The 144,179-nt window shown below is 41.0% G+C and overlaps 2 protein-coding genes across 2 annotated transcripts in view; one reads left to right on the top strand and one right to left on the bottom strand.

Annotated features, from left to right (window-relative positions):
- Positions 1-7,866, bottom strand: part of LOC124711992 (mucin-7-like) — a 166,329-nt gene extending 158,463 nt beyond the window's left edge. The window contains exon 1 of the mRNA XM_047242278.1: positions 7,837-7,866. Within this exon, the coding sequence (XP_047098234.1) occupies positions 7,837-7,856 (20 nt within the window). The 5' untranslated portion in view covers positions 7,857-7,866. The remainder of the gene's footprint in view (positions 1-7,836) is intronic.
- A 71,536-nt stretch (positions 7,867-79,402) lies between these two features.
- LOC124711487 (AP-1 complex subunit beta-1) lies at positions 79,403-133,613 on the top strand. The gene is made up of 18 exons (XM_047241596.1): positions 79,403-79,520; positions 79,908-80,024; positions 80,098-80,268; positions 87,948-88,193; positions 88,310-88,503; positions 92,449-92,623; positions 98,254-98,441; positions 98,776-98,902; positions 98,980-99,107; positions 102,038-102,218; positions 102,295-102,566; positions 109,312-109,504; positions 116,365-116,570; positions 123,037-123,123; positions 125,491-125,620; positions 130,028-130,199; positions 130,314-130,468; positions 133,114-133,613. The coding sequence occupies exons 2-18, from the start codon at positions 79,917-79,919 to the stop codon at positions 133,186-133,188; spliced, it is 2,808 nt and encodes a 935-aa protein (XP_047097552.1). The 5' UTR covers positions 79,403-79,520; positions 79,908-79,916; the 3' UTR covers positions 133,189-133,613.
- The last annotated feature ends 10,566 nt before the right edge of the window (positions 133,614-144,179 follow it).

The following is a 144,179-nucleotide window of genomic DNA, read 5'->3' as shown; positions in this document are numbered from 1 at the left end:
TCCAGAATGAGATTTTCACTCTGCAGCGGAGTGTGCGCTGATATGAAACTTCCTGGCAGATTAAAACTGTGTGCCCGACCGAGACTCAAACTCGGGACCTTTGCCTTTCGCGGGCAAGTGCTCTACCAACTGAGCTACCGAAGCACGACTCACGCCCGGTACTCACAGCTTTACATCTGCCAGTACCTCGTCTCCTACCTTCCAAACTTTACAGAAACTCTCCTGCGAACCTTGCAGAACTAGCACTCCTGAAAGAAAGGATATTGCGGAGACATGGCTTAGCCACAGCCTGGGGGGTGTTTCCAGAATGAGATTTTCACTCTGCAGCGGTGTGTGCGCTGATATGAAACTTCCTGGCAGATTAAAACTGTGTGCCCGACCGAGACTCGAACTCGGGACCTTTGCCTTTCGCGGGCAGGAAGTTTCATATCAGCGCACACACCGCTGCAGAGTGAAAATCTCATTCTGGAAACACCCCCCAGGCTGTGGCTAAGCCATGTCTCCGCAATATCCTTTCTTTCAGGAGTGCTAGTTCTGCAAGGTTCGCAGGAAGGCTTCTGTAAAGTTTGGAAGGTAGGAGACGAGGTACTGGCAGAAGTAAAGCTGTGAGTACCGGCCGTGAGTCGTGCTTCGGTAGCTCAGTTGGTAGAGCACTTGCCCGCGAAAGGCAAAGGTCCCGAGTTCGAGTCTCGGTCGGGCACACAGTTTTAATCTGCCAGGAAGTTTCGTTTTTACAAGTGGTTTTTAATAAAGTGAAGTGAAGGTGGATTTCCGGGTTAATATTGAAGCCCAAGCTGCAAAATTACTTGGTAACAAAGACTTTATTGCTTCCGGGGGGTTGTTTCCGACGTGGAAATGTCGCCATCAAATTAAACAAACCGGCACTGAAGGAGAAGCAAGGTCTTCTGATGGTGAGTCTGTTTCGCAATTTCCTAACATTCTGCCCAAAGTAATGGTAAATAACTTTCGTATAATTGTGATGAAATGGCGCTTTATCATCGACAGCTTGCAACCAGAACTCTTGTTGTAAAAAGTTTATCTAGTTGCTGTATCTGATAAATTTTTTAATATTTTACTGTTGACGTTGTTTAAATACTGCAAAATATATCTTGTCCGCGTCCGTAGCTCAGTTGTTCCGGAATGGTAACTCAGTGTGTTCGGTCGGAGGGCTGGCTATCCTCTGTAATAAAAAATAAAAAATAAATAAATAAAAATAAAAACTCAGTGAAGTGTTCAACATGAACCTGAGGAGTGTCGTATGATGTTCGTACAGACCAAATGACGAGAATATTGACGAACGAAATAAAGAAAGTGGTCATCATGGCTGATTGCCATGTGGAGGACCTAGGTTCGATCCTCAGTACTACGTGGTATTTTTAATTGATGGGAGGAGTGGAACAGGATGCACTCAGCCTCATGATGCCAACTGGGGAGCTACTTGACCGAGTACTAGCGGCTCCAGGTCACGAAACTGACAACGACCTGGAGAGCGGTGTGCTGACCCAATCCCCTCCATGCCACATCCAATGACGCTATTGACGGCAGATGACATGGCGGTTGGTTGGTACCGATAGGCTTGCGAGGACCTATGGGCGAGTTACTAGTTACTGCTACACACAGTACATCATAACATAGCGTTATGTGCTTTTCCAAGCTTCTCTGTATGAAGCTTGTCATTCCACAGCTTACTTTCCGTGCACCACAGTTACGCTATTCGCTGTAAACTTGAGAGCGAGCGGGCGAGTCGCCACTCTCTCTCTGCCATGCTCTGACACAAGAAGCACCTACAGACAGTTTACCAATGAGACACGTGCCTGTCCTCAGCGCGCCCTTTAAATAAATGGCAACACAATGCTCAAACACGCCCGGGAGTATTTATTTTCCACTAAATTCGTTAACTATAATACATAATACAAAACTAGTGACTAATATAACAAACGCAAGAAATTCCGGAACTGCGCTGCTGCTACGGTCGCAGGTTCGAATCCTGCGTCGGGCATGGATGTGTGTGATGGCCTTAGGTTAGTCAGGTTTAAGTAGTTCTAAGTCTAGGGGACTGATGACCTCAGATGTTAAGTCCCATAGTGTTTGGGGGCCATTTGAATCATTTTTTGCAAGAAATTCACAACATCAGAATCTAAGCGAATCACCACACGCTGCGCGCTGCACTGCTAGTTGGGAAACTGATTCCAGCCCTCCTCAGATAGGATGTGTTTGTCATTGTGAAGGACTCCAGGCATGGTTTTCATAATGGTTGCTGTACAAGTGTACACGGCGTGGTACAGAACACGGAATGTGTTTCATCATGATTTGCGACTTCAACGGTCTCCAACGGCAGTTGTCGATTGTGTCTCGTGCGCAAATTAGTTTGTCAATGAAAATGGGCGCGTCTAAAATTTCTATGTTCGTTCTACTAAGACGCGTATTTCCTCCATGTTCCATGTGTTAGCCATCTTGTTCTGTCTATATTATATATAAATAAAAACTTTAATGTCCACAAACATGATAGAAGACAAAATGGTAAGTTCCACCTCCAATCACAAAGGACATCAGATTTTAAAATTTCGTTTACTAACTGTGACACAAATTTACAACAGTCTTGTACATAAAATAAATGTTATTTCATTATTCTCACTCTTTAGTGAAGCCATAACGTCGTCCTTATCAGATTTCTCCTTCTTTTCCAGTAGCAGAAGTGTTAGAAGATGAGAAATACAAGACTTGAAACAAGACAATGCAGAAAATCCTACTGCAATTAGTACAAGCTCTCTTGCAGATAAAGCCAAAAAAATTATTTATTTACTGCAATATTGACGTTAAATTTTCTGTTCTTCATTGGTGTGTGTATATATATATATATATATGTGTGTGTGTGTGTGTGTGTGTGTGTGTGTGTGTGTGTGTGTGCACATACGATCATAAACAATATTTAATTTATAACAAAATATATACCCCAAAACTTAGAAAGTTTTTTTGGATAAATGAATACTGAATTGCGATTGAATCATGCACGACAGAGAAATCAGACTTGTAATTCGTTAGCCCATATTCCATGTTAGCAGAATCAAATAAACCCACTCTGGAGAGAAGGTGCTCTTATACGTAGCATCGAATATCACGGAACATACTTCTGTTAAATTAATAAGAGATGCACGAAGATGAATTAAAAATGCTTGAATATGGTAGGATGTCCGCCTCGGTAAGTGTGCATTCAGCACGGCACATTGCTAATCGAAGGGACCAGGGTTCGATTCTCGTCTGGGTCGGAGGTTTTCTCCGCTTGGGAACTGGGCTCGAAATTCAGACTGTACAAATTTTCATTCGTGGCTGCAGTCTGCGTACATGCAACTATGTCGTATCTTCCATTGTTGAGATGGCTGCATATTATGTATACAGTAAATAGCAGGACAAGAACTAATTAAGTTTGAATTCACAACAGAACACCTCTATCGACTATATTACAGTGACCTGGTACTATACACTGAGGTGACAAACGTAATAGATTAGCTCCTAATATCGTGTCGAGCCTCCTTTTGCCCGGCGTAGTGCAGTAATTCGACGTTGCATGGACTCAACAAGTCGTTGGAAGTCAGTTGCAGAAATATTGAGCCATGCTGCATCTACAGCCGTGCGTAATTGCTGAAGTGTTGCCTCTGCAAGATTTTGTGCACAATCTGACTTCTCAATTATGTCCAATAAATGTTCGATGGGATTCATGTCGGGCGATCTGGGCGTCCATATCATTCTCTCGAAATGCCCAGAATGCTGTTCAAACCAATTATGTTCCGGTGTCATTGCGAATTTCATCGTTGTTTGGAAACATGCAGTCGATGTATGGCTGCAAATGGTCTCCATCTAGCCGAAAATAACCATATACAGTCAGTGATCGGTTCTGTTGGACCAGAGGATCCAGTCCATTCCATGCGAACATAGCCCACACAGTTACAGGGCAACAATCAGCTTGCGCACTGCCTCGTTGACAACTCAGATCGATGGCTTCGTGGAGTCTGCGCCACACTCGAACCCTGCCATCGGCTCTTACCATCTGAAATCGGGACTCAACTGACCAGGCCGCGGTTTTCCAGTCGTCTAGGATCGAACCGGCATGGTCACGAGCCCAGGAGAGGCGCTGTAGGCGGTGTACTGTTAGCAAAGACACTTGCGTTCGTCGTTTGTTGCCATAGCCAATTAACGACAAATTTCGCTGCAATGCCATAATGGATACGTCCATCGTGCGCCATGCATGGATTTCTGCAGTTATATCTCGCAGTGTTGCTTGACTATTGGCACTGACAACTGTACGCAAACGCCGCTGCTCTTGGTCGTTCAAATGGCCCTAAGCACCATGGGACTTGACATTTGAGGTCATCAGTCCCCTAGACTGAGAACTACTTAAACCTAACTAACCTAAGGACATTAAACAGATCCATGCTCGAATCAGGATTCGAGCCTGCGACTGTAGCGGTCGCGCGGTTCCGGACTGAAGCGCCTAGAACATCTCTTCCACAAGGTCAAACCCTTCGGCCGCTGCGTTGCTCATGGTGAGATATAATGCGTAAAATTTTGTATTCTCAGCACATTTTTGACATTATGGATCTCGGAATATTGAATTATCCAGCGATTCCGGAAGTGGAATGTTGTATGCATCAAGCTATAGCTACCATTCCGCACTGAAAGTCTGTTAATTTTCGTTGTGCTGTCATAATCGCGCTAGAAACATTTACACATGACTCAGCTGAGTGCAAATTACAAGGCACTGCCCTTTTATACCTCGAGTACGCGATACTACCGTCATATGTACACTCCTGGAAATGGAAAAAAGAACACATTGACACCGGTGTGTCAGACCCACCATACTTGCTCCGGACACTGCGAGAGGGCTGTACAAGCAATGATCACACGCACGGCATAGCGGACACACCAGGAACCGCGGTGTTGGCCGTCGAATGGCGCTAGCTGCGCAGCATTTGTGCACCGCTGCCGTCAGTGTCAGCCAGTTTGCCGTGGCATACGGAGCTCCATCGCAGTCTTTAACACTGGTAGCATGCCGCGACAGCGTGGACGTGAACCGTATGTGCAGTTGACGGACTTTGAGCGAGGGCGTATAGTGGGCATGCGGGAGGCCGGGTGGACGTACCGCCGAATTGCTCAACACGTGGGGCGTGAGGTCTCCACAGTACATCGATGTTGTCGCCAGTGGTCGGCGGAAGGTGCACTTGCCCGTCGACCTGGGACCGGACCGCAGCGGCGCACGGATGCACGCCAAGACCGTAGGATCCTACGCAGTGCCGTAGGGGACCGCACCGCCACTTCCCAGCAAATTAGGGACACTGTTGCTCCTGGGGTGTCGGCGAGGACCATTCGCAACCGTCTCCATGAAGCTGGGCTACGGTCCCGCACACCGTTAGGCCGTCTTCCGCTCACGCCCCAACATCGTGCAGCCCGCCTCCAGTGGTGTCGCGACTGGCGTGAATGGAGGGACGAATGGAGACGTGTCGTCTTCAGCGATGAGAGTCGCTTCTGCCTTGGTGCCAATGATGGTCGTATGCGTGTTTGGCGCCGTGCAGGTGAGCGCCACAATCAGGACTGCATACGACCGAGGCACACAGGGCCAACACCCGGCATCATGGTGTGGGGAGCGATCTCCTACACTGGCCGTACACCACTGGTGATCGTCGAGGGGACACTGAATAGTGCACGGTACATCCAAACCGTCATCGAACCCATCGTTCTACCATTCCTAGACCGGCAAGGGTACTTGCTGTTCCAACAGGACAATGCACGTCCGCATGTATCCCGTGCCACCCAACGTGCTCTAGAAGGTGTAAGTCAACTACCCTGGCCAGCAAGACCTCCGGATCTGTCCCCCATTGAGCATGTTTGGGACTGGATGAAGCGTCGTCTCACGCGGTCTGCACGTCCAGCACGAACGCTGGTCCAACTGAGGCGCGAGGTGGAAATGGCATGGCAAGCCGTTCCACAGGACTACATCCAGCATCTCTACGATCGTCTCCATGGGAGAATAGCAGCCTGCATTGCTGCGAAAGGTGGATATACACTGTACTAGTGCCGACATTGTGCATGCTCTGTTGCCTGTGTCTATGTGCCTGTGGTTCTGTCAGTGTGATCATGTGATGTATCTGACCCCAGGAATGTGTCAATAAAGTTTCCCCTTCCTGGGACAATGAATTCACGGTGTTCTTATTTCAATTTCCAGGAGTGTATATGCGTATACCGCTATCCGATGACTTTTGTCACCTCAGTGTATTCCTGTGAATAAATCTTCAGTATCCACTATATGTGACAAAATTCGACCAAACTGTCGTTCATTAATTCTGTCATATCTCCTAGGAAGTCTGGTTCAGTCATCCAGTAAGGCGTTCGTCTGGTGCAAGCCACTTCCCCCACTACTAGCGCTACTTGCTCTTTCGTTTGCAGACCGACTACATTGGATGTTACAAAACGATACCGACAAACTTGGAGGAGTTGCAGAGAGAGTATTGAGGAATACATTGAGGATAGGAACTCGTGCCCGGAAAAGTCATAGAACGAAGCTATAGAGCATCGGCGCCTGCCACTTAGCCACCGCTTCGGCGACAAACGTGACTTTGTACGCTGACGGACGGTAGCTGGAACTTCTCGCAATGTTGTTTGTTATTCAGTGATGACGAGTGATTATCACGATCGGCAGTGAAGACGACGGAACTAGCCGCTGCGTAGACATGTCTCCTATGAATGCGGCGCTCTGTTGTCGTTGTGGATGACGCTTTAGGACACAGGTTTCAGCCTGCAGTTTATTTTTCTCCTATGTAACGAAAAACACTGGAGATTTAAGAGGGTGTCAGGAGAAAAATAAACTGCGGATGAAAACACATGTCCGAAATCGCTAACCACCGAGGCAACAGAGCATCACATTCATAGGGTGGATTTTATAGCCGCCCAACGGCAAGGTCATCAGCGACATTCATAGGACTGTTCACGCAGCAGCTGGCTCCATCTTCTCCACTGGCAATCGTGACAATCAGTCGCGCTTAATTAGTAACAGACTACAATGAGAGATGTCCCACCTACGATCTGTCAGTATAAGAAGTCACGTTTACTGCCGAGGGGATGACCTAGCGGCAGGTTTCGGCGCCTGTAAGTTCGAGACTCTTGGATGATTTTTCCAGACACGTAATAGTATCCTCAGTTTGTTCCTCAAGACGCCCTCTAAAAAACCCTCTAAGTCTGTCGGCATCGTTTTGTAACACGCTGTATAATGCAGTGGTGAAGCATGTCCGTCGACAACCGCTTTATAATGAGCTTCTATTGTACTGAGTCCGCAGCTCGTGGTCTCGCGGTAGCGTTCGCGCTTCCAGAACACGGGGTCCCGGGTTCGATTCCCGACGGAATCAGGGATTTTCACCTGCCTCGAGATGACTGGGTGCTGTTGTGTCATCATCATCATTCATCCCCATTGCGGTCGGAGGAAGGCAATGGCAGACCACCTCCGCTATGACCTTGCCTAGTACAGCAGTGCGGATCTCCTGCATCGTCCCCTACGCTCTGTCGAGGAGTATGGGACATCATCATCATTGTACTGAGATGGTTTTTGAAACCTTATTTTTTGTTGTAACTTTCTTTGTTATTTCAAACAAAAGGTTTGATCATTATGAAAGTTTGTTTCTGTTTCAAATCGAGTCTTACCCAACATATATCCGTATTGGGCTGTAAATAACAATCGATGATTTCGAATCGTAAAAATATTTTTCGATATATTCTCACACATCGTCACGATATTGCATCGATAAAAACATCGACGTGTTTTTGCAGCGTCCACTCCTTCTGAGCACTCACCTGCTGCTTAGCGCGTCCATGTTTGGCCACGTCGCCTCCTGCACTGGGCGTGGTAGCGCGGGGGGTCTCCGCCCCCGGCAGCCCGCAGCCTGGTGCGCGCTCGACGCTGCCCGCATCTTCTGCCCCTGCCCGCCGATTTTCCTCTGTTCCGCTTTTCTCTTCCAGCCACCTGTCGCCCATGTCACGGTTGGCCCCCTGTGGTAAAGCGGGCGCCCATACCGTCCTGATACACCACAATGCTACCTCAGCGGTCTCCACAGTTAGAATCTCTACTGCTGAACTGCGCAAAATTCCCTTAATCTTCCTTCAAGCATCCAACAGTTTTCTCCTGTTCTGTCAACATCTACATGTACATCATTTACAGCTACATCTATACTCTGCAAGCCGCTTTACAGTGCGTTGCGGATGGCGTACCGTACCAATATCATTAATTTTCCTATCTATGCCATCCGCGTTCTGAGAGAAGAAAAGTGACTGTATTCCTCTCAACTTCCCTAAATCCCTCTTGTCTCATTCTTATGATCCCTATGTGAGAAACACGCAGGTGGCTGCAGAATCGTCACATTATCTTCGTCGAATACGGGTTGTCTAAATTTATCCAACAGAATTTTGTGAGAACTGCGCTGTCTTTGTTACAAGGCTTTCCATTTAAGATCCCCACACATTTCTGTTACACTTTGGTATGGGCTACACGGACCTGTTACGATGACGCTGTAATGTTTGAGAAAGTGTCATCGTAGAGTAATAATAGGAGGATAAAGATGACTTAGACAGAAGTTCTATTTGATGTGATGAATGCCAGTTTGCGCTAAATGTAGAAAAATGTAAGTTAATGAAGACGAGTGGTAAAATAATCATCTGTCATTCGAATACAAAATTAGTGATGTGCTGCTTTACACACTCACATTGATTAAATCCCTGTGCGTAACGTTGCAAACCGACACGAATTGGAACGACCATGTAATGTCTTTAGTACAGAAGTTTAATGGTCGACTGCGGTTTATCGTGAGAATCTAGGCAAGTGTAGCTCATATGTAAAGGAGATCGCCTATAGAACTCTAATGTGACCCACACTTGACTGCTGCTCGAGAGCGAGCTCCCCGTGAGTCTTGAATAAAGGAAGGCATGGAAGTCATTCAGAAGCGTGCTGCTAGATTTCTTACTGGTAGGTTCGATCAACACGTGAGTGTTATGCAAATAAAAATAAACGTGGTGTGACTAGGGCCTCCCGTCGGGTAGACTGTTCGCCGGGCGCAAGTCTTTCGATCTGACGCCACTTTGGCGACTTGCGCGTCAATGGGGTTGAAATGATGATGATTAGAACAACAAAACACCCAGTACCCGAGCGGATAAAATCTCCGACCCAGCCGGGAATCGAACCCGGGCCTTTAGGGTTGACATTCTGTCACCCTGACCACTTCTTTTTTTTTTTTTCAATATAGTTCCTTGCGTTTTGTCTGGGCGGACTTCGCAAGACATCCGTTCAACTTTATCGTTGAGTCTTTGACTCAGTTTTTTTTTTATTTATTACAGTGAGGACGCAGCCCTCTGACAGAACACGCTGGGATACCGTGCCGGGAAATCCACTCAGCTACCGAGGAGGGGGAAACATTATGGAAATGCTCCGTGTACTCAAATGGGAATCCACGGAACGAAGACGATATTCCAGCGTGAAAGACTACTGAGAACATTTAGAGAACCAGCATTTGCGGCTGACTGTAGAACAATTCTACAGCCGCTAACGTCTATTTCGAGTAAGGGCCGGAAAGACAAGACACAAGAGAAATCGAGACTTGTACGGAAGCATGTAGAGAGTCGTTTCTTCCTCGCTCCATTTACGAATGTAACAAGATAGGGAATGATTAGTAATGGTACAGGTTACTCTCCGCCATGCACTGCGTGGTAGCTTTCGGAGTATCGATGTAAATATAGCAGCGCCTTTGTGAATTGTCATGGCTACTAGATAAAAGACTCCAAACACCGGAACAGTATTCCAGAACTGGTCGCACTAGCTCTTTCATGCGATTTTCTTTACGGATGCATTCCGTTTTCGCACAATCCTTCAAGCGAATCTTAGTCTTCCATTACCATTCCCTAATACTGACATTACGTAATCGCCCCATTTCATATCGCTTCTAAGTATACTGGTGCCTAAAACCTAAGGACGAAAACTTTTACATGATGTACCGCTGCCAACTATTATAGGTCGATGAAACTTGGGCCGTACATAGAAAGAACTACTGCAGTATGTACAGAAGGTAACCGAAAGAGACACGTAATAACATGAACAGAAATAACACTTTTATTCAAAGGCAATAATAACAATGAAGTCACCGCCATTCGTGATTGTCTCCTGAACATTACAAAAGGCATGGCATGGTTCGAAGCAATCCATGCTCTGCAACATGCTGCCATGCTGGCAACAATATTGGTAAGGGCTTTTTATAGTAGTGTGTTCCATTCTTCCGTCAGCGCATTTGACAGCTGGTCGATGGTCGGTGGCGCATGTGGAGTGTGGATGAGCCGCAGCAAGTCTCCCCAACGCATCCCACACGCGCTTCATGGAATTGAGATGGGGGGAACGAGCAGGCCAGTCCAGATCAATTCGTTCCAAGAACTCTTCCACGTGCGCTCATTCGGGAGGACGACGGTTCAATCCCGCGTCCGGCCATCCTGATTTAGGTTTTCCGTGATTTCCCTAAATCACTCCAGGCAAATGCCAGGATGGTTCCTTTGAATGGACACGGCCGACTTCCTTCCTCGTCCTTCCCTAATCCGATGAGACCGATGACTTCGCTGTTTGGTCTCTTCCCCCAAACAATCCAATCCAATCCACATTCGCCGGCCGGAGTGGCCGAGCGGTTCTAGGCGTTACAATCTTGAACCGCGCGACCCATAGATCAAAATGAAGTCAGGATAGAATGCACCCGCATGACTACAGTGTCACAATAATGCTGATCAATGAGTTTACTGAGTCAGAGATATGGAGGTCAGTATGGCCATGAAACATTATGCCTCCCCACACAATAACACCTGCACCACTAAAACGATCATGTTCGACAATTTTCCTGGTTGCATTACTTGTTACCACTTTTCACCATGTGAGGGAGCGTCCAGATTCACTACTCAATCTAAATCTGCTCTCAGCCGAGAAGAGCAGGCGACCCACTCGTTGGTCTCATCCTTAAGCTTTTGGCAATATCGAAAAACTTTGAATACAGTTTACCCACAGGTCAACGTTATTGTGACACTGTAATCCTTAAGTAGCGCGTCTTTTCAGGGATGCATGCCGTCCTCGCTTCATTTTTACGGTTGACAGTGGGCGACCGCATCGATCAGCGCAGGTGGAGGAGGTTTTGGACGAGAGGATATTCGCCGAATCTAGCCCACCCGTTCCCCCGACTTAAATCCCGTCAAACTCGCATCAACCGCACTGGTGGAGGAATGGAGCGCTCTATCATAAGAACTCCTCGTGGCCAGGATTGGAGCATGATCCAGAGCATGTACTGTCGTCCATGGTAACAACGCACCTTTTAAGAACCATTTCCAGACTTTTTTGTTTAATTTTCAGAGGACCATCATGAATCGCGGTGACGTCAGCGATACTCTCTCCCCTATTTCGTGATAATAAAAAATATGCAGCTCTTCTTTGAACTTTCTCGATGTACTCCGTTAGTCGTACCTGGTAAGGATTTCAGACCGCTCCGCGGCTGTACTCCAAAAGAGAAGGGACACGCGTAGTGTAGGCAGTGTCTCTAGTAGATCTGCTACATTTTCAAAGTATTCTGGCAATAAAACGTAGTCTTTGGTTTGGCTTCCCCACAGCATTTTTTATCTGTTCTTACCAAATTATGGTGTTCGTAATTATAATTCCTAAGTATTTAGTTGAATTTATGGCCTTTATGAATGATTTATCGTGTATTCGAACCTTAACGGATTCCTTTTAGCATTCGTATGGATAATCTCATACTTCTGATTATTTAGGGTCAATTGCCAATTTTCGCACCATACAGATATATTTTCTAAATCTTTTGCAATTTGTTTTGATCTTCTCATAGCTTTACTAGATGATAAATGACAGCATCGTCTGCAAACAACCTGAGACAACTGCTCATATTCTCTCCTAAATCGTCTCTATAGATAAGGTACACCACAGGGCCTTGGGGAACGCCAAGAATGACTTCTCTTTTAGTCGATGACTTTTCGTCAGTTACTACGAACTGTAATCTCTCTGACAGGAAATCACGAATGCAGTAACATAACTAAGACGTATTCCATAAACACGCATTTTCACTACAAGCCGAATCTGTGATACAGTGTAAAAATCCTTCTTAAAATCGAAAAATACGGAATCAGTTTGAAATTCCCTGACAATAGCACTCAACACTTCGTGTGAGTAAAGAAGTAGTCCTGTTGACTGTGTGCCAATAGACCGCTCTCTTCGAGGTAATGCATGATGTTCGAACACAATATATGTTCCAAAATCCTGCTGCACATCGATGTTAATGACAAGGGCCTTAAATGTAGGGGATTACTCCTGTGGTGTCACCGTCAGACACCACACTTGCTAGGTGGTAGCCTTTAAATCGGCCGCGGTCCATTAGTATACGCCGGACCCGCGTGTCGCCATTGTCAGTGATTGCAGACCGAGCGCCACCACACGGCAGGTCTAGTGAGACGTCCTGGCACTCACCCCAGTTGTACAGCCGACTTTACTAGGAAAGGTTCACTGACAACTACGCTCTCATTTGCCGAGACGATAGTTAGCATAGCCTTCAGCTACGTCATTTGCTACGACCTAGCAAGGCGCCATAGCATTTGATATTATTTTATATTGTGATAGTTAGCATAGCCTTCAGCTACGTCATTTGCTACGACCTAGCAAGGCGCCATAGCATTTGATATTATTTTATATTGTGGTTATAACATGTACCGTCAAGAGAGATGTTCTACAATTGTGGATTAAAGTTAAGTATTACATCAACTACGTACTTTATTTGCTACTATTAATTCCTTTAACTGTTCCAGACCTCACGCCAATCTGCGTGAGCTTAACGTGTGCCTTTCGGCTTCCTCTCATTGTGACTTGGCTGTCTTGCCAAGTCACAACAACTCCTACTACCTTTCTTGACTATTGATGTGACTTGTGCAAGTTTCCAGTCTTTGGATACGGATCTTTCGTCGAGCGAGCGATTGTATATGATTATTAAGTATGGGGCTATTGTATCAGCATACTTTGAAAGGAATCTAACTGGTATACAGTCTGGATCAGAAGACGTGATTTCCTTAAGATTCTTCCAATAAGTTTTTGCCGGGCATCTGATTTTCCTACAATATGTATTATGTGATATTCCAATTTACGTCGCTTCCAATGGTTACTCCAAGGTGTTAAACGGCAGTTGCAGTTTCCAGTGATTTATTGCCAAGAGTATAATCATACAGTAGAGGATCTCTTCTTCTACGTGCGAGCAATAAGTTACATTTATTTACATTCAGGATCAATTACCAACTCCAGTAATCGATTTGCTACAGTCTTCTGATGTCGCTACGTCCTTATGGACAACTGTATCTCCTATGAACAGCCTTACGCAGGTACCGACGTTATTCACTACATAATTTACGTACAGAGGCTCGACAAAAATATCTAAACACCGAAGACACAACAAGTTACCTTGCATAACACCGTGTACGAAAACAGTTGGCATTCAATACAACTACCAGTCGTCCCGGAATGGATAGATAAAAGTAGGTCCTCTACAGTTCTTAATAGGTCTTATACCAGTTTTCGTGCAAAATGTAGCAGCTTCAGGTGATGATGATAACGGTGGATAGCGATCAAGCAGAATTCTCTCGCAAGCGGACCACAAAGTCTCAATAATATGAGATGTGGTGACTGTGGTGGTCAGGAGAGATGTGACAATTCATTCTGGTGCTCATAAAACAAGTCCCGCACGATGCGAGCTGTGTGAACAGAGACCCAGTCCTCTTATAACGTGCCATCACTATTTGGGTACAAACGTTGTACCCTGGGACGCACCTGTTAGCCAAAATGGACAAATAACATTTGGCAATAACTGGTGTCCATAGGATGCCACAGTACGGCTACCGAAATCATTATTACCCAATCCTCGCCATGCTTCACTCTCTGGACGTGAACTTGACCAGAAGTTGGAAACATTACGAAAAAAGACTCATCCGACAAAATTACTTTCTTCCATTGCTTTATAGCCCAGATTTTATGCCTTCCGAACCATATTTTCCTGCTACGTCATTTGCACCACTGATGAGTGGTTTTGAAATTCCAGTTCACCCTACAATTCCCAGATTATGGAGATCCCTTTGCGTTGTTTTCGTGCTGCCAGAGATGGCGAGGGCGATGCAGTGACTTTTGCAGCTGTTGTCCTCATATTTTTCGTCAAAATCCTCTTCAATGACCATCTGTCACAATAACTCAACAAACACTACCGTCAGCGCTGTGATTTAGCAAATGACATTTTCCTGTATCCCCTGTAAGCAGTATAAATGTTCCATCCGGTGCCTCTTGAAATACCAAACAACTAGGCTGCCTTGGCTACGGATCCATCCACCAGGCTAGCACTAAAAATTTGCCCACGTTCGAATTCATTTATTTCCAATATAAGGCGCTCACAACTATACAGAACGCTGTTCTGACCACCACTGACACTTGCAACGTACTGACAACAATCCACAGGTGTCATTCGTGGTCAAATACAATAGCGCAACCTGCAAGCTTAGCTCGCATATGCATTTATGTTCAAGCATTCACTTCTCGCGTCAGTCACAGTTCTTTGAATACTGACGCCCGAACAACAGGGACTTACGTGCATTGACAATAAAAAATAGCGCATTGAGAATGGCTAGCTATTAGCCGAAATCTGGATTTGCATAATAAAATCTGAGGAGGACGACTTATTGCCGCACTTTATAATTCATAAATTAGGCAGACAGTTAACAGAGACGAAAATTTAATTATGATAGGGGATCTGGAATTCGATAATAGAAAAAGGAAGAGAAAGAAAAATAGTAGACTATGGACTGGGGAAAAGAAATGAGACAGGAAGCAGCATGGTAGAATATTGCACAGAACTTAATTTAATCACTGCTAACACTTGGTTTACGATTCATGAGAGAAGGCTGTATACGTGGAAGAGACATGGAGACACCGGGAAGTTTCAGGTTGATTATATAATGATAGAGATTTAGGAACCACATTTAAAACTATAAGACATTTCCAGGGGCAGATGTGGATTTTCCTCACAATTTATTTTATATGAACTATAAATTAAAAATGAGTAAATTGTAAAAAGGTAGGAAATTGAAGAGCTGGGACTTGGCTAAGTTTCAAGAGCCAGAGGTTGTTGAAACTTAAGAACAAGCATTAGACAACGATCGACTACAACATGGGAAAGGAATACAGCAAAAGACAAAAAGATAGATTTGACAGATGAAATAGTAAAGGCAGTAGAGGATCAAATAGTAAAAACACAAGGCATAAAAGAAAACCTTACATTCACAGAAGATATTGAATTTAACTGATGAAATGAGAAAATAAAAAAAAAATGCAGCAAACGTAGCAGACGAAAGGGAATACGAATGTCTAAAAAATGATATTGACAGGTAGTGCAGAAAGGCTAAGCAGGAATGACAAGAGGACGAATGTACGGATACAGAAGTTTATGCGAGGAAAGATAGATACAGCCTATGGGAAGGTTAACAAGACCTTGGAGAAAAGAAAAGCAGCTTCGTGAATATCAAAAGCTCAAATGGAAAACCAGTACTAAGCAAAATAGGGAAATCTGAAGGGTGGAAAGACTATATACGGTTTTCGTACACCATGTTAGGCGAGGTAATGTGGTGTGTTTTTGGTGTTTCGATGTTTTTGTCGAGCCTCCGTATATAAAATATGTATTGGATATCGTCGGAAGACGCATAATGTTGTTCGTAGGGGATACAACACCAGAAGTCTGCAGCAAATCGATTATTGGTGCAGAGACTGGTAGTTGATGGTTCAAATGGCTCTGAGCACTATGGGACTTATCATATGAGGTCATCAGTACCCTAGATTTAGAACTACTTAAACCTAACAAACCTAAGGACATCACACACATCCATGCCCGAAGCAGGATTCGAACCTGCGACCATAGCAGCAGCGCGGTTCCGGACTGAAGCGCCTAGAGCCGCTCGGGCCACAGCGACCGGCTGATAGCTAGTTGATCCTGAACGTAAATAAATGTAACGTACTGTGCATAAATAGAAGAAGAGACATAGTGCTGTACCATTACACTTTTGGCGACAAATAACTTGGAGTAACCTTTTGGAGCGACCTAAATCGGAAATGGAAATGAGCGTACGGCATTGTGGACCGGGAGTCCCCCACTCTGGGAAGTGCATGTTCGACTGTTTCATGGCTAGCACGTTCACCACACCTGTCACCCACAGTAAGATATCTGGTTTTGGTCTGCCGAGAGATCGGCATGCCACCACTCAGTAACTACCAGACCGGCACGCCACCACTCATCAGCTACCACGACTGATGAACTCAGGCATACAGTTGAAACAGTACGGAATGACGTAGCAGTCGTCTGTCGTCCAAGTTCAGTTCGACTCGATGACCAGCCTGTTTAGAACCATTGTTGCTGCCAGAGGTGGCAGCTCTTTGCTGTAAATTTCACACCTGTATTCCCCTGAATTACCTATAAATTTAATCATGTATTCTCCACACTAAACTCTACACGGAAAACCAGTAAAATTTCGTTGCTTTACTCTTCCTGGGGTTCCAGTTTTAATGAACAACAGTGCCACATTGTTCAACTCAGTCCGAAAAGACCTCGGAAGCCACCAACGGTACCGATCGAACGCCATGTCGTCCTCAACTGACAGGTTTCAAAGGACGCGGATAAGGAGGGACACACCGCTCTCCCGGTCGTTGTCAGTTTTCGTGACCGCAGTCGCTACTTGTCAGTCAAGTAGCTCCTCAATTGGCCTCACAAGGGCTGAGTACACCCCACTTGCCAACAGCGCTCGGCAGACTCGGACGGTGACCGACCCAAGTGCTAGTCACGCCCGACAGCGCTTAACTTCGATGGTCTGACGGAAATAGATGTTACCACTGTGGCAAGGCCGTTGGTAGATGAGTATTATTCACCAGTACAAATAGCAAGGTTTCGATGATTATGACACAGCATTAAAACAAGTGTAGGCGTATGGGATGGGCACAATGGCTCGAAACCAGCCATGTCAATAAAATAAAGTTTCTCGGAAGTATTTCCGGTCAGTTGCAGTGTCCCTAAATAATCATTATTATTTTAACTATATGGGATGTTGTATGTCACGCGACAAAATTATAGATCTGTCCGAAAATCTGAAAAAAATTAAAAATCCATTGTGAAATGTCCACAAAATCTGGGAATCAGAAGGCGACAGGACACAGGTACATAACTTTTCCGCAGAGGTACAGATGTCGACGTGATGTATAGACGTGAAGATACAGAGACAATGAAAAAGTGAAGGCCTCCTTAAAGTCGGCAGGAAGAAAACATTTTATAGGCACGTTAATATGGGTGATACAGTCATGCTGTTACAAACTTTCAGGGGAGATGAAGAAGGATAAATGTAACAGTTTCGGGTGAGGGAACCTGGTCTGGAAACAACCGAGTCGAAAGCTATAAGCGAAAATCGTTCAGGTACCACTGACAGTGGAATACATGTACCGGTTCTGTTGTTGCTAAAATTGTGGGGTAGGAGAGTTTCAGACGTGGAAGTATGGACTAATGCAATAAAAAAAGTCCAATAAACATGGACACTAAAATGCATCCCTTGAGAGCTATGAGCACTTCTCTACCTTCGCTGCTGTGAAACACATCTCTTCTATTAAACTACTGACCATATTTACAGGACATTTTTTTCTTGGTTTGGTCCATAGTACCACCTCTGAAAATTACCTACGCTACGGTCTTATCAAGAACAGTACCAGTACGTATATTCCACTGTCAGTGTAATCAGAATAACTGTCGCTTACAAATTTCGACTCGGTCGTTTCCGGACCAGGAACCCTCACCTCAAATTGATAGATTTATCCTTTTCCATCAACCCTGAAAGTATGTAACATCACAGAATCACCCTGTGTATACACTGTTTGACAGGAAGAGTCACAATGAAAAAGAACTTAGGTTGGTTCCACATCTTCTTTTTTATGCCATCAGTATATCGAATAGTCTTATACCATCTCCCATCTTCTGCTGTTTTCCATTAATCTTTTCATATCTACATAACTTCTACACTCATCGTGTTTTGTAATTTATTTTACTTATCCTAGTCTTCGTTTGAAGCTAATAGTCCTCATCTCTACTGCTTCTTCCAGCTCCAAGATAACTATTCCTGAATGCAATATCCTATTAACCATGAAAGCCTGCCACTACTGTTTTCATTAGCCTGCGGATTTATAACAGACTATGACACTGCGTTTTACCTCTTTATTAAAGATCTGACTCATATGTGAATAAACGCAATCTGACAAACTTTATTTTAAGTTTCGTAGTGCCAAGAAAGACAATCTGACTAACTTTATTTTAAGTACCGTAGTGCCAACAACTCCCTCCCACATGAACCATGGTCCTTGCCGTTGGTGTGGAGGCTTGCGTGCCTTAGCGATACAGATAGCCGTACCGTAGGCGCAACCACAACGGAGGGGTATCTGTTGAGAGGCCAGACGAAAGTGTGGTTCCTGAAGAGGGGCAGCAGCCTTTTCAGTAGTTGCAGGGCAACAGTCTGGACGATTGACTGATCTGGACTTGTAACATTAACTAAAACGGCCTTGCTGTGATGGTACTGCGAACGGCTGGAAGGAAGGGGAAACTACAGCCGTAATTTTTCCCGAGGGCATGCAGATTTATTGTATGATTAAATGATGATGACGTCCTCTTGGGTAAAATACTCCAGAGTTAAAATAGTCCCCCATCCGGATCTCCGGGAGGGAAATACTCAGGAGGATCGGAGCGTGGAATGTCAGATCCCTTAGTCGGGCAGATAGGTTAGAAAATTTAAAAAGGGAAATGGATAGGATAAAGTTAGATATAGTGGGAATTAGTGGACTTCGGTGGCAGGAGGAATTAGACTTCTGGTCAGATGAATACACGGTTATAAATACAAAATGAAATAGGGGTAATGCAGGACTAGGTTTAATAATGAATAAAACAATAGGAACACAGGTAAACTACTAAGAACAGCATAGTGAACGCATTATTGTAGCCAAGATACACACGAAGCCCACGCCTAGCTCAGTAGTACAAGTTTATGCACCAACTAGTTCCGCAGATGATGAAGAGATTGAAGAAATGTGTGGTGCGATGAAAGAAATTATTCAGATAGTGAAGGGAGACGAAAATTTAATAGTCATGGGGGGGGGGGGGGGGGGGAGGGGGGCTGGAATGCGATAGTAGGAAAAGGAAGAGAAGGAAAAGTAATAGGTGATTATGGACTGGGGAAGGCTGGTAGAATTTTGCACAGAGCATAACTTACCCATAGGTAACACTTTGTTTAAGAATCATGAAAGAAGATTGTATACGTGGGAGAGGCCTGGAGACACTAGAAAGTTTCAGATAGATTATACGATCGTAAGACAGAGAATTAGAAACCAGGTTTTAAATTGTAAGACATTTCCAGGAGCAGATGTGTACTCTGACTACAATTTATTGTTTATGAACGGTATATTAAAACTGAAGAAACTGCAAAAAGGTAGGAATTAAAGGAAACGGGACCTGGGTAAACTGAAAGAATCAGAAGTTGTAGAGAGCATTAGGAAACGATTGACAATAACGGGGAAAAGAAATACAGTAGAAGAAAAATGGGTCGCTTTCAGAGATGAAATAGTGAAGGCAGCAGAGAATCAAGTAGGTAAAATGAAGAGAGCTAGTAGAAATCCTTGGATAACAGAAGAGATATTGAATTTAATTGATGAAAGAAGAAAATAAAAAAATGCTGTAAACGAAGCAGGCGAAAAGGAATACAAACGTCTCAAAAATGAGACCGACAAGAAGTGCAAATGGATAAGCAGGAATGGCTAGAGGACAAATGTAAGGATGTACAGGCATATATCACTAGGGGTAAGATAGATACGGAGAGGATGGAGGAGGAGATTAGTGTTTAACATCCCGTCGACAACGAGGTCATTAGAGACGGAGCGCAAGCTCGGGTTAGGGAAGGACGGGGAAGGAAATCGGCTGTGCCCTTTCAGAGGAACCATCCCGGCATTTGCCTGAAAGGATTTAGGGAAATCACGGAAAACCTAAATCAGGATGGCCGGAGACGGGATTGAACCGTCGTCCTCCCGAATGCGAGTCCAGTGTGCTAACCATTGCGCCACCTCGCTCGGTCTGGTAAGATAGATACCGCCTACAGGAAAATTAAAGAGATCTTTGTAGAAAGGAGAACCACCTGTCCGAATATCAAGAGCTCAGATGGAAAACCAGTTCTAAGTAAAGAGGGGAAAGCAGAAAGGTGGAAGGAGTATATGGAGGGTCTATACAAGGATGATGTACTAGAGCGCAATATTATGGAAAAGGAAGAGAAGGTAATGAAGATGAAATGGGAGATATGATAATGCGAAAAGAATCTGACAAAGCCCTGAAAGACGTAAGTCCAAAGAAGGCCCCGGGAGTAGACAACATTCCATTAGAACTACTGATAGTCTTGGGAGAGCCATCCATGACAAAACACTACCATCTGGTAAGCAAGATGTATGACACAGGCAAAATACCCTCAGACTTCAAGAAGAATGTGACAATTCCAATTCCAAAGAACGCAGCTATTGACAGGTATGAAAATTACCAAACTATCAGTTTAATAAGTCTCGGCTGCAAAATACTAACACGAATTCTTCGCAGACGAATGGAAAAACTGGTAGAAGCCTACCTCGGGGAAGGTCAGTTTGGATTCCGTAGAACTGTTGGAACACGTGAGGCAATACTGACCCTACGACTTATCTCAGAAGATAGATTAAGGAAAGGCAAACCTATGTTTCTAGCATATGTAGACTTGTAGAAAGCTTTTGACAATGTTGACTGGAATACCTTCTTTCAAATTCTGGTGTTGGACAGGGGTAAAATACAGGGAGCGAAAGCCTATTTACAATTTGTAAAGAAACGAGATGGCAGTTACAAGTGTTCAGAGACATGAATGGGAAGCAGTGGTAGAGAAGGGAGTGAGACAGAGTTGTAGCCTATCCCCGATGTTATTCAATCCATATGTTGAGCAAGCAGTAAACGAAGCAAAAGAAAAATTCGGAGTAGGAATTAAAATCCATGGAGAAGAAATAAAAACATTGAGGTTTGCCGATGACATCGTAATTCTGTCAGAGACAGCAAAGGACCTGGAAGAGCAGTGGAACGGAATGGACAGTGTCTTGAAAGGAGGCTACAAAATGAACATCAACAAAAGCAAAACGAGGATAATGAAATGTAGTCGAATTAAATCAGGTGATGCTGAGGGTATTAGATTAGTAAATGAGACACTTAAAGTAGTAGATGAGTTTTACTGTTTGGGGAGCAAAATAACTGATTATGGTTGAAGTAGAGAGGATATAAAATGTAGAGTGGCAATGGCAAGGAAAGCGTTTCCGAAGAAGCGAAATTTGTTATCATCTAGTATAGATTTAAGTGTCAGGAAGTCTCTTCTGAAAGTATTTGTATGGAGTGTAGCCATGTATGGAAGTGAAACATGGACGATAAATAGTTTAGACAAGAAGAGAACAGAAGCTTTCGAAATGTGGTGCTACAGAAGAATGCTGAAGATTAGATGGGTAGATCATGTAACTAATGAGGAGGTACTGAACAGAACTGGGGAGAAGAGGAATTTGTAGCACAACTTGACTAGAAGACGGGATCGGTTGGTAGGACACGTTTTGCGAAATCAAGGGATCACCAATTTAGTATTGAAGGGAAGCGTGGGGGGTAAAAATCGTAGAGGGAGACCAAGAGATGAATACACTAAGCAGATTCAGAAGGATGTAGGTTGCAGTAAGTACTGGGAGATGAAGAAGGTTGCACAGGATAGAGTAGCATGGAGAGCTGCATCAAATCAGTCTTAGGACTGAAGACTACAACAACAACAACAGCAGTGCCAAGAACTTGCGCGATCCACCACGGAATAATTAAAGGTAGGTTTAAGAGTAGTTGACCAAGAGTAAACTGAAACCATAATCGTTACCAAAGTTCTCATGCAGCTACTCACTATACATGCGTATGAATTTTATGTTATAAATGCAATTCATGCGATGGAAATGTTTTTTGCTCTGTATATCCTACAACACTTAGTAAAAAAATGGTTCAAATGGCTCTGAGCACTATGAGACTTAACTTCTGAGGTCATCAGTCCCCTAGAACTTAGAACTATTTAAACCTAACCAACCTAAGGACGTCACAGACATCCATGCCCGAGGCAGGATTCGAACCTGTCGCGCGGTTCCATACTGTAGCGCCTAGAACCGCTCGGCCCCCCCGGCCGGCCAACACCTAGTACACTGAAAAGACGTGACCATGTGTTCTGAAAAGTTGAGTGAAGGAGCGAAGGCTTTAAATTTCTCACGTTATCTTCGGCTGCAAAAGTGTATCGCAGAAAGAAATATGGACTGATCAGTAAAAATATTATGACCGCCGATCTGTTATCGGTATAAACCCATCCAGGCGACAGCGAGGAATGACTGCAAGTCAGACACACGTACGGTGAACGCAGTATCAGTGGGTGTGCTGCCCGTGTGTGCAGCGGGGAAGGCGCGCGGTCTACCTCAGTTTGACCCGAGTGCGGATTGTGATGGCCTGGAGGCTCAGCACGAGCATTTCGGAAACTGCACGACTTGTCTGGCGTTCGAGGAGTGCTGTGGTGAGTGCCTTCAAGACGCAGCAAAGCCAATGTGAAACCACGTTCAGACTTGGTGGGATTGGGCGGTCACCCCTCATTACAGTTGTCGGACGTCGTAGGTTGGGTGGACTCGTAAAACAGGACAGGCGGCGAACTGTGGTGGAACTAACATCAGACTTTAATGCTGAGCGGAGTACAAATGTGTCTGAACACTCCTAACACTGGCCTTCGTAGCCGACTACTTATGCATGTGCCAATGTTAACACCACGACATCGGCAACCACAAATGAAATGGGCACGTGACCATCGGCACTGGACGTTGGCACAAAGGCAGAGCGTTGCATGTTCTAATGAATCCCGCCACCTTCTTTATCATGCCGATGGGAGGGCGTGAATCCGTCGTCTTCCAGGGGAACAGCTCCTTGAGGCCTGTTCAGCGGGACGGAGACAGGCCAGCGGCGGATCCATTATGCTCTGTGGTACCTTCGCTTGGGCATCCAAGGGACCAGTATAGCTCGTGCAAGGCACCATGACAGCCGAGGAGTATCGTGCACTGGTTGCTTACCACGAACGCTCGTTCATGACGATCATGTTTCCTGACAGTAGCGGCATTTCTCAGCAAGATAATACGCCATGTCACAAGGCCAGTAGTGTGATCAAGGAACACAGTGGCGAGTTCCAGTCGATGTGATGGCCCACCCCAACTTGGCAGATTTTGAAGCCGGTAGAACACATCTCAGATGTGACTGAATGTGCCGTCGATCGCATCGCCTCACTCGCCTGAATTTATGGGAATTAGGTGACTTGTGTGTGCAGGTTTGGTGCTAATTCCTTCCTGCAACTTACAAAGGCCTCATTGCTTCCATAGCACGACGCGCCGCCGCTGTTATCCGTGCCACAGGTGTACATACCGGCTATTAGCTAGGTGGTCATAACGTTCTGGTTGATAAGTCTATATCTGTATAATCTGAAAACCGTGCGCTGTACAATCACGTAAATGTAATACAAGCGCGTGAACTAGCAGCCATCTCACAATATTACAAAACGTAACCGGTTAAACATGCGCAGTTCACTATCACAAGACAAGCGTCTACACTAGGTGGTAGAATCGGCACATCACTTCACAGCAGCAAACGAAAGGCACGACTGTAGAAAGAAGAGTGATCCTTTGTCTGCCAGTCACGCGGCCTCGCGAACGGATTAAGCTACCAATCTTCTTAACTGATTCAGTCTAGTGAAAACTCGGACGACTTGCTAACACTAAGAGATAACCCACAATTTCTGTTAAGGGGTATCGTACCCTAGCAGAGGGCTAAGTGACTACAAATCTTTGAAACAGGCAAGATCCTATAGATTCGAGCGCGATTATGCAGAAAGGTGTCAAAAAACAGCCGCCTTTCAATGTGTACCTTCTTCTACAAAGGGTCTTTCATAGACTTCTTTCTACATCTATTCTTTTTACGTCTTCTTCATTTTGTGTTTTGTCTCTTTAACGTCTCATTTCCTACACTTCAACTTTTTTCTTCTCTACATCTGATGGTCGAAGTTCCAAATTTTGATGTTAAGCAGCTCATTATTCTTCCTTACAATACTCCTCGCCACTTTCATCTTTGCTTCATTTATCTTTCTAACACGTTCTGAGCTGAGAATGCTATCCATCCCTTTCGACAGGTCTTCTAAATCTTGCTCCACACGTCCAGCACAGCCATGTCGTCTGCGAGTCTTAGCATTGGTACATGCTGCTGTTTCACTTTTTATCCTTTGTCCCATAATTTTTTACCGAGCGAGATGGTACAGTGGTCAGTACACTGGACTCGCATTCGGCAAAACTGCGTTTCGAATTTCCATCCGGCCGTCCAGATTTAGGTTCTCTAAATATGAATGCCGAGTTGATGAGAGAAAGCATACGGCCAGTACTCCTCGGGTACTGTCAAGCGCTAACTGACTACCTTGTCATTCATGGCCTCGTCCTTTTACTAAATAAATTTTTGGTCAATGGAACGTTAAACCTTAATTTCACATTTTCTTTCTTCACTTCCTCCATTACTTCATCGACGTACATCCTGAACAATAGAGTTAATGCGGCCCATCTCCACTTCCTCTCTTATGCTAACCTTATAAGCCGCCACTTCTTTTGGGACTGTATTTGAGTATTATACAAGATTATGAACCCAGTTTATGCTCTAAAATACCAGATATTTAATATGACGTGGGTATTAACTGCGAACCTCTTATCACATGAACTCAATGTGTTAAAATCGTTCCTCACAGGCTCTGCGCCGGCCGGGGTGGCCAAGCGGTTAAAGGCGCTACAGTCTGGAACCGCGCGACCGCTACGGTCGCAGGTTCGAATCCTACCTCGGGCATCGATGTGGGTGATGTCCTTAGTTATGTTTAAGTAGTTCTAGGGGACTGATGACCTTAGAAGTTAAGTCCCATAGTGTTCAGAGCCATTTGAACAGGCTGTGCTTGTGCAAGGACGAATGTATTTATGTCTATTGCCTGCACTACCAAACAACCTGAAAACAGAGAGCTTATGTGGCGAAAGCAGTTATTTATGATGATGTCTTCGCCGTCGTGTGACTCGAGGAATTACGTTACTGATTCCTTACCTGATTTGCAGAAAATAAACACAAGCAATGCAAACATGCGTAGCGTAAATCCTGAGAAAATTTCTATAGACGTAAATACGACACGTCTAATATGAAATAAATGTTAAATATACAAGCATGGAAATGAGAAAAGGAAATGTATAAGACAATGAATTCGCAAACTCCAAATGTATGAAAAATTTAGTATAATATTTGAATATATCTGATATACAAATCAACTGTTATGATTAAGAACAAACAGCGACTAATAACATGCAATTCATAGACATTATATAATTAAATTTATTGAGACATGTGAGTCTCAACTTTATTTACGATAATGACGTTGAAGAAATTAATTAAAATTTGTGCCGCCGCCAGGATTTGATTTGCGAACGGGAAAATAGACTGGAGGTGTTAGCTGAATTTTGTGTTAGGGAGGACATTGGACTAAGGTAGGCCATGCAGTGATGTTCCTGTAGTGCTACAGTGATGTAATGGCTAATGCAGCTGCCTAATAAGTAGGAGACCCGGGTTCAAGTCCCTTGCTGTGGCACAAATATTAATTCATTTCTTCATCTTCTATCATCATCGTAAACAACATGTAAAACCTTCCTGAAAATTATAACACGACATTAGGTAGTAATAATTTTACAAACAGTTCAGAAAAAGCTTTACAAATGACAATATTGAGAGACTGCAGGGCACTCTCACTTTTGATTCGGTGTTACGCCACTTCATGTTCTTAGGGAATATGGTCTTTATTGCAATTTTGACTTCATACATCATGATGATGGTGGGCAGTAGTTAATGCTCTTACTTGTGTGCTCTAGGGAAGGAATAACGGTACGCTTTACCTGCGTAAATAGGGTGCCGATTTAAACGACTGCAGTAAAAGCGCACAGTGACGGTGAGCCGAGAGAAGAGTGTTCTTTCTGCGGAACCTAGGGGAGACATATCCGGACGGCCGAGTTCCGCGGTCTCATTGTGCAGGCGCGTTGGTTGGCGCCGGCTGGGAGGCAGTCTTCCAGGTAGACTGACTAGCGCCGAGAAGCCGCCACTCCAATGGCCAGCTCATTGTAGACTGGCAATAAAGCAGAGGATGGGCCGTTGCTAGGAAGGAAACCGACAAAACGACATTGAGCGTTCTACGAATTTCCGTGGGACATGCCCACTGACGCACAGACGTCCAGACTCTGTTACAAAACATATTTGTGAAAGCACGAGGCTTTTAGCGAGTTTATGGCCATTCTTTGGAAACTTTGAAATGGATGCAACAGAGGAGATAACAAGCTTTTTTGCAGGGACATAGATCCATCCTGGTCATACTGTTAGCAAAAGACATGGTAAACGTGTGGGAAAGAGGCCGGGAAGCTGACTCTTGTTTCCTTTTCTCCCAATTAACTTTAAAGTGTCTGATTGGTCAAATCGATGTATGCAGAGCAAAGGCCGCTCTCACACCTTCGAATGCCAGGCTCCAGCTCGTGATTGGCTCGTGCTTAAGTGGGGGAAGTCTAAGATGTAAATGTGCTTTGCTACCGAGCTGAGGTGGAAGTGGACAGGAAGAGAAGAGATCTCACTCTTATACTGGCTCTTCGCTAGTAAAGAACTGCAGGTCACTACCTAAACAGTGAGACTTATATACTTTGCTAGTGTGTCACTCAGAGCGAGTGCCAGTCTCCTTCTGAACCGTCAGCGGTTCTGCTTCTAGCATCATGCACACAATGAGTGATGCGAGGGTGTACTTATTTGTCTTGAGTCGGCCATCTAAACATTTGGCATATTCCGTCATGCACAGTCGTGGCCTGGAGTAAAATTGGTTTGGCAGACCAGCAAACGGGTCCACCTGCACACTGGAGTCCACCGATGTTTCAGAGACTCATAGGAAAGTACCTGCGTTCCGAATTAACCGAACGCGAGACCAAGTACTTGTATTTTTCGGGGGCGCGCCATTAATAACAGATTGCAGCCGTCCATGACTTCAGTCGCCGAACTCATCGTGGTGTGCCGCCCTGACGAGCTGGAGGGTAAAGTATTCGCTGCTATGGCGTAGGGCTCAAATATGTGTTTCTCAGCACCCTGTTCTTTCGAACCATATTTTTCTTTTTGGAATGGTAGTATATAGATGCTTGGTGGTGGCGTAGTTTTTGTTCCATAACCCCGATTCATGTGTATGAAGTCCGATAAAGCGATTACTGTTCCGGTTAGTGTCGTGTGTTGATCCCCAGCTGATAACTTTGTCCACCATAGACCCCATGTTACTGAAAGCGTTTGTCAAATAAAAAAAAATGTTTGTGTGACGTTTCTTTAGTCAGTTTTGTTGTCTTGTGACGTTAAGGATGAATAAATCACTTAGATCACAACTTCTCCCTGAGTTCTGATTAACAGTACCTTCCCATTTTATTATTAAAGTCTAGATTTGAAACGTAAATAGAAGGTTTTAGTATCTGTGTGTAAGTCACTTGAATTTATAGGTGGTTAACTGCGACCACCACATTTTCTGAAGCAATTGGAACGCAAACGAGTGCACAACATTATCCACAGCAAGTCAAAATACACAACACAACCCGAAAGGAGGCAACTTTATACAATTTCAACACTCTCGAGGCTTTTTAATCATGTGAATACAACGTGAATACTGACAGCTTGCTCCAGTCTCATAATTCTGCTGAAAGTTGCTGGTCGAATGTGTCCATATCAAACACACAAGACATGAGTCTGAATTTTTCTGCCCTGCTCTGATGCCCAGGACGAAAGACGAGACGAAACTACTTTTGTGTTTCAAACTGCACAAGGCGAGGAACCGAACTACGCACGCCCAACACTCTGATTGACCTGCACAGGGCAAAGCCCTAGCGTTGATGCAATGGACTCCTGCACTTTCTATCTCAGCAAATACGTACTGCTCTCTCAGAAAGGAACGGTTTACGAATGACCGTCTGTGAGTCGGTAAGTGACTTACCCATCGCGTGAACGAACGAAATGCGAAATAAACTGGCGGGAAAGCCACCATCTCTTCGTCACACAGTAGTTCTTGCACCTAATGTCCTCGATTATTTGATGGATGTATTCCAATATCTGTCTTCACCTTCCAGTGTTGTTCTCTAGACCTTCCTCTAGTACCATGGAAGCTATATCCTGACGTCATACCATCCTGCCCATTCTTCTTGTCTGTCATTTCCACATATTCCTCTCCTCTGAGATTCTGCGGAGAACCTCTTTATTCTACTCTTATCAGCATACTTATTTTCAGCATCCTTCTGTAATGCCACATGTTAGTTGTCTCGATTCTCAATTCTTTTTACTTTCCCCCAGTCCATAATTCACTTTCCTACAATACTGTACTCCACACCAGCAGAAGAGAAAAATAGGAAGAGTGAAAACGATTAGAACTGGCAAAGCAGATTATAGAAAATTTAGTTATGATAGTTTCATGGAGATAAAAAGATAAGCACAAAATACTCATTATTTAGGTTTCCGCATTGTCTCCAAGGTTCACAGACTGTTATAAAGTTGACTGTGTTTCCCTTGCAGCTGCAAAACATTTCCATTTCCAGTGGTCGTAACTGCTATGTTCACAGAATAAATAATCTCCAACCCACTTTCTTCGTCTTCTTTTTCTTGGCCTTCATTTTTACGGGATCGGCGTGTTAACCCCAGATTTGGCAAAGTTAACTGCAGAGGATGGCCAGATGTCTTTCCTTTCACACACACATCCCTCCACCCTCTACCACTACCCCAGGGACGGAAATCGTGTACCACATTTGTTTACGTTTAGCGTCATCCACATGAAATTGCGAGAACGTTTTTGAAAATGTTTTAAAATCGTGTAACTGAGGCAGGACATGGGTGTCAGCCCAGTATTCACCTAGTGGGATGTGGTAAACCGCCTAAAAATCGTGTCCAGACTGGTCGGTACACCAGCCCTCCTCGTTAATCTGCAGGGTAGATTCCGTCCGGGACCGGCGCTCCTCCCTGAATCCCAGAAGTGATATCTGGGCGGATCTTCAACGAACTATCAATTTTATAATTTAGTTATTTCTTCTCTTACTTTAATTGGGCTTATTCCTTAGAGAAATAATAGAAAATCAATGGATACACCATTACAGATATTTATGATATGATGAAGACAGTGAAGAAATTTATTCCATAAAAACTGAAAATAATTCTATGCATCAAATAAGCAAAAAATAATTAAAAGCATCCTTAAATTAATAAAAAACAGAAAATCTACTGGGCTTAAAGGCATTGATGCTGAATTAATCAGATATGGAGGAACCATTTTTGCATTTTACTTCCTCCATTTCCTAAAAATGTGTTGGAAGAACTGTGCTATAACTGACGAATGAAACACAGCTTAAGTAATTTCTTTCTTTAAAAAAGGCAATAGGAAAGACGCAAGAAATTATACAAGAACAAGTTTACTAAATGCAGGATATAAACTTTAAGGGAAAATTCTTAATCAAGAAACAGATGTTCATGTATTGATAATATATTTGTATTAAGATACGTTACTGACAAACAAACGCATTTAGAGTTTATTGATTTTGAGAAAGCCTGTGATAAGGTGGAAAGACCCCTTTTGTGGAAAATATTGGAAATAAAAGGTTTTCATAAACATCTTCTTAAGACCATAAAGAGTCTAAATGCAAACACAAAAATAGTTATAAGTTCAGGTTCGAGAACGTTAGATGAAATTTTAAAAAACCAAGGTGTACGACAAGGATGCAGTTTATCACCCACTTTATTTAATTTATATATAGTTATGAAGTGGCAATATGAAATACACTTAGCAATTGAAACAGGATCTAGCGTACCTAGTATTCGGTTATATAATGATGAATAGATAATTATACAGGAAACAGAAGATAATTTACAAAGAGCAGCATAGATTGAGCGAAAGCGCAATACATAACAACTTAATTATACCTGCTAGCAAGACTAAGATAATGGCTTTCAAAGGGAAGAAATCAGATCTAAAATAATAACAAATCAGAAAATCTTAGAACAAGAATCCCACTTCAGTTATCCAGGATGTGATGTTAGTTTTAACTGTGAAAAAGACATTGAAAAGAAAGTTAATAAATATCAAGATATCTGTGGAACAATTATAAAAATTTTGGAACGAAAAACATGAGAAGAAACTCAAATGAAACTCTGTAAAGTTATGGTTGTACCTATTCTTGTGTATGGTTCCGAACCATGGACAGTAACAAAAAAGGAAAAATCACATATGCAAGCAGCAGAGATGAAGTTCGTGAGATGTATAGAAGGCTGTAATAAAATGGGTAAAATGTGGAATGAAACAATACGATCAGATTTAAGATCCACACCCAGTGTTGAGGTGTTCCTAATTCTGCGCAAGGTTGCTCCATCGCTAACAATGGGATGTGCAACAAATGTTTCTTCCGCTGTGGATTCCGCCGATCGAAGTGGCGCAGTGTTAGCACAGTGGCCCCGCATTCGGGAGGACAACGACTCAAACCCGTGTCCGGCCATCCAGATTTAGGTTTATCATGAGTTCCCTAAATCACTCCAGGCAAATGCCCGGACGCTTCCTTTAAAACGGCACAACCGATTTTCTTTCTCGTGCTTGAAACATTCCGAGTTTGTGCTCCGCCTTAATGACTTCGGCGGAACGTTAAACCCTAATCTTCCTTAACAACACGCTACACGGTTGTTTGTGTCATTGTGTCATTTGCAGTTGCGTGCTGGTATCTTACGTCGAATTCTCTCTCCTTTTTTTTTTTTTTTTTTTTTTTTTTTTTTTTTTTTTTTTTTTTCCACACGTGGCCGGTGGACACTTCATTGTTTGCTGAAACATCCAGTTTCTTCAAAGTGTCCATTCATCTGGGACTGTTACTAGCATTTGGAGATGCTACATTACATAGCTGACGAGGAGTTCTGTGCACTGTGGTGATAGAATGGCAGTTGTTAAACTCTAAAACGCCTGATGTCATCTGCACGGGCTCCGCCACATTATCTTACGACCCGGAACTTTTCACTTATACACCACTCTGCATGCGCCGGCTTCCAATTCAGTGTGCTTGCGCAACGATCAAAATTTTTAATTTTCTTTTGTATTCTCTGCGGTTCTTATCGATGTGTCACTGTGCATTATATACAGTGACGGAAAAAACTGCAATATCAAGAAGGAGTTGTGCGACAGAAACGAAAGTTGGCAGGCCTGTTTCTACATCTGAAAGATGACGTCTCTCCAAATTTCGCGCCGGCCGCGTAAGAGTGGCGCTAGTATCATCACTGTAAGGATGCAAATCAGGTTTATTCTAAATATACGACGTAACGGTCGTGAGCGTTAGTTACCTTTGAGAACGGATGTGGAAAGATGATGTCAGTCAAGAATGCCTGACAAAGACGCCATTATCGACACCTCAGTCTGAATGAAGTGGTGCAGTAGGGCTACAAGAAGCTGGATATTCCTTTTGTAGTATCGATGAAATACTTGGCAGAAATGTATCTACTGTACATGTTTTCTGGCAGCGGTGGTCACTAGATTATACGGTCGCAAGAAGACCGAGCTCTGGACGGCAACGTGACACTACCAAGAGGGAAGACCGTCGTGTTCGACGTATAGCTCTGACGCATCGTACTGCATCTGCAACTGCAGTTGACACCACAGTGACACAACGAACTGTTACAGACCTGTTACTTCAAGGGCAGCTCCGAGCCAGACACCCTGTAGCGTGCATTCCACTGGCCCCAAACCACCGGCATTTCAGACTTCAGTGGTATCAAGCGAGAGCTCATTGGAGGTCTATTGTGTTTTCTGATGAGAGCTGGTTCTGCCTCGGTGCCAGTGGTGGTCTATGTTGGTTAGGAGGAGGTCATTTGAGGACCTGTACCCAACCTGTCTGTGTGCTGCACACCGGACCTACCCCTGGTGTTATGGTCTGGGGAACGGTTTCGTTTGACAGCTGGAACACTCTCGTTGTTATCCCACGCACCTTGTCTGAAAATTTTTACATCAATCTGGTAAGACGACCTGTAGTGCTGGCATTCATGAATAGCATTCCTGGGGGTGTGCTCCAACAGGATAACGATCACCCTGTTGTAAGCCATGGTGCTCTACAGACTGTCGACATGCTGCCCGATCACTAGATCTGTCTCCAGTAGAACACCTGTGGGACACCATCAGACGACAACTTCAGCGTCAACCACAAATAGCATTAACCATCCCCGTGTTACGGATGAGATGCAACAGGCATAGAATTCCATCACACATACTGACATCCTGGACTTGCGCAAAACAATTCGTGCACATTTGCATGCTTCCAAGCAACATTCTGCCGATTACACTGGTCATTAGTGTACAAGCATGCCACATTTGAAATGGCTTACCACGCGTTTAAATTAACCTGTGATCTTGCAATTTTAGTCAGTTAAATATGTTGCCTAGAAATGTATTCCCGAAATTTCGCTACTCTACGTAAATTATTTCTTGGCTTTGCGATTTTTTCCGTCAATGTGGTACAGCAGTTTTCAATTGTTGTATTCATTTTTAATTTCCCTAAATTATTATAAGTTACCTTCAAAATTTATATAGAAAACATAACTGGCCGCGGTGGCAGAGCGGTTCTACCCGCTTCAGTCCGGAACCACGCGACTGCTACGGTCGCAGGTTCGAATCCTGCTTCGGGCATGGATGTGTGTGATGTCCTTAGGTTAGTTAGGTTCAGGTAGTTCTAAGTTCTAGAGGACTGATGACCTTAGAAGTTAAGTCCCATAGTGCTCAGAGCCATTTGAACCATTTTGAACCATAGAAAACATATTCAAGAAAAGTGGTTACATATTGTTTGTTCATGAATCCCGCAGTTTGTCACTGCTACGGCCTCCGCATGGCTTTAAACCTGCCCTGTATCAGATGTCTCGGCAATATCTCTAGTTCTCCAGGATCACGGATCAGGAGGTGCGCTGCCAGACGTCTGAACCGTCTGCGCAAATGTATGAGTACACTCGCAGTTTGCTTGTAAATATCTCAAGCACATTACAAGCAATCGGCCACAATCCAAAATAATTAAATTTATTCGAAACAGTACGAACATTAGGAATCTAAGAGAAACCTAACATTAGGAATCCAAGGGAAACCTATCTATTAGAGCTGCACATTTCACACACTGTTTCACATCAGCTTTTACAGCGTTTGGAAAGCGTGTGGCGTAATAAACGTCCCGCATGCAGGCTAGAATAGTGAGATAACATTCACATCCCGAAGAAAGTCTCTGCACTGTTTCAGAATTTTACACGGGTAGCGGGTTGTCCCTTAGGCTGTGCCTCCGCAGTCGCGTGATTTTCGGTCTTGCAAAGTCACAAGATGTCGTATCATCGATGTCAACTCGAGCACAGCACTGGAGGCGCCCACAGTACGCAGAAATTAACGGCTAGTGCCTATAGATGCGACGTGCGTCCAGCCCCAACACTGCTGGGATTTTTAGGGTTCCGTACTTCAGTCGGTATAAACGGAACTCTTATAGGATTGCGTTGTTGTCCGTCTGTTAAAAACGCTTGTTGTCAGAATCGTGATAGACGAATCAAGTTGAAATTTATGTCGCACACTACGGCCTACGGTCCCTTGTCAGTGTAAGAAATTGAAGCTCCTAAATTAATGCAATCAAATGATACGATCAGTTGTATCACATATTCTGATACTAGCAAGCTCACTAATCAAAACCTACACAGCACTTCCCGTTTGCCTGGGACCACGAAATGTAGCAAGAAACAAGGTCTCAGAATACAGGTCACGGAAAAAAAACAGAATATTGTTAATCACTTATTATATCACACGAAAAACGTATTTCTTTTATCATGCCGGCCGCTGGGGCCGAGCGGTTCTAGGCGCTTCACTCCGGAACCGCGCTGCTGCTACGGTCGCAGGTTCGAATCCTGCCTCGGGCATGGATGTGTGTGACGTCCTTAGGGCAGTTAGGTTTAAGTAGTTCTAAGTCTAGGGGACTGATGACCTCAGATGTTAAGTCCCATAGTGCTCAGAGCCATTTGAACCATTTTTGAACAAATGACAAAAGGTTCAAAAGGCTCTAAGCACTATGGGACTTAACATCTAAGGTCATCAGTCCCCTAGACTTAGAACTACTTAAACCTAACTAACCTAAGGACGTCACATACATCCATGCCCGAGGCAGGATTCCAACCTGCGACCGCAGCGGTCGAGCGGTGTCATTTGTTATCCGACTTTAAACTTAAAATTAAAAGATTCTCAAAATTTTTGAACTCCGGGACTGATATCTTGCCAGTATCAGTATCCATAACATGCAAAAATCGTTGAGGAACTCGAGTCCCAGAATTGACAAAATGTCTATAACTAAGTCCTATTCGCACATGGCCAATTTTTTCGTGTAGTCGTGCGACTTTCCAGTTGTGTCCAATGGAGACGGAAAAGTTCATAAGTTTAATTTCCGAAAGCATGTCGTTATGACAACTGAGTGAGTCAAAATATCACTGCCCGGCTGAATGAGCAAAGGTTTCATGCTAGCCATTAAAACTGCGGCACGCTTAACACGGTATATAGCAGACGTCTAATTGTTCTTCATTCTTGGATATGGAAGTCTACCGTAACACGATTCACGCAAATTATTAGTAGTGAAGTACTTTATCTCCAAAGGAAGTAACATCTTACGCAGAAAACTGATTCCATTGACGAATGATATTTGAGGCTCTACCTTTGCTGCTCATATCACTTTCAGCTGTCACAGTGAAGGAGGAAGTGCATGAGAAGTGAAGAGAGGACAGTATTGTTTTTGCTGTTGAAGAGCTTAGACATCCATGTTGCCTTGTGTGACTGATTCATGCACGCTATTCTGTGACCAGGTCAGTAGTGGGTACTAACAATAGCTACGACTGCGTTACTAAAGGCAATAGCCTAAGTTATTTACAAAACTATATATTTTAAATAATTTCTTTCCTTTCCTGTGTTGAGAGAAGAGCGTACCTAGTATCTGAGCCGGCAACTGCGAGGATGGTTTTTTGTTATAATTTAATACTTTAAAGACATATGTTATTAATAAGTGACGTTGTGTGTATTCATTCAATGAAATGAGTTTATGGTACCTCTGTTATCTCTGTTGTAGTAGGGTGCCTGAAATTGGATGTCTCAAATCGATAACATAATGTATGTATAAATATAAAAAGTAGAGACAGCTGATTGTAGTACATCAAACACATATTATTAATATTTTAGGCTCTGAAAAGAAATGACTGCCAATAATCAACATCCTATATTTCTCAAATAAATAAAACATTAAATTATAAATATACATCATTAAATTCAGGAAGTCCTATTTACTCGAAAAAAAAACAGTAAAATAATTTTTTCTCTGAGTTTTAATATAGTTCTGATTGAAGGTTTAACTGGGAGAACCAGCCACAGCAGGCTACTTCTGTAAAGTACACCAACAACAAATTACTATTCTAGCTGATTTACTCACATTGATAACTGCGGGAATTATAACGAGCAGAAAGGCAGCTACTGTCAAAAAGATCACTGATTTTTCTCTTATACTCCTCAGCTGCTGTTTTGTATACAATACTTCAAGGTAAGCATTTATACAGGATGTTTGACAATTCCTGTTACAGGCTTCTAGTGGTTGCAGAGGGAACTTAGTTGTTAAAGTTTTGATAAGAAACGGATCACTTTCAAATCTTTGACTTCACGGTAGGCACAGAACGGAGAGAAGGAGGAGGCCATGGCATGAGCAATGTTTCGAGTACGAGTCGTCCGGTTCCTTCTACGTGACGGAGGACGTCCTCTTCAAATTTGAGAGTGAAGTGCATCTGTGGAGCACCGCAGTCAACCTTCCTAGGTGTGAACGTACCAGTTTCTCACAGCCGATGTTGTAGTCGACGAAAATAGTATTTGATGTCATAATTAAAACAGGAACTGACGGCGGTGCCCTTTTCTCAGCTTGTGTGCGTATTGTGAAGAGGGATATATGAAACTGATCCGATCTTCACACTTATTTTATATCCAAGCGGTACATTTCCGAACATGGACTTCTCATCAGAATTTTATCTGCCCAGTCCCCTTTAAAACCCCTAGAAGCCTGTAACATGAAACACCCTGAATTACTCTACACAGAATATGATCGGTTGCTTGCAAACTGATACAGTTGAAGCCTGTTTATTACGAACATTAACATTTACCCCAATTTAAAGCTGCGAGTATCTTCAAAGTAACAAATCACAAGGACAGCGAAAATTATAGTGTACGAAACAAAGGGCAGACTTCAGATCTCAATTCGAGGCTCTTGGTACACTAAAGCGAAAGTCAGCAGTAAGTTACAGGATCGAGATGCTACAGCACAGACAGTTCTCCTCACAGGTCGCTGTATTTCGCGACCGCGGAAGCGTTATCCGTGTCGTGTGGTGGGGGCAGGAGGTCGGTGCTGGCCCTGGAGACGTAGGTGAAGGCCTCGAGGCTGAAGCCGCCTCCCGTTGCCGTGACCAGCAGCCAGCGACTGCCCGACATCAGCACGGCCGACGGCTGTCCTGGGTCGCAGCACCTGCAGTCACCACACAGTGTGATCAGCTCTCTGACAAAAACAGGCTCATCCACCCTCTACCAATGCTCAATGGGAAAATTTCACACTTTCAATTTTGAAGTAGGATCACATGACGCATTTGTCTTACTTACTTACTTACTTACTCACTGGTCATACCGGACTCGAGAGTCCATTACCGCAGCAACGTTTTTTCGCCATCTGCCCTGTCTTGGGTTATTTCCTTCCATTCTCCTTCAATACCTAGGCTCCTCAAATCAGCCTTCACATTGTCCTCCCATCTACGCCTCGGTCTCCCCACGAGACGTTTTCCTTCTAAGTGCCCTACCAGTACTCTGAGCGCTGCCCTGCCCTCATCCATTGGAGCTACGTGACCCGCCCATCGCAGCCTACGTGATTTAATAATACTGATTATGTCAGGGCTTGAATAGAGTTCGTGAACCACTTCATTATGCAGTTTTCGCCACTCTCCGCTAATGTCATCCCTTTTTGCTCCGAAAATTTTCCTCAAAATTTTGTTTTCAAATACTCGAAACGGCTTTTCATTTTGCACAGTGAGACACCAAGTCTCACACCCATACAGCTTAACTGGTAGAATAATAGTTTTGTATATTCTAATCTTTAAATTCCTAGACAATATCCCTGATGAAAGTAATCTATTCCGTGAGAAGTAGCACGCATTTCCCGCCCGTAATCTCTTCTTCAGTTCAGATTCAATCTCATTCCTCGAAGTGATGTCCACGCCTAGATACTTAAATGTGTTCACTTTTTCAAACTGCATGTCTCCAACTCTTAACACTTCCTGATCTACTGCTGTTGGCATTCTAGTAGTAACCAGGTATTTAGTTTTGTCTTCACTTATCCTTAGACCTACATCTTCACTAGCCTTGATTAACGCATTCGCATTTGCTGTTACAGATTCTTTCCTATCGCTAATGATGTTTAGATCATCTGCATACCCTAATGTCTTAGTATTTCCATTTAACTCCACACCCTCTGAATTATCTGCTGCCATTCGTACAATATATTCTGGGGTTAAATTAAAAAGTAGCGGAGACAGGGCATCTCCCTGCTTAAGTCCATGCTTTATTACAAATTCTTCTGACTCCAATTTCCCCACGCGTACTCTACCTTTTGTGTTTTTCAAACTCGCTTCTATAAGTCTAACATACTTCTTTGGTATTCCAAGTTACAAAAGAATTCTGTACAATTTTGACTGCAATACTGAATCATATGCTTTTGTAAAATCTATGAAAAGATTATGAACTGGTTTATTGTATTCCCATTTCTTTTCCAAAATTTAACGCAGGGTGAACATTTGGTCTATAGTTGATCTGTTCCTCCGAAAGCCGGCTTGGTAATCCCCCACAATTTCATCTGCCTATGGTGTAAGCCTGCTTAGCAGAATATTCGAGAAAATTTTGGAACATACTGGTAATAGCGATATCCCTCTATAATTACTACAATCCAATGATGCTTTTGCCAAAATTATTAATTGATATTGCTCGAAAGGACCAGCTTTAAAGTTTGGAAACCGTAGCTGATTCAGATTTGTACTGTAAAAAACATCACACCAACTCGAATGTAATTTTACCAACAAAGAAATACAGGGTGATTTTTTCCACCGTCTTCAAACTCTAGGGCTTCATCGATGAGAGGATGTTGTTGTTGTGGTCTTCAATCCAGAGACTGGCTTGATGCAGCTCTCCATGCTACTCTATCCTGTGCGAACTTCTTCATCTCCCAGTACCTACTGCAACCTACATCCTTCTGAATCTGTTTAGTGTATTCATCTCTTGGTCTCCCTCTACGATTTTTACCCTCCATGCTGCCCTCTAATACTAAATTGGTGATCCCTTGATGCCAAGGAATATGTCCTACCAACCGATCCCTTCTTCTAGTCGTGCCACAAATTTCTCTTCTCCCCAATTCTATTCAATACCTCCTCATTAGTTATGTGATCTACCCATCTAATCTTCAGCATTCTTCTGTAGCACCATATTTCGAAAGCTTCTATTCTCTTCTTGTCCAAACTATTTATCGTCCGCGGTTCACTTCCATATATGGCTACACTCCATACAAATACTTTCAGAAACGACTTCCTGACACTTAAATCTATACTCAATGTTAAAAAATTTCTCTTCTTCCGAAACGCTTTCCTTGCCATTGCGAGTCTACATTTTATATCCTCTCTACTTCGATCATCATCAGTTATTTTGCTCCCCAAATAGCAAAACTCATTTAATACTTTAACCGTCTCACTTCCTAATCTAATTCCCTCAGCATCACCCGGTTTATTTCGACTACATTCCATTATCCTCGTTTTGCTGCTGTTGATGTTCATCTTATATCCTCCTTTCAAGACACTGTCCATTCCGTTCAGCTATTCTTCCAGGTCCTTCGTTGGCTCTGACAGAATTACAATGTCATGGGCGAACCTCAAAGTTTTTATTTCTTCTCTATGGATTTTACTCCCAATTTTTCTTTTGTTTCCCTTACTGCTTGCTCAGTTTTTTTTTGGTCATCAGTCTTCGGACTGGTTTGATGCGGCCCGCCACGAATTCCTTTCCTGTGCTAACCTCTTCATCTCAGAGTAGCACTTGCAACCTACGTCCTCAATTATTTGCTTGACGTATTCTAATCTCTGTCTTCCTCTACAGTTTTTGCCCTCTACAGCTCCCTCTAGTACCATGGAAGTCACTCCCTCATGTCTTAGCAGATGCCCTATCATCCTGTCCCTTCTCCTTATCAGTGTTTTCCACATATTCCTTTCCTCTCCGATTCTGCTTAGAACCTCTTCATTCCTACCTTATCAGTCCACCTAATTTTCAACATTCTTCTATAGCACCACATCTCAAATGCTTCGATTCTCTTCTGTTCCGGTTTTCCCACAGTCCATGTTTCACCACCATACAATGCTGTACTCCAGACGTACATCCTCAGAAATTTCTTGCTCAGTATAGAGACTGAATAACATTGGTGATAGGCTACAACCCTGTCTCACTCCCTTCCCAACTACTGCTTCCCTTTAACGCCCCTCGACTCTTATAACTGCCATCTGATTTCTGTTCAAATGGAGGATATGGAACAAGAAAGGTCTAATGAACTTATGTCCAGAATTGCAAGGTTTCCATGCTACAGACCATTTACTCAATCAATACAGAGACTGCGGTCTAAGCCGCGCTGGATTAGCCGAGCGGTCTTAGGCGCTGCAGTCATGGACTGTGCGGCTGGTCCCCTCGGAGGTTCGAGTCCTCCCCCGGGCATGGGTGTGTGTGTAAGTTTAGGGACTGATGACCTTAGCAGTTAAGTCCCATAAGATTTCACACACATTTGAACTACGGACTGATACTCGCTGTACCATGCAGCCACAGTTACAGTATGTGCTGAAATGGTTTGCATGTGCCTCAACGCATGCGTGTACGCGCCGTAGCATGTCCTGCCTCAGACGTTTACGTCGGGGAGGCTGCATCCGAACAGTGTCAAACGCAGCATGAACATGTTGCTCCAGTGTCTCCACATCAGGAATGTGCCCTGCATAAACGATACTTTTGAGATGGCTCTATAAACAGAAATCACACGGGTTGAGATCCGGTGAACGAGTAGGCCATGCAACTGGACAACCTCCTCCGATCCGTCCACGGAAGACACGATTCAGATGCGTCCCGACGTGGGTTGGAACACCATAATGTAGTAGCCACATAACCCTTCGAATTATCAATGTCACTTTCTCCAGCAGGGGAGGCAGTCACCTGCAAGAAACGCCGATAGTTCCGGCCTGTTAGGCGACCTGGAAGGAAGACTGGCCCAAAATACGACGCTTCAGTTCGGAACTGCGCTGCTGCTACGGTCGCAGGGTCGAATCCTGCCTCGGGCATGGATGTGTGTGATATCCTTAGTTTAGTTAGGTTTACGTAGTTCTAAGTCTAGGGGACTAATGACCTCAGATGTTAAGTCCCATAGTGCTTAGAGCCATTTGAACCATTTGAATCAAAATACGGTCGCCAATTACCCCGGCCCACACATTCCAGCAGCACCGATGTTGATGATTCGCTGTCACCATACCATAGGGATTCTGCATACTATCGCACAGATGACTGTTATGAAAGTTGAAGATACCGCTCTGTATAAAGATGGCCTCATTTGTGAACAGGATGGATGACACGAATCCTGGAATCGTAGTTGGCTGGTGAAGAAACCAGTGACGAAACTGCTGCCGGTGTGGAGAATCTGTCGCTAGTAAGGTAGTAAGGTGTGCACTCGCTGTAAGCGATAAGGGTAGTAAAAGTTGTCATGGAGAATGTGCCACACGGTTGTCTGGCTTACCCTGTTCTGGTGGCTCAACTTACTGATATTGACACAGCGGTCGCCTTCCACAGTCTCAATTACATTTTCCTCCAAGTCTGATGTCCGAACATTTCGGATACGTTCTTCATGTTTTCCCGCTTCCTGAAACGACCGTGTCTCAGACAAACGGCGAAACAGTGCTGCAAACGTTGATTGCTGTGGTTGTTGTCGGTGGGGATAGGTCTCCTGATACAACCTTGCTGCTCGCCGCACGTTCCCATTTACTTTTCCGTAAGCTCTCTATTATGATACTGAACCACTGTGTACAGCGCTGTATTACATCGACTACAAGGTGTGTCAGCAAGAGAAGTGAATCGGACACAGCATTACCAATAATTATGGCTGGAGAGGGTACTAGGACATGCCGTATGAGGAACAGCTGTAACTGTGGCTGTATGATACAGCGTGTATTAGACCGCAGTCTCTGTAATAAAGTATCACTGAATAAATAGTCTCTAGGATGGAAACCATGCATTTCCGGACATGAGTTCATTAGACATTTTTTGTTCCGTATCGCCTCATCGATCAATTCTTAGAGTTTGCACACCGTGGAAAAAATCGCCCAGTACACTGCCGAGAAAAAATGCGACAACTTCAAGGACAAGATAGTTTCATTGACAAGTGCAGCGACAGTTAATTCATTACTGAAGGAGTGCACTATAAAAAATTCAGATCAAATGCAACTCGCTTGCCACAGTAAAGGGAGCCCAAACAATAGCGTCATTACACATTGCAGCCCCGTCTGAAAGCAACCGGGCGTGTACTATCGCATGCAAAAGATCATAAAGGCGCCGAATGCCATCCTCCGATAGACTGTCCCAAGCATCTTGCACCTTTTGTTGCAATTCGGCAATGGGTCTTGCCGGTCCTGGAGGACGAGCAAGTTCCCACTTCATCAAGTCCCACGAATGTTCAGTCGGCGCAAGAGCTGGTTATTTTGATGACCAGTGCAGTTGTTTATCAGCCTGCAATGTAGCGGGTACTGGCTAATTTACCCTGCAGAAACACCGAATGTAACGCGAGCTGTAACTTATGCCCCACCTCCCCCCCACTCCACCGTCGCCCGACCGAAGCCTGGATGGGACCTGCGTGTTGTGGACGAATGCACTCAGGAATAAACAGCTCACCAGTTCCACATCATACACGTTTATGACCTTCACTCGCATACAGACAGAGTCTACTCTCTCATTACTGAAAACTGAAAACATCACAGCGCCATTTCACTGTCCAGTCGAATCTTTCCCGACACCAGAGCAGTCTTGATTGGCGGTGTGGTGATATCAGTGGTAGTCTGGTCAAATTCGCACCTGTTCTTAGTTCCAATGCAAAAAGACTGTTCCCAATGACTCCTGATAACTTCTTCCTTGGATGTTGTTTGATAGCTCATCACTGCTCACACGGTGCGTCGATCTTGACGTGCGTCCAGAATCTGGTATATAGGTGTGGGAATGTTTCACAGACCACTTTTCAAAGCAGCTAAACGTCAATGATACATTGTGCACAACACGTGTAGCAATCCGCTGATACGTACAGCCAGTGTCCTGCAGGCTAACAACACGATCTCCTTCAAATCGCTAAAGTCGTTCAACAGCAGTACATACTCGCTAGTGGGACACGATGGTACCCTAGAATGAATATTGCAAACGCTGTTCAACTCTAAACTCAGCACAGTTGCTGTCTGCAGAGACAAAACTGAGGGTGCGCAGGCAGGCTTCCTGAGCGCCATCTAATCGAGGATAACAAATGAAATACTAACACTAAAACCCCTCAGTATGCATGTATTATACCCTGGTGACACTGAACGGTCCTTGAGGTCGTTTTTCTCGCAGTGTACTAAGCAACAAACGTCAATAGGGAAATCCATTAGTAGATCTGCTAAAATGTTTATACTACATGCTTTTGCTGCCAGAATAAATACCAACTTTGGAAGCATGCATATATCTGTGACTTAACACATTTTCCATATTTTCATTCAGTAATGTTCTACAGGATAATATTCTGGGGTTACTACTTACTTAGAAAAAAAAGTATTCATGCACATATGAAAGTAATGAGAGCTATATATGGAGTTCACACATACACATCTTGGAAGTGTCTGTTTAATATTAACCATAGACTCTCAATACATTTATTGACTCATGTAATTTATTGTTAATATTGCACTGCAGCCTTAGAGTAATGGAGATATGAGGACAGTAGTACAAGAAGAAATGATCTCCACTTCCAATGACGGCTGTCAACGCTAGTATTTGTGTTTTTGGTGTTTCTTGGGCATTAAGTCGTGTTCCAAGGCATATTTCCCTGCCTAACGTTTCGTCTTACAATGCTGGAGACATTGTCAGAGGTTATAACAACTCATAAAGCAGTTACAACCTCAAACAAGTTCACCAGGCCGAGTTGTTTATAAAATTACCAAATATGCAGCAACCAGTCGCAAAATCATGTTGAATTTATTCTCTTTTGCAAATCGACTTCAACTGATTAACAGCCATCATGGATGCTACAAATACAAGAATAAAAATAATTAATGACAATGACCAAATGAATAAATGTATATAAAGCAACGTAAACCAATTAAATATATATAGACGCATTAAACCATTTAAAATGAACATACAAATTTACCTTTAAACCAATATGTGCCCTGAGAAGTAGTACTGTCTTAAGCAGAGGTCAAACATAAAGTGATACATCGAAAATTGACTATGACAACGAGAAACCATAAGAGGACGCTGCAAAGCAAACCCGCCCTCTATGCGAAATGATACAGCTAAAATAAGAATGAGAAGAAGAAGAAAGAGGTATGACATACAAAGTGAGGTATAATATGATATAATACTAAAATGTTTTCATGAAATTTTTTATTTTAGCTGTATCTTATCGCATAGAGGGCGGGTTTGCTTTGCAGCACCCCCTTACGGTTTCTCGTTGTCATAGTCAATTCCCGATGTATCACTTTATGTTTGACCTCTGCTTAAGACAGTACTACTTCTCAGGGCACATATTGGTTTAAAGGTAAATTTGTATGTTCATTTTAAATGGTTTAATGCGTCTATATATATTTAATTGGTTTACGTTGCTTTATGTACATTTATTCATTTGGTCACTGTTATTAATTATTTTTATTCTTGTATTTGTAGCACTGATATAGATTTAATTGGTTTACGTTGCTTTATGTACATTTGCAAGGTGTCAGGCAAATCCAACACCTTCCATGAAAACCCTGACATGATAAGCAAATCAAGTAGTATGTCACATAGCTCCGAATAAATCGTGACATTAAATTAACCAAAGTAATACGAGTAACGAGTGAGCAAATGGAATACCACAGACTAACACAAGAATGCCTAAATGCATGTCATACCTTCCCACCGTGAGACAGACGCAGTTCCGAGGGGAGAAACGAGAACAGAAGCCGAGAGCAGAACCGTGTTAAGTTAGAAGGCCCTACAATAAGGGACGGACACCCACGTCGCCAGCTAACCGCTAGGACCACCCCAGCCGCAAGTTTTAGCGTGAGACTTTTTCGCGTCCTGTTACGTCAGGACCACCCCCCAGCCCATGTTAAAAGATAGAGCCCTCCAGAAGAACAGTACAGATCTTACGATAACACTAAAATGACCACCCCAGCTGCAAGTTTTAGCGTGAGACTCTTTCGCGTCTCTGTTATGTTGCAAACTTTAAAAACATTGCCCCACCACGAAAAGTATAACGTTTCTCATTGGATAGACAGAATTTTTGTAGGCGGAGCTTAAGGTTAACATTGAGACCCTGATTAGTCAGATGAAAACACAGCCAGATAGTTATTTTAAACCAACTTCGGTAAATTGTAGTAAGGAGAAGTTAGAGAAGGGTTGCTTCCGAGACGGCGAGGTGAGCGGAGCTGTGCTGCACGCCGCCCCCTGACGAACACCGACAAGGTAATGAACACACGCGATGCCGCATAACAGCGCATAAAGCTTCAGTCAGAACTGCAGAAGTCTCATCTGTTACACCCCCTTTTTTGCGTAATACTAGTGTCGATCGTCAATTAAAGCTCCTGGTGTTCACATTTGCCACTTGAAGTAAAAATGTGAAACGCGATCATTTTTCTGTTATATAGTTATTGAGAAGCCACATCAGCCACTGTAATTTACGACAAGTTAGATAAGTAATTAAAGATAATTGAGGGTCACTGTAGACCATTTTGATAGTTTTCTCTCTTGTGAAACTTAATTTAAACCTAGATTATAGATGTGATATGGCATAGGTCATCCTTCGATCCCTTGTAGAACTTGGAAACCCATTCAGGGAATATTCGTTCACATATTTGTTGAACGCAGTTGGTTTTTACCATCCTGTATTAAAACATTTCCTTTTATCAATAGTGCAATTTATAAACAATGTTTTGTGAGTAGAATAAAATTTCCAATGGTAAACTTAACTGCTTTTTCGACGTTATTTTACCAGCTAACTAAAAATAGAAAAGCCTTGAACCCCTTCCACTAAATTTAGTTAGTATTAAGATTCTGTTACAGGGAGTGCAGTGGAGCTGACGCTGAAATCATTAAGTATTTGGTTATATCATCGCTAGTCTCACTGAACTCTCCTGAACTCTACATGTCATGTGTGGTCTGGCGTCTCCTTACCAGCAACAGGTACGGGGTTCAAACTAGTCAATTCCCTAAAAAACACGGTCAAGTGTCGTTGCGCACAAGTGGTAGGGAGACACGATATAGAACAAACAGACACCACGCAGAATGTTAGACATTTATTCATTTGGTCACTGTTATTAATTATTTTTATTCTTGTATTTGTAGCACCGATGATGGCTGATAATCAGTTGAAATCGATTTGCAAAAGTGAATAAATACAACATGATTTTGCGACTGGTTGCTGCATATTTGGTAATTTTATGGTTTACGGTCGCTGCACGACTTGGGAACCACATGGAGCCCACCATTATGAGCTGTTTATACTTGCCGAAATACGGTCATGTCGTGGTGTCATCAGTCCTCTGCGTAAGATCGTCGAGTCGCGCTAACGTATGTTATGGAGCTTAATTTAGTACTAAAGCAAACAATATGTCCAAAATCAATCCGCCTTATTTTCTGCTAAAATTGTTTTTGTGTTTTTGAATTTTTATGGCCTCTCTGTACTTCCTATTATTCGATCTTGATAAAACTGTGATGTCAGCAAAAAGGTTTTGATGACTTCCTAGTTCCTGTGCATTTTTATACCGATTTATGCGTGTTGCATAAACGAAAATTATTGCTGCATCTTTTTAGGTCCGATCGGTGACGAAATGAAAATCACAGCGAAAATCCGATGAAGCTTTGTGCAGATGTGTTGCGCAGTGCCCTTTGTACTTTCGTCAATCGTGTCACGTCACGCTCATCAGTTCTGAGCGCAGAGTGAGCACATAAAGATGCCTAGAGCAATAGTCTCCCTCCAAGTATGAAGTGCATGGTTTCATTCAGTTTATTCGTACTGAAATGTTCCGCCCGATTTCATGCAGCGCACATAACGTAACTGTCACGAGTGACAGCAAAGTGTGGCAATGGTGTAGCAACTTTGAAGCTGGACGCACAGACGTTCGTGATGCAGATTGTCAGGGAAGGAAGCGAGTGTCAACCGATGATTTGGTTCAGTGAGCGGATGGGACGACTCGAGAAAATCGTTTACTAAGGGCTGTTCAGAATAAGCGAAGAGAAATGTTGTCATCTGGCATTGTCCTTCTCCATGACAATGCTCGGACCCATACTGCAGCTGCAACGAAGACGGCCCTGCAGCGTTTTCGATGAGAACTTGTCTCCCCATGACTTTTCATCTCTTTGCTCTGGCTATGATGAAACTTAAACGCCCTGCTAAACCCCCAGGACAGGACAGATAGAATATATTGTGGAAAGGGGCCAAAATAAGGGGCTGTCAGCTACACTCAAACCTACAACTTTATTAATTGATCAAACATTACAAGAGCCCCAAACAATTTTTTTAAACACACAGCTTTAATCTTTGTGACTTAATTACCAGCTGAAAGCCACTTTAATTTAAAAACGGCTGAAGGCCAATAACTTAAAACGCAAGCATAATCAGAAATTTAAAAGGCAAGCATTATCTTAAAACAGTGCTTTAGTTAGGCTGAAGTAAACAAGTAAAATTCAAATCGACTGAAGGCCGAGCAGTTAAAACTCCAAAACATTAATATTTATTCTTTTAAATACCAAAGTCCTTACGTGAAACAGTTCTGTAAATTAGGCTGAAGGCCTTAAGGACAGACAACTGAAACTTAAACCGGCTGAAGGCTGAAGACTTAAAAATTCAATGGTTGAAGTAAACAAGTTAAATTCACATCGGCCGAAGACTAAAAAAATTAAAAAAAATTTTAAATGCCAAAGGGCTTACGTTAAACAGTACCTTAAACTAGGCTGATGGCTTAAGAGTAAAACAACTCTAATTTAAAACACAAACCGGCTAGAAGCCATACAAGTACCAACAACAAGAACAAATTAAAACAAAATAAGGTAGTCCACACAAGGGCACCCAGATGTTTGAGGGTCGGCCTGCAATTCAAACACTAACGCTCGCCTAGGTGAGACAGGCAGTCAGGCCAATCATTCACGATCCGACGACAACCCAACCGACCGACAGTCAGAGGACCCACCGACAAGATAACTTCCACTTCACCCAACCAGGTCACAATAAGGAGTTGAACGGAACAACGTAGAAGATATTGGCGCCCACAAGCAATGATACACGGAGCTGTCAAATCACACACCGTGCTGGACAGCCACAACACTCCCTGAAATTTACGTCGACGGCCAGGGCAAGTAACCAGAACGTTAACGGCCACAAGGCAGAAGATTCTGCTGGTGCACTTCAATTCAAATAATCAAATACAGTGAAATTCCACCGGAGTTGTTGCTCGCGGGCGTATCCCAACAGCCGACAACGAACTGCAAACGACACCATGTGAACAGTCGTGGCTTGCTGGTAGGTGAAATCAAAACACAACTTTCGCGGCCAGGATCGGTGAGCACGGACCTCGTAGCAATGGGAACAGCGCCACACACTCTGACACTGCGTAGAGACCGCCAGCAGGCACCGGCCAAACTACGCCCCGAGAAATCCTCACTGTTCCACGCCAACCGACCGACTGGTCGCACACCGCCCAGCCGGAAACTGTGAGCGCCAGGTCAAAGATAGTCCAGTGTGCGAATATCGATACACACCGCTGCTGCCACCCGCGGAAGGAGAGCATAACAGTATAATCGCGATAACCGCGGGAGACTAAAACAGAATCGCAACGAAGGTTTAACCCAGCGCATAGCATGAGAAAGCCACGGCTCAGAAACCGTTTTAGCACAGACAACGAACTGCTCCCAGAGTACAGAATTGGCGGAAAACACAGGTGGCTGACTTCTGTCACGAGGATACTGGAAACTTGGTACAACGCTACGACAAATGTGTAAGTCAAAGCGGCTACTTCGTAAAGAGGTAGCTGGGAGAAGCAGTTAATGTTACATTTTTGAGTTTCATTGTGGTTTCCATTTCGCGACCGATCGGATCTTGGAAATAAAAAAAGCCATCGTAATTCCTATGTGCATTTGACCCTGTGTACAAGGGATTATGTGCGGGGTGAATCACCTAACACTTGCACCGCAAATATTGCAGAAATGGAAAGTGCTATTAATGTGCGGTCTTCCAAAGAACGGATTGCTAATCAGGGGCCCGTATTTTAAGTTAATCAACAGATTGTAATAATACTTACAAACTGTATTTTTTGTGTAAACATACACTTTTTAAGAGAAACAATGCCTATTGGCATTAGCAAACTAAAAATAGGGTAAATTAAAATGTCACTCGTGTGTGCTGTACGATTCTAGTGCGAGTCGTTTATGAGTCAGTATTTTGAAACGCTCCCACACCCACACTTGTACAGTACCCGTGGTAGCACACAAAAGAACTACGTAAGTAGTTATGTGGATTCTGACCAGTAACGAGACAGTTTACCATCACAGGCTGCATTCAGAATGACTGCCGGCAGCGGCAATATCGGCTTCCAGTCTGGTATGGAACGACTACTGTACAGATGCTAACATTTCAGCGGAGATGTCCGAGCAGGCTGCAGTAATACGTCATTGCGTACCGTCGGGTGTAGTTGGTATGTCTTTGTAGAAAACATCTTTCAGTTTTCTCCATAGAAAACGTTCTGCAGGCGTCAAATCAGGGGAACGGGGCGGCCAAGATACAGGTCATCTGTGTCCAGTCCAACGATTTGGGAACAATTCGTGAAAACGTGCTGCAGTATTCCGTGCACTATGGGCTCGAAGCCATCATATTGCTACCATGGTTTCGCCTTGTTTGCAAGAGAACGTCTTCTAGCATCCGTGGAAGGTGGTCTGTTAGGAGACTGCGAGACGTGTGCGTGTTCAGTGTTGCGTCTATGAAAAACGGGCCTATGAGCTGATGGTTCACTCTCCCACACCGTATCCCACACCATACATTTACACTCAATGGAAGCTGACGTTCCGCCTAACGACGCCAACGGGGACGGCCAGGAGACCAACAGTGCATCTTCGGCGGTTTACCTGGCCATGACTGGTAAATGTGGCTTCATTACCAAACAAGATACACCTGGAGTATTCTGTCTTAATACAGATTATTCTCATAATCGTTTCCAAGCAGCTCTTATTGGAGAGAGATGTAAAAGGGATCTAACCTATGTCGGAGGAGAACGCATAGAACACTTACCTGAATCATGCCACTTCCTCGTGTGCTTGCGCGGGAGCTAACGTGCGTATCAACTGTAACAGTATCAAGAACATTAATGTTCTGTCGTGCCTTGTTTCCTTCCGTTACGTTGTCTAGGTGTTACACTAACACATTCACGTAACTGTTTGAAAAGGTTGATAAATATGAGGCGTGTTTTTTAAGTAAGTACCGTTTTGAAATTAAAAGAAGACGTGCTAAGATATCTCAATAATTTTATTTTTACATGAAAGTCTGTACCTTCATCTACGCACTGACGCCATTACAGTCTGATTCTTCCTTTTTTACGTTGTGCACTGAGTGTTTAAGATGCCTCCGATAATCGTGAGTCCCGCCGACTGTGAAGTACGGGCTGTTATAAGATTTCTTAGTGCTAAAGGCCTAAATGGGATCGATATTCATCGTGAGATTTGTGCAGTTTACGGAGAAAACATTATGAGTGATGGAATGGGAAGAAAGTGGGTGAGAGCATTTAAAGATGGCCGCACAAATGTGCATAATGAACAACGGAGTGGGCGTCCTTCGGTCGTAAATGAAAGTCTGGTGCAGGAAGCGGGAAATAAGTTGAGAGAAGACAGACGCTTTAAGATTTCCTCCTTGCGGAATGACTTTGCTCATGTTTCTTGTAGTGTTTTGTATGGCACTGTGACCGAGCACTTGAATTACCGAAAACTGTGCGCACGTTGGGTACCGAACATGTTGACGGATGTGCACAAAACCAAACGTTTAGACAGTGCATTGACTTTCCTTGAGCGGTACCACAACGACGGAGATGATTTCTTAAGCCAAATTGTTACGGGCGATGAAACATGGGTGTCCTACGTCACACCAGAATCAAAGCAACAGTCCATGGATGTTGAGCAAGGGCGTCGTTTTGCTGCAAGACAATGCCCATCCGCATGTGGCGAATCAGACCAAAGATCTCATCACATCTTTTCGATGGGAAACTGTAGATCATCCTCCGTACAGCCCCGATCTTCCGCCCGGTGACTACCATCTGTTCCTGCGCTTGAAGAAACACCTGGGCGGTCAGCGTCTTCAAGACGATGACGAAGTCAAAACAGTGGTGATGCAGTGGTTAACAAGTCAGGCGGCAGACTTCTGTGAGGAGGGTATTCAAAAAAAGTTATGACAAGTGTCTCAGCCGGCCGGAGTGGCCGAGCGGTTCTAGGCGCTGCAGTCTGGAACCGCGCGACCGCTACGGTCGCAGTTTCGAATCCTGCCTCGGGTATGGATGTGTGTGATCTCCTTAGGTTAGTTAGGTTTAAGTAGTTCTAAGTTCTAGGGGACTGATGACCTTAGAAGTTAAGTCCCATAGTGCTCAGAACCATTTGAACCATTTGTCTCAATATTGATGGAAATTATGTATAAAAGTAGATTAAGGTACGGGCTTTCATGTAAAAATAAAATTATTGAGATATCTTAGCACGTCTTTTTTTCATTTCAAAACGGTACTTACTTAAAAAACACGCCTCGTAATTCAAATGGCTCTGAGCACTATGGGACTCAACTTCTGATGTCATCAGTCCCCTAGAACTTAGAACTACTTAAACCTAACTAACCTAAGGACATCACACATATCCATGCCCGAGGCAGGATTCGAAGCTCCGACCGTAGCGGTTCCGCGGTTCCAGACTGTAGGGCCTAGAACCGCTCGGCCATCCAGGCCGGCGCCTCGTAATTGCCGAGATGGTTCACGTCTATTGGTATATTGTGCCGCGAACACCGTACAAGAAAAAACTGCATTCTTCCTACACTCTCCACCGGCCATGAGCATGTCGGCTTTTCCTGCATTGGTAAATACGATCATTCATTCACGACCTACTGCTTTGACTGTCACACACTAACTAACAAGCCGCAATGTACTCAATAAACACACAAGCACCCTGTAAGCAAACGTAACAACATCGTACCTAGCAACTACGCAAGTTGAATGGCGCAAACAAGTGTTGGTGTGGAAACTTTTCAAAACACGATATCCTGTAAACGACTCGCATTATAATCGTGCAACTAACACCACTAACATTCTAATTTACCCAACTTTTAGTTTGTTAATGTCAATAGGCATAGTTAAACTTAAAAAAGTGTATGTTCACCCAAAAAATACACTCACCAAGTATTATTACAATATGTTGACTGACTAGCAGCCCCTGACTATCGATCCATTCTGTGAAAACTAAACATCAATAGCACTTTCCATTTCGGCAATATTTGCGATGCAAGTTTTAGGCGATTCACCCTGTATAGTCCGGCCGTTACAAGCAGCGGACATAGGACCTTTGCAGTGTCCAAAATATTCACGCACCTTTTCTTTTGTTGATTTAAACAGTGCGTCACTGCCGTTTCTTCCGTATGCTCAGTCGACGTGGTCTCAAACGATTCAAATGGCTCTAAGCACTATGGGACTTCACATCTGAGGTCATCAGTCCCCTAGACTTAGAACTACTTAAACCTAACTAACCTTAGGACATCACACACATCCATGCCCGAGGCAGGATTCGAACCTGCGACCGTAGCAGCAGCGCGGTTCCGGAATACAGCGCCTAGAACCGCTCGGCAAAGCGGCCGGTGACGTGGTCTCAGACTGATTTTAGTTACGGGAGGAAAACTTTCCCTTTAGCTGGTTCTTTTTCATTCGAAGCTCCAGATCTTATAGAGTGTAGTACTCTATTCACCTCTTTCTCAGAGAAGCCGTTTCTTCTGAAGGCAGTTTTTAGATGACAGAGTTCGTCGTCCAAGTACTATGGCTCACAGCACTTAATATAGCAAACTGGTCACTTTGAGTCGTTCTACATGGTGTGCGACTGGTACCAGGCTGTTATGTGACCCTCCATTGTTGAAATACAGAGAATGCACAAAAATATGGGAACACCAAAAACACAACACTATACCAAACCTAACATCCAGCCATCCAGATTTAGGTTTTCCGTGATTTCCCTGAGACCTTCCAGGCATATACCGGTACGGTTCCTTTGAAAGTTCACGGCCGGTTTCGTTCCCCATCCTGAGAACAAACAAAGCTTGTGCTCCGTCTCTAAAGATATCGCTGTCGACGGAGCGTTCAGCGCTTATCTTCCTTCTCCTTCCTTCCAAACCTAATGAGGTATAGGAACCCCGTGCCCATTCGTACCAGCATGCAGTCGTCTCGGATTGGCTAAATAAATACAGGTCCTGTATGGTTTTCAAGGGGAATCTTATATCGTTATTGCTGCAAGATAGTGGCAACTTCAGGAAGCTATGGTGGAGGTCTATGGCCATCATGCACTCTTCTCGCCAAAGTAGACCACAAAGGCTCAGCAATATTGAGATCTGTTGACTGTGGCGACCAGGGGAGATGTGAAAATGCATCCTCGTGCCCACAAAACCAGTCCTGGATGATACGAGCTGTGTAATCAGTGGCCCTGTCGTCTTGGAACACAGCATCACCATCGGGAAACAAACATTGTATCATGGGATGGACTTCATCGGCCCAAATAGTCACGTAATCCCTGGCAGTAAGGCGATCTGGCAGAGTAACTATGAGGCCCATGGAGTACCACGATACAGATGACCACATCGTCATCGGACCCTGCCATGTTTCACTCTTGGGGCGTAAACTCGGTCAGCAGCAAAACAAGAGTCATCGGATGAAATGACTTTCTTCCACTGTTCCATATACCAGGTATTACAACTTCACGTTCTCCTACTGTGGGCATTTTCATCAGTGATGAGTAGTTTTGAAATTCCAGCTCACCCTGCAATTCCCTCCGTATGGAGGTCCCTTCGTTTTGTTTTGGGGCCGACAGGATTCGCGAGTGCATTTTGCTCTTCTGTGACTCTTATTTTTCGGCATAATGCTCTTCAATGATCGTCCACCTTGACCACTCAACACACACTTCCGTCCGTTGTGCCTTAGGGCATGATGATATTCCGCTTCCCTTGTATGCAGTATAAATCTTTGATACGGTGCCTCTTGAAACACTAAACATTTTCTCTCTTTTGGTTATGGCAACACGCACCACGCGAGCCCCAACCATGTGCCCACGTTTTAATTCACTTAGCTCCGACATAGTGCACTCACAACTACACAGAACGTTGTTCTGACAGCGACTGACACATACAATGTACTGAGGACATTGCACAGATGCCGTTCATGGTCAAATACAACAGCGCAACCTGCAGGCTTGTCTAGAATCGGCATTTATGTTCATGCACGCATTTCACGCAGTGTTTCCATATTTTTAGCCAATCCTTGTTAGTGCGTATCTCCAAGTGAGTTGTTAGGAAACGACAAGCTGAGTTGCAAATCGTTGAGTTATATAGAGGGTCCACTTCAGGTAGGATGTGATCCTGTGATGTTTTAGGGGAGTGTTTCATACCATGATCTGAGCCCATTAACACAGCTTACGTGAACATGAACCAGAGCGTTTACTTCAATATTCTCGGTGACCAACCGTTGCCCTACTTTCTAAATCTTCAAGGATCGAAAAAATGTGGCTGGCTGGAAGAGCCCTGTTAGTATTTAACGTTTAGTGACTACAGTGTAATAGCTCAAGATTGGAATAGAAAAAGAAGTGGTAGAAAATTGATCTTTTTCGTTTCAAAGAACCCATTTTGGCACTTAGAGGAACCACTGAAAATCAAAATGTAATTGTCCAGAAGGAAACTAGAAACCCACTTCTCCCGAATGCGAGGCGTTTTACTTTAAATACAATCCCACCTCGTTCGGTACAAGTATGTCGAAAACACCACGAGTTAAGGCATTCCGCTTGCCAGCGGCGTACCGTTCATGCAGGAAATGGAAGTTATATCCTGTCAGGATTTTTACATTTGATAATACGGTTCTCATGATGCGTCTGCTATCGTCTTTCATCGACGAACGATACACAATCTGTTGCGGGCCGGCCATGGGGATCCAACGGACATCCAGCACATCTGAGACGGCCGATCGGTCCGCACTAGTCCAGTTAATGCTTGCAGTAACGTTGAGCCCTCACCCGTGTTCGAGTGCAATCTCGCGTCAGGGTGCGGCATGCAGCGAAAGAATTCCCAGGGGGTCGAACTTAAGGCCTCTTCCGTTAGTCTGATCAACAGTTTCCAGGTGCTGGCTCAGCCAGATGCAGTCGTTTAACCTGTTTCCGGGGAAACTTCTCAGCCTGCGAGATCTGGGCAATCACAGAGGATGGGATTACTGATAGCTGGGAGCTCCAATGTTAGGAGAGTTATGGGGCTCCTTAGGTACATGGCTGCGGCACTTGGGAAAAAAGCCAATGTGCACTTCGTGTGCATACCAGGTGGAGTCATTTCAGACGTGGAATAGATCCTTCCAGATGCCATGAAGAGCACAGGATGCAGCCAACTGCATGTGGTTGCTCACGTCGGTACCAACGACGTGTGTCATTTTGGATTGGATCGGAAGAGATTCCCTTGTTTCGAGTGGCTATCAGAAGTAAAGGCTGCCAGCCTTGCTTGCAATACGAAAGCAGAGCTCACCATTCCCAACATAGTCGACAGGGCCGACTGCGGACCTCTGGCACGCAGCCGAGTGGAGGGTCTGACTCAGAGCCTCAGACGGTTCTGCGACCATGTAGGCTCCAAATTCCTCGACTTGCGCCATAGGGTCCCGCTAAATAGGTCAGGAGTCCACTACATGCAAGAGGCGGCTACACGGGTAGCAGAGGCTGTATGGCGTGGGCGATTTTTTAGGTAAGAGGGTGTCGGGAAAACACAAAAAGGGATTCAGCTCCAAGCGTTAATGGAAAGCACTGGTGCTCAAATCGGGATAGTCACTGAAAGATGGCTACAGCCGGAGATAAGTTCAGCCGAAATTTCTTCGAAGGACCTAACGGTGTTCAGAAAGGATAGGCTAAACACAGTTGGCAGTGGCGTGTTTGTTTCTGTTAGAAGTAGTTTATCTTCTAGCGAAATTGATGTAGACGGTTCCTGTGAGTTAGTATGGGTAGCGGTCATTCTCGGCAGTTGGATTCTTTTACCGACCTCTCAACTCAGACAATACGATTACTAAAAGGTTCAAATAAAACTTGAGTCTAATTTCAAACACGCACCCGATCCATACAATTATAGTTGGCTGTGACTTCAATTTACCCTCGATATGTTGGCGAAAATACATCTTTCAATCCAGAGGTACGTATAAAACAACGTCCGAAATTGTGCTAAACCCATTCTCTAAAAATTATTTCGAGCAGTTAGTTCATGAGCCCACTCGAACAGTAAACGGTTCTGAAAACACGCTTGATCTATTAGCAACAAATAATCCTGAGCTAATAACGAGCATCAAAACGGATATCACTAGCGAATAAAGGGTTCTCGTAGAGAGACTGAATATTGGAACTCCCAAATCCTTCAAAAATAAATGAAAAATGTAGCTTTTCAAAAAGGCAGATAAAAATTCGCCTGACGTCTTCCTGAGATACAATCTCCACTCCTCCAAAATTAACAATGCCCTGTAGGTATATACCAGATGTGGCTTGAATTCAGAGAAATAGTATCGACGGCAAGAGAGATTTATACCAAATATAACAAAAGACAAAGCTGAGCTTCCATGGTACACAATAAGGGTCAGAAAACTGCTGCAGAAACAACGAAAAAAGCATGCTAAATAAACAAATGCAATATCTCCAAGATAGGCGATCTTTAACAGAAGCTCGAAATTTAGCGCGGACTTAATACGAAATGCTTATAATAGTTTTCTCAACGAAACTTTGTCTCGAAATCTGGAAGAAAATCCAAAGAAATTTTGGTCACATGTGAAGTATGGCAGCGGAAAGACACAATGCCTCCTTTGCTCGATACTAATGGAAATACTATCGGCGATAGTGCTGCTAAAGCAGAGTTACTAAAGACAGTCTTCCAAAATTCCTTCACTAAAGAAGACAAAGTAAATATTCCAAAATTCGAATCAAGAACAACTGCCATCATGAGTAACTTAGAAGTAAATATACTCGGAGTAGTGAAGCAACTTAAATTACTTACTAAAAACAAGTCTTATGGTCCAGACGGTATAACAATTAGATTCCTTTCAGAATATGCTGATGCAATAGCGCCATACTAAACAATCTGTACACAAAGAGTGGGAAGTTGAACAGGTTACACCAATATTCAAGAAAGGCAATAGGAGTAATCCACTAAATTACAGGCCCATATCATTAACATCGATCTGCAGCAGGATTTTGGAACACATACTGTGTTCGAACATTATGAATTACCTCAAAGAGAACGGTCTATTGACACATATCCAACACGGATTTAGGAAACATCGTCCGTGAGAAACACAACTAGCTCTTTATTCACACGAACTGATGAGTGCAGTTGACAAGGAATTTCAAACTGATTCTGTGCTTTGAGATTTCCGGAAGACTTTGACACTGTACCTCACAAGCGGCTTGTAGTCAAATTGCGTACTTCTGGAATATCGTCTCAGTTATCCGATTGGATTCGTGATTTCCTGTCAGAGAGGTCACAGTTCGTAGCAACTGACGGAAAATTATCAAGTGAAACAGAAGTGACTTCTAGCGTTCCCCAAGGTAGTGTTGTAGACCCTCGCTGTACCTTATCTTTGTAAATCTGAGCAGCCATCTTAGTTTGGTTGCAGATGATGCTGTCGTTTATCGTCCAGTCAAGTCATCAGAAGACGAAAACCAATTGCAAAACGTTTTAGAAAAGATATCTGTGTTGTTGTTGTTGTGGTCTTCAATCCAGAGACTGGTTTGACGCAACTCTCCATGCTACTCTATCCTGTGCAAGCTTCTTCATCTCCAAGTAACTACTGCAACCTACATCCTTCTGAATCTGCTTAGTGTATTCATCTCTTGGCCTCCCTCTACGATTTTAACCCTCCACGCTGCCCTCCAATACTAAATTGGTGATCCCCCGATGCCTCCGAACATGTCCTACCAACCGATCCCTGCTCAAGTTGTGCCACAAATTCCTTTCTCCCCGAGTCTGTTCAGGACTTCCTCATTAGTTACGTGATCTACTCATCTAACCTTCAACATTCTTCTGTAGCGCCACATTTCTAAAGCTTCTATTCTCTTCTTGTCTCAACTAGTTATCGTCCATGTTTCACTTCCATACATGGCTACACTCCATACAAATACTTTCAGAAAAAACTTCCTGACACTTAAATCTATACTCGATGTTAACAAATTTCTCTTCTTCAGAAACGCTTTCTTTGCCTTCGCCAGTCTACATTTTATGTCCTCTCTACTTCGACCATAATCAGTTATTTTGCTCCCCAAAAAGCAAAACTCATCTACCACTTTAAGTGTCTCATTTCCTAATCTAATACCCTCAGCAGCACTTGATTTAATTCGACTACATTCCATTATCCTAGGTTTGCGTTTGTTGATGTTCGTCTTACATCCTCCTTTCAAGATGCTCTCCATTCCGTTCCACTGATCTTCCAGGTCCTTTGCTGCTTCCGACAGAATTAAATGTCATTGGCAAACCTCAAAGTTTTTATTTCTTCTCCATAGATTTTAATTCCTACTCCAAATTTTTCTTTTGTTTCCTTTACTGCTTGCTGAATATGCAAATTGAATAACATCGGGGATAGGCTACCCTGTCTCACTCTCTTCCCAAACACTGTTTCCCTTTCATGCCCCTCGACTCTTGTAACTGCCATCTGGCTTCTGTAAAAATTGTAAATAGCCTTTCACTCCCTGTATTTTACCCCTGCCCAACTCCAGAATTTGATATAGAGATTTCCTGTCAACATTGTCAAAAGCTTTCTCTAAGTCTACAAATGCTAGAAACGTAGGTTTGCCTTTCCTTAATCTATCTTCTGAGATACGTCATAGGGTCAGTATTGCCTCCCGTGTTCCAACATTTCTACGAAATTCAAAGTGATCTTCCCCGAGGTCGGCTTCTACCAGTTTTTCCATTCGTCTGTAAAGAATTGTGTCAGTATTTTGCAGCTGTGACTTATTAAACTGGTAGTACTGTAATTTTCACACCTGTCAACACCTGCTTTCTTTGGGATTCGAATTATTATATTCTTCTTGAAGTCTGAGGGTATGTCACCGGTCTCATACAGCTTGCTCACCAGATGGGAGAGTTTTGTCAAGGCTGGCTCTCCCAAGACGGTCAGTAGTTCTAATTGAATATTGTCTACTCCCGGGGCCTTGTTTCGACTTAGGTATTTCGATGCTCCGTCAAATTCTTCACGCAGTATCATGTCTCCCATTTCATCTTCATCTACATCCTCTTCCGTTTCCGTAATATTGCCCCCAAATACATCAACCTTGTATAGACCCTCTATATACCCCTTCCACCTTTCTGCTTTCCCCTATTTGCTTAGAACTGGTATCCATCTGAGTTCTTGATATTCATACAAGGTCTCTTTAATTTTCCTGTAGGCATTATCTATCTTACCTCTAGTGATATATGCGTCTACATCCTTACATTTGTCCTCTAGCCATTTTAGACTTCCTGTCGATCTCATTTTTGAGACGTTTGTATTCCTTTTTGCCTGCTTCATTTACCGCATTTTTATATTTTCTCCTTTCATCAGTTAAATTCAATATATCTTCTATTACGCAAAATTACTATTTCATCTCTCAAAGCTACCCATTCTTCTTCCACTGTATTTTTCTCCCCCATTCGTGTCAATCGGCCCCTAACGCTCTCTCTGAAACTCTCTACAACTTCTGGTTCTTTGGGTTTATCCAGGTCCCATCTCCTTAAAATGCCACCTTTTTGCAGTTTCTTCAGTTTTATTCTTCAGTTCATAACCAATAGATTGTGGTCTGAGTCCACTTCTGCCGCTGGAAATGTTTTACACTTTAAATGCTGGTTTCTAAATATCTGTCTCCCCATTCTATATAATCTGTCTGATACCTTCCAGTATCTCCAGGCCCCTTCCATGTACACAGTCTTCTTTCATGAGTCTTAAAGCAAGTGTTAGCTATGATTAAGTTTTTCTCTGTGCATATTTCGATCAGGCGGCTTCCTCTTTCATTTATTACCCCCATTCCATATTCACCTACTATTTTTCCTTCTCTCCCTTTTCCTAATATCGAATTCCAGTCCCCCATGACTATTAAATTTTCGTCTCCTTTCACTATCTGAATAATTTCTTATATCTCATCACACATTTCTTCAATCTCTTAGTCATCTGTGGCGCTACTTCGCTTATAAACTTGTACTACTGTGGTAGGCATGAGCTTCGTGTCTATCTTGGCTACAATAATGCGTTCACTATGCTGTTCGTAGTAGCTTACCCGCGTTCCTATTTTTTATTCACTATTACCCCTACTGCTGCATTACCACTATTTGATTTTGTATTTATAATCCTAAATTCATCTGACCAGAAGTCTTGTTCCTCCTGCCCCGAACTTCACTAATTCCCATTATATCTAACTTTAACCTATCCATTTCCCTTTTTAAATTTTGTAACCTATATGCCTTATTAAGGTATCTGACATTTCACGCTCCGATCCGTAGAATGCCAGTTTTGTTTCTCCTGATAACGACGCCTTCCTGAGTAGTCCTCGCCCGAAGATCCGAATGGGGGACTATTTTACCTCCGGAATATTTTACCCAAGAGGACGCCATCATCTGTATGGTGCTAAAATTGGCAATTGATCCTAAATAATGAAAAGCGTGAGGTCACCCACACGAGTGCTAGAAGGACTCCGTTAACTTCGGTTACGTGATTAATCAGTCAAATCTAAGGCCGTAAATTCAATTCCGAATGCGAAAATATTTTTTTGACACCGACCTGCATAGGAAGATAAGATCATCGTAATAAAATAAGGGAAATCAAAGCTCGCACGAAAAGATACAGTTGTTCTTCTTTGTTCACGCACTGTTCGATAGCGGAATAATAGAGAACTATTATGAAGGATCGTTCAACGAACCTTCTGCCAAGCACTTAAGTGTAATTTGCAAAGTATGCATGCAGGCGTAGAAACGTACTTTTTTGATCATGTGCATCATTCTGTTCGTCTCCAACAGTCTACAGGCAGCCTGTAATTTTAGCTAAACAATGTGACAGGGTGGTATGATGAGCACTCCACGGACATGACGCTGCTGGAGTTGGCCAATTACAATGATCAAATCAGGAACGCTGTGTGTGCACGTCTGTCATGCAGCTCAGTCAGTATCTGTTAGTTGTGAGATGTCGTTTTATGGTCATCACGTGCTCAATATTTATTGTGCCATAATATTGTGTCAATACATTGCACGAAAGTGCGAGGCCAAGAGTGGCCCTATATTGTTGTGCAATGTTTTTGCCAGGGACGCGTCAGTTAGAACTCGGTCCTGGTAGCGAACAAGTGAGAGCTCGATTTTGTAGAAATTGCTTGTATTGCGATTTCAATTGCTACATGCTGTGAACAGAAAAACAAGAGGAAACGGTGATGTGGGAAAAGTGTCTTGGAAGGCGTTCTACACATGGCCATACTAAAATGCTAAGAGAAATTATAGCAGAGCTAGATGGCGATCGAAATTTTGTGAGGATGAATCTCTCAACAAATTGGTGAACTTCGGTACATATTATTTACTCAGAAAAGATGCTGTTCATATTCTCGTTGGTGTTCACTTTCCGCAATGGTGGAAACGATCTATAAACCCGAGAAAAGTAGCTTATGTTATTGTAGTGGATCAGTTGGTAGCGCTGTTATGTATTTCTCCAACAAATAATTCAAGCCAATGAAACGAACAAGCAGTTACAGTGTTATTTCCCTACACTTAAGCACTTTTGTCGAATGTTTCTACAGTTAATTACTGAATAAGTATTAAATATATAATCAAGCAGCAGACGATTCCTTTTCATCTGTCTTTTCTGATGTGCTCATATTCACTGGCGTCGTTGTATCAGTTCTTTACACGTCGGGAAATCATGAAATCTTCGCAGGAACTGGCGTATACTGCTCATTGTCATTCTTATACCATACAATATACTGGGCAATATATTGAGCGACAGTCAATATTTTTAAAGCTCTGCAGTCTCCTCCAGTACATTGCGCAAACCACCAATACCGCTCTCAAATGGTCACTATTATTGCGCAATACTCAGACACGATCGATCAGTATGTGCATGCCTGCCACCCAGCTCAATCAGTCTTTTTTCAGTTGTGAGCAATATTTATTAAAGGACATCTTATTTGATGGGGTATAATATCTGGTCACGGACGAGGATAATTGCTTGAGTCTTATCGTTTCCCATAGAGTCCATGTCACGATAGATCACCACCGTCAGGTAGAAGAGCATTGTTACGCGCTATCTATTAGCCATCTCTAATTCAATTGCTCAGGTATACAGACCTTTAGAAGTATCCAAACTTAAGACAGTTATGTAGTGCACTTTATTTCCAGAATGAATTTCCACTCTGCAGAGGAGTGATTTCAGATTTGAAATTTACTGCCAAATTAAAACTGTGTGCTGACCCAGGGTACAGTTATTGTCTACCAGGGCACAGTTTTTATCTGGAAGTCATTCCAAAAGAAATGCACACTATTTTTTTTAATCTATCTTTTATTCTACGTGTCTGAAAGTTTTACAGTGTATAGATACATCCTTTAGGAACAATATTTTCATTTCTCCACATAATTTCCATCCCTCTCAACTGCCTTACGCCATCTTGGAACCAGCGCCTGTATACCCTCACGGCAAAATTCTGGACCAACCTGTTGGAGCCACTGTTTGGCAGCGTGCACAAGGGAGTCATCATCTTCAAACCTTGTTCCACGAAGAGTCTTTCAGTTTCCCAAAGAGACGATAGTCACATGGAGCCAAGTCAGGGCAGTAAGGCGGGTGTTTCAGTGTTGTCCATCCGAGTTCTGTGATCACTTCCATGGTTTTTTGACTGACATGTGGCCGTGCATTATCGTACAACAGAAAAACATCTTACTTTTGCCGATGTGGTCGAACACGTCTCAGTCGAGCTTGAAGTTTCTTCAGTGTCGTCACATATGCATTAGAATTTATGGTGGTTCCACTTGGCGTGATGTCCACAAGCAAGAGTCCTTCGGAATCAAAAAAACACTGTAGCCATAACTTTTCCAGCAGAAGATGTGGTTTTGAATTTTTTTTTCGTGGGTGAATTTGCATGATGCCACTCCATTGATTGCCTCTTCGTCTCTGGTGAAAAATAATGGAGCCATGTTTTATCACCTGTCACAATTCTTGTTTCTTTATGAGCCACTGTCAACATCCTGGGAACCCACGTGGCATAAACCGTTTTTAACGCCAACACTGTCAGTATTCTGCAAAAACTTCCTTCCCCTATCCCAACGTAGCGTGACAATTCGTTCACTGTGATGCGTCTGTCAGCAGTCACCAATTCGTTAACTCTCTGCACATTGTCTGAAGTGTGTGCAGCGTGAGGCCTCCCTCTGCGAGGACAATCCTCGATATTGCCGTGCCCGCTTTCATCACGTAACCTGCTTGCCCACCGACTAACTGTACTGCGATCGACAGCAGCATCTCCGTACACCTTTTTCAACCTCTTGTGGGCGTTTCCCACTGTCTCGTTTTCACAGCACAGGAATTCTATGGCAACACTTTGCTTCTGACGAACGTCAAGTCTAGCAGTCATCTTGAAAACATGCTGTGACGGCGCCACTCACGGGAACAGGTTGAACTAAGTTTGAAAACAAGTGGGAAGGATGTATCTACACATTGTAAGACTTTCACACATGCAGAATGAAAACTGTATTTTTACAAAAATAGTGTACATTTCTTTTGGAGTGACCCTCGTAGTAGACACATACGAGCGGAAGTGAAGCATTGGGGATAGGTCGTCACTCGTGACTGGATAGCTCGATAAAGTAAAATATTTAACGAACTTCGTGTATTTCTCTGACAAACATAACGCGAAAGACAAAATACAGACGTATTCCCACCTAGCGATACGCCAGAGGTAGCCTTGGTGGGGCGCGAAGACCCTTATCTGGGAGCCATTGAGCCTGAGGGCAAGTGCAGTGTCCATCCCCGGTCCTGCAGCATGGATACTCAGCACGCATCTTGTTCCAGTGGGCAGCTTCACTTCTTGTGACCGCCACCAATGAACAGCCAGTACCGCCGAGCAAGGCAGCTGACGTTGTACGTCCTGCAAGATAAGACATTACTACATCAGTCTAGTTATATGGCCTCAGTCGCAATGTCGAACCTCTCCTGATCAGTAGGTTGCCTAGCTCTTAACTCGTAGACTTTAGGACCTACCGTTCAGGCAACCGTAGATAACCTCATTGATCTCTCACAAATTGCACAATAATATTGTATATGATACTAACAGCATCCACAACGAAATTCCGAGGGAAAATCCAAACAGATTCTGGTCATATGTAAGTATACCAGTGACATAGTCAATAGGTTCACTGTTCATAACAATCGTAATGTTACCAATGGCAGCGCCACTGAAGCCTAGTTACTAAACACAGTTTCCGAAACTCCTTCACCAAAGAGGATGAAATAAGTATTCTAAGATTCAAATCTGGAACAGCTTCTAACCTGGATAACTTAAAAGTAATTCCCCTCTGTGTAACAAAGCTACACAAGTCACTTAATAAAGGCAAGTCCAGACTGGATACCAGTTAGATTCCTTTAGGAGTATGATAATGAAATAACTCCACTTTCAGCAATCATACACAACCGCTTGCTTGACGAAGGGCTCGTACCTAAAGACTGAAAAGTTGCACAGGTCACACCAGTATACAAAAAAAGGAATAGAAGTAATCCGCTGGATTACAAATCTACGCCACTGACACGGATTTGCAGCAGAATTTCGGAACGTATGCTAAGTTTGAACATTATACCTCGAAGGGAAGGTCTATTGAGACATATCCAGCACAGATTCAGAAAATATCGTTCTTGTGAAACACAACTGCCTTTCCATTCACACGGAGTAAAGTGTGATATGGGCAGGGGATCTCCAATTGACTCCATATTTCTAGATTTCCGGAAGGCTTTTGGACATCGTTTCCAACTGACTTCGAATCAGATCGTGTGCCTGTGGAATATCGTCGCAGTTTTGCGACTGGGTTCGTGATTTCATGACAGTAGGGTCACAGTTGGTAGTAAAAGATGGGAAGTAATCTAGCGGCACTGAAGTCATATCTGATTTTCCCAAGTAAGTGTCATAGGCTGTGCTGTACAATCGGTAGGAGACACTCTGACCAATCCTCTTAGATTGTTTGCAGACGATGCTGTTGTTTACCATCTAATAGTCTTCAAAAGACCAAAACGAATTGCAAAATTATTTTGACAAATATCTTCGTGGTGCCAATAAAAGGAATCAAACCCTCTACTTGAGTAATAAAAAAAATCCGTTAATTTTCGGCTGCACGATAAATAAAACAGATGTAAAGGTTGTTAATTCAACTAAGTACCTAGGGATCGCAATTATAAACTACTTATAATGGAACCATCACACAGAAAATATTGAGTGGAAGGCGAACCAAGGACTGCGATTTGTTGGCAAAACACTTAGAAGGTGCAACAAATCCACCTAGAGAGACTGCCTACGTTACGCATGTCTCTCCTATTCTGGAGTACTACTGCTCAGTATGGGATTCTTACTACACTCCTGGAAATTGAAAAAAGAACACATTGACACCGGTGTGTCAGACCCACCATACTTGCTCCGGACACTGCGAGAGGGCTGTACAAGCAGTGATCACACGCACGGCACAGCGGACACACCAGGAACCGCGGTGTTGGCCGTCGAATGGCGCTAGCTGCGCAGCATTTGTGCACCGCCGCCGTCAGTGTCAGCCAGTTTGCCGTGGCATACGGAGCTCCATCGCAGTCTTTAACACTGGTAGCATGCCGCGACAGCGTGGACGTGAACCGTATGTGCAGTTGACGGACTTTGAGCGAGGGCGTATAGTGGGCATGCGGGAGGCCGGGTGGACGTACCGCCGAATTGTTCAACACGTGGGACGTGAGGTCTCCACAGTACATCGATGATGTCGCCAGTGGTCGGCGGAAGGTGCACGTGCCCGTCGACCTGGGACCGGACCGCAGCGACGCACGGATGCACGCCAAGACCGTAGGATCCTACGCAGTGCCGTAGGGGACCGCACCGCCACTTCCCAGCAAATTAGGGACACTGTTGCTCCTGGGGTATCGGCGAGGACCATTCGCAACCGTCTCCATGAAGCTGGGCTACGGTCCCGCACACCGTTAGGCCGTCTTCCGCTCACGCCCCAACATCGTGCAGCCCGCCTCCAGTGGTGTCGCGACAGGCGTGAATGGAGGGACGAATGGAGACGTGTCGTCTTCAGCGATGAGAGTCGCTTCTGCCTTGGTGCCAATGATGGTCGTATGCGTGTTTGGCGCCGTGCAGGTGAGCGCCACAATCAGGACTGCATACGACCGAGGCACACAGGGCCAACACCCGGCATCATGGTGTGGGGAGCGATCTCCTACACTGGCCGTACACCACTGGTGATCGTCGAGGGGACACTGAATAGTGCACGGTACATCCAAACCGTCATCGAACCCATCGTTCTACCATTCCTAGACCGGCAAGGGATCTTGCTGTTCCAACAGGACAATGCAAGTCCGCATGTATCCCGTGCCACCCAACGTGCTCTAGAAGGTGTAAGTCAACTACCCTGGCCAGCAAGATCTCCGGATCTGTCCCCCATTGGGCATGTTTGGGACTGGATGAAGCGTCGTCTCACGCGGTCTGCACGTCCAGCACGAACGCTGGTCCAACTGAGGCGCCAGGTGAAAATGGCATGGCAAGCCATTCCACAGGACTACATCCAGCATCTCTACGATCGTCTCCATGGGAGAATAGCAGCCTGCATTGCTGTGAAAGGTGGATATACACTGTACTAGTGCCGACATTGTGCATGCTCTGTTGCCTGTGTCTATGTGCCTGTGGTTCTGTCAGTGTGATCATGTGATGTATCTGACCCCAGGAATGTGTCAATAAAGTTTCCCCTTCCTGGGACAATGAATTCACGGTGTTCTTATTTCAATTTCCAGGAGTGTAGATAGGATTGGCGGAGTTCTAATAAGGGCAGCTCATTTTGTATTACCGCGAAATAAGGGAGTGAGTTGAAGTGACAATCAATAAAACAAAGGGGTTTGGTTGCATAGTGAGAAATGACCCTCATGATAAAATAAGAGGCCTCAGAGGTCGACCGGAAATATTTAGTTCATTTTTCACCATGTGTTACGAGTATTTTAGCATGAAACCGTCAAGGCATGGTCTGGAAACGGTTTTATGGACCATCTACCAAGCCCTTAATTGTGAATTGCAGAATTGTGAAAATGTAGGTGTATTTACCATTAGGTGGCGAGTGTTGTGTTACATTGTGAGCCTCTGCAAATGCGGAGGCAGGGAGCGTAATTACAGCTAATAGCAGCACTCGTCCACACCCTGGTATCCACCTTGCGAGTGACACCATAAAGGCGACGCTGTCACTGCTGGAGTACTGGTTCTTCTTCATGTTTCCTGTCCGTTTTGAATATCACATGAGACTAATTTGGGACCGCTCTATCGAATGACCACATAACATTCCTCTTTAAAAATTATTTGTTTGTAATGGGGAATAAACTGTCCCTTTCCGTCAGCACTGGGCGTCGCATAAAAGCAATATCTGTTTTGGTTGCCTTCACTTATACACTGAAAAATCTAAATTGCAAATATCTAGCGAAACATTAGAGAAAATTCGCCTTACGACTCTTAAGGGGAACACCTTTTATATTAAAGTGAGTGCTACATCTGCTTTCTTGTTTGCCTAGGACACACTGCAAAGTGTATGTATAGTACCAGCACTGAGTGAGCTAGGTGGAGTTTTTACTCCGGAAACACTCTGCTCCCCTTTGCTGAGTATCCTTTCCCTCTCCACATATTGTTCCACTAGGGAGGAAGCAAAATTTCACAGGTAGTAGTAGCTGAACATCATATCTTCTTATACAGGGTGTTACAAAAAGGTACGGCCACACTTTCAGGAAACATTCCTCACACACAAATAAAGAAAAGATGTTATGTGGACATGTGTCCGGAAACGCTTAATTTCCATGTTAGAGCTCATTTTAGTTTCGTCAGTATGTACTGTACTTCCTCGATTCACCGCCAGTTGGCCCAATTGCAGGAAGGTAATGTTGACTTCAGTGCTTATGTTGACATGCGACTCATTGCTCTACAGTACTAGCATCAAGCACATCAGTACGTAGCATCAACAGGTTAGTGTTCATCACGAACGTGGTTTTGCAGTCAGTGCAATGTTTACAAATGCGGAGTTGGCAGATGCCCATTTGATGTATGGATTAGCACAGAGCAACAGCCGTGGCGCGGTACGTTTGTATCGAGACAGATTTCCAGAACGAAGGTGTCCCGACAGAAAGACGTTCGAAGCAATTGATCGGCGTCTTAGGGAGCACGGAACATTCCAGCCTATGACTCGCGACTGGGGAAGACCTAGAACGACGAGGACACTTGCAATGGACGAGGCAATTCTTCGTGCAGTTGACGATAACCCTGTCAGCGTCAGAGAAGTTGCTGCTGTACAAGGTAACGTTGACCACGTCACTGTATGGAGAGTGCTACGGGAGAACCAGTTGTTTCCGTACCATATAATAAAATGGAAATGTCGTGTGGCTAGGGCCTCCCGTCGGGTAGACCGTTCGCCTGGTGCAAGTCTTTCGATTTGACGCCACTTGGGCGACTTGCATGTCGATGGGGATGAAATGATGGTGATAAGGACAACACAACACCCAGTCCCTGAGCCGAAATCTCCGACCCAGCCGGGAATCGAACCCGGGCCCTTAGGATTGACAGTCTGTCACGCTGACCACTCAGCTACCGTACCATGTACAGCGTGTGCAGGCACTATGAGCAGCTGATTGGCCTCCACGGGTACACTTCTGCGAATGGTTCATCCAACAATGTGTCAATCCTCATTTCAGTGCAAATGTTCTCTTTACAGATGAGGCTTCATTCCAACGTGATCAAATTGTAAATTTTCACAATCAACATGTGTGGGCCGACGAGAATTCGCACGCAATAGTGCAATCACGTCATCAACACAGATTTTCTGTGAACGTTTGGGCAGGCATTGTTGGTGATGTCTTGACTGGGCCCCATGTTCTTCCACCTACGCTCAATGGAACACGTTATCATGATTTCATACAGGATACTCTACCTGTGCTGCTAGAACATGGGCCTTTACATGTACGACACAACATGTGGTTCATGCACGATGGAGCTGCTGCACATTTCAGTTGAGGTGTTCGTATGCTTCTCAACAACAGATTCGGTGACCGATGGATTGGTAGAGGCGGACCAATTCCATGGCCTCCACGCTCTCCTGACCTCAACCCTCATGACTTTCATTTATTGGGGCATTTGAAAGCTCTTGTCTACGCAACCCCGGTACCAAATGTAGAGACTCTTCGTGCTCGTATTGTGGATGGCTGTGATACAATACGCCATTCTCCAGGGCTGCATCAGCGCATCAGGGATTCCATGCGACGGAGGGTGGATGCATGTATCCTCGCTAACGGAGGACATTTTGAACATTTCCTGTAACAAAGTGTTTGAAGTCACGCTGGTACGTTCTATTGCTGTGTGTTTCCATTTCATGATTAATGTGATTTGAAGAGAAGTAATAAAATGAACTCTAACATGGAAAGTAAGCGTTTCCGGACACATGTCCACATAATATATTTTCTTTCTTTGTGTGTGAGAAATGTTTCCTGAAAGTTTGGCCGTACCTTTTTGTAACACCCTGTATACAAGCAGGCATATGTATATATAGTGTCCAATAAACAATTTAGGCAGTTTCATATATATATATATATATATATATATATATATATATATATATATATATATATATATATATATATAACATATTTTCTTTCTTTGTGTGTGAGGAATGTTTCCTGAAAGTTTGGCCGTACCTTTTTGAAACACCCTGTGTATATATATATATATATATATATATATATATATATATATATATATATATATATATATATATATAGTTGTAGCATATATATGTATATATACTACAACTTTTTAAATATTTTTGCTTTCATCTCTTAGCATTAAGTTTTATCTTTACACTAAACAAAACCAGTATCACTGTATCTGACACTGTAAATTTTTATACCTAAATAAAATATTAGTATTGCACAAAGTAAACACCCTGTTCTATTACTGAAGTTTCAAGAATGTTTAGCAACAAAAAAGTATTGTCGTTTTAATATATTAAGAATATTGGATATTTCTGACAAAGACAGAATCTATTGCAGGTCACATTTTAAAATTTTAACACTACAAGGCATTACTTGATGACCAAGTATGAAAAGTGTTTTAAATTATTTAGACAGCAAAACATTTCAATATCTTTACACATAGTTATAAGCAGTTTACCACATTCTATTAGGTTTTATGAATTTAAACACGATTATGTAAGAATGCACATGATTATATAAGTCAAAGTATGTGTGTTTTAGTTAGGCAGTTGCTGACAGTACTATTGTATGAGTTTCCTGAGCCATAGAACATAAAAAAAATAAAAAAGTATAAGTTTAGAATTGTGTGGAATATATAAGGCCATTTAGTAATATGTAAGCAGGAAGTTGGGGCCACAATATGTTCTCCCATGCAGAACGGAATATACTTTGTGGGGTCACCAGTATATACCTTCTTTGTTTTACACCACACGATCTAACTGCTCTCTCCTCTGGCAATGCTTATGAAATCTCCAAATGTGGGCAAAGCCTCTTCTTCTTAATCTTTCTGTCAAAAACGTTATGTATTTAGAAAATTTGAGCTATCGCTTCTTCATAAGATACTTACTTTGCTAGCTTCATGTTACACAAAATGAGTACTACAGTGGATGAGGAATCACAGTTTTCTGACACCAATATGACACTCAAGTCTAACTGTTCAATCTGCACTCTGAAGCAGACACTAGAGATAGAAGTGGCAGACTGGTGCAGTTGGCTAGTGTGTCAGGTGAGACGTCGCCACTTGCTAGTATCTTGTGTCAGCCCACCACCAACATTAATTACTGTAAAATGCTAAAGACATACTCATTATTTGTGCAGTAACACAATCATTTATTTATGGTAGCCAAGTCTACTGTAACACCACTGTAGGCACAGAGCCAGAGAGAAGGAGGGGACCAGCAGGGATAGGAGGGGAGGGTAATGGGGAAAGGTAATTGAATGACAGTACCACCTCAAAGAATGTTTTAGTAAAAGCGTACTCAGAGCGTGTTTCATCTGCTAGCCAAGATTAGAGCTCTCCTTGGCTTGGTTAGAGATGAACTAGGACTGAGCAAGTCTGGTAGTTACAGAATCCCTTGCCATTGTGGGGGAAAATGTATAGTGGTCATATGATTTTCACCATTCACAACAGATGTGTTGACCCCCATCACACTACACGATTACTGCAACCTGAGAAATAAGTGGTGGGGGAGCACTGTCTAATTGAGGGACATAGAATGATGTGAGGTGAGTAGATCCCAGACTTTCATGCCCTATCAAATCGTAAAACGAGTGTGCATTCATGCAGTATCATGCCATTAAACATACGCAATAGGGCAATGAAACAATAAAAATAAGGATATCAAAATTCAGTTCAATATTTATTTCTATTTTCTTCTAAAACAGAACACAACTACCGATTTCTCCAAATTTTCTTTACTTATGTTCATGCATTTATCAGAATATTGTCATACTTAGAAAATGACCTTTCTACATCACAACATATAGTGAGTTACTGAAGCAGTTTTTCCATGTTTAAAATAAAACATTGTACAGACACAATGCTATTTCTGACCAGTTATCAAAAACTGGAGAACTCACAGAAATGTGACAAAGGAAATATGCTCAACAACAACTAACTATACCATTCAGCTCACTGCCACCTCCACAATGATTCAAGAGAGATATATGGAGTGGCACCTAGTGGTATGTCAGTATACAGAACGCAAATGACAGTATACAGAACGCAAATGACAGTGGATTATCAGGAGAAGAAAAAGTATGAAACTTGTCTTACAATGGCTTGGAGAGACCCTGAAAACTACTTTAATGATTATTATTTCTCCCTTGTAAATATTTCTGGAATCTATCGAAACAATTGCATCAAGTAGACTTATGCTAAGTTAGTCTCTCCAAAATGCCTTATATTTTACTCAGTGAAGGTGCCAATCCCAATATTTCACCAGCTTCCAGAGCTCTGTGAGGATGAGTGCTAAGTCTTTGATATTAATTTATGTTACAGTGATTATTAGGAGATGTCATCAGTTCCTTAACGTTTCAACTAGAATGCATTAAATAACCTCGCCAGATATCTCAACCTGTCAAAAGAAGCTTCTGAATTACTGGCATCCAAACTGTGTGACAAAAATTTGCTGGAACAAGGAACTAAAATTACCTTTTACCATGCAAGAGAAAACGAACTGCTACATGGGACTACTAGAAAAAATAGGTTTTCCTGAACATTTTCCAGATGATTGGCGCCCACTTATTGACAGCTTAAAGTGAAGTGCGAAATGCGTCCTATACAATGGGAACAAGTATGGTTCAATAACAATTACTCACTCCACGAAAATGAAGAAGAACGTAACAACACCATAACTTTTGTCTTGAAGAAGATAAAGTATCATGTAATCAATAGGTATTTATATCAACTCAAAGATTATAAACTTTCTCCCAGGACAGCAAAGTCACTTCTTGTACATATGGGATAGCAGAGACAAAACAACCCACAGGATTATAAACAAGTGGCCTAAAAGAGAAAACATCAGCATTGGCGTTGGCAGAAAGAAGGACATTAAGACCCCATAGTTGAATGAGAGAAAATCATCTTTCTTCCACTGCATAAGAAGCTGGGTTTTATGAAGCAGTTTGTGAAGACGCTTGGTAAAAAACGGATCACATCCTTCATGTGTAGGGAAAAAGTGCCTCAGCTGAGTGCATAAAAAATTAAAGTAAGAATATTTTATGGTCCACAACAAAACAATGTATTAAAGATCCTACCCTCATAACTTCACTGAATGAGACTGAGCAAAAAACCTGGACTTCATTTGTTGCCTTTCCCGGAAATTTACTGGGCAAATAGAAAGCTGAACTGTTGAAACGATAAACAAGATGCTTAATAGTTTCAGATCTCTTGGCTGTATCATGAGCGTTAAGGTACAGTATTTACACAGCCACTCTGGTCATTTTCCTGAAAATTTAAGACACAATAGTGAGGAACAAGGTGAAAGGTTTCACCAGGGTATTAAAACTGTGGAATACTACTACCAAGGAAAATGGGATACGCACAATATGGCAGATTACTGCTGGAGTTTATAAAGGGAATGTTCCAAAATACACTCCTGAAAATGGAAAAAAGAACACATTGACACCGGTGTGTCAGACCCACCATACTTGCTCCGGACACTGCGAGAGGGCTGTACAAGCAATGATCACACACACGGCACAGCGGACACACCAGGAACCGCGGTGTTGGCCGTCGAATGGCGCTAGCTGCGCAGCATTTGTGCACCGCCGCCGTCAGTGTCAGCCAGTTTGCCGTGGCATACGGAGCTCCATCGCAGTCTTTAACACTGGTAGCATGCCGCAACAGCGTGGACGTGAACCGTATGTGCAGTTGACGGACTTTGAGCGAGGGCGTATAGTGGGCATGCGGGAGGCCGGGTGGACGTACCGCCGAATTGCTCAACACGTGGGGCGTGAGGTCTCCACAGTACATCGATGTTGTCGCTAGTGGTCGGCGGAAGGTGCACGTGCCCGTCGACCTGGGACCGGACCGCAGCGACGCACGGATGCACGCCAAGACCGTAGGATCCTACGCAGTGCCGTAGGGGACCGCACCGCCACTTCCCAGCAAATTAGGGACACTGTTGCTCCTGGGGTATCGGCGAGGACCATTCGGAACCGTCTCCATGAAGCTGGGCTACGGTCCCGCACACCGTTAGGCCGTCTTCCGCTCACGCCCCAACATCGTGCAGCCCGCCTCCAGTGGTGTCGCGACAGGCGTGAATGGAGGGACGAATGGAGACGTGTCGTCTTCAGCGATGAGAGTCGCTTCTGCCTTGGTGCCAATGATGGTCGTATGCGTGTTTGGCGCCGTGCAGGTGAGCGCCACAATCAGGACTGCATACGACCGAGGCACACAGGGCCAACTCCCGGCATCATGGTGTGGGGAGCGATCTCCTACACTGGCCGTACACCACTGCTGAGCGTCGAGGGGACACTGAATAGTGCACGGTACATCCAAACCGTCATCGAACCCATCGTTCTACCATTCCTAGACCGGCAGGGGAACTTGCTGTTCCAACAGGACAATGCGCGTCCGCATGTATCCCGTGCCACCCAACGTGCTCTAGAAGGTGTAAGTCAGCTACCCTGGCCAGCAAGATCTCCGGATCTGTCCTCCATTGTGCATGTTTGGGACTGGATGAAGCGTCGTCTCACGCGGTCTGCACGTCCAGCACAAACGCTGGTCCAACTGAGGCGCCAGGTGGAAATGGCATGCCAAGCCGTTCCACAGGACTACATCCAGCATCTCTACGATCGTCTCCATGGGAGAATAGCAGCCTGCATTGCTGCGAAAGGTGGATATACACTGTACTAGTGCCGACATTGTGCATGCTCTGTTGCCTGTGTCTATGGGCCTGTGGTTCTGTCAGTGTGATCATGTGATGTATCTGACCCCAGGAATGTGTTAATAAAGTTTCCCCTTCCTGGGACAATGAATTCACGGTGTTCTTATTTCAATTTCCAGGAGTGTACATTTGAGATTGTCACAAAAATGCTTCCAAAGTGTTCAATAACTAGTTGGTTTCATTGATGACTTTTTCATTTATTTTTGTACATAATAATAATTGTGTAACATAATAACAAAAATTCTATGTAATTTTTCATTTGATCTGTGGATTTAACTTACAGTAGTGTAATGTATATTTCACTAAAATTTTATATCTTAGAAATTCGAGCTACTAGGCCTAAACAAAGGCCAGAATAAAATTTAAGGCAAAGAATTCATTTGAAATCAGCTCCAAACACCCCAGTATCAAAACAGCTATTTGCCTATGTTATTATCATTAACTTATTGATTAATTAAATAAACAAATACATTCACCTTCATTTAGGAACATAACACTTTTTTTGAAGATATAAAGTGTAAAGTTGTATCCTGCACAATATCTTCAGATAACCATTTAGCACACAGTCTTTTCATAGCCACTTACATACGGTTGACAGTCACAAAAAGAATCCTAAACGATTTTATCAAAATATTTTGTTTTAAGTAACTCAGCACTACACCAAAAGAGATGATCCAGTAAATGTATGTTCTTTGCCCTAAAATCTCTTATTTCTTTTTCTTTCATTCCTAATAGTTGGTAAAAATGAGCATTGTCACATTTACAACACTGTTTCTTTTTATAGTTGTTATTTTCTCTATTAGTAGCTTCTTCATTGGTTAATCATATGTTTACCTGTAAGTTCTCTTCTATGAGGATTGCCCACAAAGTAATTCATCACATTTTTTCTTCAACAATTCTTTATATAACATAATGAGAATTACACACACAAAACAATGGCATTTTATCTATTTATCCACATAATCTCCATCCTGTTCTATGGCCTAGCTCCAGTGTGAAACTAGGGTGTGCATGCCTTGTTGGTATCAATCCTTGTGCTGGGGGTGGAGCCAGTGCTTCACTGTGTGAAGCATCTCCTCATCATTCTCAAAATGTCTTCCATGAATGGCATAATGGCCCAAACAAGTGGAAGTCAGAGGGGGCTGCAAGATGTATGGTGTGACAGCTGTGGATGGTCTCCACCTTCTGATGACCTCACTCTCCATGCCCAGCGACTAACTGTACTGACTGTACTTCTGTCAACAGTAGATGCTCCATGGACTTTGCACAAGCGTTTGTGAATATTCCCCACAGTTTCTTCCTCTGCAGTGGGAAATTCAATGACAGCTACGCTATCTGTCAGAAGAGACAGAAACTTGGCACACTCATTTAGAAGACTTCAAATAATACATACATAACGTTTTGCATTCGTAGCGTTGTTTTCGGTTGAGGAAAAAAAAATGCGGTGCATTGCTTTCTGGGCAGCCCTCGTATTTCTTTAGGATGACTTCGTTTTTGTGGCCAATTTTTTGTCGATGTGAGTCTCACTGTTATCCCCTAAATCAGTCCTGGAGAATAGGAACACAGAGCTGGGACAGCATTAGGCTTCACCTCGCATTTTGGAGAAAGATACAAAACGGCAAATTCCAAATCTCTTTCATAATCCAAGTCAGCAAAATATGTTCAGCTCACAATCAGTAGTCACTGCAAACAAATCAACACACTTACAAGCATTTATATATTTTTGTTTCGTCTCATTGCTATTAGAAAATATGTGAAACTTGATTCCTAACTTTTTTCGTTGTCTGCAGTGGTTAGTACAAGACGCCATTGCAGTGGAAATCATAATTTTTCACTAATGATTGTTCTCAAAATCCCATGAGAAACTGATAATTGTGGTTAATCCTCAATCGCCTTAAGAACTCACATTCAGGTTAATAACCTAGCATTCATTTACCATTACGGTGACAGCACAATAGCTTATGGCAGCATAGGACTACGGTGTCAGAGGTAGCTGTGAAGTCAGTGTCAAGGCCAATTCACAGTGGCTGTCACATCAAATTACATCATGGCACTACCACGTCAGGGTGTATACCCACTGTCTGTCAAGTCAGGTCACGTCAGTTTGCTTAGTGTAGTACTGAACAGTGAAAGAAAGGCTATGAGTTATCATCCATGTTACAAAAATTCAGTAAAACACCGGAATTGAGGAACTAACAACGATAAAGTTTATTAATGGCCAAAGCAAACTTCATAGTGTATGTTCTTGATCAGTTTCGTGTGGTAAAGTACTAAGAAGCTAAACAACATTTCAAAACATCGACCTTCCATTGCTAGCAAACAATATTTATTATAGATACCTTACATAACTAATAATATTATAAAAAACTATATTTTTCTTCTTTTTTAGAGCCCCCTTCTTCACTTAAAATATTAACTTACTGCAAATTTCTTCATCAGTTTGTGATCTTATTGATATACAGAGTGGGCATCATCTCTGTTCTGTTTCTGTAAAACCTATATAATGTTTCGCTTTCAGGTACCTTACCTCTCTTGTGGAAGAATACTTAATGGAAAAAATATCCAGTTCATCGTTAAAATATTACTTACTGCAAATTTCTTTATCAGTTTGTGATCTTATTGATATACAGAGTGCGCATCACCTCTGTTCTGTTTCTGTGAAACCTATATAATATTTCGCTTTCAGGTGCCTTACCTCTCTTGTGGAAGAATACTTAATGGAAAAAATATCCAGTTAATCGTGAAACATTTACAAGTTGCCACTAAAACAAAACACACCAACAAGAGTAAACTCGTTGTTTCATTTCATATCAGTAAGTAACAGTCACGGTAAACCCTAACCTAAAAGGTTCGCATTTATAGTGAAACATAATAATAAAATAAAGATTAAGAAGAAACTAAAGCACGAAGTCCGGTACTATTATATGAGCGAGAGAGGCGAAAATACAGTAGGTTAACTTCCGATTTTAGCAGACGATGACAACGTCAAAACTTTCTTCCCGAGACACCTGAGGTGAAGTGATGGACCACTGGTGGCCTGTGTGAATGCTGCCATTTGAAATGCGCTGCTGAATGATTTGATATGACGTGAGGTGACATGACGACCACTGTGAATTGGCCTTCGCTGCTTGCTACTACACACATACCCTGCGACACATACTGTGTATTCTAGTAACGACGCAATTTTTCTTCCTGCATTTCCATCCATATTGATATTCGGACAGTAAAAAAACTCTCCTAGCTTTTGGGACTATTACTTCCTTTCAGGGAGAAAAGTGGGATATGTTAGAAAGGAGAAGCATTTCATTCAGACTCCAGGATGAGAGGAGACCCACCTATTGTAAGGACAAAGAGAAAACGAAGAAGATATGGAAGGTGTCAGTCCATGAGACACATAATGCATAGCTTCCCCACTAAAATCTGTTGCCATTTCTGAGCAAGAATGAAAACAAAGTTTGATATTGTAGGGGCCCAGCATCTGCAACAAGTGAACATGAAATGGTTTTTCATGAAGACATTAGTGCAGAATGCTCCCTTTTCTCTATTGGAGGTTCTGCATTACAAACCTACACTATGCTGCGAATTATGAATCAATTCTTGACGTTATCCTCTATCGACTGATAAGTTTTTTCATGCTTAGTCTCTTGCAGTTGTTGTCCACTTGCGTTCTGTAGCGTCTATATGAGTGGCCCCACATTCAGCGAATTTATTGTCACACTAATATTTGCATCATAGCATTTTGTTACATTCAAATCTGCACCAAGTACTTCATGAGATAGCTTAGATACAAGCACAAGTCTGTATGCCCTTATATGTTGCTAAATTTCTACTGCCACTGTGCCGACTTTGTGATGAGGAAGTATTTTTTTAAAAAAATAAGCACTGAATGTAAAATATAAACCTAGTTCTATAATTTGCAACTGAACCATGTGGATTTTCAAGAATTTCAGGTCGTTTCAGGGCGTTGGTTTTTGGAACTCAAGTTGTTGTGTCTTCAAAGTTTGTTTGTTCAAGACATAATACAAAAGAAAGCCTGTTATTGTGTTGTGTTGTAGAACTAGCTCCAACTTGCCATTAGGAGAGACCTGTTGATACAGTTGTTGTTTTCTTAACACCAGAAGTCTCAATATTATATTGCTGCTCTCACTCTTCAGTGACTTGATAGCTTAAGTTTATCTATACTAACAAGGTGTGCCTGCTACTTTTCTTGTCTTGAACGTCAGCTTTTGCTACTCTTACATGCTACTATTGTCACAAATAATGTAATACAGTTGCACTTACATAGTTAATGGGGTGAAGGGAAATGTCACTGCCTTTTGAAGAAGCTGCATCCTTGGTGCCATCGACGGTTATCACCATAAAGAGTAACAAAACACTTCGAAATGCTGTTTCCGAAATCTGCATCGCTCTGGAGAGAAATATTTATTTTATGTATACAATATATTCCAGCTAATTTTCTCGGCAGTCTTATCTTTAAGATTTTTTCTAGCTTGTATTAGAAGCTTTCATTGACGTATCATACATTACTTTTCGTCCCTTGCACTTTCGCTAACACGCCAGTTGCACTGTAACACAGAAATGAAACTAACGTATCTGTCGCGTACCTAGGGTGATAACGTCATACATAGAGCTGAAAGATTATCACTAATATGATCTGATTTGTCGAGATCGTGGTAGGAGAAAGCTTTTAAAATATGCAAGAGCAATGCGGGTGTGTACCTTGACACCAATATTCCCTAGCTGTCGGCTAATTGGTGTTTGCGAACTTTCAGTGTTTCGTGATTGACGGTGATAAACAAATTCCGTTGGATGACAGACATAGGAATATTGCAACTAGAAATAAAAAATCACAATAAACTTCTAAGAGTGGTGTAATTTTTGCTCAAAATGTACTTCGATAACACCTGTTCGATACGAAATTGTTTTGGCTGTCAAAAGGTGTATCTTTGACTGCCAGTGTGTGGGGTGGGAACTTGTCAAGTGAGGGAACTAGGTAAGTTATTCTTCATTTGCTTTTTGATAGATTATTGTATTGTATGTTGGTTGTTGCGTCGGTTTCTTGTCTGCTGAATTTGCCGTTCTGAAGTTTCCGAAGTTTTGGTCCTATTTCGAAAGATGCTTCCTCACGTTGGGCCTAATGTAGGTTATGGTTGCAGGGCCACTCCAACAGCAAATACTTATAATGTTGTTTAGTATTGTAAAGAACAGAATATAGCGCAAGACAATTCAAGGCGCTGTAATTTTTGTTTACAACATTGTGAAACGATGCAATCAATCGTAACAGGCGTACTCATCAAATCATAGTTTTCGTTAGCCTATTCCGGCTGTTGTTCGGAAGTATTTCAAATATAGTGTAATATTATTTTTCATTTTCTTTCAGCATCCAGCCATGACTGACTCAAAGTATTTTACCACAACAAAAAAGGGTGAAATATTTGAACTGAAATCTGAACTTAACAATGATAAGAAAGAGAAGAAGCGGGAAGCTGTTAAAAAAGTACGTATCCGCCCTCCAATCAGTTTTTGAACACAGTTCTTTCAACACTCTTGACACTGATTTCTCTGTGCAGGTTATTGCTTCAATGACAGTAGGAAAAGATGTTTCTGCTTTATTTCCTGATGTCGTTAATTGTATGCAGACCGACAATCTCGAACTGAAGAAACTAGTGTATTTATATTTGATGAACTACGCGAAGAGTCAGCCTGACATGGCAATAATGGCAGTAAACACTTTCGTAAAGGTGAGTTTCATATGTTCCCCATGGCTTTACTTACACAGACGACAATAATAAGACGTGACAGTATTTAGAATTACGTTAGTTGTGGTCATTCATAATATACTGCTGTAGAAGGGACGGTGGATTGCCATAGCAGTCGGAGAATTGTTTTAGTGGACTAATTATTGTTGGTTAGATTTGCGTTATGAGATTAACAGTTAATACAACTGAAATAAATATTCAGATGAAATAAGTGCTATAGAGCAGTATCAACTTGTGCTTTCTGGGCATAGGTCCTCAGTTCCGACAAGGGTGGTGGCGGGGGGGGGGGGGTTGTGTGTGTGTGTGTGTGTGTGTGTGTGTGTGTGTGTGTGTGAGAGAGAGAGAGAGAGAGAGAGAGAGAGAGAGAGAGAGAATCATTACGGAAACGTAAGATTCCAACCGTCTGCTTCGACCCATGACAAAGGTGACAGATTTTTAGCTTCCAGTGTATACAATATGGCGACCCTAACTTCACCACCCTCGGCCACCGCGCCGTTTGTCAACTTATTTTGCGCATATAATGCATATACGCGCGAACAGAAATAGACATGCGAGTATTTCACTCGAGCAATAAAATGAAACTAATGGGACAACCGCGGGAAGTAAATGGTTCGGGGAGGGCAGAGATAAATACACAATACAAAACGAATATTATCCGCAAGTCAAACATAAAGTTAATAACATACGATGTAACACTAAAAGCATGAATAGTGCAAGAATCTTAAATTTCACTTGATCTATGTAGGCCTAATGAAACCCTTGATACCTGATAAACCAATACGCACAACTCCAAAACGTGGTATTGCAAAGTTCCCTTCACCTCAAACGAAGCTGACTGTACCAAAATACAAAATCCCCCAGATTTACTAGGACAATTAAAATAAAATCAAAAAAACTATACACGAAAACAAACCGGCCACAAATACTTCATTAAAACGAAACAAAGCAAAATAATTACCAACCATAGCCACTGCCGAATGGAACTGGGTTGGCTAACTACAGAGAGAGAGAGAGAGAGAGAGAGTCTAACATTTAAAAGAAAAACAGTTCTCAGAAAACAAAGCAACTCAAAAATGTAAAGGTGACCACTAACAAAAAGTAATTTATAAGTAAAACAGTCTTGCTGATGGCAACCTAGATCTCTCAAGAGGACTGAGGCACTGCTCATATACAGGTCCATAACCCAAGAAGCTGGGGATTTTGTGAACATCATACTCATTGTACAAAACACCTCACATAGTTGGCAATTGAGCCGAGTCACTTCGAAAACCTCATCTTCATTTCATCAACCAATGTAACTGAGTGAATAACTATCAGATTTTTCCCATCATATCCATCTCTAACAGAGAACAAGAAAACATTACATTTTGGTCCAAGAAAAACAATCAACACTAATTGTACCTAACACAAATATGAACACACAAACCTCCAAAACGATAAATCACATTAACTCATTGGTGACACAGCACACACATCCAACTACTGCTACTTCAAAAATGATTACACAGTCAAATGACTGAATACCACACAACATCTTCAAATATGAACTCCCACTACAAGAGCACACCAACAAATATAGCATGCCATCTACAGACACGACCGCTCAGCAACACTGTGCAACAATGATGTCACAACACAATATGCTTAATGTAATACCTTGGGTCAGAACAGACAGTTGGAATCGGACTTTTCCATTGACCCAAGAAAACTATTGCTATATGATCAAAGTTGTTTATTCTTATGGCACCCTTCTTGTGAGGTAAAGCACAAATATAAACTGTCTGTAGTAGTTAGAAATTTTTGTCCATATAGAGAGGTACTCACAGGAATTGTGTTCAGGAGAATGCATATTAAAATTGCCATCAAGTCTTTGAGATTTAGGCTTACCATGGTTTTGTTTCCATCAGTTGTTTCTGGCATATGCCAGAATGTTTACCTAGGGAAGAATACAGCTGATTTCCTTTCCTATATTGCCCCACTCATTGTATGTGTTTCATCTCTGCGATACTGTGAGTTTTAAATTCTTATCTTTGCTGTCCTTTGTTCCAAGCTTTGTGTCTGATGTTCTCATTTTGTATAACTTGGAGCACAATGTATCACCTAAGCGCCATTTGTTCTTCATACCCAGCAACAGCTACTACTTTGTGGGGCTAGTAATATTAGATATTTCATTTCTGTTTCTATATTTCAATATTTGAAGCAGTATTTCAGTATGAGTGACCTTAGGGGAATAAAAGATGTACTCACATATGTAATTGCTGTGAAAAAACATTGTTACTGTTTTGTGTTAACCCTATATTTTATCTTCTACTCTTTAGTGTGTGTGTGTGTGTGGGGGGGGGGGGGGGGGGCATTGAGTTTCTGTCTGTGTGTAGCCAGTGTAAGTGCGAGTTGGTCAATACCAATTTGAGGTCACTTTGGGTATCTACTAGCCAACAATTTTGAATTGTCAGGTTTCTTGGTCATACGAGTCATCCATTTGTGCTATATGACCAACAAATTTCCCACATCTTCTCTGTGCAATTCAGGTCAACTGCAAGAAGCAAATACAATTGGAACTTTTGTGCATCCAGATTTTGAACAGAAGTCTATAACTAAGGCAGTATATTCAAAATTTTTGAGTGTGTTCATTGATGAGAGACTGAATTGGAAGAAATATGTTAATGATCTGTTGAAGTGTTGTTCACCTACTTTTGCTGCTGTGGTTATTGCAAATTTTAGTGATAAACACACCAGTAAATTAATTTACTAAGCCTATTTTGATTCACTGCTCTCGTATGGCATATTTTGGGGTAATTTCTCATTAAGGAAAAAAATATTAATTGCACAGAAGTGTGGAATTGGAATAATAGTTGTGTCCACCCCAGATCATATTGCAGACATTTATTTAAGGAAGTGTATTTGCTTAAGAGATTCGTCATTAACCCTTGAGCCTATGTATGAAGTGCACCACGTACAAATAACATTGTCTTGTACAGTTTCATTGTTTTACAGTTGGGAGTGCATGCCTGTTCCTTCATTATTGCATCAGCTAACACAGTGCTAAGTTGTGCTGTCATGCACCCAAGAGAGCAGCAGTAATATAAAATAAACAGTGTGCTAGGTGGTCAAAAAATTTAAATTTCTGCTAGTGGCATAAGCCCCAATGAGACTGTTCTCGAAGAGATAATTAGCAATGTTGTTAGTGTATGGCAACACTTGTGCTCAACAATACAATGACATAATGCATTTTATTATTGTTTAATTGAACTGTGATTTAGCTTTAATAATGTAAGTTTATTTTATTCTTAGTTAATTACGATTAAACTGTTACTTTCCTCATGCATGTTTACCTTTGTAACATAAAGACAACTATTGTTTACATGTGTACAAAGGCCGGCCGCGGTGGCCGTGCGGTTCTAGGCGCTCCAGTCCGGAGCCGCGCTGCTGCTACGGTCGCAGGTTCGAATCCTGCCTCGGGCATGGGTGTGTGTGATGTCCTTAGGTTAGTTAGGTTTAAGTAGTTCTAAGTTCTAGGGGACTAATGACCACAGCAGTTGAGTCCCATAGTGCTCAGAGCCATTTTGTGTACAAAGTATGCCGCGTGCCGACTTGTGCTATAACCAATGGCACACACGCTCTAGGGGTAGTAACCCATCCCAGTTCAATAGCGCAACAGCAATATGCATAGCTAAAACACTAGGAGAAAGGCTGATTGTCACTATTCTGGGTTAAATCTAACTTTGGACCTGAAAGGCGTGAATTATGTTGCCACAGAAGTCTTTGCTCACTTACCAAATAGCATCAAAAGTCTGACAGATACCGAACAGTATTGAAAAACAAATTTAAAGAATTTCTGAACGACAACTACTCCTACACAATTAATGAATTTTTACATATAATTTAATAATTTCACAATTATTTAAAAAAATTTCATGTAAAGAAACCTGTTGTTAACCTGACACATTCCACATCATTACGAAGTGTCCTATTCATGATCTGTGGAACAAGTATAAACCTGATATAATGTAAATACCATCCTGAATGTTGGGTCCAAATATTTTTCTCATTATGTTATTTTGTTTTCTTGATGTCTTTGATGTTGATAGTTCATGATGTCTCAGTTGCATGGAGTGTTTCTGTAGGATTGACTGAATGGTGGTGACAAATTTTGGCGTTGATGGGCAGCCATATCTTGTTGTAAATATTCAAAGTAGTTGTGTAGGCCTTCGCAACTTTTCTGCACACAATTTGGTAGCTACCTTTTTGTTGCTAGTGTTTCCAGTAACTTCGTGTAGACACTTCTAATGATTAAACGTGATTTTCACACGTCTGTTAATATGCTGAAATAAAAAAATAGTTTGCCAGCATTCTCAAATCATTATTATGGAATGTGGGTGGATTGAAGATCAGTGTTTGTTGGAAGATTGTGTATATTCAGTGTATAATACTTACGTGTGCGTGTGTGCGTGTGTGTGTGTGTGTGTGTGTGTGTGTGTGTGTGTGTGTGTGTGTGTGTGTGCAGAAATAGGAAACTGTTACAGTGGTTGTTACTATAATTAAAGAAATAAAGAAAATTAAAATTATACTGTTGTTAGCCTTCTTTTGTGAGAAGTTTGATGTATCATTAGTGTCGTACAAGCAAAGTGAGAGTAAGAAGGAATGATTTACCCATTTCCTGTAGTTTTATGTCTGTGAATTCAGTGTGACCAAAAGTGCAATGCATTCACAATGCTGTATGACATACAACTAGACAGACAGACAGACAGAGAGAGAGAGAGAGAGAGAGAGAGAGAGAGAGAGAGAGATTTGTTGCCTGCTGAGATGATTTACTACTCTGCAAAAGTGACTTGTTCTGTATCATAAGGAGACATGGCCATTGTGATTCAGAGTGTGGAAAGAACTTGCTATGTGTATCACTTCAGTAAGTCAAACAGGTGGTGCAGAGTGTACCAAAATCCTATTCCCCATATGGTGCATATAGATCTTTCTTGCCCAATTCCTTGAAGCACATTTTAAAATGGCAAACAGGACATGGATAATTTACGTCCCATTGGAAACATTCTTCCCAAATATTACATTGTCTTGCACTGTCTGAGCAAAATTTGCACCTGCTGTTGTCTTGAGGTAATAGGCATTTTATAAGGAAGAATGGAAGATTGCAATTAGTTCTGTTGACACTGGGACCATTACAGAGCTGGCATGGGCTTGGACTGGACAATGTTGTAGCAGGAAATTACTTGGGGCTTGTTTGAAAAACCGACTTACCATTCGCCTAAAGTAATTTGATGGTATTGTGAAAGAAAGTAAAGTGGAATGGTTGGAAAGACACCTTGCTAATCCTGAATGTTAACCACTGAGCTGCCTCATTAGGCTCCAGTCATTTGAGGATTAATACTTTGCTGCTATGTTATCTGTGCAGCTCATAAGTCTGAATGCGGAAACAAGTGCTTTCATAAGCTGATAGGTTCTGATATCACTTGTCACATTAGCTCCTTGATACTTTGATGGCTATTCTCCTCATTGTTCCAGTCCAGAACACAGCTTGTCACACAGTACAAAGAAACCTGTAAAATGGAAGACGAGTTAGTATAACGAAATGTGTTATAAGGTACACGCTGAAGATAATATTTAGACTTAATTATCACAGAGTTAAGACAGATTAATAATGAACATGTTTCCTTTTTATTTTTGGATGACTGTTTTGTGAAATGAACAAAGGTAATGGAATACTGAATTTTTGTAAATGGAAGATTCAAAGGGCAGCTGCTCCAGTAAAAAGGTTGAACAACTGCCCACAGCTATTTAGTTTCTAGAATTAGAACTTTTACTTCCAGAACACAATTATGAAATGTGAGGAAGTAATGCAGCAAGATAAATGTGGAGCTTCTTAAGAAGGTACAGTAAGGATAGTTGCAAATTTTAACTGTGTAGCATGGGACTATAGAGATAATGTGTTTTAGTAGCATTCCAGACACACAGTGCACATGCACGTTATGAAAACTGTATTTTGGCATTGACTCCCACTACTTTCCACAAAACTAACAAAAAGCTGTTCAGGCAGTTGTACAGGAACAGCTTCTATTGCTCTAAACTAGCAGTATTGTAGTTGCAATATTTTATGTTTGTTTTTGAACTTTATTGCAGGCAAATCAATGTTTAACATGTGTTTTCAGCAAAAATAATTTCTTAATATTTTTATTAGTCTTACAGTCCCATTTTCTCATTGAAATTGAGGTAAATTCTTTCATAAAGTTAGTTTTTTCTTCCTAATTAGCCTCTAATATTCAATATTTGGGGCATTGAATTATTGAACTTTATGGAATCAGTAATTTTTATAACAAGGAGAAAACATTCAGAACTAAAAAAAGTGTAGTAAAATAGTTATTTAATCCTACAGAACTAATCAACAGTATTGTACTCTGACAGCATATATTAAGAAATGTTGTTTTCTATATATGTTAGGACTTAGAAACTGAGATTCAATTTCTAGTGCATGATGCTAAAAAATATGCATAACTTTGAGTGTGTGAGTGTGTGAGTGTGTGTGTGTGTGTGTGTGTGTGTGTGTGTGAGTGTGTGTGTGTGAGAGTGTAAGATCATAATATTTGCGCTTATGTAGGAAAATACTGTGAACTGCACAATCAAATGTTTTTGACAAGTCACAGAAGAAGCTAATGCTTTTACACAAATGCCTGTTTGGAGACACACAGATGTATGTGGAAATTGCAACGCTACAATCTGTGTAATGGTAGTGGGATAAGTATTGAGTGAAAAACCAACTGACAAAATGTCACATAAATCCACGTATGTAATACCCGAAGTAGATGGTCAGGCCACTAAAACAGTAATGTCACCTAATGATGAGACCAGTCCATCATACCAACATGAGAACTGGAACTTGTGCAGGTCCAAGTGAAGAAAGGGTTTCATTTAGAGTTAAGCTCCCTCGATCTTGTTGCTGTTGTATGTAAGTACTTAAACTTATCTGCAGCCAGGACTATGCATAATAACATGTTGTTTCCAATGTGACAAGCTTGTATATCCAGTATGACATTGGATTATGTTAATCTCTGTGACATTTTGCATGTTCAAGCCTTTAGTGTAATTATAGTTACAGCAAGACTGTTACTAATTTGCACATACTTTCTCCATTTATTGCTATGTTATATCCAGAGGCAGCTCGAGTTGCATTTTGTGAGTTGTATATAGAGGAATTTATGTATGCAATTGCACTCATGACAGAAGTCAACCAACTGTGAGCTGAGTGACAGACTTTGTGCAGATAGTATGTAGCTGTGTTCAAGTCTTTGAAACCATTACTCAATGTAACCTCCGTAGTATTTAAGCTTGAGTTTTCAGCATAATAATCACAAGTTAAATTACACTTTCTGCATACAGATGGAAATGGGATAATACTACAGAGAACATTTACAAAGTCAGAATAACATAAGTGGCCCTTTCTGAAGCTACAGAACCAAACTATATTAAACATATACATGTAATATTCCTCCTTCAAGCTTCCCTAATGATAATCCTTTCTCATAACGTGTTTATTTCTCATATGTTTGGTCTGTAGTGATTTTTAATGTCACTTTCAGAGATTACACTATATAAATAGTGTATGTAATCGAATGTATCAGGACTGAATAGCAACAATGAAACTTTCAACTTTTTTGTAGGATTGTGAAGATCCAAATCCTTTAATCCGTGCCCTGGCTGTTCGAACAATGGGCTGCATTAGAGTTGACAAAATAACTGAATATCTTTGTGAGCCTTTGCGTAAGTGCCTCAAAGATGAAGATCCATATGTTAGAAAAACTGCTGCTGTTTGTGTTGCCAAACTGTATGATATCAATGCCCAGTTGGTTGAAGACCAGGGATTTCTTGATCAGCTGAAAGATCTTCTTTCTGACTCCAATCCTATGGTAAGGATATTCTATTGGCAGCTTTACTATCTGTAGCTAGAAGAATAGAAATTTTTAATACGGAAAATTTTTATTAAAGGACTGTGGACGTAATATGTGTTTACTTAATGGTCTAGGTGGTTGCTAATGCTGTGGCTGCTCTCTCTGAAATAAATGAAGCAAGTGCAAGTGGCTCTCCACTCATTGAAATGAATGCACAGACCATAAACAAACTGTTAACAGCTCTTAATGAATGCACAGAGTGGGGCCAAGTCTTCATTCTAGATTCTCTTGCAAATTACAGTCCAAAGGATGATAGGGAAGCCCAAAGGTTAGTAGAAGCTACATACTGATTATATACGGAGTTTAAGCGTAAAGTAACAGTTGAATTTTATATAATTTTAGTTAAATGTGTGATTCTTGTACTGTTTGAGTGGCAGTAGAGAAGTATTCATTTAACAATAATCATACAATCAAAGAAGTGTTTATTTTACATAAATTATAGAGTATTAAGACTCATCTTTCTCAGTGAGGGGAACTAATATGAAGTTGTCGGGATTCTAGCTGGGTGATTTCACTGAAGTGGAGAACTTTTCAGTGAGTGTCACTCCCATTGTTGATTAAAAGTTCTTATTAAGAGAAGTTCAAAATATAGGATAAAATAGTACAGTAAAACCCTGGTTCTGTGTTCTCTCATTTTACATTATCCCACTTTTTACGTCCATTTTATTGGTCCCAATGAAAGGCCTATTCTCTCAACACAATGCTCTCTCATCATTACCAATTCTGTGTTATAACATTTCTTGTATTTTAAGTTGTTGTTGGTATTACCATGACCTTTAACACTGATTTTCAACAAATTGTTGCAAAACGTGCATCGTATTCCTCCTGAAAATCGGGATTGGAACAAAGCTGTTTCTCGTCCAGTAAACCTCTGAATTGAGTGACCTTATTGTCAGTAACAAGCTCTAGACTTTGGGCCTATTGTTCTCTATTTATGAAGACTGCCAACTGTAATGTTTTAACCAATATGTTGTTAAGATTTATTTACCATAATTTTTAATGATTATCAATAGTAAATCTCACAATATCTTTTTAATGTGGTTTCACAAAAGACTTTCCCTTCTGTGTTTTATTTACACCATTGGACATTATTGGGGTGAAAAGGAAAACTCCCATGCTCGTATGTGTGTCAGCACTCGTTCCCTGCCATTGTGATTATCACAAAGGCGATGGTTGGTTGCTAATACACACAAACACGTGTTTCTTTTGTCGTCATGTCCAATGGTCTAAATAAAACACAGAAACAAGTCTTCCATGAAACCACATTAAAAAGATATTGTGTTCTAATGTGAGACTTTCTTTTAATCAGTCTTCAGACTGGTTTGATGCAGCCTGCCACGAATTCCTCTCCTGTGCCAACCCCTTCATCTCAAAGTTGCACTGGCAATTTTTGCCCCCCACAGCTCCTCCTAGTACCATGAGTTATACCCGATGTCTTAACTGATGTCTTAACTGATGTCTTATCCTGTCCCATCTCCTTTGTCAGTGTTTTCCACATTTGTTTCCTCTCTGATTCTGTGCAGAACCTCCCCATTCCTTACCTAATTTTCAACATTCATCTGTAGCACCACATCCCCTGTCCATGTTTCACTATCATACAATGCTGTGGTCCAAACGTACGTTCTCAGAAATTTTGTCCTCAAATTAAGGCCTATGTTTGATACTAGTAGACATCTATTGACCAGGAATTCCCATTTTGCCAATGCTAGTCTGCTTTTGGTGTTGTCCTTGCTCCAGCCATCATTAGTTATTTTGCTGCCAAGGTAGTAAAATTTCTTACCTTCATTTACATCATGATCATCAATCCTGATGTTAACTTCCTCGTCATTCTCCTTTCTGCTACTTCTCATTACTTTTGTCTTTCTTTGATTTACTCTCAATCTGTCTTCTGTACTCATTAGACTGTTCGTTCCATTCAGCAGATCATGTAATTTTTCACTTTCACTCAGAACAGCAACGTCATCAGTGAATCGTATCATTGATATCCTTTCACCTTGTATTTTAATTCCACTCCTGAACTTTTCTTTTATTTCCATCATTGCTTCTTCATTGTGCAGACTGAACAGTAGGAGCAAAAGACTATATCCCTGTCTTGCACCCTTTTTAATCTGAGCACTTCATTGTTAGTCTTCCACTCTTATTGTTTCCTCGTTGTTCTTGTACAGTTCGTATAATACTCTGTTTCCATACAGCTTTCCCCTATATTTCGGAGAATTTTGAACGTCTTGTAACATTTTTCATTGTAAAGTGTGTTTCCAGGTCTACAAATCCTATGAACGTGTCTTGGTTTTTTATTTAGTCTTGCTTGCAGTATCCACTGCAGCATCAGAATTGCCTCTCTGGTGCCTTGACCTTTTCTAATACCAAACTGATAATTTTCTAACACATCCTAAATTTTCATTCTAAAACTGTGGTAAAAAAAAATTGAATCAAAGTATTTGTTAAAACACAAAAGTTGGCAATTTTCTGTAAACAGAGAACGTATGAAATCTACAGCGTGATATGTTTCCTGTGCTTTTCTGTACCTTATACTTTACTGCATTTTATACTTTTTCAGCTCAGGCTTCTGAAAAGTGCAAAAAGGTGGTTTTACTGTCATTTTATCAGCATAACATCAGCTGAAACTTGTAATACATTCACATTTTTATGGAAATTAGATAAGACCCAGGCTAACAGATTTTAAAATTTCTTTTGGCCTCAAGTGAAAGTAAAGCAGATAATTTATACAAGTATACCCTGTTTGTTGGAGTATCTTTCTAGCGGGGTGGGTTGGCCATGGGAGAGAGTTAAAGGGTATCGTATGGTACAATATAGCTGAAAAACGTAATGTGGTATCGGCATCTTTCTTTAGAGCTAAATTTTTGCACGATGTCATCTTGACTTCATTGAATCCGATTGTTAGCACTGATACTCTGGATTTTATTGTAGTGACAAATGGAAGAGCAGTGATTAAGGAACAGTTATTTAATTTTGGAAAAGTTCGGTTCAGGTTGCCATACAAACATTCTGATTAGTTTCTCTAAATAACGTAGGGTGATTATTGGGCTAGTGCCTTCAAGAAGGCCATAGAATATTTGTGCCCATCTTTATCCAGTCAGTTCTTTTTGCACCACCACTTGTCTTGTACCAACCACCACCACCACCACCACCCTCCTGCATCACTCTCTTGTTGCACCCTTTATTTTTAATTATGATTAGATATGACACAAATGAATCGGTATGCCTCTTTTATATTGATTTGTTGGAATTATCTGTTAAGTTCTTTCTTTTAATAGTTTTTTGTACCTACCTCACTGTTACCACATTTAGAAGTGTTGCAGTTGGACCTATAAAGCCACTGTGTTCATAAATTCATAGTTGTTTACATGTCATATATAATGTCTCAACTATTCCTTGCGGAAGGCCACACTCATTCCATCTCAGGTTCTCGTCAAAATAGCTTCTGCTTTAAGTTTGATCATGTAAATTCAAAGTGAGTAAACACATGTAACCACAGGGTGGCATGTAGATAACTTGGGGTGAAGCCTTTAGCTACTGTTAAGTGTCAAGAAATTTCTTGCTTGTATGGCAACAAATACCACCTGTTGATTGACAACATATACTGATTCTCTTGTTTAGGCATTGTTGTAAGGGGGGGGCGTGTGCGTGCACGCGCATATCCACTACTAATCTCTCTAAGAGGAACAAATTCTGTACTAGATTGAAAATTGACCAGTAAACACAGAAGAGTTGTTAATTTTTACGGTAGTGAGCATCTTGGCTTTGATGTGGGAAGTAGAACAAATGATGGTATCCTGTTTAATCTTTTCTTCTTCTTCTTCTTCTTCTTAAAAAAGCTGTAATTTATTGGCGGCAGTTGAATTATAAGCTTATAAAATCAAAATATTTACTTACATGTGACACACACACACACACACACACACACACACACACACGGGGGGGGGGGGGGGGGGCGAGAGAGAGAGAGAGAGAGAGAGACTGTGCGTGTATGATTCTTTGCAGATATTTTTTGATTTTTTGAAATCGCATAATACACAGAATTTTAAAGAAGAATATTCTTGTAAAGATAAGTGTGGAACATGGCATTATTTTTATTACTTTCTGTTGTATTATTATTAACACTTTGTCACTAATGATATTGTTATGGGTGGGTTATTTTTGTTGCATCAGTGAATACAATTCTAAATTTTAAAAGTTACATTTAATACTGCAGCATCTGTGAGCGGATCACTCCTCGTTTGGCCCATGCAAATGCTGCAGTTGTCTTGTCTGCAGTGAAGGTTTTAATGAAATTTATGGAGATGCTTCCATCAGATTCTGATTTTGTGTCAACACTCACAAAGAAGCTAGCTCCTCCACTGGTGACACTGCTTTCTTCGGAACCAGAGGTATGTCCTAAGTAAATCATTATTTGTATTGCGAAAGTCTAAGGTTCTTGTTATACTCAGTTTTATAGTTATTCCTCCAAATTTCGGTGAACAGTAGACGTCTCGTGAAATATTCATGCTTACCATGAGGTATGTAAGAAGACTGTCGACAAAGTTCACAGTAAAACTTCTAGATGTAGTGAGAATGTGAAAAGGTAAGAGCTTTGCAAAATTCGAGGAAAAGGGTTTGGAAATCGTCCCAGCCTGTGATACATGGGTGCACATTTCTCAGGGTAGAGATATCCAGCTTCTAGTTTGATATACGAGAGAGTACTCAAGTCCCCAGAAGAACATCGCCCGGGGCATAGCTTGCATTGTATGAATTTCTCTCGCCAAGGGTGGATCACACAGCTGTCTTGAGAGTTCAACAGTACCCCTGGCTTCCTGTGGAAAGGTTTCTTCTGACTTTATTTTTACCTTCCTTCACTGCTGCTGTGATGAACGGTGTCAAAAGCCTGGAAATCTAAAAATATGGAATCAATTTGACATCCCCTGTCGATGGCACTTATTACTTCATGAGTATAAAGAGCTAGTTGTGTTTCACAAGAATGATATTTTCTGAATCCATGCTGGCTATTTGTCAATAAATCGTTTTCTTCAAGGTACTTCATAATGTTCAAATACAGTATATGTTCTGAAACCCTACTGCAAATCAACATTAGTGGTATAGACCTGTAATTCAGTGGATTACTCCTATTTCCCGTTTTGGGTATTGGTGTGACTTGAGCAATTTTCCAGTCTTTAGGTACGTATCTTTCTGTGAGCAAGTGGTTGTATATAATTGCTAAATATGGAGCGATTTTATCAGCACTCTTTGATAGGAATGTGACTGGTATACAATCTGGACCGGAGGCTTTGCCTTTATTAAGTGATTTAAGCTGCTTTGTTACACCTAGGATATCTACTTCTATGTTTCTCATCTTGGCAGTTGTTCCTGGTTGGAATTCAGGAATATTTACTTCGTCTTCTTTGGTAAAGGAGTTTCAGAAGAGCGTGTTTAATAACTCTGCTTTAGTGGCACTGTCACCAGTGACTTCACCGTTATCACGCAGTGAAGGTATTGATTGTGTCTTGCCACTGGTGTGCTTCATGTATGACCAGAATCTCTTTGGGTTTTCTGCCAGATTTCAAGACAGAATTTCGTTGAGGAAATTATTAAAAACATCTCGCATTGAAGTACACGCCATATTTCGAACTTCTGTAAAACTTTGCCGATCTTGGGGATTTTGCATTCTTTTTAAATTTGGCATGCTTTTTTCGTTGCTTCTGCAATGACGATCTGACCTATTTTGTGTAACATGGGGGATCAGTACCATCACTTACTAATTTATGTGGTATATATCTCTCAATTGCTGCTGATACTATCTCTTTGAAAACATTCCACAGCTTTCCTACACTTACATGTTCAGATCGGAAGGAGTGAAGACTGTCTCTTAAAAAGGTGTTAAGAGCATTTTTATCAGCTTTTTTAAATAGATACACTTTGCGTTTCTTTTTGATGGTTGTAGGCGTTACGGTATTCAGCCTAGCAGCAACTGCCTTGTGGTTGCTAATGCCTGTATTCGTCACAACACTCACTATTTGTCCAGGATTATTTGAAGTCATCACCGACTATAATTGTATGAGCGGGCTACTTATTTGAAATGAGACTCAAGTTTTCTTTGAACTGTTCAGCAACTATGTCTTCTGAGTGGGGGGGGGGGGGGGGGTCGGTAAAACGATCCAATTAATAGTTTAGTCCAATTGTCAGGTATAACCTCTACCCATACTATTTCACATGAACTATCTACTTCAATTTTGCTACAAGGCAAACTACCTCTGACAGCAATAAATACTCCACCAACAACTGTATTTAATCTATCTTTTCTGAACAGTGTTAGATTGTTTGAAAAAATTTCGCCTGAACGTATTTCCGGCTTTAGCCAGCTCTCTGTACCTACAACCATTTGAGCTTCAGTGCTTTCTATTAGGACTTGGAGCTCTGGTTCTTTCCCAACTCAGCTAAGACAATTTAAATCTACAATACCAATCGTTTCTACAACTACCTTACTGTGTTTTACCTGCCCACTTTCTGACGGATGCCCCTTCTGTGGTTCCCTGAGACCCTCTAACCTAAAAAACCACCCAGTCCCTTCCACACGGCCCTTGCTACCTGTGTAGGTGCCTCCTGTGTGTAGTGGACTCCTGACCTATTAAGCGGAACCCGTAAACCCACCACCCAATAGCGCAAGTCAAGGAATCTGCAGCCTACACGGTCACAGAACTGCCTGAGCCTCTGAATCAGACCCTCCACTCGGCTCTGCACCAAAAGACCACAGTTGGTTCTATCGACAATGCTGCAGATGGTGAGCTCCGTCTTAATCTCGGAAGTGAGACTGGCAGTCTTTACCATTTCTGCTAGCCACCCGAAACCAGACAGAATCTGCTCCGATCCAAAGCCACACACGTCATTGGTACCGAAATGAGCCACCACCTGCAGTTGACTGCACCCTGTACTCTTCATGGCATCCGGATGCACCCTTTCCACATCTGGAATGACTCCCCCCGGAATGCACACTGGCTTCCTTCACCTCCTTGGCAGTCATGTTCCTAAGGGTCCCCATTACACGCCTAACGTTGGAGCTCCTAACTACCAGCAAACCCACCCTCTGTGAATGCCCAGACCTTGCGGGCCGAGAAGCTTCCTCTAGAACGTGGCGGACGACTGCATTCAGCTCAGAGACACCGTCAGCCACTGATAACGCCCAAAACCTGTTTGTCAAACGAACTGGGGAGGCCCTATGATCGGCTCCACGGAAAGTTATTTGCTGCCTGCCAGACTTTGGAATGATCTCCCACTCGACCTCGGGTGAGGGGACAACCTCAGTGCAGGCAGTACCCAGGGACATCACAGCAGTGGACCGATCAGAGGACACGTGAGACGTCCTCGACGTCCCTCGCATTGCCGCATCCAATCCCCCAGTGACGCCCCCTGGCAGCAGCCTCAAGCTGTGACGGAAGCCAACGCAGCCTAAAGCTGTGAGCGAAGGTTCGCCAGCTCAGCTTGCATCTGTACACAACAATCCCAGTACCTATCCATTACTGCACTTCTCCTGTTTGAAGCTCGTAAAAATACGTAAAAAGCGAACGGTGTACTCGCTTTAGTAGTAGCAGGAACTAGCGATGCACTCTCGCTGACAATGTAACTGACACTGACTGACTTTGACGTTGAACAAACTGTATTACTCAGTGTGGATGGGTTTACAGGTGTGACTGTTAGTTACGTAAGCCCATCCATCACAGCAAGGCCATATCCCATCGGATGGGAAAAGTTGATTTTTAATTGTCCTGAGGCCAAAATCCGCATAAAAGTCTATTTTTAGTTTCCGTGTGACTGCCACAAAACATATTCAATATGCTGTCAATAGCTTTCTGAACCAAGTTGAAATCGAGAAATAGCGTGTTCCACAACTGGTAGAAGTGTTTCCGGGGTCATGTTCAGAATGTGTTGCACAATGCATACCCTCAATTCAGCTAAGTTTGCAATCGGAACACTGAACACATCTTTCAGATATCCTCATAACCAGAAGGCGCACAGATTAAGACCGGGTGATCGCGATGGCCAGGCTATAGGGAAATAGCGGCTGATAATTCTAGCATTTTCGAAATGGTGCTTCAGCACCTGCTTAACTGGATTTGCAGTGTGCGGAGGTGTGCCATATTGCATAAAAATGATCCCATCCACACATCCAAGCTGTTGGAGAGCTGGAATGATGTGGTTGTGCTACCATTGTCAGTACAGGTAACAGGACCGGAAGCATCTGTCTCTTCGAAAAAAATATGGCTCTATCATAAATGATACCGTAAACCTGCACCAGTCAGTGACCTTCTTAGGATGAACTGGTATGGATTTATTTGCATGTGGATTTTCTGTTGCCCATATTCAACAATTCTATGTATTGACATATCCTTTCAGATGGAAGTGGGCTTTGTCCACAAAATCTTCCACAGCTATATCATTGTCCACTTCCATGCAAGCAAGAAATTGTAAAGGAAAAATCTCTCTTGCTGGCAGGCCAACAGGAAGCAGCTTGTGCACATGGGTAATTTTGAATGGATAGCAAAGAAGGATGTTCGTACGATTTTACGCACCGTGCTCCCGGGTAAGTCCAACGTTCGGGCAATTCTCTGTGCACTACACGTTTGCTAATCACCACTCTTCTCCTCCTGCATTGCTGTAGCCTCTGTTTCCACTGATGCCGAATGAGTTTGTTTCCTCCCTCTACCAGGTTGCACACGAAAAGAACCAGTCTTTTCAAATTTCCGAATCATTTTCTCCAGACCCACGGCAGTCATTGAACCAGTGCCTTTTTTTTAAAAAAAACCTTCAGTGTCTGGAACTTCTGCAGAGCGATGTGTGCACACTCATCATTCTTGTACTACAGCTCTACAAGCAGAGCGCGATCCTGCATTGACAGTCATGGCGAACGTTGCAGATGTGAAAGAAGGAAAAGCCATATACCTGATGTGTTTATACCAACTTCAATAGGTCGTGCACATAACAGGTGTTTTCATTTCCATATTCTGACACAGTGCCATCTATTGATCAATTTTCACACTATTTTTTTTATTCTGCCATACGTTTTCCCCCTTTTCCAATAATATTCTGTTGCAATTTGCCATCATTCTGACCAGTGGTGTTATTTCTACAGTGTTACGAAAGTTTAACTTTAGCTATAATCACCCTGTATATGTCCCTGTAGTTGGACCTTTTCAAGTTTTTAAAGTATTAGAAGTCAACAACAACAAGAACATTGGCACCCAAAAGCTCTTTTTTGAGGCGGTACCTACATTTTTATGGTTACTTAGTGATGGTTACTTATTACGTGTGTCACCATACTGGTTGATACTGTCACTTGCCAAAGCTGACGAGTTGTAATGATTCTTCAGTGCTTTAAGCAGTCTGTGAATGCTTCTGCTTTTCTTCAATCATTAATGGATTCCAAAAGCAAATTCCAGAAGTATATAACTGAAGCTAACACAGATAAATGAATGACAGGCACAGCTACACATAGGAACAATATTATATTCAGGTGATGGAAGAGTGATGTGTGTGAACAAAAGAAGAAAGAAAATGTAGCTTCTAGGTGCAGGGGTTGCTTTATTTGATGAAAAGAAAGTTTGAGCAAGAACCCTAGAGCAAACAATACACTACTATAACAGAGGAGAAACCAGTAATGGAATACCAGCATGAGTAACATCTCGGCCATGAAAACTGGAAGATGAGGAATGAAATGGGTGACCATTGGGATATTGATGTAACAAACCAACAGTAGGTTTGTAATAGTTTCTGGGCTCCTGGCTGACTTCATCATCATGTTATGTAATTTCCTCCAGTCCTTTTCTTTTTCACCAGTTGAAAAAGACCATGGTTTTTAGAGTTATTTTTTGTGCATTTTTGTTTCTTTAATGCAACTTGGTAAATAAACTTAGGCTTGGCTTAGTTTTATTTGTCCTTTCTGAATAAATTATGTAATAGTACATTAAGATATCTTCATATACTCGGGGTATTTTATTTTTACATTTGTCTCACTTCTTACTTTCACATACAGGTCCAGTATGTTGCACTTAGAAATATCAACCTCATTGTACAGAAACGTCCTGATATATTAAAACATGAAATGAAAGTGTTCTTTGTGAAGTACAATGACCCAATATATGTTAAGCTGGAGAAGCTGGACATCATGATAAGACTTGCGTCACAGGCAAATATTGCTCAAGTGTTGTCAGAACTCAAGGAGTGAGTATTCCATGTTGATATACAAAGGGGTCAGCAAAAGAAACTGCTAATCCACAATTTAGTAAGAACTAGTCTGTTCAAGCTATCTGTTTTAGAATGCCCCACAAACTGGTAACTGGTAACTGGTATTTACTGTTACAAAGTGCTTTTTGCTGTATAAATTATTTTTTCATGTTGTATTTATGTTACTGTCTTTAAATTTAACCAAAGATATAACATACAACAATCGAAAATACCCTCCTGTGTGTTATTGCTTTCTTCCGCTGACCCCTTCATATGTAACTGAAGGAACGGTAAAATTACAGAATTCAGTAATAATATATTTTTGATATAGGTATGCAACTGAAGTAGATGTGGATTTTGTTCGTAAGGCTGTCAGGGCAATAGGGCGATGTGCTATAAAAGTTGAACAGTCTGCTGAAAGATGCGTTTCTACACTGCTTGATTTGATTCAAACAAAGGTAAATATTTCACTGTATTGGCCTGAAATGTTGTTTGTATACATTGATGTTTTTGTAACCATTTACTTGTTGTCTAGGTCAACTATGTTGTACAAGAAGCAATTGTAGTAATAAAGGACATTTTCCGCAAGTATCCCAATAAATATGAAAGTATTATTTCAACTTTGTGTGAAAACTTGGACACACTGGATGAACCAGAGGCTAGGTAAGCCGTATATACTACCAACTATTATCAACACTGTGGTTAGTTTGACCACCACAGGGTGTTATGACATTGATAAAGTATCAAATTGACCTTAAAATGTGCCATTTGCTGCCCTGCCCTAACCATCCTATTAATATTAAGCCCGAGTGCTTGATTAAACAGTACTGCTATTATAGTGCAGGATCTGTGTGCATAAATGTAGACTCACTTAAGAATAGTTCTTGCTTCTCATAAATCCTGATCTTCATTACAAAAGAATTTGTCAACACACTCCCTCAACCAAAATGGAAAATAAAAAACAAACTGAGATACAGAAATAGCCAGTTAGAAGAATGGACAAAGGATGAACCTGAACTAAGATGTAACTGTCTGACCCTGAGACATTGTTACAGGCACCATCATATTTATAATCTTTTAACAATCTGTATGTTATATCCTTTAATTTTTTTACAATTTATTTTTTGTATGTAAACAATTTTTTAACAAATAGGCTATTGAATGTACATTCCCTGTTAAACATAAAGTACAGTTTTGCTAGTAGACTTACTTTTTTATTTGTTTATTTATGTAACAAATCATCGTACATTTTATTTTCACATATTATATTTATTTTAATGTGTGGTAATCACCTTGACATATGTCACCAGTTACATAAAATAATTTCAACTGTTTTATCTATTTAACATTTTATAAAACAATACAGTAGACACACACAAGTAATGAAGTACCTGTTACTTGTGTATTGATATTCATAATTGTAAATAACCCATGAACTGACATTTCAAGCCAGGATCAGGCAACATATCGAAATTATTAATCAGATATTTTGAATGCCCATATAAAGAAGTTATTGCCATGAAAAGTTACAGGAAAAGTCAGCAAAACAAAACTGTTCACACAGAAGATGGAAAGTGCTACATGTAGCCAAGTCACAAATTTTGACAACACTGTAGACTCAGTAATGACCATTTTATGTTATAGTGGCCATATATCATAATACTAGCAAAACTTAAAGTATACAGTATTGCGAATTAATAATAGTTTAATATTATACAGAAGTATATGATGTAGACAGCAGTTACAAAACATGCAGCTGTTTAGCCAGCAGTGCTAGATATGGTCCAAAGAAGCTATTAGTCTTGCTGTGGTAAACACCCATATTAATACATGGTGTAGCCTCCATAGATGGCAGTGCTGATGCTGTCCCTGTCATACAGTCGATCGTACAAACGGAGAATACCGTGATGGGATATGTTGCGCCACACTTACTTGACCTGTTAACGTAGTTCTAAATGTTGGTTGAAAAGATGCAATAGTCATTTCTCGTCTCATCATATCCCACAGGGGATTGATTGGAGAGATGTACAGAGGTTGTGCTGGGCAGAAAAGTTGCTGCACGTGTTGTAGAGCACATTGAGTTTCACGGAGTGTGTGTGGATGAGCATTATCTTGTTCAAACATCACCTTCCTGCTGCAAGAACGGAAAAAGAATAGGTGTAACAACATTCTGCACATGCTGAGTGCTGATTAATGTCGCCTCCAGAAACACCAAAGGTGTAAAAGAGTTGTAACATAGTTCCTGGGTTGGGCCAGGGTGTTTTGGATGAATGCATTCTCAAAGACGGGACTCTCCAGTTCTACATCGTATATGCAAATTACTATCACTTGCATGCTGGCTAGTTCAACAATTCATCGTAATGGGTATGAATAAGACATTTAAATTTTGTTGGCCAATATTTATTAAACTCTGGTTGCACATGTATAATGATCCGAAAGAGATAAAAAGGTAAACTGCCAAATACCATGACCTTCCACTTGGCAAGAAAAGTATAGAAAATGGTTTTACAATGGAAGTCATGGTTTGTTTCACTCTTATATCCAAGGTAAATAGAGCTCAGTGATGTCAGCATTCTGCAGGTGTGAAACTACAGAGCCAGACGATCGAATTCACCGTACTTTGCTAACAGCAATTAAAATGTGAGAAAATGACTATTCATCTTCTGATTTGTCTTCGGTTTTAATTTATCCAAATGATGCTTTCATTACTGAAAATCGTTTGAATATAGAGGAAAGGTACCTGTTATGGGCGAGTTCACTAATGTGAGACAGCTAGATGCATACTAAAGTAAATGCTCAGCTGTGTTGAGAGGTATTAGAGCTTCGTTCTCACAGGGCCTGAGCTGTAGGGCAGTGACAATAAGGGTATTAGAGCTGAACATTGTCAACGGGTTCAATAAGTGTTTTAAGTGAATGGGCTTGTCAAGCTTTCATATCTAAAGACGGGTAGCAGTTGCAACAATATTCATATGGTTGATGTGAAGAGCATTTAAAAACAGACGTTCCGTGCAGATGTCAACCAACACTTTGTCTTGCTGAGGCATAAACACTTTCCCTGTCCGACCCTCAAATCTGATGAGTTAGCCTGGTGTTGCACCACTGCTTTACCTACTTCTGGGCACAGCAAGTTCAGACACTGCACAGGGCTGCCACTTTACATGCACTGAAATCATTGTATTGGGCAAGTACCAAAACACTAGCTCTTGTCAGCTACATACGCTGAGAGATTCTGGCAGTAAACGAGTCACGTATACCGTCTGTGCTGCTGTGTGTTACCCTGTTCGACATACTTTAGCTGTTGCAACACACAACAAGCAATACAGTGTTTAAAAAAATCCAGGTAATGCAAATTTTAATTACTTCAGTAGAATTTCAGAGCTTCAAACATTGCTGCAGGGCTACCACATAACTATACAGATTCTCTCTTATTTGAAACCTAAGTATCTTGGCATTGGAAGTGGATAAAAGTTAATGTTACAGTATTATGTGTGTCTTTTGGACTGTTCATTAATTGACTCTATCCATGGGTATACTAAACAAATCTACAGATGTTACATTACAAAATTCAATAATACCTTTGTAATTTTATCTAGAGCGTCCATGATATGGATTATTGGAGAGTATGCAGAACGTATCGACAATGCAGATGAACTCTTGGAAAGCTTTCTGGAAGGATTCCATGATGAGAATACTCAGGTCCAACTGCAGTTACTTACAGCTATTGTGAAACTGTTCTTAAAGCGACCTACTGACACACAAGAATTAGTGCAACAGGTATGGTATCAGTGTATAGCTTGAGGATACTCTGTAATGCTAATCTTTTATTTTAATTGTAAGTCTTGTCTTGTAGGTTTTGAGTCTAGCTACACAAGACTCTGACAATCCAGATCTGCGTGACAGAGGTTTCATTTATTGGCGTTTGCTTTCAACTGATCCTGCAGCAGCCAAAGAAGTTGTCCTCGCAGAAAAGCCACTTATATCAGAAGAAACAGATCTGTTGGAACCAACATTGCTGGATGAATTAATCTGTCATATTTCTAGCCTGGCATCTGTCTATCACAAACCACCCAATGCTTTTGTTGAAGGAAGAGGAGCAGGTGTGCGCAAGATGTTGCCTGCGAGGTTTGTATTTATCTATAGCAAAATAGTTTGTTGTAGTCACACATTGGAGTATTTTATAAGATAATTTTGTTGTAGTGACTGGGTGAAAAAGTGTTAGTTGACATTATTGAAATATACTTTTAACATAGTTCCTATTTGAAAAGTAGGTAAAATACCCCTCTTTTAGTGCCATAGCCTCTTCATTAGACTAAACATGATTTTCAGCCACAAATTTCTGTAGATGTTGGAGTGTGTGGAAGTTAATACTCTGATTCTGGTGAATAGGGTGATTATACACCCACAACTCACCCATGATAACAAATTGGCACTCAAGTCATTGTGTATTTTTTTTTAAATGGTCAAAGTTAGATTTCACATTGATATTTGGTCATTGTTCAACAATTCGTATATTTAGGATCAAAGAAATGTAACTCCAAAAAACAGTGTTTTGAGATAATTTGTGTTTTGTCCAAAAAACTGAGTACTTTCTAATAGTCTTTCACAAACCTTTCTATAGTAAATAAGAAGTATACTTAACTGTTGTTTTCTACTAGGTGTTAAATATTCTAGTCATTCGATAGACTTATGAAATTATGCCGTAGTTACAATAGTCCGATCCTGAACTTAATGGTTGCTGCTGTATAACATATGAATGTCAAACAAATAATATGCAGCTTTAAGCAATACTATCATATTAAATATTACTGCAGTTGTGTTATTAACGCCTTTATAAATACAGAACACCTGCAACAAGCTATGGGAATGTGTCATTGCTATTCAGTGAGTGCTGTAAGCAAGAGAACTGTTTCTCAGGAAGTTTATCTTCAGTCTATGATGAAGAATACATAAAAATCCATTATTATTTTCACTTTGCGTTATTTGTCTCCAGTGACATTGAACATCCAATAAATAATTTACAGGTAACAGAAATAATATTCTTGTTTTGTAATCTTCACATAACATAGGAAAAATAATTTTAACGAAACACAGTGCTCCCTCACACTTGCTTGTCTGTTTGTGGATTACTGTTTCAAAAACAGTACAACACTTACATTTAAACGAGCCAAAATTAGTGGTTTACATGAAACAGCTAAGGTGATGAACTAACAACAATAATAAAGGAGACAAAAAGCAGAAAATAAACATGAAGTCTATTCCTGTGATTCTTCCACATTTTCCTCATTTTCTAAATCTTTAGCAGCATTGAGTTCTTGATATAATGTGTGATACCAAGGAGTTAAAATACCCTTATTACATAGATCTGACATTTTTTCCTTTGCTTATGCAGAGAGGACTGTCATATCCTGGGCACAGAGTTTTGTCTTCAGGCTCTGAATTCGAAGAATTTTTTAGGCCAAGTCTTTTCTTGGTGTGAAAAACTTGAAAGTCACAATCATTGTAGGAATGCTTGAAAAACATGTCAGGCTGATCCTTCCTATATTGCATCCAAACAATCTTAAACTATTTCACTGTTTTCTCGATTCTTGGCAGTTTTCCTGTTCCGAATTATTTTCTTCTGAAGCTGGTTGAAATCTAAAATTTGAGTGTTATCCATTTGTCACTCAGTACTTGATGGAGGTCGTTCTTTCAATTGTATACCAGCCAATGGGATCAAAAACAGCCACATATTTACTTTTTCTTTCAATGCTCGCATGTGCCAATATACTTCCATTTGTCAATGTCCAGGCACAAAAAAGCATTGGTCGATAGCTAGAATGTCCAGTGTATTCACTGCATGCAAACACACAGTGCTCATATTGGCATTCCTATTCTGACCCCCATAAAACAAGGTCATCGGCTTTCCTTGTGCATGATTTTTCAAAAAATCCCAGACATGAAGCCACCTCTATGGACCTCCCCCTTTTTGCTGTTGTCTCGTCCCACATGCAGCAATCGATTTTGCATTCTCCTACATTAAGAACTATGGAGAGCTTTCTCTTATAGAATGCTGCCTTTGTATGCCCTTTAGGGCAGTGAAGCACTGCTTGAAAGTCAAATTCAGCTAGCAAAGATTCACCTTTTCTTGCATTTTGTTTATTAATGTTCTTAAATTTCCTTTCCATTTCTTTCCTTTTCAAATGCTCTTCCTGTTCCCTTTTAAAATTTTTGTCTTCATTTTCCTCAGCCAAAAGGTGTGAAAACTGTAAACATTCATCACACATAGCTTTTCATGGCGTGTGGAACTTCAGATTAAATGCCTTGGTGAATATCTCCCTATACAGCCATAATTTCTCGACTGTCTTTCCTTCCTCGTAGCATTGTTCTCGATGTAACCGATACATTATCTTAATACACATATTGGCAGGTAAATAATCTGCTGTACATTCTTTCCTCTTGTAATGAGAGGGAAGGGTAGGAAAACTCTTAATGTGTTTCCTTACAGCCTCTTTACTTTTTTCTGGTCTCCTTCTACCTGGCTGATGACTCCCTCTTCGCCCTTTCTCAATTACACAATGTTCATTTCTTTTTTAATAGTATTTTTTACAAAGGTTTCAGAAATGTCAGTCTTGAGGAAAAAGTGCATACACACTTGAACTGTATCAGATCCTTTTATTAGATAGAATTTCTTGGTCCTCTTCCTTCGTGAGTTATCAGATTTTGTCCTCCCTTTCTTCTTCTTCTTCCACTAATTTATTTAGGTACTGCCTTTATACTGCTGCACACTCATGGACATTTAGAGCAATATTTTGGCTACCAATTTCTTGCTGGAACTTCGGAATTCTTCATAGAAATATGTGCCCCTCCATGCTGTCAACAGATTTTTCTTTGATTTCTTTTCCATTTCTCTTTAACTGCTACTTTTTTTCATCTCCTTGCTTTGTTACTACTCTAGATACCATCATTGTCATCTACAATTTCCCTGTCCTGATTATGATGATTTCCTGTGCTCTAGTTGCATCCTCAGCAGTTTTTGTGACATTCTTTGTAAGGGATGTTCCATGTTCAACACTGCTGTCTGTAACAATAATGTCAGGTATTCAGAGGAAGGGAAAAGAAAATTAAGTGGAACTGCTGTAGCATCTAGTAATTGTTCATTTACTCACCAGAATCTGTAGTGTTGTCCAGTTTATAGGACGGATCATCTGTACCTGAACCAATGTATGTCCGGAGCATCTCCACATCACGTTCTTCCTCAGCTATAAATATAAACAGTAGTGGTGGTGGTGGTGGTGGTGACAGCAGTAATAGCAATAATAATAATAATAATAATAATAATAATAATTACTATTATAGTACTAGCTACTGAAATATATACACTGAGAATTAGTTTCTAATACTTACAAGATTCCATTAAATTCTGTTCCTTGTCCAGGCACATTTTCACCATCCTCCTTCCTCTGGGCTCCATAGCGCTCCTACTTGCTTGTAAACTCATTCAAAACTGAAACAATATATATCTTCCTTGCCAGGAAGTCGCATTTCATTATTGTCACAGAGCAACGGCGACAATGTGTCCAAAGAGCAATAGTGGGAAAAGTAAATTCTAACAGTTCTGTTAGGATCAGAGAAATGTAAGAGATGTCTCGTTTCACTAGTTAACACTACGTCATGTGGTCTAAAAGCGAATCAGCTCTTCTGTCTGTCTAATCCTTGCTATTTTTAGGAAAATGTAGGTACATTGACAACTAAAACGGAAGACACAGAAGATAGTTACACTTGTTTTGATCGTAAATTAGGTCTTGAGTCCGTGTACCTTATGCTACTAACAACTCAAAAGTGGCAAAAACATAGTTACGTGTGACTGATACTAAATGGGCGACTGTATTAATCTTTCATTAATATTTCTGATAGGTAATGCTGATGTAAAAACTAGCATATTATTTCTTCAAATATTCTTGGTATATTAGCTGCTTCGTAAAATTTACCATTTGTTCAGTCATATTGTATACTTTCTTGATAGTTCCATTTTTGGTTACAGTTCTTATATGAACCATCTGAAAATGAAGTAAAATTGTTTGAAATTCAGCCATCCATTTCTTAACTGTTAAAACCTTCACAAATTCAAATGAATTTTAGGTGACAGTTAACTGTCCCAAACAGAGAACTGTATGTTGGCTTTGTATTCTAGTTTATCCATTTGAAATAAAAATTACAGTTTTTAAAGAGCTGTACAAGTAACTGTTCTATAGATAAACTGACACTCAAATTATTATGTAACTTGTCAAAATGCAAAAATAATTTTTTCACTAATGCCATGTCTGCCCTTGCAATAAATTTTGATCTTGCTCACATGTAATTTAGTTCTTACCTTACATTAAGTAATTCTATGGAATGATTGGTGTGTCACACGTTGCTCGTATACTTATACAATTTTAAACGTACCTGAAGTAGTGATAATGTTGTATTCTACAGATTTTAGCCTTAAAAGAAAAGAAAGGGAAGGATGTAGGGAACAGCAGTAAGGTTTATGAACATCCTTCAGAGAGTGGTTTTCTGCAACTTTTAAAGGAATTACCATGAACAGTTTTGCATTTCATAGTTTCTTCTGTATCTACATCCAAAGCAAATATTGTAGTGTGCAAAAATTTTCAATCTCTTTGATGAGTTATACAGGAGGCTACCACCCTAAGACCTCATGACATGGACCCTGGATGTCCCAGCACAACTTAAGTTCTCAGCATTTAGTCTTAAGATGCAGAGTAGTATCTAAGTGCTGTAAGATTAGGAATATTGTTTGTTCATTCTCAGAGACAAAGCACCAGGGAGTGTATACTTTAAGATTCAGATCAACACTGTTTGTCAGACCTGACCAATGGCTGCTTTTCAGCCAGCAGCCTAGTATCCAGACTGAAACCTAAATATTGTAAAGGTGGTTTGTATATAAATTTTACTAGAATTACCCATGAATTGTGGGGGCTGTGGATAGTGGAAAAGTGAATGTGAGAAGAGCTAGATAGCATGTTTCTGCTTCGGCATTCCAGCTGTGGCCGGTGAGATATCAGTGATGTACTGAAGTAGACAGTCTCAGAAAGCTGGGTGTGTAGAGCATTTCATGTGAATGTGGCATGTCTTACATGTGGACAGACTCTCAGAACAGACGGGGAAAGATGCAGGGAGCATAGCCAACACACACGACTAGAACAGCCATGCAAATCAGCTGTCGCCAAGTACTCCCTCGAATATTATGCATATTTTTTCCCAAATTTAAGGACAAACAAACTTGTGTGCACTGATTAATTGTAATAAACTAGGTACTGCTCCACCTCCAACAAAAGATACCAATATATTATATAACAGCATCGCAACCTCAGTATGTGACATGTCAGTAGCACATTACAAGTTAAGTATTAACCAGATGTTAATTATTCTACAAGCTACTGTTACCACTCATACACAGCTAAATAAAAAATTATTGAAGCAGAGAACATTGGAAACTGCGTAGCGGGAAGAAAGTACGATATGAGCAAGTGCTGTCTGAACTGTGATCACTGGTCATTTAATGGCCAAAAAGCAAAGCACTGAGAGTTTAAAAAAAGGCTCTGTGATTATGTAGATCAGAAGTGATGATATATATGTGAGGTGACTAGTGAAATGTACCAGCTCAAAGCATTAGCTTTTGCCAAAGAACTACGCATCACCAGTTTCAAAGCTAACCAAGGCTAGCTATCAAGATTTTCAGTCAAAATGTGTTAGGTTTCCTGAGGTAAACTACCATCAGTTGATGGCTTCCAGATGATTAAGAGGAAACAGTAGTGACTTTTCATCTCTGTGATGATTTGTGTATTGAACATTCCTACATACTATTGCAAATTGCTAACGTGGATCAAAGACCAGTCTATTTTGAGATGTCGCTTGACAATATTGTGAGCAAGAAAGGGGAATAAAGTGTCATATACAAATTGGCGGCAATGAGAAGCAAAGGTGTACAGTGGTATATGTAACTGGCAATACAGTCATTGTTAGAAAAAATCTTTTGTAAATAAAACCAAATTGAAGCCAATACATGACTCCCTCCCTCCCTTAAAATTATGTTGTGAAAATTATTCGATGGTGTGGATTATTTATTTATATACAGTAATCATGAAATGAAAGGAAATTAGACCAGTATTGTGATGCAAATACCAAGTTTTTGAGGCAGACTAATTACGGAGTCTATTGAAATAAAGCTTTCAGAAAAATCTCATAAACGGAGACTGAGGTTTCATTTTAAATAACGTTTAATCTGGCTCATAATTTATTAAAGTGGTGTCGGTTGTCACATCCACCAGAGTTGGAAAATACTGAGAGAATTTGTTTCACAAGTGTGAGCTGTGAAAAACGAGCATAGAGGGTGCGGGTAATCGAAGTCTGCTATAAACAGTGGCACGAGACCAGTAATAATAAAGTATGTTTAGAGCCCAGGTGTGAGTACAGATAACAGCAAAATTTGCAGTGCTAAAGTCTGTGTTGGTTGTCAAAATATTGTGCAGAAAATGGAAGCAACAGAACACCTGGATGTACTCTACTACTCACTCACTCACTCTGAGAAAACCAGATCAATTACATTAGACTCTGTTTATAGTGTTTTGTTTTCAAAGGTATTTGAACAGGAGAAGCTTAGTTTCTATGTTAAACAGCTGTCTCTCCATATCCATGTCCATTTGTTTGAAATATACAGCTTGGTTTTGCATTCACTTATTTGTTTTAGGGTATGACACATTTGATTAGTACCATTTTACAGGCATATTAATGTGCCATTGCTTTGCCTGATTGACTTGGCAGACATCCAGTTTGTCTTGTGACATTGAAGTTGTCGTTAACAAGTATTTCCATGCAATCTGTTTAGAGCTGGTTCGAATGAGAATGTCCTGGAAGTGGCAGCTACGGAGCAGCCTGCTGTCATTCCATCTCAGGATTCACTGATTGGAGACTTGCTCAGTATGGACATCAGTGCTCCAACAATACCAGCACAGACAACTACAAATGTGTTTACAGCACCACCATCAGTTGATTTGCTGGGTGGTGGACTGGACAGTTTGGTAAGCATTCAAAAAATGTTGATAGTATTCGTTGTTGTAATAGTAACTACAAATGTAACGGAAAAGTCAGTGGCTAGGGAATTGTATAAGAAAAGTTGAATGCCACGATGGAAATGTATTGGCCTCTAAAGGATCAAAATTCTCAAGTTTTAATGTATACAAAGAGAAACTTTTTACTGTTATTTGTTTAATTTTGTTAGAATTCTCAATTATTAATGTAAATTTAAAAGTTCAGTTTTCGGAGAAGAATTTTGAGTTATCTAAACAGTAGTCTTGTTTTCAAAAATATATTTGATGTATATTAACTCATATCAGATACGAATGGGAGGACCATTGCTTTTGCTGGGTGGCATTTGTTAGGAGTAGTGGTACCATTGCAGATATTTGTATCAATTCAAAGACCAAAGTTATTACCTGGTGGATGTGAGGTTCTGGCAGTCCATTCAGGTACAATTGAATTTTGCAATGTAGATTGTTAAGACACTGAGAACTCTTCCTCCTTGACCACATTGTGGAAGGAAAGCTAAATCAAACGATCTGCATAAACTTTATCCCATCAGTTCGTATTTTGTACCTGAACTGGTGGAGGAGACGGTCTACTAAACCACTGTTCTATGCAGAGAATACTGAAAGTGTATTTGGAGAAATCTCACCTCTCAGTAAATAATGAAATGTTTCCATTTTAATTAAAATAGCAAATATTGCTTAGTCATAAGCATTATTCTTGTAGCTAATATATCATGAGGTACATGTTACTGTAACACCTCATCAGAGCCTCAACATAGTACAAGGGTTAATTTTCCACAAAGGTTTAATGCTGCAGACAGATGAGAATTTGTGCAAAAACTTGGAGAAATGAGAATCTGACTTCACATTAGGCACGTGTCGAGGTCCTTCAGACAAAAAGGTTGACACTAGAGCATTCATCCACGCTTTTGAGAGGGGATTTGTTTCCTGAGAAAGTCAAAATCATTGTCTGCCCGTGTGATGTGAGGCTGATTGCACATCCTGTTGCAGTGCTTTATATGCCAGTGCCTCATATACCCTCCCATTGTATGAAAAATGCAATTTGTAGAGACTATGGTGGGCCACTTCGTGAAAACTCCCCATGTGAGCAACTGCCTTTTTGTGTGAATTACAGAGGCAGTCACTATCCTTGAGTCCCAAAGTGTGCTATCCTTGTTAAGGAATGTAACATCCAGAAAATTTAGGTCTCAAATTGCCTCTCATCTTTAGAAGTATGATAGCGGATATTCATCCCTGGTACTGCCGACTTTAGCCAGCAAAATGGCCAGGTCATTGGCAGTACCTCAAGTACGTACTTCATCCATTCCCTCAATGTTAACCTCTGGTAGTCATGCAAGTCAATTAAACCAAGGGGGATGAATGCCCTCTTATACGGTTCTACATCTACGTTTATACTCCGCAAGCCACCCAACAGTGTGTTGCGGAGGGCACTTTATGTGCCACTGTCATTACCTCCCTTTCCTGTTCCAGTCGCATATGGTTTGCGGGAAGGACGACTGCCGGAAAGCCTCCGTGCACACTCGAATCTCTCTAATTTTAAACTCGTGATCTCCTCGGGCAGTGTAAGTAGGGGGAAGCAATATATTTGATATCTCATCCAGAAACGCACCCTTTCAAAACCTGAACAGCGAGCTACACCGCGATGCAGAGCACCTCTCTTGCATTGTCTGCACTTGAATTTGTTAAACATCTCTGTAACACTATCACGCTTGCCAAATAACCCTGTGTTGAAACGCGCCTCTCTTCTTTGGATCTTCTCTATCTCCTCTGTCAACCTGACCTGGTACGGATCCCACACTGATGAGCAGTACTCAAGTATAGGTGAAACGAGTGTTTTGTAAGCCACCTCCTTTGTTGATGGACTACATTTTCTAAGGACTCTCCCAATGAATCTCAATCTGGCACACGCCTTACCAACAATTAGTTTTATATGATCATTCCACTTCAAATCATTCGGTACGCATACTCCCAGTGTTTGTTTTGCTATCATATAATCGTACAGTAAAGGATCCTTCTTTCTATGTATTCACAATACATTACATTTTTCTATGTTAAGGGTCAGTTGCCACTCCCTGCACCTAGTGCCTATCCGCTGCAGATCTTCCTGCATTTCGCTGCAATTTTCTAATGCTGCAACTTCTCTGTGTACTACAGCCTCATCCGCGAAAAGCCGCATGGAACTTCTGACACTATCTATTAGGTCATTTATATATATTGTGTAAAGCAATGGTCCCGTAACACTCCCCTGTGGCACACCAGAGATTACTTTAACGTCTGTAGACTTCTCTCCATTGAGAGCAACATGCTGTGTTCCTGCATCATCAGCAGCAGCAGCAGTTAAAGGACCTGATTTTTTGCACCAATCTAGAGAAGCATCCTCTTTCTCCCCAGTCTACCATTGCCAGAGCTCAAGGGCTGTCCACTCCTCTTCACTCTTGGTGTAATTCCAACCCCCTAAAGTAAGAGAAAAAGAAGGAAAGGGGGGGGGGGGGGGGGGTAGAAGGCTGCTTTGGTGACCCTGGAGGTGCCAGATTTCCAATGACGTCGGACTTCAAATCTGTCATCATTGTTGTTGCACCCCAACCAATGACAATGATCCTAGTGCATGACTTAGCCTCTTGCCCCATTTAAACCTAACCAGGACACGCTTGGAAAAGTTAAGTGGACTGTAATGGATATTACTGCAACAGCTGATGTCCTTCTGATCTGTGATCTGTGTTGTCCTAAAAAGAAATGTATTAAACTGATGACCATTCTTCAACTCTTTAATGTCAGTGTGTATTCTGTCATAAGTGAACTGCAGCTGAGGGGGCCATTTGGAGGGGCCTGTATATTGGTTTGTGCAGATGTCAGTGATTGCATTCTCCTCCGTACCACATTGGAAGGAATAGCAGTAGGATTGCAAACAATCTCAACAGTTACTATTGGCAATATTTATTTATTTAGCCATGGGTTGGACACTAAAGTATGTTGATATGGCCTCCTGATTAACCCCACTTCTTGTCACTACCACCTGATGAATCAGTTGTTACGTTGGGCCTTCTAAAGGGCCAGCTGGCAATTGTTTGTTGTATACCTCTGCTCTCACACCTTTGTCCTGTCTCCATTAGATTGCATCAACAGTGTTGTGTGTGTCTTCTCTGATGCAATCTCATGTGCTACTGAAACTTCTGAGTTTTTGACAAACTGCCTATTGGATTCTGTCTTGGGTTCTTCGGCCGAAGTTCATCTAATGACTTTACTGACATTTCGCCAGCTTGAGTGGCTGGCATTGTCAAAGCTTCATCCTCCATTGCCGGTGGTGAACTGGAGCCGAGCTCGCAGCTGCAGACTGTATGTACTTGGTGCACCAACTTCCGAGGGCTTCTCTGCGATCGTTCCTGGTGCGGTTCTCCTCTTGCTACCTGCAACAGTCGTTCGCTGCAGTATGGGAAGCCAGGATCCGTTTACCTTAAGGCTTTCCTCTTTCTTGTTGAATCTGTTTGCGTGTTTTTGCATTTCTACAGCTTCTCTGAACAAGCACGTGTGATAGTGCTTCTCTACAGCCAGAACTTCCGTGTTGGCGAATATTATTATGTGGCCGGTCTCATTCAGTGCGTGCTCTGCCATGGCAGATTTCTCCACCTGCCCGAAACTGCAATGTCACTTACGTTCTTTGATCCTGGTGTTGATTAATCGTCCAATCATTCCGACAAAAAATTTTCTGCATGTGCATGGTATACGGTATATTCCCGACATTGCAAGTGGGTCCCTTTTCTCCTTTGCCGATCTAAGACACTCTCTTCCTTGTAAGTTTGAAAATCATCTTTACACCATGTTTGTGCAATATACGGCCGATTCTGTCGGTCACTCTGGGAATGTATGGCAGAAAGGTCGTACCCAACATTTCTTTTTCTGATTCCTTACTTCGAGTGTTTGGCTCTGTTACGCTTCTAATATAATTTGTGAAGTACCCATTGCTCCTCAGAACATTTTCCAGTTGATGCATTTTGCATCTGAGGTGCTGCGGCTCACATATTTGTCCTGCTTGCGTTACAAGTGTATTAATCCTGCCTCTTTTTCTGGCTCGTGTGGTGGTTTGATAGTTTGAGCAGGTATCGGTCCATGTGTGTTGGTTTTTGATACACGCTGTGTCCCAGGCTTTTGCCATCCCTTGTGACCAGCACATCTAGAAATGGCAGTTTTTTGTCCTTTTCTACTTCCATGGTAAATTTTATGTTTCCATGGAGGCTGTTCAAGTGTCTTAGGAAGTCACCGAGCTGTTCTTCACCATGGTTCCACACAACGAAAGTATCATCGACGTATCTGTACCACATCTTATGTTTGCAAGTCGCCAAGTCCAGTGTCCGTGCTTCGAATTGTTCCATGAAGAAGTTGGCTACCACTAAACTAAGAGGAGTACCCATGGCGACGCCTTCCAGTTGTTCATAGAAATCGCCATTCCACATGAAATAGCTCTTGGTGAGGCATGCATGGAAGAGCTATGTGATGTCTTGCGGGAAAATGGAACCGATGTGCTCCAGAGTGGCACTTTCGTAAACAAATCAACAACATCAAAGCTGACCGTTGCAGCAAGACAGATGGTGTTGATCAGTTATTAGTTAGAAGTGATGGTGCCACCTGCTGTAGGTGTGGCCTGAATGGGGATAGTTTCTGTTGTTCTGTTGGGCACTGACACAGCAAAGTGTGTTCAGCATCCTACTGATAATTTGTCCCAAAAAAATCGTGTTGCAACACTCAGGATGATTCAGGATCAATTAAGGTGTCATTATGACCATACTAAAAGTATATTTTGAGTAATGCCATCTATCATATCACTGATAGGTGTCTTGCTCGTAAAATCCATCTAAAGCACTGTTACATGCTGTGAAGTTGATATTTACTTCGTTGGTTTTGGTTACTCATAAAATATGAGAACAAGTTCAGTATGATGAAACTAGTCACGTACATTTGCATGTACACAATTACTCAATTCACAGTTACGTGCCTGTCAGAGGGTTCATTGAACCACCCTCAAACTATTTCTCTACCATTTCACTCTTGAATGGCGTGCAGAAGGAAAGAGCACGTTAATCTTTCTGTGTGAACTCTTAGTTTGTTCATTAGACAACTATTTCTCCCTATGTAGGTGGGTACCAACAAAATATTTTTGCAGTCAGAGGCGAAAGTTGGTGATTGTAATTTCACGGAGATCTGCCTGAATAAAAAATGCTTTTGTTTTAATTTACAAATGATAGAGCAATCAGTTGTCCTTTATTGCAGGTCTTATTCAGAAAATCTAGATTTTTATTATTGTGTCTAGCCATTGTCAGTGCACTATTTCATAGTATCAATGCATGCCAGTCTCCTGCTGTTTGGGCATTTGTTACAGTTCTTTCTTTTAATGATTGCCACCCCAGCTTATGTATCATGTCTGTGGAACTCACTCCCCTATTTTGCGATAATAGAAAACGAGCTGCCTCGCTTAGACAGTGACGGTATATATATGATGACAGAAATAAGATTGTTTAACAAAGAAATTTGTCAAACAGCCATTCAAATTGAGGACTTATTTTATTTTTGCTGCAAGTTTCAGCGATTCAGTATGCCATCTTCAGGACTTATAATGCAGCTCTCAAAAATTAACAATATTGGCATACTGGGACCATCTGTTTCTGGATTTCGTGATTAAAGTGCTTCCTTCGAAGATTAGTCTGAAACTCATATGGCATATTGAATAGTTGGAAATAGTAGAAAAAATAAAACAGTATAACTTATCAATTTACGAGTATATTATGCCTCTTGAAATAAATGTTTCATGATTCTAAATTATTCAAAATTTTAAATACTGACTGAATTAAGTAGTGAGTGGTGGTTTTTGTTCCCCAAAAAATACAGCAATAAAATTACTTAAAGATAACTCCAAATATGTTCTCAAAAAGTTAGGAGTGTCTGCTTGCCAATCAGAGATTACAATAACTACCTTGCCGCGTCTTAGCTCACGAGGTTTTTTCCTTATATGATATTGAAGTTATGGCATTTACCTGTATCTTCTAATTGTCAAGACTTCCAGTAAAACTAATTGTGTGTTAATAACCAGGAAAAACTATAAACAATCGATCTATAACTTTAAATGAGATTTTGCATACATAACACTTTCACATATTCCTGTACTTACAGTGTAACAGTGAAAACAATCAATCATTGGTAAAAAAAATTTAATTGGGTAGGTAAAAAATCTAATCACCAAGTGGGCAGAACACACACATTTCTTCTCATCCTGTACGCAAGTCTCCACTGACCCCCAGATCTGGGTGACTTTCCTGAAATCTACCTGCTTTCCTAGACCTCTCCATTAATGTGTGTATTTAATTACAGTATATTGCATGTGCACCCACCTCAGATGTGGAATGGGGGAGGGGGGGCTTATTCTTGGGAGCAGGAAATGTAACCAGTGCGTTAAGCTGCAATTTGCTATGTCCCAACAGGTAAGGTTGCTTTACAGTAATATTGCTTAAGAAAGAAGTCTTTCTGTGTTACCACCTGTTTGCTTGCATATTCAGATAGGTGCTGTTGTGCCTGCTGAAACAGTTATCACTGTTAACCTTGGCTACTCCATTAAGGACACATAGTAAACTGTAGTATGAACAGTTGGTCTTGTATAATGAAAATAGGTGATGAATTATTATGTAGCTATGACCTACATCTGCCGCATCAGTGTAGTGTATTACACAATAGTTGTGCCTTATTTAAAAACAATATTCCTTAGTATACAAAAAGTAAATATCCTCCCAAAGACTCAACTTTACTTTTTTTCATTATTAATTGACTGAAGGACCTTTTTTTTTTTCCAGTTGGGTGGTGATGTTACCAATAATGCCGCTCCTGCGGCTGCCACTGCTGCTGCAACTGCTGCTCCAGTTTCTCAATCAACAACTGGTCTCCTTGGTGACATATTTGGTTTTGCCTCTGCACCAGTTATGTACTCACCTCCCAAAGCTAACTGGCTACCAGCAGAAAAGGGCAAGGGACTTGACATTTGGGGAACATTTTCACGCAGGTGATTATCTATCTCAGAATACATGTGTGCAACGTGTGCTTTGATGCTTTATTAATCAGTAGTTGTGTAATTGTGCTGTATTTTTAGCTACCATTTACGGTGTCCACATATCAGTGTACTATCAGAAAAGTTATAAGCATTAGACACAAATAACATGAAGTGTTAGTGTTTAAAATGATTTTTATGAATGTTGTAGAAATATTGTTTGATAACCATGCACCGTATCATAGTCTTCACTGCACTTTGGTTCTGAATTTGAAGAAGTCTGGAAAGTTCGTACAAATAATTTTTCTCCCAACATGTGTGATCAAGTAATACTGAAACTCAGTTAAATTGTAATCAGGTAATTAATATATTCCACATTGATAACTTTAGAAACCTTTGTGCAGTGAAATTTGTTTGAAGAGTGATGGCAGAACTGGTTCATTAGTAACAACTGACAATCTGAGCCTTGGAATCACTTGTGCATTCATTGTAAGCATGAAAGGTGTACATGATGAACAGGAAATTGTTCTTCGAACAGGGCTTGTTTGCTTCATAGATGTGATGGAACCTTCATGGAAATTGCATCGCACCGTAAGTCAACCTTTTGTTGAAAAGTTCCTGCATACACAGCCACCAGGTAGGCAAGCTACCTACAAATTAAATCAAAGGTTTGAGGTGACTGTCCAAAATTAGTAACTACCGAAGAAAATCTGCAACATGCACAGGTCTTGATTAAATTTCCCAAGAAATCTGCAAGAAGAGCTTCAAACGAGCTGTAGTTCCTATAAAGTAGAAGGAGAAAGTTAAAAATACTATATCTGAAGCCCCCATAAAGATAAATTACTACCTACCCTAAACAGGAATGATCTTTAACGAAGACATGAATTCTTTGAGCTGTATGTGATCTGCAGTGAAAGTGATCATAACTTTTACAAAACAGTCCCGTAGTCTGAAGCAGGTTTTTAATTAAATGGAAGAATTAATAAATACAGTTCTGTGTATTGGTCTTTTGAAAATTCAGGACTTGTTATTGAGGAGAAGTTAAATGTTCCCAAAGCTAGTTCGGGCTGGTATATGGAGTAAAGAAGTGATAGGCCCTAATTTGTTTGATGGGACAATGACTGCAGACATGTATCTTAAAATGTTCCGCCAGAGGCTGTGCATTATGAAGAGGTGCTTGATCGTGTTGAAAGATGCAATTGCCATCCCCGAATTACTCTTCAACAGTGGGAAGCAGGAAGATGCTTAAAACACCAATGTATACCTGTGCTGTGATAGCGCCGTGCAAAACAAGGGATGCAAGCCCCCTCCATGAAAAACACGACCACACCATAACACCACCGCCTCCAAATTTTACTGTTGGCACTACACACGCTGGCAGATGACGTTCAGCGAGCATTCGTCATACCCACACCCTGACATCGGTTTGCCACTTTGTGTACCGTGATTCGTCATTCCACAAGTTTTTCCACTGTTCAGTTGTCCAATATTTATGCTTCTTACACCAAGCATGTCGTCCTTTGGCATTTACTGGCGTTGTGTGGCTTATGAGCAGCCGCTCAACCATGAAATACAAGTTTTCTCATCTTCTGCCTAACTGTCATAGTACTTGCAGTGGATCCTGAAGCAATCTGGAATTCCTGTGTGATGGTCTGGATAGATGTCTGCCAATTACACATTACGACCCTCTTAAACTGTCAGCAATCTGTCAACAGACGAGGTTGGCCTGTAAGCCTTTGTGCTGTACGTCTCCTTTCACCTTTCCACTTCACTTTCACATTCTAAACAGTGGACATACAAATGTTTAGGTGTGTGGAAATCTCGGGTACAGATGTATGACACAAGTTACACCCAATCTCCTGACCATGTTCGAAGTCCGTAAGTTCCGCGAAGTGCCCCATTCTGCTCTCTCACGATGTCTGACTACTGAGGTCACTGATATGGAGTACCTGGCAGTAGGTGGCAGCACAATGCACATAATATGAAAAACATATGTTTTTGGGGGTGTCTTGATGCTTTTGATCACATAGTGTACATAAATCAGTGTTTAAATGATCGGTTAAATATCTAGATCACAATGGAGGACACTGAACCATTTCAGTGGAACAAATTACTTTGTAAAAACCATTAAAGCTACAAAACACTGTACTACATTTTCAGTTAATAGACTTTTGTCACACTCCATATTTTAGATATCAGTGATGAAGCAGTTGTACATAGATAGACCTGTTCTGGTTTTAAAGTTGACTTCAATTGTAGGAAATTTGGAAGTGCTGGCATGGAATAAAAAAAAATACAGTAAAAAGTGCATATCAAGGAATACATTACAAAATGTAATGAAACCTGAGCCCTTCTAGACAACTGAATGCCTAGCACTGAATTAGACAAACTAGAAATATTAGAGAGAAAAATTGTGAAGAAAAGTTCAGGTCCCTTAAGCAGCACATAAGCCTGTGAATTGAGAAACTATGTTGAAATATAAAATTTTCCAGTGGTCCCCCATGAACCTCTTGGGTAAAATATTCCGGAGGTAAAATAGTCCCCCATTCGGATCTCCGGGCGGGGACTACTCAGGACGACGTCGTTATCAGGAGAAAGAAAACTGGCGTTCTACGGATTGGAGCGTGGAATGTCATATCCCTTAATAGGTTAGAAAATTTAAAAGGGAAATGGATAGGTTGAAGTTAGATATAGTGGGAATTAGTGAAGTTCAGTGGCAGGAGGAACAAGACTTCCTGTCAGGTGAATACAGGGTTATAAATACAAAATCAAATAGGGGTAATGCAGGAGTAGGTTTAATAATGAATAAAAAAATAGTAAATGCATTTTGTGGCCAAGATAGACACGAAGCCCATGCCTACTACAGTAGTAGAAGTTTATATGCCAACTAGCTCTGCAGATGATGATGAAATTGATGAAATGTATGATGAGATAAAAGAAATTATTCAGGTAGTGAAGGGAGATGAAAATTTAAGTCATGGGTGGCTGGAATTAGAGTAGGAAAAGGGAGAGAAGGAAACATAGTGGGTGAATATGGATTGGGAGAGAGAAATGAAAGAAGAAGCCGTCTGGTAGAATTTTGCACAGAGCATAACTTAATCATAGCTAACACATGGTTCAAGAATCATAAAAGAAGGTTGTATACATGGAAGAAGCCTGGAGATACTGACAGGTTTCAGATAGATTATATAATGGTAAGACAAACATTTAGGAACCAGGTTTTAAATTGTAAGTCATTTCCAGGGGCAGATGTGGACTCCGACCACAATCTATTGGTTATGAGCTGTAGATTAAAACTGAAGAAACTGCAAAAAGGCGGGAATTTAAAGAGATGGGGGCCTGGATAAACTGACTAAACCAGAGGTTGTACAGTGTCTCATGGAGAGCATAAGGGAACAATTGACAGGAATGGGGGAAAGACAGTAGAAGAAGAATGGGTAGGTCTGAGGGATGAAGTAGTGAAGGCAGCAGAGGATCAAGTAGGTAAAAAGGTGAGGGTTAGTAGAAATCCTTCAATAACAGAAGAAATATTGAATTTAATTGATGAAAGGAGAAAATATAAAAATGCAGTAAATGAAGCAGGCAAAAAGGAATACAAACGTCTCAAAAATGAGATTGACAGGAAGTGCAAAATGGCAAAGTAGGCATGGCTAGAGGACAAATGTAAGGATGTAGAGGCTTATCTCACTAGGGTTAAGATAGATACTGCCTACAGGAAAATTAAAGAGATCTTTGGAGAAAAGAGAACCACTTATATGAACATCAAGAGCTAAGATGGAAACCCAGTTCTAAGCAAAGAAGGGAAAGCAGAAAGGTGGAAGGAGTATATAGAGGGTCTATACAAGGGCGATGTACTTGAGGACAATATTATGGAAGAGGATGTAGATGAAGATGAAATGGGAGATACGATACTGCGTGAAGAGCTTGACAGAGCACTGAAAGATCCAAGTTGAAACAAGGCCCCGGGAGTAGACAACATTCCATTAGAACTACTGATGGCCTTGGGAGAGCCAGTCATGACAAAACTCTACCATCTGGTGAGCGAGATGTATGAGACAGGCGAAATACCCTCAGACTTCAAGAAGAATATAATAATTCCAATCCCAAAGAAAGCAGGTGTTGATAGATGTGAAAATTACCGAACTATCAGTTTAATAAGCCACAGCTGCGAAATACTAACACGAATTATTTACAGACGAATGGAAAAACTGGTAGAAGCCAACCACGGGGAAGATCAGTTTGGATTCTGTAGAAATATTGGAACATGTGAGGCAATACTGACCTTACTTATCTTAGAAGAAACATTATGGAAAGGCAAACCTATGTTTCTAGCATTTGTAGACTTAGAGAAAGCTTTTGACAATGTCGACTGGAATACTCTCTTTCAAGTTCTGAAGGTGGCAGGGGTAAAATACAGGGAGCAAAAGGCTATTTACAATTTGTACAGAAACCAGATGGCAGTTATAAGAGTCGAGGGGCATGAAAGGGAAGCAGCGGTTGGGAAGGGAGCGAGACAGGGTTGTAGCCTGTCCTCGATGTTATTTAATCTGTATATTGAGCAAGCAGTAAAGGAAACAAAAGAAAAATTCGGTGTAGGTATTAAAGTCCATGGAGAAGAAATAAAAACTTTGAGGTTCGCCGATGACATTGTAATTCTGTCAGAAACAGCAAGACTTGGAAGAGCTGTTGAACGGAATGGACAGTGTCTTGAAAGGAGGATATAAGATGATCATAAACAAAAGCAAAACGAGGATAATGGAATGTAGTCAAATTAAGTTGGGTGATGCTGAGGGTATTAGATTATGAAATGAGACACTTAAAGTAGTAAAGGAGTTTTGCTATTTGGGGAGCAAAATAACTGATGCTGGTCAAAGTAGAGAGGATATAAAATGTAGACTGGCAATGGCAAGGAAAGCGTTTCTGAAGAAGAGAAATTTGTTAACATCGAGTATAGATTTAAGTGTCAGGAAGTCGTTTCTGAAAGTATTTATATGGAGTGTAGCCGTGTATGGAAGTGAAACATGGACGATAAATAGTTTGGACAAGAAGAGAATAGAAGCTTTCGAAATATGGTGCTACAGAAGAATGCTGAAGATTAGATGGTAGATGGGTAGATCACATAACTAATGAGGAGGTATTGAATAGAATTGGGGAGAAGAGGAGTTTGTGGCACAACTGGACAAGAAGGGACTGGTTGATAGGACATGTTCTGAAGCATCAAGGGATCACAAATTTAGCATTGGAGGGCAGTGTGGAGGATAAAAATCGTAGAGGGAGACCAAGAGATGAATACACTAAGCAGATTCAGAAGGATGTAGGTTGCAGTAAGTTCTGGGAGATGAAGCAGCTTGCACAGGATAGAGTAGCATGGAGAGCTGCATCAAACCAGTGTCAGGACTGAAGACGACAACAACAACAACAACAACAGTGTTCAGAAAATATAGAAAGAATAAGATGACAAGGAAAACATTGATATTTTTTGGACATTTATGTAGGACGAATGACAGTAAGCTAAAAACACAAATCTTAAAGTATATCTCGGAAAAGAAATTACCTAGGAGCAGGATCTATGAAGTTAAAAGATGATTTAGAAATATAGAAGATAAAGGTAGCAGGAGAAAGTTTTCTGCAGGAAAATATTAGTCAGAAGGTTTGAAAGGCAGGAGCAATAAAAGTAGGCAGGAAGTGGTCTTCAAAAAAATAAAAAAAAAGGAACCCATGGTGAAAAGATCACAATATATAGGAAAAAAGAGAAGAAAATTAAAATAGTCACGTGGTCCCTAGTTGGCTAAAATGGAAGGGCAATTTGTCCACTGGTTAATATTGACAGGTTCTCATTACAGCGAGAGTCCTACTTCTGTTGACAGTACAGTACTGTGCGAGATAGTTTGTTCCGTTCTCGTGTAGAGCTCCATCTTGTAAGATTGGCTTCAACTTTTTGGTACCATTCAACACCCCTACACCCTTTCCCCACCCTTTTTGTAGATCGTAAAGGAAGCTGCACATGCAGACAGTGAATGGAGAAGATTTATAGTTAGACATATTGTAGTGTATAATAGTTCCATGACTTTTAAATTACTTAAGTCAGTTGATTTGGGGTGGGGGAGGGGACCAAACAGCGAGGTCTTCGGTCCCATCAGACTAAGGAAGGAGGGGGAAGGAAATCGGTCTTGCCCTTTTAAAGGAACCATTCTGGCATGGCCGGATGTGGGTTTGAACTGTTGTCCTCCCAAAATTACTTAGGAGTATCACTTTTGTACTGATCACTAGTTTAGTTCAAGTACTAAACATTGAGCATTCATACGTCTTTCAGAACAACTAGTAATGTATACAGCATCCATGAGTCACTGAAAGGTGTGCAGATAGTTACATATTGATATTTGATTGTTACACTTGACTATAAACCCCTGTTGATATACTATTAAAGATTTGCACAATGATGACAAAACATAATTAGTGACTAGTGTAAATTTCTTTTCAGAAATGGGCAGATTCAGATGGATTTTACGTTTACGAACAGAGCCATGCAACCAATGGCCGGTTTTGCAATTCAACTTAATAAAAACAGGTATGTGAAATCTAAATCTACTTTTTTAGTTTTTAGACAGCTTTTTTGTTTTGTTTAAATTCAGTTCTACTTATCTGTAAGATGTCAATGTTTCTAAAGGTCTGTGTTTGTTACTCTTTATATCCTAACTTTTGAAGCTTGGGTGCTGCACAGCTTCAGCACACACAAGTTATTTTGTTTACAAGTAAGGGTCGAAAAAGCTATTTGTATTCATTTTATTTATTGAAACTTTTCGGCCAGACTAGTTCTGTGCATTACTTAAAATTTTTCCACTATTTGTGGTGAATGTCTTCAACATCATCCAAATTTCTGAATTATTGTGAATGTATATGCAGCTCCTAAATATTTTAAATACAGTCAGCAATGAGATATTCTAACACTTCAGTCCCCAATCCAAACCAAGCACAAGCCATAGCAATATTGCATGTGTTCCATCGCACAGTATCTGTGTCAAGTTTTCAGTCTTCCATTAGTTTCAGGCCTACCACTGAGGGAGGTGGCACAGTAATTGACAGTGGACTTGCACATTAGTTGTCTAGTGTTGAAATCCTCATCGATCATCCAGAGTGGATTTTTTTTTTTTTTTAAGGCAAAGCTGAAATTGTTCTCTTCCGAAATAATATGGCTGTTCTCTTCCGAAATAATATGGCTGTTTTCATTCCTCATCCTTCCCTGATAAGTTTGTGGATTTTTTTCAAATGACCTCATTGACAGGATGTGGAACCCTAATCTCCCTTCCTTTGCTTCAGGCCTAAAACACGATATTTACATCTCACTCTGATCACTTGGCACTAACAGTGTAGATGAATCGTGCACAAGAACACTGTGAAGTATCCTCTGTTGTAGTCAGTGTTGCTGACATTGTGGTAAGTGCAGAGCATTCTTGTTACATATTCAAGGTAGACGTACGTTGAAGTAGATGCTGAAATTCTGATTCTGGATGAGGTATTTCCTAATTTTTATATACATTCCTCTGAAAATTTTTGACAACCGGAAATGACAGGAAAAACGATGAAATGTGCAGCTGCTGAAGGGATGGAAGGGAGCCAAATACTAGATAAGGAAACATACAGGCAACAGTAAGAAGTGAACCAAATACTAAATTCCTTTAATTCAACATTGCGAGTTGTTTGTTCTCTCCCTGTTTAGATTTTCAAGAAGTGAGATTCCAGTGATGTAAATGAGGATACAGTAAGTTAACATTCCAATTCATTTTATGAAGTACTTTTTTAAAATTATACCCATGAAATATATACTGACATACCTGTGTTTATATTGCTTTAAAAATTCACAAAAATATTGTTGCTTATAATTACATTAGAAACTGGAAGCTGCACAGATGTGTGTGTTAATTTTGAGGAAAAAGTGATTTCTAATCATGTTCTGTTCTTATCACTGTGTTTCAATAAACTAATTTCATTCGCCGTGTGAAATCATTAACACAGAAACTGCCATAAGCTCATCTGCATAGATTGTAGGATGCTGCTTGGTGCAGATACATTGATTAAATATCTAGGTGCAACATTGCAGAGCAATATGAAATGGAATCAGCATGTCAGTTTGGTAATGGGGAATGCGAATGCTTGCCTCCATTTTATTGGGAGAATTTTGGGGAAGTGTAATTAATATATAAAGGTGATGGTGTGTAGAACACTAGCATTCTTGGGTACTGCAAGAGTGTCTGTGATCCCCACCAGGTCAGATCAGAGGTGGAACCAAAGCAATTCAGAGGGGCCACCAGAATGTTTGATCAGTCTGCAAGTATTATGAAGAGGCTTTGTGAGCTCAAATGGAAATCCCTGGAAGATGATGTTCTTTTTGTATGAGATTGAGGAAATTCACAGAACTGGCATTTGTGGCTGATTTCAGAACAATTCTAATGCTATCAACATACATTTCACTTAAGGATGAGACAAAATACATATTGTACAGGGGTTTTTAGACAGTTGTTTTTCCCCTCACTCTATTTGCGAGTGGAATATGAAAGAAAATGACTGGTAGTGGTACATGGAATCCGCCTGCTATGCACCATATGGTTGCATGTGAAGTATGTATATAAATGTAGTTGCAGTGTCTTCTTGTTGACAGTGATGTGAAATTTTGTACAGTGCAGGTCAGGAACATCTGGACCCAACGGATGGTGTCTGTGCAAGTTTGATAGTGAGCTTGAATGGAGTCAGTTGTCAGCATCACTTTTCTGTCTTGGCAACGACTTCATATGTAGATATTTACAGTTATTTTTGCTCCACATAATATTGATCAAAGTAGTTTTCCATTTTAAAGCTTTTTTTCTTGTATAATTAGTTTTGGTGTTAAATTTCTTATGTTGAGTATTTCATTGATAATGATACTTAATTTCTGTTGCAGCTTTGGGTTAACACCAAGTGCACAGTTGCAGGTGATGACTCCATTGCCACCTGGGATGTCCCATGAAAGTTCCCTTCCATTAGCTACCACAGGAGCTGTACAACGTATGGAACCATTAAATAATCTACAGGTATATGTGAAATGTGACTATTCACCTCGTAATGTGCAATTTTTGAATAATTTGATTTGATGTGTAAGAGATATGTCAAGATATTAAATAAGGAAACATTTTTAAGAGAAATACATTAGTTTACGTTATTTTATAGACATTCCTGAGATACTGCTACTAAAATGCGTACTGCAGTTTGGAGTATACAAAAATAAAATGTATAAATTCTTTGTTCTGTGACTCTGTCCTCAACGAATTCTTCAGTAGAATAATGTTTTTCAACCAGAAGAGCAAATAGTAATCTTTCCAGTGAACCAAGACCCATGTTAAAATATGTTACCCCCTTTTATTTTATTGTAAATTTTAAATGCCATGTACTTTCGTGTTGGTATAGTTTTAAGCAGTGTGTCAGGAGTTCAAAATTCTCTCTGTGGTGAGTGCTGTAGTTGTGATCAAAACAGGGTTTTTATATAAGAACAACAGTACTTCATATATGTAAAGGGAGGGAATAGACAATATTTTTAAATCTTTTAACAGTGGACAACAGGATACCCATTGTTTGGAAACACACATATTCCAAATTGTTTTCTTTTGTAATACTAAGAGTTTCATAATATTTTTTGAATTCCCCAGATCATGCCATAACGAATAACTGACTCAAAATGACAGTGAAAGTCTACCTTTCTGGTGTTAGTCTGTAGAAACTGCCAAAATAATCATTGCAGATGCTAAGCTGTTGAGTTCATTTGCTAATTAGTCAATATGTAGTTTCCAATTTAGATTTTGTCAAGATGATTAAACCCAAGAACATCACACAGTTTGCTTCTGTGAAATCCTGATCATTATAGGTTACCTTCATTTCACTCAATTCTAATAATTTAGCTTCAGATTGCATCATTTTAGTTTGTTACATTTAGTTTTAGTCCATTGTGATACAACATAGGTTCAAGCTCTTTTGGAGCATTTTTGACACTTTCTGAAATTGTCAGGTACCTCATTTTCAATTAAAACTGATGTCATGATCAAATAAAACTGTATAAACATAACTAGCAAGTGATATGTCGTCTAGAAAAAGGACAGACAGGTACCAATATCGAATTTTGTGGGGCTCCTTGGGGAAATTCTTTTACAGTTTTAGGAGTAATTGCTTGAATTTGAAGTTACAATTAGTCGTCATTTCCTATCTGTTAAGTAGATTTCATATATCTGTAATTTGCGGAGAAATAGTGAAAGGGTTCACTGAATCAGGATTTTGTCAGACCACAGAATATTCCTGTGACCTCTAATGTAGAACTCTCTTTTTAGTAAACTCTTTGATGGTGTTTACTGTGCTTTCTCCCTGTTGGAATCCAAACAGATTTTTAAAAAAATCTCATTTGTAGTAAGAAATTTTTGAATTTGTCTTGCTACAGTCTTTTCAAACACTTTGAGAGGATTGGCAGAAGGGAGATAAGGCAATAATTCCACATACCTTGAGCCAATCCCTTTTTGAACAGTGGTTTTATCTCAGCAATTTCAATATATTTGGAAAGCGTACCTGCTTGAAAGATTGATTTGTAACCACTGACAGTGTTTGTGAAATGATATTCTTGATCACAGGAAGGGTATTTCATCACATACAGGTGTGGTTTAATTTTTTAGAGAGTATTTAATTTTCAACATCCATTTGGGTGATTTTTCAAACTCTTCACAAGATGTATTTTGGTTATTTTCGGAGCCTGTGAAATTTGTTATGCCTCGACTGGCTGCCATATCTACATCTGAACTTGATACATTTAAGAAGAATTCTTTGAAACAATTTGACATCTGAACAGGATGTATCATATGATTTTGAAATTTAATTTTCAAAATCTCTTGGCTTTTGACATTGGTTGCTCATTGTGACTGAAAGACTGACCAAACACTTTTGTCTTATTTCTGTGTTTGAGGATAAATGTATTATTTGTTAGCTGCCAGTACAAACTTCCTGAAAACTGCTGTATAGACATTGCATACTCTACAAAATCAGGATTTCTGTTCAGTTTTAACTGATTATGTAGTTCTCTCTTTCTGGTACTATACATATTTATTCCTGGTGTAATCCATTGAAGTTAACTGCTCACTTTCTCTTGACAACATCTAGGAGGAAAAGATCCATTAAACATACTTGGAAAAAATTCAACAATTTGCCTAGTCTATGACACTTGAACTGTAGTGGTCTGCAGGTTAGGTAACAATATTTAATTTATTGTAGAATAAATCTCTATTATGTTTTCTTAAATTCCTTTTTATATACACGAAGCTTTGTCTGCGTTTGGGAGGTCAATAAACAGAGCTGAGTGATCCTAAGTACCTAGGTCTAGCAGTACTTATTTGCATTTTCAAATTGGTAATTAGTAATGAAGTTATCAGTAATCTGCTACAATCACTTTTTTTTTTCCTTACTTTCTTGTCGAAGTTTTTCCCAAGAGATTGTGAAATTTAGCTAAGAACACATGTGTTAAAGAACATACATAAATTGTATAAATTGCTATAATCACTGTATTCAGATAACTTCATTCTGTAGAGCAACTCTGAAACACATTCACTTCATTTAAATTATTCAAATTTTCTCTTACTTTATAACATACTGAAGAGTCAATAAGAATGCAGGAGCCTCCACAAGATCTCTTTCTCTTACAAAAGCTGCTGTCTACCTTAAGATTATTAATATTTTTTAAAACTTCTATACAGTCTTCTGTTAACCAGTATTCTTTTTGACAGATTATGATATTTACACATTCTGAAAGCAGAATTGTAAGATGATCAATTTCAGAGTATTTAGGATAAGGTAGTTCTGCTGTAAAGCCATTGATATTCCAGTGCATTCAGTGAATTGTATCCAAAGAAGCAGTTGAGTAACCCACATATCAGATTTCTTTTTATTTTGAACTGAGAGACTTAGTGTTAGATTAAAATATGAGTGAATATGTTAAGGTTAAAATTTTCAATTGATAGTTTCATAAAAGTATTTCTACAATTTAATAGAAGTACTACTTATCTATTCTCAAGTATTGACTCTTGAGGAGGTTATTTCTTTAGTGTGTTTGGAATAATTTGGCTGATTCCTTTGCCGCCAGTTCTGAAGAGGCTACAGTGGACAGCTCTGTTGGTTAAATAACATTGATGTCTATGTAAGATAACCTTATTCTTGTACCCAGTCCCTCAAGTGTAAGAGTAGTCTTCGCAAGTACTGTTGTATGCACCCAATTATTTCGGAAGCATAGAATTGTGTTCTTCCTACTTAAAGTGAAAATGCTAGGCACACTGCAAACAGGCCTTCTAATACCATTAAAATCTCATAAATGCAAAGATAAACCTCTTTATAATTCAGATGAACTGTTCTAATCAATCACTTCAAATACTGAGTTCATTCAATGAAAAATGTTTTGTGGATTCTGTATAAAGAGATAAAAACCAGTTAACATGTGACTCAAAGGAACACAGCTGTCTGCCAGCGTAACTCCACTGTTCTACACACAGACTCAAGGTGTGCATCTGTTGCTGTTGTTTGAATTACCATTGCCAAATAATAAATATTTAAGTGATATATAACGGTCCTATAAAATTTACCAAAAACTTGAATAATTAGTCCAGTACCTTGAGACGGGTTTGTTCTACACAGAGATATTTAATTTAAAATTTTGAAGTTTCTAGCACCAAAACTTGCCTCCTGTAAATATTTAGGGAAAGAATTATAATCACCAAATATACTGTTCACTTACACCAAAGCCGGCCGTGGTGACCGAGTGGTTATAGGTGCTACAGTCTGGAACCGCGCGACCGCTACGGTCGCAGGTTTGAATCCATGGCTGTGTGTGCTGTCCTTAGGTTAGTTAGGTTTAACTAGGTCTTAAGTTCTAGGAGACTGATGACCTTAGAAGTCAAGTCCCATAGTGCTCAGAGCCTTACACCAAAATTCGGGTAACACAAGTTTATAAATGTTCTATTAACAGATAATATGATGGTTTTGTAATGAAGCATCGCTTTGTAAGCTACATTGTTTAATGTGCTATATTGCTGTCACCAAATGCTAAGTAGTTTAAATTATTCGCCACAGTACTTCGCTATTTGTGAGTTTCTTTACAACTTAATTTAAAAGATAATTCTTAAATTCAGATATGAGAGTGTGTGAAGATGGTCCGTGGGTGATATTTAATCGTTGTCGTCAGTGTCTGTTTTTGGGAGAATTTTCTGTTCTTTATAAATGCAACACATTTCTGTTATTGATGTTTCTCACATTGTCTTGACAACTTCCACATTCTTAAAGAAACACAGAATTTTTGATTAGTCCAGCATAATTGCACAATAAACTTGTGGGAGCTTAATTGTACTCAATTTTTGAAGGCTGACAATTTTGTTTCTGTTACATTTAGTTTTACTTCTAAGACTTTTTTTTTCATTTGCCAGGTTGCTATAAAGAACAACATAGACGTTTTCTATTTTGCCTGCTTGGTACCAATGAATGTTTTCTTCACTGAAGATGGGCAGATGGACAAGCGTGTGTTCCTTGCAACATGGAAAGACATTCCAGCTCAGAATGAAGTTCAGTATAATTTGACAAATGTGCAGTGCAATGCTGGTAAGCTGAAAACATTAAGCTATATTTTTTGTAGTATTTGCTGTAGTAAATGTAATCAGAATCAGAAACTTTTACCAGGGAATTAATGTTGCTTAAAATTCACTTCATCCACAGATGCAGTGGTGCAAAAAATGCAACAAAACAATGTTTTCACAATAGCAAAGCGTAATGTTGAAGGTCAGGACATGCTGTACCAATCTCTCAAGCTGACAAATGGAATATGGGCTCTTAATGAGCTTAAGATTCAACCAGGAAATCCTAACATTACTGTAAGTACCAAAAATCTGTTCATTTTCTGCTACTCATTGTGAGAATAAGTATGGGATGTGAAATAAGGTAAAGATGATTAAAAAAAGAAAGCTTCAACACCCAAGTGAAAGCTAGAGGAAAAAACTGAAAACGAAAACTTGGGGCTTTGTTTATGGCAATTTTTGTTATCTGTGGTATGAGGACATACTGAAAAGTAATGCCTCTGAATTTTTTTTATGTGAAAACTCTTAAAGCTTTTTAAATAAAATGAAGTTAACATCTTTACTCGTTGTATCTGCATATTTGCAGCTATCTGCCATAGAAGGCTTCAAATAGCAGTATGTAGCGTGGGTTGCGTAACGTAACTGTCTGTGCCTGAGTAACAGTGTACTACAATAAAGTTTTGAATTCAAAGATTTTGTCCACATGGGACATCTGCAGCAATGAGATGCATTGGGTTCTCTGTCATTGATTATTCTTTGTACAATCCTGACTTGGAATTTTCATCTGCTTCCAAATGGTAAAGAACACCTTTGATGACTTCATTTTGATAGTTATGGAATGGTGTAATGGAGAGATTGTGGCTCCATCAACAAAATCAGGCATAAACGGGTGTCTTGTCTGGAAATATATGGGTGACTACTGTATTTACTCGAATCTAAGCCGCACTCGAATCTAAGCCGCACCTGAAAAATGAGACTCGAAATCAAGGGAAAAAAATTTTCCCGAATCTAAGCCGCACCTGAAGTTTGAGACTCGAAATTCAAGAGGAGAGAAAAGTTTTAGGCCACACCTCCAAATCGAAACAAAGTTGGTCCATTGTAATATGAGACACAATTTAGGTCGAATAAATGACGATACAGCTACAGTAGTTCGGTTCGAGTCGTAAGCTTAGCAGTTAAGCTGTACCAGGTAGCCATTGCTATGCGTCAGTCGCTCCGTCCGTATTTATACGGGTACCCTTCCTTTTTCACGTGCTTCGTCTGGTTTGCATTGATTGCTTATTTTTCTTTGATCTGATAAGTGCCGTTCTTTGTTATAGGTGTTTACGCCACTCTAAGCTGAAAATGCATTACTGTACTGTCATACATTGTTTATCGCATTCTGATAATGAGTTTACGGCCTGTCGCCGCTCGCGGTATGGCTTGCTTTTGTGCGCGCTGCCGCCGCTTACAATTTTAAAAAGAGAGGAATTGTCTCATTATGGAAACAATGGCAAGAGACTGCTATTTGTTGTTACTACGCTGCTGCTTTCTTTGATAATGATAAACAAGAACCAAATAATAGACTGCGTATGATAGATGTTCTGAACGAGAGTTTAGCGAAAAATTTTATCCATTTGAAAATCTTTGCAGACGCCTCTTTAGTAAATTATATTCTGCACAGAAATTAGTCATCTTAGATTTAAAAATCTAGTCAATTGCCGTGCTTCAATTCTGACTGTATCACTATTAGGCATAAGAATACGAATATAAACATGACATGATATGTATATTCTTCCGCGTTTGTTGTTGTCTCACTCTAGTTTCGTAGTTTATTAGGCAGACAGGATTTAAATGAGATAGCAGCAAATACGAAAGAATGCATGGTAAAATGTTTATATTCGTATTATTCTTATGATGAAGAGAATACTGCGTGTGATTCACAATTCATAGAAGTTCCAATTAGCAACCATCTCTTCTCACTGGTAGGAAAAAATTCAGAACGTAGAGTTGGCCATATTGAGAAACATCCCAGTCTTGCCAGTCGGATTTTCGTAGTACATTGAAATGCTGCTACATTCGAAGATGAACAATACGGAATTTGTATTTGCTTCGTTGGATAATGTATGAAAATGAAGTGGTTGAAACTCGGGGCGGAGAAAAAAGCTAGTCTTCCACCTTTTTTAAAATTTTTTTACTGACGCAGAGGTTTTGGCGCCAGTATTTATCTTTGTGCCTGCAAAGCATGCCTGTGCAGCGCTACACATATTCGAAGGCAGAAGTTAGTTGTGGCAGCACCTACCAACATTTTTCAGAGCTTCCGCTTACTTTGCACTCGATTCTAAGCCGCAGGCGGTTTTTTGGGTTACAAAAACCGGAAAAAAAGTGCGGCTTAGATTCGAGTAAATACGATACATTGAGGAATAAATGTCGATATATACAATAAAGATGAAGTTGTTGTTAAAGTTTGGTTTATTTATGAAGCTTTAAGAGCTTTCTCACAAGTAATTTGAAGGCATTAGTTTTGAACATGCCCTTGTACTTTTATGTTTGGCAGTTTGTCATGTTCCCTGAATTATAATTAATTTTTGTGAAAATAGAGAAACACACACACACACACACACACACACACACACACACACGTTGAACTACATTGTGCTCAGTCGACTGCCGGCTCTTTCCTGACCAATGATTCTACTGCGATGAGTTGGGGGTCTGGGATGGGGTACCTGTTGACAAAGCAGCACTTCTGCCTTTCAGTGAGTCGTCTACTTTATTCCTAAATAATTCATAATTCTCAAATAGAACTTTCTGTACATTGTTGTGTAAAAGGTTAAACACATTATTAGCTCTTATCAGTATGTATTAAAAGTTTGATAATTGTCATGTCACTGTGTTACATTTGCTTCATTGTGAATTGGCTTATTTTTACTGTCATTATACTATTTCTTCCCCTGTTGCAGTTGTCACTGAAGTCTAGAGCTCTTGACGTCGCACCTGGTGTTTTCCAAGCCTATGATGCTATTCTCCACAGTTAACATTCCATTTGATTGATGTTTCAGTATAGATATGAAATATATCCTACATTCAACAGTTATAATTTATAGTACACTCTTACATGTGTAGTAAATACTGTTACATAGTTAAAAGTATATTCGTTTAAATGCACTGTGTAAATGAAGAGAGATGGTGGATATGAGGAAATTCATATAAAATATGAATTTTGAATATGATTTGTCTCAAACTGTCAAAATAAGAACCTGGCATGTGTTAAACTAGATTTGTAATTGTTTCTGCTACTGGATAGAATCTCCTTTTGGAAAACTCAAACATAAATAATTCAAGGGAAATGCACTGAAGGAAAAAATGTTCCCTGTTACAATGTCTATCTTAAAAACCAAAGAGACTTTGTTTTGGAGCACTATGGCTTGTTAAATGAATAAATTTTTAGGTAAAACTGAAATAGTATTTTCATTTGCCACCACACCTACATATTAGTTCTTAGTATTTTTTAAATTAAAAATTGTTGGCATATTTACTAATTAGCATATTTTAGTCGCAGTATTTCTGAAAATGGCGAAGTACAATTAGAAAAGGGAAACAAAACTTTCAATTTAATTTGTGGTGGTTTCTTACTGTTACGTTACTTGTTTTCTCTTTTTTTATCTTCCAGTTCAATCATAGATATGAAGCAGATTAATTTTTCTTCTGTTATTTGTATGATTTTGACTTGATGTACAATCAGAGTATTATCTGAAAGTCCTGAAGAAGTTAGTTTCCTGTGTTCACTAAAAATATAGAATGTGCAACCAAATATATGCGATAAAATTTTCTGCTGAAAGTAACTATTAAATGGTATGGTGCAAACATGAAGAAAAGAGAGAAAACACAAGTTTCTTTAACATTAATTTGACGATGCAGGAAAAGATATATTGCCAAGTTGCAGACAGGCACAATTTAAAAATATTTACAAACAAGTTTTTGGTCTCAGCATTCGTCAGAAACACACACACACACACACACGTATCAAATATATTGACAGTATGTGCTCGATTTTACTGTGCTTCTGAATGCTTCTGCTTATGAATGATAAAGTGATGTCGAGTTACAGGCAGGCACAAAAAAAATATTGCCAAATGAGTAAGTTTTCAGCGAAAAGGCCTTCTTCTGTAAAAACGCGCACATGCTCGCTAATGCTACTCGCACGTCGTCTCTCTCTCAGCAGCCGGGGAAGGTAATCGTGTGTGCGGGTTGTTTGTGTGAAAGTGTTTGTGTATGTTGTTTAAGTCAGGAGGAGGCCTTTTGGCCAAAAGCTTACTAGTTTATCAGTCCATTTGTTGTTCCTGTCTCCACTTCATGGTGAGTCATAAAATTGTCATTATAAAAGATGAGACAGGCATTCATTAGACAAAGGTTCCCCCAAACAATGTTCCAGCAGGAAGTGAATAAGTGCTATGATAGATATTATAACTATATATATATATATATATATATATATATATATATAAAAATAGAGGGAAACATTCCACGTGGGAAAAATATATCTAAAAAGAAAGATGATGAAACTTACCAAACAAAAGCGCTGGCAGGTCGATAGACACACAAACAAACACAAACATACACACAAAATTCTAGCTTTCGCAACCAATGGTTGCCTCGTCAGGAAAGAGGGAAGGAGAAGGAAAGACAAAAGGATATGGGTTTTAAGGGAGAGGGTAAGGAGTCATTCCAATCCCGGGAGCGGAAAGACTTACCTTAGGGGGAAAAAAGGACAGGTATACACTCGCGCACACACACACATATCCATCCACACAGACACAAGATATATATATATCTAAAAAGAAAGATGATGAAACTTACCAAACAAAAGCGCTGGCAGGTCGATAGACACACAAACAAACACAAACATACACACAAAATTCCAGCTTTCGCAACCAATGGTTGCCTCGTCAGGAAAGAGGGAAGGAGAAGGAAAGACAAAAGGATATGGGTTTCAAGGGAGAGGGCAAGGAGTCACTCCAATCCCGGGAGCGGAAAGACTTACCCTAGGGGGAAAAAGGACAGGCACACACTCGCGCACACACACACACACACACATCCATCCACACATACACAGACACAAGCAGACATTTGTAAAGGCAAAGAGTTTGGGCAGAGATGTCAGTCGGGGCGGATGTACAGAGGCAAAGATGAAGTTGAAAGACAGGTGAGGTATGAGCAGCGGCAAATTGAAATTAGAAATTAGCGGAGATTGAGGCCTGGCGGATAGCGAGAAGAAAGGATATGCTGAAGGGCAAGTTCCCATCTCCGGAGTTCTGACAGGTTGGTGTTAGTGGGAAGTATCCAGATAACCCGGACAGTGTAACACTGTGCCAAGATGTGCTGGCCGTGCACCAAGGCATGTTTAGCCACAGGGTGATCCTCATTACCAACAAACACTGTCTGCCTGTGTCCATTCATGCGAATGGACAGTTTGGTGCTGGTCATTCCCACATAGAACGCTTCACAGTGTAGGCAGGTCAGTTGGTAAATCACGTGTCTGCTTGTGTGTGTGTGTGTGTGTGTGTGTGTGTGTGGGCGCGCACGAGTGTATGTTTGTGTTTGTTTGTGTGTCTATCGACCTGCCAGCGCTTTTGTTCGGTAAGTCACCTCATCTTTGTTTATATATATATATATATATATAGTGTGTGTAGTTAAGATGTAAAATTGAAGTAATCACAGTAAAAAAGTTTTCTTCATTTCAAAAAAAAAAGAAAATCTTTAAACATGATAAACAGGGTGTTCCCTAAAAGTACCAGGGTTCAGTGTTCCATCAGAGGAAAAGTTTGGGAATCCCTCCCCTAAACAGACAGAAGCAATTTTGAGTGCAAGACAGATTAGTATCATGGAGAAGTCAGAGGTTTGGGAAAACAAATCAGTAGAGCGTGATGTTATAGAAATAGCATTCACTGGAACCAAAGAAAAAGATGTATTTAGAGTAGAAAGGGAAAAGCCCACAAAGACCATACGAAAGAGAAAATATTTTGCACATTAATAATACCTAAGTGAAAGGATGTAGGTATTATTGAAGCTAAGAGATGGGACATCTGCAGAGATTGTGGCCCACATCCTACTGGGCTGCCCTAATTTGGCCACCGTATGCCTAAACCTTAAACTTGCTGACAGGCTGCCTCTGGTGCTAGCGGACGATTTGATTTTACATTTTAACCACAAAAGTGGTTTTTACTCCTCTCTGTGATGTAGGGAACATTGGTCTTTTGGCTGCTTGAGGGATTGGCAGGATGCCCTGTTGCCTGCTCTGATCCTGGGGGACCGTGGTCAGTGGCCTGGCCTGACTCCTGCCCTTCCCACCTTTTTCATTCTTTTGCATCTGTCATTTGTTTTCTGTCTTGCCATAATTATCTTTCCTCAGATTGTATCAACTTGTCCATGTAGTTAGTTTTCGCGTGGTAATGGAAGGGGTGGTAACCACTGTTGGATGCAGAGGATGCATCTCCCTTTGCATAACATGTCCCTGCAGCCTCCAGCTACTTTCTGGATGGGGCAAGTCTACCACCTGGACCTTCTCTCGCCTCTTGTTGATTCTCTCTTCTGGTTTTCTTGATTCTCAGATATAGCTGGCTTCATTGGTATTTGTCTTTTGTGTCCTTTCTCTCTGGGAACTATTTCTGGCTTGACGCACAAAGTATCAAGGGACCAGTGACTTCATAGTTCTGGCCATTTAACTTCATCAGTCATCCCTCCATTTGCAGAGATGTCAGACCATCATATGGTTTCTGAAGATGTACAACAGCTTTTTCTGTAATTGCAGGAGTAACAGTCCAGATGACTGATCTGGCCTTGTAACATTAGTCAACATGGCCTTGCTGTGTTGATACTGTAAATGGCTGAAGGCAGGTGGAACTACATATTTTGTTTTGATAGGACACATGGGTTTAACGATTTTGTCCTCTTGGGTACAATGTTCTCAAGCTAAAAATGTTCCAATCAAGTCTCCAGATGAGGGCTAATCAGGAGGATGATGTCATCAGGACAAATTTGGTATTCCACTGGCTGGAGCAAAAATATTAAAACCCTTTATTTATTGGATAGGTAAAAGAATTTAAAGAGAAATTAATATGTTGTTGTAGTTTGAATTTGCAAAGTGCATTGGAAGAACAAGAGTTCTGGGAAGGTGAGTACAGGGTTACCAACACAAAATCAAATGGTAAAGCATCTAAAAATGAATAAGAAAATAGAAATCTTCTACTACTACTACTTCAATGACGATTATAAGAACGTACGATGAGATACAATAAATATAGGCAAAAATTACATACACCCATGCTCATAAATTAAGGATAATTGCAGAATGTGGTGCCACACAATGTGGCACTACACAAAACTGGCGCTAATAATATAGGCACATACGGAACACACACGACACAGATATGTGTCCACGGTATTGGTGATAAGGAGAAAACCGTCCTGAAACACGTGCTACAAAACGCCACTGTTTTCCTGTGCATGTACCCTGACATCAATATGGGATACAATTACCATGCACACGTACACATGCCGCACAACAGGTTGGCATACTCTGGATCAGGTGGTCGAGCAGCTGCTGGGGTGTAGCCTCCCATTCTTGCACCAGTGCCTGTCTGAGCTCCTGAAGTGTCGTTCAGCGATACGTCGACTGAGAGAATCCCAGACGTGCTCGATGGGGTTTAGGTCTGGAGAACAGGCAGGCCACTCCATGCCTGATATCATGTGTTTCAAGGTACTCCTCCATGAAGGCAGGTCGGTGGGGCCGTGCATTATCATCCATCAGGAGGAAGATGGGACCCACTGTATGTCTGAGAAGGCGGACATATTGGTGCAAAACGACATCCCGATACACCTGATCTGTTATTCCTCTGTCTAAACATGCAGGGGTGTATGTGCACCAATCATAATCTCACCCCACACCATTAAACCACGACCTCCATACAGGTCCCTTTCAAGGACATTTAGGGGTTAGTTTCTGGTTTCTGGTTCCTGGTTCACACCAGATGGAAACCCAGCTGAATCACTGTTCAGACTATACCTGGACTTGTCTGTGAACATAACCTGGGACCAATGACCATGTACTATGTTCTTGACACCAGGCTTTACGGGCTCTCCTGTGACCAGGGGTCAGTGAAATGCACCTTCCAGGTCTCCGGGCGATTAAACCTGTCTGTTCAGTTGTCTGTAGGCTGTGTGTCTGGAGACTACTGTTCCATTGGCTGCTTTAAGGTCCCGAGCAAGGCTACCTGCAGTATTTCGTGGCCATCTGCGGGCACTGATGGTGAGATATCGGTCTTCTTGTGGTGTTGTACGCTTTGGATGTCCCCGTACTATAGGGCCTGGACACGTTTCGTGTGTGCTGGAATCATTGCCATAATCTTGAGATCACACTTTGTGGCACACACAGGGCCCGTGCTACGACCTGCTGTGTTTGACCAGCCTCCAGTCGCCCTAGCATTCTAACCCTCATAACGTCATCAATATGTATTCTTTGAGACATTTTCAACACACAGTAACCACTAGCACGTCTGCACACTTACTTGCTGCTCCGTACTCTGACATGCACCAAGATGCCTCACTATATGTGGACTACTGCCAGCACCACCGTGCGACAACCACAGGTCAAATGCACCGCATGGTCATACCCCGAAGTGATTCAAACCCACAAACCACCCACCAGAGTGTTGTTTCACCATGTATCAGCATTATCGTTAATTTATGAGCATGAGTGTAGTTAATCTGCATGTTGTCACTTTTCACTAGAGTGCCGGTAAAAGACATACTGGACCTTTTGGCCCAACAATTTTCACCTGAGATCATCAAGCTGTTCCACCATACCTTAAAGACAACATACTTTATGTACAACATTGAAGATGACAGATGGCACAGCAATGGGGTCCTCCTGTCTCCAGGTGTTGCGAACTTTTTCATGGAACACTTTGAGGAGCAAACTCTGAGCTCCGTGAGGTTATGACCATCTTGCTTCCTATGGTATGCTGATGACACTTTGATGTGGCATCATGGTGAAAATGCACTGCAGCAGTTTGTCAGCAACATCCGTCTCAATGTTAAATTTACTGTTGAGTTGGAGAGGGACGACAAGGTTCTGTTTTTGGACATTTTAGTTGAATGGAAGGCAGAAGGCCGGCTTTGTTATTCTGGGCACAGGAAATTTACGCACATTGGCTGGTACCTAAACACCAACAGTTTTCACCACCCTGTACACAAGAAGTGGTACTGAACATAGTACACAGGGCAAAGTTAATTTCTGGTGGTGACCACCTGGAATCTGAATTTAATCATTTGATGTGCATGTTCAAGAAAATGATTAGAGTAATGTAGAAATTGCTAAAGCTTTATGTACTACAGATGACAGACACCTTGTGAATTAGAAGAGGCCAAGCCAGCTGCTTTCCTTCCACACTGTGAAGCAAGTACTGGCAAGATAGAGTGCATGCTGAAGAGACATAAACTGAAAGCAATGTTCCGGCCCGCCTCCAAGATACAAGATGTTACGCCCTGTTCAAGACAACATAGATCTTTAAGAGTTCCTGTCATCTATGGTGTCCCCTGCCACTCTGTTAGTATTTACATGGGCCAAACCATTTCATTGTTACAGAGCATTCCCAACAAATCAGACAAAGGTAACTGGAGAAGTCAGCTATGGCTGAACATTGCTTAGAAAACAAGCATAAAATACGATTAGAAAAAAGAGAGTTTTGGCTCAGTCATCATTATACTGGGTTTATGTTATAAAAGTTGTGGGAGAAATTAGAATAAACAGCAACAAATTAACAGAGACCAGGGGTACACACTTAGTACAGCAGTGGGGCAGGCTTTGGATACTGAGCGAAAGCAAAGACTTAAGATTGACACTTGTAACAAGGTGGGAGCAGCAGTTTGAAACGTGGTGCCAACAGCTTGCACTATGTGTCCCTGTTCCACGGCAAAACGGAACCCCTAAGAACTGGCAAACTTGCCTTCCCTGCATATGCCGCTCTGACCCTCTCTGGAGGTTTCCAGATGCTACCATAAATATAAGCAGAACACCGTGCCAGCCCTGGCAGTCAGTGATTTCAACTCCTGTTGACGATGGTGGAGGCAGATATCAAAAGCTTGAGTATTTTATTCGAAATGATGACTCTCGTAATTGGCCACTGCAACAGACTCAAAGGACACATAAATAAATTATTATGATGGTTAAGCGAGATGAAAAGTTGATACTGAAGAACGACTGGAATTTGATAATAAGGAAGAGGAGGAAAAATAGCAGAAATGGACTGTGGGAAGGAACAGAAAGGGAAAGGCACCTGGCAGAATTGTGCACTGATCATAATTTAATCCTTGGTCTAGGGATGCTGAATGAATAATGTATATGTGAAAGAGACCAGTAGGTTTGAGGTTGTGTAATGGTAACAGATTTTTTCCAAAACAAAGTTGCAAAATATTTCTAGGGGCAGTCATGGACTCGGACAATAATTCATCAGTTATTAACTGCAGATTGAAACTTAATAAACAGCAGAAGATTGAGGCGGGACCTGGATAAACTGAAAGTGTGAGAGGTGGTTGAGAGTTTCAAAGGGAGCATTAGGCAACAACTGATACAGAGGAGATTGATAGATATTTGCCCTAGTGGTTTAGAAAAACGATATAAAAGATAGTACAGTGACGCCAGCATAGGAACAACTAGGCAAAGAAATGAGAGCTAGTAGAAATATTCGGATAACCCACAAGGTATTGAATTTATTTTACAGGAGGAAAAATAAATAAATAAACAGCTAGTGAAGCAGGCAAAAGGAGATACAGATGTCTCAAAAATGATTCCGACAGAAAGTGTGAAACACTAAAACAAGAATGATTAAAGGAGAAATGCAAAGTCTGAGGAGCATGCATGACTTTGGGAAAGATAGACATTATGTATAGAAAAATTATAGGAACTTTTGGAGAAAAGAGAAGCACCTGTGTAAATACCAAGAGCTCAAGTGGCAAGCCAGATATAATCAAAGAAGGGAAAGGTAGAAGGAATATACAGAAAGGCTGTGCAAACCAAATAAATTTGATGAAGTTACAGAAAGGGAAGAGAAAATCAGAACTATGACACTGTGAGAATTTGCAGAGCTCTGAAAGACCCAAATAGAAGCAAAGCACATGGAGTAGATGACATTCCCTCAAAGTTATTGAGGTCCTTGGGTGAACATACCATGACCAAATTATTCATATCCTTAGTGTTTCATTAAATAGTGAGTATGATGAAATAGTTTTTAATAAGGTGACTCTGAAATTACAGGCTCCTCTCTTACACTCATCATTTTCAAATATAATGGCATAGGATCAGCTATAGCTGAATTCACAAATGTTCTTCTGGAAGCACTAGAGAACGGAGATCTTCCTTGACTTTACCAAAGCCTTTTATTAAATAATCACACAATTCTGTTAAACAAACTGGACACACACAAATGGTTTGTTTTAGTGTTTGTCAAGAAATTATTCCCTTCAAACCAGCTACTTAGCTTGTCTACAGCTTTATATAGAGCTGCTTGTAATTGCTTCAGCATGTTTTCTGTGAGAGAACAGTGTTCTTCCTGCAGTGGCAATGCTGATTCCCATCAGATCACCAAAGTTAAGCATTGCCAGGATTGGCTAGCACTTGGATGAGGATCGTCCCGGTCTGTTACTGCTGTTGGCAAGCAGTGTGCACTTAGCCCTTGTTAGGACAACTGAGGAGCTGTTCATACCAGAACACAAGTATGTAAATAAAAATGAAATTTTTATATGTCACATTTTTAAATCAGACTAAAAAGCACAAAATAATTTCTCCCAGCCCCATACAGATAGCCTTGAAAATTCGATTGTGTTTTTTTAATAGCTATAAAAGTATTTGTAAGATTTAAAACAAAAAAGTAGGGTGTGTGTAATAAATATTAGTAAGGAGGTGAACTATTTGTGAATCAGTATTGCATGTGCCCCATGTTTCTTTTTTTAAGTTTTACAAATATTTTCATAGCTATTAAACATACACAATCACAAATTTTCAGGACTGTCTGTATGGGTTTAGGAATCTGTGTGCAGTTAGTAGAAATTATTTTATACTTTTTAGTCCAATTTAAAAATGTGGGATATAAATTCATTTTTATTTAAATAATAATTGTTTGCTTTTTAGTCCTGCATGTGTGAATTTTTTCAGTTTATTTCAAACATGTAGATGAGATTACAACAGATAAGTAAATTTCATCTTTATTTCAGTTTTGCTTCTCCTGAGTCAACCAATATATTGCTTCCTCCTACATGTATCTCACAAAAAATGCCGTGAATTTAAACATTAGCGAGGTCTGAGCTTACGCATAGGCTTACCAGTAATTGTTCTTCACACAACTCATTCACAACTGGAATCAGGATTATGTGGAAATGGCAGTGGTACACAAAGTATCCTCTGCCACACAACAGACAAGAAAGCTAGTTAATAATGCATTGTCATCCAGTTCTGAGCTATGTTGAAAGTTACATCTCTCTAGCTCACTGGAAAGTCAGCAAAGCTTGTACCGAAAAGACAAGACAAGAGCACAACCTAATAAAAGTGTGGTGAAAACAGAGAGCTCTCAAACTCAAATCATACTGTAAGACAACTATCTAATATAGAACACATCAGTGTTGGAGTCACTCAAGGAAGTGTGCTCTGAGCAATACTCTTCTTGCTACATAAATTATTTTCCCCAGAATGTCAAAAACATGTGAAACAGTAATGTTTGCTGATGACAGTAACATTCTAATCAGTGATGAGTTGCCTAATGTACTAAACAAAAAATCTGATGAAACACTTCAGCACATGGATGGATAACAGCAAATTAACCCTCCGTGTATAAATAAAAAAATAATACAGTTCTAGTTCCCACATTAGCAGAAACCCAACAGTAACTCTAACAGTGAAAGATGAGCTCATAGTATACGTATCAAGGGATGAATTCATATCGACTCACAGCTAAAGTGGACTGGCCATATAAGTGCCTCAGGGAAGCAACATGCTTTGTACTTTAGGGTAATAAATTCAGTAAGTAGTAGCTCGTACACTAGGACAACATTTTTACATATGTTCATTCTATAATTAGTTGGGGCGGAACCTGGGAACAAATGAGCAAAATATACAAACAATTTTTAAGCTACAAAAGAAAGGGCGATACCAGTTACAATAGGTAATAACAGGAAACCTCTCAGTACTGAGTTATTGAAATCTATGGAAATCAAGACTGGCTCATGTGAATGTAGTTTGCAAACAGTGATCCATATAAAGAAAGACATCAACCAGTATCCAGTGAACAAGTCTCTACATGAACATGGAACCAGATCCAGCCACCACTTACATCCCAGTAGGAAAACAAAACAAAAACCCAAAATAGTGTGCTGTTTAATGGAATTAAAATGTACAAGCTTCTACAAGTGATCAAAGATAAAACCGAAATACATGCCGTCAGGAAGATTCTAAAAAATATCGGTTGGAAAAGTGATAAGAACTACCTAAAATTATTTGTAAATAATGCTAATGATTAACTGTTGTAGTTTAGAGGCATTTTACAATACTTTCAACTGAATAACAAAATTAGATGTACAAACTTGTAAACATAGTAAAGCAAGTAGTGTCGGATCTGTTCTTGTATACATTTATATATTTAAAAACAAAGATGATGTGACTTACCATACGAAAGTGCTGGCAGGTCGATAGAAACACAAACAGACGTATACATACACACAAAATTCAAGCTTTCGCAACAAACTGTTGCCTCATCAGGAAAGAGGGAAGGAGAGGGAAAGACGAAAGGAAGTGGGTTTTAAGGGAGAGGGTAAGGAGTCATTCCAATCCCGGGAGCGGAAAGACTTACCTTAGTGGGAAAAAAGGACGGGTATACACTCGCGCGCACACACACACACACACACACACACACACACACACACACACATCCATCCACACATATACGGACACAAGCAGACATATTTAAAGACCAAAATATGT

This window comes from Schistocerca piceifrons, chromosome 8 (genome assembly GCF_021461385.2).
Source record: "Schistocerca piceifrons isolate TAMUIC-IGC-003096 chromosome 8, iqSchPice1.1, whole genome shotgun sequence".
Classification (NCBI taxonomy): domain Eukaryota; kingdom Metazoa; phylum Arthropoda; class Insecta; order Orthoptera; family Acrididae; genus Schistocerca; species Schistocerca piceifrons.
This window is presented reverse-complemented; position numbering and strand designations above follow the sequence as displayed.

What these genes read in the sequence shown, in the direction of transcription:
- LOC124711487 (XM_047241596.1), top strand. Translation starts at nt 79,917, where the DNA reads ATGACTGACTCAAAGTATTTTACCACAACAAAAAAGGGTGAAATATTT. An exon ending in GATGATAGGGAAGCCCAAAG is followed by an intron (nt 88,504 to 92,448) that starts GTTAGTAGAAGC and finishes TTAATACTGCAG; the next exon opens with CATCTGTGAGCGGATCACTC. An exon ending in AACCATTAAATAATCTACAG is followed by an intron (nt 125,621 to 130,027) that starts GTATATGTGAAA and finishes TTCATTTGCCAG; the next exon opens with GTTGCTATAAAGAACAACAT.